The sequence below is a fragment of the Salvelinus alpinus genome, chromosome 14 (assembly GCF_045679555.1).
Source record: "Salvelinus alpinus chromosome 14, SLU_Salpinus.1, whole genome shotgun sequence".
In the NCBI taxonomy this organism is placed as follows: domain Eukaryota; kingdom Metazoa; phylum Chordata; class Actinopteri; order Salmoniformes; family Salmonidae; genus Salvelinus; species Salvelinus alpinus.
The window spans coordinates 23,611,258-23,738,123 of NC_092099.1; the positions used below are offsets into that span (position 1 = coordinate 23,611,258).

The 126,866-nt window shown below is 43.2% G+C and overlaps 4 protein-coding genes across 27 annotated transcripts in view; 2 read left to right on the forward strand and 2 right to left on the reverse strand.

Moving 5' to 3' along the window:
• The window catches only part of LOC139539172 (ATP-dependent RNA helicase DDX3X-like), a 28,276-nt gene extending 746 nt beyond the window's left edge, over positions 1–27,530 (reverse strand). The window contains exons 1-21 of one of the 10 annotated variants that reach the window (XM_071342025.1): positions 27,214–27,530; positions 21,707–21,773; positions 20,108–20,156; positions 19,939–19,986; positions 14,859–14,918; positions 12,111–12,290; positions 11,516–11,642; positions 11,310–11,417; positions 10,970–11,069; positions 10,207–10,342; positions 9,886–9,980; positions 9,623–9,721; positions 9,083–9,243; positions 8,773–8,917; positions 8,541–8,685; positions 7,707–7,754; positions 3,768–3,949; positions 3,465–3,582; positions 2,639–2,795; positions 2,392–2,528; positions 1–2,207 (exon numbers count right to left, since the gene is read on the reverse strand). The exon at positions 1–2,207 is cut by the window's left edge and continues 746 nt beyond it. In XM_071342025.1, coding sequence (XP_071198126.1) covers positions 2,110–2,207; positions 2,392–2,528; positions 2,639–2,795; positions 3,465–3,582; positions 3,768–3,949; positions 7,707–7,754; positions 8,541–8,685; positions 8,773–8,917; positions 9,083–9,243; positions 9,623–9,721; positions 9,886–9,980; positions 10,207–10,342; positions 10,970–11,069; positions 11,310–11,417; positions 11,516–11,642; positions 12,111–12,290; positions 14,859–14,918; positions 19,939–19,986; positions 20,108–20,156; positions 21,707–21,724 — 2,211 coding nt within the window. In that variant the 5' untranslated portion in view covers positions 21,725–21,773; positions 27,214–27,530 and the 3' untranslated portion in view covers positions 1–2,109. The remainder of the gene's footprint in view (positions 2,208–2,391; positions 2,529–2,638; positions 2,796–3,464; positions 3,583–3,767; positions 3,950–7,706; positions 7,755–8,540; positions 8,686–8,772; positions 8,918–9,082; positions 9,244–9,622; positions 9,722–9,885; positions 9,981–10,206; positions 10,343–10,969; positions 11,070–11,309; positions 11,418–11,515; positions 11,643–12,110; positions 12,291–14,858; positions 14,919–19,938; positions 19,987–20,107; positions 20,157–21,706; positions 21,774–27,213) is intronic. The other 9 variants (XM_071342029.1, XM_071342024.1, XM_071342031.1 and 6 more) reach the window with 9 other exon arrangements.
• A 3,817-nt stretch (positions 27,531–31,347) lies between these two features.
• Positions 31,348–34,008, forward strand: LOC139539175 (large ribosomal subunit protein uL2-like). 3 transcript variants are annotated; one of them, XM_071342048.1, is made up of 6 exons: positions 31,348–31,445; positions 32,257–32,399; positions 32,537–32,678; positions 32,844–33,062; positions 33,524–33,639; positions 33,816–34,008. In XM_071342048.1, exons 2-6 carry the CDS (start codon positions 32,262–32,264, stop codon positions 33,972–33,974), a joined length of 774 nt encoding a protein of 257 aa, XP_071198149.1. In that variant the 5' UTR covers positions 31,348–31,445; positions 32,257–32,261; the 3' UTR covers positions 33,975–34,008. The 3 variants fall into 3 exon arrangements, with proteins under 3 accessions (XP_071198149.1, XP_071198150.1, XP_071198151.1); XM_071342049.1 differs by having other exon boundaries at positions 31,428–31,947; XM_071342050.1 differs by having other exon boundaries at positions 31,445–31,555.
• A 451-nt stretch (positions 34,009–34,459) lies between these two features.
• On the reverse strand, positions 34,460–121,287 carry LOC139539173 (ubiquitin carboxyl-terminal hydrolase 9X). 12 transcript variants are annotated; one of them, XM_071342036.1, is made up of 50 exons: positions 120,797–121,286; positions 104,961–105,252; positions 103,190–103,335; positions 102,954–103,033; positions 98,678–98,790; positions 95,777–96,013; positions 94,076–94,191; positions 88,646–88,897; positions 88,308–88,446; positions 87,997–88,149; positions 86,278–86,382; positions 86,019–86,117; positions 83,294–83,401; positions 82,988–83,124; positions 82,288–82,326; positions 81,277–81,410; positions 78,958–79,048; positions 78,536–78,685; positions 78,163–78,391; positions 73,140–73,235; positions 71,237–71,448; positions 70,855–71,095; positions 70,574–70,723; positions 70,201–70,321; positions 69,818–69,948; positions 69,405–69,683; positions 69,145–69,270; positions 68,806–68,943; positions 68,245–68,411; positions 67,761–67,869; positions 65,946–66,092; positions 62,932–63,078; positions 62,462–62,669; positions 61,928–62,148; positions 55,771–55,961; positions 53,073–53,246; positions 52,234–52,375; positions 51,824–52,027; positions 50,963–51,533; positions 49,729–49,852; positions 49,231–49,465; positions 48,644–48,773; positions 48,315–48,500; positions 47,977–48,197; positions 45,568–45,656; positions 44,142–44,298; positions 39,572–39,784; positions 38,671–38,781; positions 36,324–36,428; positions 34,460–36,152 (listed from the first exon to the last, which is right to left on the reverse strand). In XM_071342036.1, the coding sequence occupies exons 2-50, from the start codon at positions 105,063–105,065 to the stop codon at positions 35,973–35,975; spliced, it is 7,959 nt and encodes a 2,652-aa protein (XP_071198137.1). In that variant the 5' UTR covers positions 105,066–105,252; positions 120,797–121,286; the 3' UTR covers positions 34,460–35,972. The 12 variants fall into 12 exon arrangements, with proteins under 12 accessions (XP_071198137.1, XP_071198147.1, XP_071198142.1 ...); XM_071342046.1 differs by having other exon boundaries at positions 78,572–78,685; positions 95,795–96,013; positions 120,797–121,285; XM_071342041.1 differs by having other exon boundaries at positions 34,460–36,155; positions 78,572–78,685; positions 95,795–96,013; positions 120,797–121,285.
• A 5,525-nt stretch (positions 121,288–126,812) lies between these two features.
• The window catches only part of LOC139539176 (mediator of RNA polymerase II transcription subunit 14-like), a 50,371-nt gene continuing 50,317 nt past the window's right edge, over positions 126,813–126,866 (forward strand). For both annotated transcript variants that reach the window (XM_071342051.1, XM_071342053.1), the window contains exon 1: positions 126,813–126,866. This exon is cut by the window's right edge and continues 384 nt beyond it. The gene's annotated coding sequence lies outside the window, so the exon portion shown is untranslated.

Genomic DNA, 126,866 nt, shown 5'->3' on the forward strand with positions numbered 1-126,866 from the left:
CACTTTGAGGCTTACAAAAATAAATCTCTCTCAGAAATGCTTAATAAATTACACAAAACTAGCAGCAAAAGTAGAATCTAGAAATCTGTGTGCAAATGGCTAAATTCCCAACTGCTAAATCCCCTGGTCCCAAATAAATCCTGTTTAAATGTTGAGAACCCTTCCCCTTTGTAAACAAGCTGCGTTTTTCCCACAATCTCCTCACACAATATTTGGAAGCTTAAGGACATGTATTCAAGACATTTATATAAAACTCTAGATGTGCAATAAAATAACTTTTGTAAAACTTGATGGGCACGACAACAAACAAGGGCCTACACACCAAAACTCAAGTAGCACCTTTCAATCAAAGTTCTCACTGTCAGTGCATCCGCTTTTAAAGTGAATACATTTAAAAAGTTTTCAAAAGGCACAATACACTTAAGAAACGTAGTGCACTTAGAGATACTCCAATGCCCCATCTCTCCTCCTCTCGTTGGCTGCTGCTCTTTGAGGAGAAAGCCTTGTCTGGCCGGTCAGAACCAGAGCTTCATACACATCTAAAGCTGACTACCTCCCAGAGTTGACAGTACGCATGTGCCATAAGGAAGGGGACAACAGTCCCCAGTCTTTGGCCACCTTCACAGCAAGGAGCAATGGAAACCAAAGCAATGGCGGTGCACTGATAACCCTTGACCTTCACCCCATAACCCCGGCGACAACTGTTCTGCTGTCCAGTCCCTTGCTTTCTGACTGGTTAACCCTTAGTGATGGACCTCCTACTGCTTGTCTCTGATAGATGAACCATGCCCCTCCAACACAGCTTGAAAAGAGAAAATGTTTGTAATTAAGTTAAGCCTGCGACTCGGTTCATTTGTCTTATATCTCCTTGACCAAAAAACAAAACACTAGCATGCGTAGAATACCGGCTCAGCGGTCAACGGTAAGACTGTTTAATGTTAACGCTGCACCACGCCGTGCCTCCGACGCTATCGTTCCCCCCTGCCCCCCCGACGCTGTGGTCCTTGTGCAGCCATTTTGAACTTCACTTCCAAGATGGCAGGCATTTTTTGTTTTGATACATGTTTGCAGAAGAAACATTTCACTCAAAAAACCGCCAGTTTTACAATACCACGCGCATGCGCCCGCTCTTCAAATGTAAACAAACCAAAAAACACTGCCCAGTTAATGTAGCTAGTGGTAGGTAACTTACTAGCTGCCATAACACTGTCAAGTCAATTCATTGAGTGTTTGTTTGAATTAAACCCTAGTGTGTGTTTGTTAGCACTGATTTTAACGACTTTCCGTGTTAAGAGATCACAACTGGAATGGCTATTGGAAAGACTACCGTATCCTTAGGAGCCTATCCAGGATAGAGTGAGCGAAAAAATTAAAAAGTAATCGAACTCTTCGTCCCTTAAAGATTAGAATACAGTTATTAGCCAAACTAGGAGTATGGCTCAGTGAGGTCGGACGCTACAGTGAAGTTAGCGGTTTGAACTCGATAAAAGGCTACATGATGACCCTGCGACAATTTTGAAAGGTTCAAATGGATTCATGACTCGAGCGAGCCACAATGCCCCCAGTGTTTGCCAAGGTTTGATTAAGTACAAGCTTGTTTTTTTTCTATGTTTCTTTTTTCACCCAAAAAATAAAATACAATTTAGAGCTCTTGGCCACATTCATATGGTGAAATGACAACAGAATTAGTCCTGTCTAAATTCAAAAGGCACAGTACATTAACATACAAATGATCCTCAGGTTATTCTTTTAGTTTCTTATTTTTGTTTATACAAAGAAAAAAGGATGTGCTGTTTTGAACAACGAAAGTCTAGAGTTGCTATATCAGACCATACATGTCAGCATCCTTACATGCGCACTCTTAATCTTAAGTGTGCAAATCTCTGCTCTTCTCCAGTGGATTGGCATCACGCTGGTTATATCTTCGCGTTGCGTCGTTCTCCATGTGAGAAAAGCGAAGGGGCAGAGAATCGCAATGTGTGTAATGTACTGTGTGTCAGTGAAAACTACACAGGGTTGAGTGAGCGGGGGTATTTTAGTCTGGCGTAGTCAACATGTGGTTTCTGTGAGGGGATCGGTTTGGTTGGCGTGGCAACCGGGTTTCTATGACTAGTTGCCCCACCAGTCTGTTCCACTACCGGAGTGGCTGTAGTTGCCACCGTAGCCTGCATCGTTGCCGCCATAGGAGTTCCCGCCTCCAAAGCCACCTGGGAAGGACAGAGGTCGAGGGTCAGTAGATTGTTATGATAGCTGTATGTGAGTTACTGAATTAATCTATATGGATGACCCCTCACACATGATTGAATCAGGAATTCCAAATCATCATGGATAAAAACTAAGGGACATTTAGAGTGGCTCTTCAAATGGTTCAGAAAAGGGCCTAGCGCTTACCTCCACCAAAGCCGCCACGGCTTCCGCCTCCTCCGTAACCCCCGGTGCGTGGGCCACCGCGCCCACCACCACCGCCAAAGCCGCCACCACCGGGTGTCTGACGGTAGTCCCTGGCACCAAATCCACTAGAGGAGAACCTAGCGGAGCGAGAACAAAAGTTGATCCACACAGAACATGTAGCTATTCTCCTTTCTGATCTAAAACCATTGGTGGGCCACTAACATCCCTGAAAAAGTTGTGTGTGCACCTCTTGGAGCGTCCGCGTCCTGTGTTGCCCTTGTGCTGGTTCTCATAACCCAGGCTCTCCAGCCAGGACGGTACCTCCTGCTTAGCCTCCACCAGGATGTCCAGCAGGTCTTTGGTGATGTTGCTGTTCTTGTCGTTGAAGAACGACGTGGCCAGACCTACAAAACGCAGACAGCTCTCAATACTCTACACACAGATCACGCAGAGCAACTCTCCGGGGCATGCGGTAGAATGAGCAACTTCAGTTCTTGAAAGACTTAAGGCTTCTTAAAAAGACAATGCATGTGTGAGATCTTAAGTAATATAATAGTGTAGTTTTACTGTTTATCCTGAGTTATTCTCCTGTTTCTACAACATGTAGCCGAGTCTGTTCGGGCTAGCTACCAGCCCAGTCGTATCAGATGAAATACACAAACTCCGTTATTCACCGGCACCAGTGTGGTAATGCACTCTCCAACACAACGGGACAATCTACTGTTGTGCAGAGCTAAGCACACTATTCTCATTATACAACCAACCGAATGTCAGACTGACAACAGAACCTGATACACAAGGTGAGTGACGCATGTGACCTAGCTATCAGTAACAATATGTGAATCCAAGAATCATTTGGTGATTTATCTGTTTAGTCCGAGTCATGTTAATTATGCAGCAAACAAAAAAAAGCTCATTCTTGTTTTCGTAGCAAAATGTCCTGAAACGTTTTCCTTCGCATGCCCTCGAACACAATCTTGGTGTGTTAGAGCTGGGTCAAGATTCTACATAAACACACACACAGATAATGGGTCATGATGGGAGAACCCCCCTCAAACACTAGTCCCACTCACCCAGGTTCCCCACGCGGCCTGTACGACCGATACGGTGGACATACTCCTCTATGTCGCTGGGCAGGTCAAAGTTGATGACGTGCTTGACGTTAGAGATGTCCAGACCCCGTGCAGCCACCTGCGGGAGAAGACAGAGGGAAACATAATGCAACCAGCAACGGCAAAAACCTTTCAGGTGGTGATCGTCGTTACGGTTGTAGTAGCTTCAATACAAATCCCGATAAGTTTTGATGCGTGTAGGATAAAAAGGGGGAAATTACATCCCTATGTCTGTTGACAGAAGGGGTGTGCGTGTTGCCGTACCGCGGTGGCCACCAGGATGGGGCAGCGGCCAGAGCGGAACTGGTTCAGCGCCTCTTCTCGGTCTCTCTGGGAGCGATCACCGTGGATACTGGTGCAGGCGTAGCCCTCACGATACAGGAAGTCCTCCAGGGCGTCCGCTCCCTTCTTGGTCTCCACAAACACCAACGTCAGAGACTCCTTACCTAGACAGAGTGAGGAAGAGACATAGCGAGAGTGCGCGAAAGAGATGAAAAGAAAAACAAGCAAACGTTGAGTACTTAGCTCACAGGCTATGAGCAGGATAAAGACTTCAGACAATGAGTGTCGATGGGAGCAGAAACAAAAAATGGTGCTGCGCTAACAGAGCAGGTGCTGATAGGGTGACCACATGTCCCAGATGGTGCAGGACAGCCCCGCATTATGGCCCTTGTCAGACATTCCAACAAGTCTCTTTTGCAGTCACATTGCACTTATTACAAGATATATATCATAAGGATGTGGTACTGGTGATGTTAAACACTTCAATTGTTGTTGAGATCTGATATTCTGCGCAGCACAAGACGGGATGTAGGCCTATATTACCTTCAACCAATCACATTTATCAAAACCTTTCGTGCTAAAATACATATAATCTTTGAGTGGACAGTTTACTTAACTTGTGCTTCTAACGAAGAGCTACAAAAGTAGGTGGGCCAAGGCCTAAATAGCCGTATTATACTGAAAGGTAATTTTGTCAAACTTGTGAGGGTCTCAATTCTCATAACTTGCTTATTCAGCATACAAAAGTATGTGGACACCTGCTCGTCGAACATGTCATTCCAAAATAACGGGCATAAATATGGAATTGGTCCCTACTTTGCTGCTATAACAGCCTCCACACTTCTGGGAAGGCTTTCCACTAGATGTTGGAACATGGCTGCCAGGAATTGCTTCCATTCAGCCACAAGACCATCAGTGAGGTCAGGCACTGATGTTGGGCGATTAGGCCTGGCTCGCAGTCGGTCGGTCGTTCCAATTCATCCCAAAGGTGTTCAAATGGGGTTTAGTTCAGGGCTCTGTGCAGGACAGTTAAGTGTGTCCACACCGATCTCGACAAACCATTTCTGTATGGCCCTCGCTTTATGCACGGGGGCATTGTCATGCTGAAACAGAAAAAGGCCTACCCCAAACCGCTGCCATCGAGTTGGAAGCACAGAATCATCTAGAATATCATTGTATGCTGTAGCGTCAAGATTTCCCTTCACTGGAACTAAGGGGCCTAGCCTGAACCATGACAAACAGCCCCAGACCAATATTCCTCCTCCACCACCTAGCCTTCTCCAGGTATCTGCTAAACCCAGATTTGTTTGTCACACGGTGAAGCGTAATTCATCACTCCAGAGAACGTGTTTCCACTGCTCCAAAGTCCAACGGTGGCAAGCTTTATGACACTCATAGTGCATAGTGATCTTAGGCTTGTGTGTGGCTGCTCGGTCATGGAAATCCATTTCATGAAGCTCCCAAAGAACAGTTCTTGTGCTAACGTTGATTCCAGAGGCAGTTTGGAACTCTGTAGTGAGTGTTACAACCGAGGAGACACGATTTTTAAGCGCTACCCACTCAGCGGTCCCGTTCTGTGGGCTTGTGTGGCCTACCACTTTGCAGCTGAGCAGCTGTTGCTCCTAAACATTTCCACTTCACAATAACAGCACTTACAGTTGACCAGGGCAGCTCTAGCAGGGCAGAGAGTTGACAAACTGACTTGTTGGAAAGTTGGCATCCTAGGATGGTGCCACGTTGAAAGTCAGAGCTCTTCAGCACAGACCATTCTACGGACAATGTTTGTCTATGAAGAGTGCATGGCTATGTGCTCGATTTTATACACCTGTCAGCAACAGGTGTGACTGAAATAGCTGAATCCACCAATTTGAAGGGGGTGTAGTGCATTTGCTGCTACGACACCCACGGTAAATCCCATAGAGCCTGGCAGTGAATGCCGCAGTAGATGGGACTTGCCGCCAAAGTTCAAATATTTAAACTTATTCCGTAGCGTTTTCTACCCGATGTTCATTAGCATTCTTTGTTTACTGCAACGCATACCATCGTGCTGGCTTTTGCTGTCACCATATTTTTTTTACTTTCTTGTCCCGCTATGCCAACTGGTATGATGGTTTTGCGTCCCTCGTCTATACGCAGCATAACTGTTTTACATTCCCTGAGACCAACCAGAAATCGTTTCCTTGGCCAAATAGTGCCCGATTTTCATTAACAGCCAGTCTCTTTCTGCATCAGGCAAAAGAGTAGGTGCTTCAATTAGCTAGTTCGTTGCAGCGGAAGGGGGATTTGTGTGTCGGGGTTATTTTTTGTTATTAATGTAGGCTACACTGTCCCGCAAATGTGCCACAAAATCATCTCGTTGTCCTGCATTTGGGTATTTTAAATGTGGTCACCCTATAAAATCGATGGTGGTGTGACTGAATTCATCACCAAGGAGCAACGAAACAAATGGCAACCAGGGGAGCAGGAGCATCATCCCTTTCACTGACAAATTATTAAGTGCAAATGATAAGGTTATGCAGAGTTATGCCAAATGTCCTCATAACAGAATTAGCCAGCTGTCCCATAACTCAAAATGTCCTCACAGCCATTTGGAATAGTACAAGTAAATGAGTAGTCTCAGTTTTGTCAGCAGTGGACCAACACTGCATTAATGGCTATCGGCACAAACGGTCAAGTGTGAAACTGGATGGGGGGGTGGATAGGGGGCATGTGGTGGTGGGGGCATTGTTGACATTCTCTGATGACCCTACGTCTAATTCAACAGCATTCAGTAACAGGTAGGCAGCGGGCTGCATTTGGGTATGGTTGGCATGGCAACATTGAGTGATGAGACCAGGACCAGGTTTGAGTGTCTTAAAAATGCATCCTGCCTTCCTTGGAATAATTGCTGATTTGACATGTTTGGATAGGTGAAGTCTTGAAGCATATCGCAAAAACATTCACCTATCCAGTCATAATATCTGTGCTAATGTCACAGAAGGCGGGATGTCTATTCTAAATATTCAAATCAGGGCTTGGATATCTACATGCAGGACTAGCGCCTAGGGCAGTGTTGACCAAACTCAGTCCTCGGGACCTCAAGGGGTGCACGTTTTGGTTTTTACCCTAGCACTACACAGCTGATTCAAATAACCAACTAATCATCAAACTTTGATTAGTTGGATCAGCTGTGTCTAAAATGTTTAACTTCATATTCATCATGTTTTGTCGTAAAAAAAGAAGAAGATAGAAGGCAAGTGTTTCCAATGACAACGCCTACTCATAATTGGTTAAACACCGATGAGGTCATTGGAAACTCATCGTCTATCTTTCCCCCCCACAAAACATAGAAATGCCATTTTCACATATGCTGATGGTCGAGATGAATATGAAGTTAAATGATATTTCCCCCCCCTTTAACATAGATGGACTAAAACTACTTTTATAGGAGACGTAGCTCCTTTAGACAGTTGACTAACAGAGTGTAGCTCAGTTTACAAAGGCAACAGCCCAACGTGTCCTTAATCTCCCATACTTGTGTGTGTGTGTGTGTGTACACCCAGACAGTAACACCAAGCCAAAAACACCAAAGCTGTGCTCCAATTAACATCCTCCTTTGAGGATGGTAAGCGTTACTGCTGGTTCTAATGACAGGGTTGGAAAACCCTGGTCCTGGAGGGCTGTAATTTAGTCTTAGTGTTGGGCTGGAACAAAAGCCTGCATACCACAGCTCTCCAGGCCTCGAGTTGCCCACCCCTGACCTAAGGGTAGGATTCCCCTGGTCCTGAGACTGCAACCATTTTGTCTGGCCCTAAAGCTCTTTTGAGAAATTATGAAAGGAAAAATAGAGGGTTGGGGACCAGGGAAGGGAAGAGGATAGAGTGGGATGTTTGCCAGTTGGGAGGGTCAGACTGGGGGTTATAGTACCATAATAATACTTACCGGGTGTCACTGCAGCCTCCTGAACATCAGGAGCATCACTGGGAATGACTAAATAAAACCAAACCGCCCAGTACAGTAAACCAAAGGCAGTGTGGAGTAACTTAACAGTTCTTAACAGATATGTAATAACTAGCACTTTCCCAATCATCCACCCTCCGTTTCACCCAGGGGAGAATGGTAAAGGTTCATCATGTGAACCAGTTTAGGAGACACATGTCCATGCGGCAGTTCATTTACTTTGGGCATACAGACTAACAGGTGGTTGGGGGTGGGGGCAAGGGAAAAGGCTAACAAATGTACCCTTTTAGATAAACACCTTAGCAAGTATCATCAATTAGTTTCAATACATCTGTGACTGAACCAATAATTTAGATATACACACACTAGTTGACTGATACGGGGCACAGTGTTGAAGCCACCGTGCCTCCATCTTGGCACTGCCCCACTATCGTAAAAAAACATTTTGGAAGCTATAGAAATGCATTTCTTAATGTCTACATTTTTGTTTTCCACATAAACATTTTTGCCGACCACCTTAATGCACACTTAAAATTATATTTCGAGACAAAATATATAAAAACATTGTCCTTAAAGTAAACATTTGACATTACTAATGTTACTGTGCCCACTACAACACAAAATACTTAAACATGTAATTTGTCCTAGAAACATTAATTGAAATACTGTAGAATTCCATTAATTCCTATGGAGGACTGCTCCTACTGGGGAGTGCCAATATGGCTGACCGGTGGCTTCAGAGCGAGCGTGTGTAACAGGGTTTGAGGTTATGGGGTAGAGTTGGTGTCTTTGTTCGTTCGTGTGTGCGTTCCTTACCTGTAGCGTTGAGCAGGTCCAGGAGGAAGGATCTCTTGTCACCATCCTCCACCCACACTACTTTCTGGGTGATGTTTTCTGAGGTGGACCCCACACGGCCCACGGCCAGGAAGATATAGTCCTCCAGGAAATCACGCGCCAGCATCTAACAGTCAGAAACAGTCAGAAACACGCACCCAGGATTTTACTCTATTTCTCAAGCTTGCGTCACTACTGGTGCATGCGTGTGTACCTGGATCTCCTTGGGGAAGGTAGCACTGAACATCATGGTCTGACGGATGCCTTTAGGGGGCATGGTGTCCTGCTCCACGATGCGTCTGATCTGGGGCTCAAAACCCATGTCCAACATCCTGTCAGCCTCGTCCAGCACCAGGTAGCTGACAGGGATGACAGAAACAGCTCACTTAGCACTCTAGTCACTCACTTATGTTAGTGTTGGACAAAACATTAGCCAACTCATTATCATTAGCACTAGCCAACTCGTCAGCACTAGTTAACCAGTGCTAATGAGGTGGCTAACAAGTTCTCTTTAGCAAACTCACTTGCAGTAGTCGAGGCCAATCTTGCCCCTTTCCATCATATCCACCAGGCGCCCGGGTGTGGCCACCAGAAGGTGGCAGCCTCGCTCCAGGTCTCTGATCTGCTGGCCGATGTCAGCCCCCCCGTACACCACACAGGGACGCACCCGGGAGCGGTACGCAAACTAAGAGATACACAGGACAGTTCAGAACACTAGTACAGCCATAATTCAGTTTTAACCATCACCCTTTCATTGTCTTTGGAGTATCGTTCTATAACATTTTGACATGATATAAGATTGTACCAGTGATTGAAGATGGAACCAGAAGACATGGCACTGGGCATTTTGCCCCTCCATAACACACACTAGTACAGGGGAAGTGTGCATGCCAAGAAAATACATTTTATTTATCTAGTTGCAATCAATCAGCCTGTTGGGAATCAGTAACCTTCAGTTCACCATCTTCCTTAGCCACAACAAGGCTACTCTACTAGTGTCACTACAACACCATTCATGGTCTGTCCATCGTGTATGGTTTTGTCTGTGGAGTTTTAGCCCACACCTTTCTGGACTCTTCGTAGATCTGCAGGGCCAGTTCTCTGGTGGGAGCCAGGACCAGGGAGAGAGGATACTGCTTACGGCGCCCATATTTACCGCTGTCCTGTGGAGGGAAGCAACAAGTGTTGGTCAACCTCAGCACACCACATAAATAAATAGCACACATGCAAGTCAGGAGGGGGCAATTTAATTGCTTTCATAGAAAAGCAGCGTTTCAGATTGATGGAAAAACTCAACGTTACAGGCTGCTCGTGTATGTGAATGTACCTGTCCGTTCTTGCCAGCCGCTGCAGCGTCTCCAGGCCCCTGTGTGTAGATCTGGCTCAGCACTGGCACCAGGAAGGCTGCAGTCTTACCCGAGCCTGAGGAGAGGAACATTCAGTAATTTACTCAATAATCATTCATTTTTGCTGGTCTGAAAGAAAATCCCAAAACATGTTTATATTCATAATATATTTAGCTCAATTTGTAATGCAAGAGAATCAAATTAAAGTCCCTAAACAGGCTCAAATTCCATTTTATCCTTTGGCGAATCCTTCCGCTACCATCTCCCACCTTAAAGTAAAGCTTCTTCATTCATTCTCTTACCAGTCTGAGCACAAGCCATGAGGTCTCTCTTGGACTTGATGACCGGGATAGCGTATTTCTGGACAGGGGTGGGCCGCGTGTAGTGGGTCAGGGCAATGTTGCTCATGATGATCTCACCCATGTCCACATCATGGAACTGAAATACCAAAACACAGGCGCTGTTAGTTTTGAATCACTTCTTTTTTTAAACATTTTTAATTTCACCCCCTTTTCATGGTATCCAATTGCTAGTAATTACTATCTTGTCTCATCGCTACAACTCCCGTACGGGCTCGGGAGAGACGAAGGTCGAAAGCCATGCGTCCTCCGAAACACAACCCAACCGCACTGCTTCTTAACACAGCGCGCCTCCAACCCGGAAGCCAGCCGCACCAATGTGTCGGAGGAAACACCGTGCACCTGGCTCCCTTGGTTAACGCGCACTGCGCCCGGCCCGCCACAGGAGTCGCTGGTGCGCGATGAGACAAGGATATCCCTACCGGCCAAACCCTCCCTAACCCGGACGACGCTAGGCCAATTGTGCGTCTCCCCACGGACCTCCCGGTCGCGGCCGGCTGCGACAGAGCCTGGGTGCGAACCCAGAGTCTCTGGTGGCGCAGCTAGCGCTGCAGTGCTCTAGACCACTGCGCCACCCGGGAGGCCCAGTTTTGAATCACTTCTACTCTTAAATTTTGTCAATAAGAGTTACTTGAAAGTGTTCCATAGAGTGTTTTCCTTGATCTACAAGACAATTGTTGAGTGTAAAGCCAGTGATGTGACTTACACTATCAATGTGTGGCGGGCAGTTGGATCCAGTGGCCTCCACAGGAATGTCGTCGTATTTCTCAAAGTTAATACCTGTGTTGCCGCTTGAGAACAGCTCCCTGGATGAGCGGAAAAAGATTAGGGTTAGAGGACATCACGTTAGACAACACCTAACATGACTATTTAAAAAGTTACCCAAAATTGCTGAACACTCCTATTGCACACTCCCAGCTGTAAGAGTGAGTCTAAGATCAATATGGTTGAGTATGCTTATATAAATGGCACACTTTAGTTGCAGAACTCCTAGACACACTGGTTTTGGCCAATGTAACAGTTGAGAGGAGAAGAGTGAGACTCACGCTTCCAAGCGTTCGTTGGCGGGGCTGGGTTTGGACCAGTCCTCATCGTCCCTGGAATCTTCCTGCCAGCGGTTGTTGCCTCCACCGCCATAACCTCCACGCTGATAACTACAACAGACACACTGCTCAACACACTTCACAATCATCAGCTGTCTGAACACACACCTACTTGTATAGCAAAATACATTCCGCTGACTGGTACTTACCCTCTGCCCCCTGATGATCCACGGTCGTTGTAGAAAGAAGACTTGCCCCTCCCGCCAAAGCTGTTATAGGCCGCGTCTTGTCTGGGAGTACCTCCCCAGCCTCCACCATCCTGTCCACCACTAAACCCTAGCGAGAGAGAGTGGATAGCTTAGTGAGTACCACCATTAAAATATTGCTTGGGAGGCAAACAGCCGTTTTGGTAAATGGATTTGATTGATTGGATCGAATGATTGGAGTATAGGATAGACAGAATCTGCAGGGGCGTTTTTTCTCTCTGCATCTTTCAAGTATTGTCTGCGTATTTTATCAATAAAACATATAGCTATACGTGTCTTAAGTAAAGGAGTCTGATTTGTATTAAGTATTTTATTACATTATTTCCATTGCTGGTGACTCAAGGAAATTCTGCCTCTGCAGATGGTCTATTAGTAGTCATTACTAGTATTACCGAGTAAAAATGTGTCTATATGCACAGTAGGACCTAGAGGACCAGATCTAGAGCATAATACAATACCTACTACTTGCATCAGTCTTATAGTATTGGTTATTACTGCGGAATAGATAAATACAATTTGGCACAGTAGGCTGCCCCACCTGCGATGTGCATTGGCTGATTAAACGAGGCGCCACCCATGCTGTTACCGCGGTAGCTGCCACGCCCACCTCTGTCATTTCGGGGAGGCCCGCCGCGTCCCCCGAAGCCCGTATTGCGGTTGTCATGGTAACCATTGACAAAGCCGTTGCTGCGTCCACCATCCCATCCTCCTGGAGAGTCTTCATGGACAGGGTGAGGAGGGGAATGAAAGGAAGAGGGGGATGATGAGACGGAGGTAGAGAAAGTGTACTATGGGGTTGTCATGTTATCAGAGACTAAGAAGGGGATAGATTGGACTCCCAAGCCCACAGACAAAGGAAAATACTCCCATCACTTCTAAAATATCAGTTCCCATCACCCTCCTTTCAATGGGAAATCAAACAGATTTGGCAAAGCTAGTGATCAAAGGACTTATAAAACTATATTTTAGAGATTCAAACTTGTAAAAAGGGAGGCCAACTGACTGAACTTGGCAGTATGAGTTCACAACAGAACATCTCTGCAGAATACCTATACTTCCAAAGAATCCTACAATACAAGATCAGGCCCCCGTCTGAGGTGGGGACATTTACTACAGCGATCTGCCCAGCTCTGCATGCTGGCCGTCTCATCTTTCCCATTGGTGGCAACACCATTATGAGTGCGGGCTAGGTAGCAGGCTGGTCAGGGGACTGTTAAGGGCTTCACCACTGCCAGAAGTGACAAACAGCCCCAACCCATAGGGTTTTTCTTTCACTTCAAGGTGGTAAAGCTTTAGATAAAAGGTAGCCTAGGGAGAGATGATGCTAAATATGTAGTAAGCAGCAGCTTCCACATCCACCTGTGGGTCCTCAGGGGCTCCTTCAACACCAGATTTCACACACACAGGTCAAACCTAATGTGGTGAATACACACACCAGCTGAGGCGTCAGACCAGGCCTAGTGCTGTGCACAAACACACACTGTTCATATCCCTGTGCACTATGCAAACAGTGCTAGCCAGTAGCCACATTCTGTAGGATCAAAGACTACCATTCAGAGGCATTGCTAAGAAACTGAGTCAGCTAGTTTCATGTTGGACAAGGGGTCCAGAAATACTTGTTCATTTAGCCTAGTCCTCTATTGATGCAAACTGTGCATTAACACAAGGGATGCAATAACGTGTAATTCAAATTGATGCAGGCTGAATGAGCTACATTAATAAAAGACAATTCTGTCTAAATTACTTGAGTTGAAGACTCCAACAGTAAGCAATATCCTATATGAATGTATAGAGTGGCTTAGCCAATGTTTAATCAGACAGTAAAATTAGCAGGTCTGCTTACTCTTTATAGAGGGCCTATTTCTGGACAGTAGAGTTAACACAGCAGACCAAATTAAGGTGGAAGGATACAGGAATCACATCATAACCAATCAGGATTCAGATCAGTCAGCCCCTACAGCAGCACACTGCAAGCTCTGACATCACTACGCATGGCACAATGCCAAAGACAAGCGAAGCCTAAGCTGCACAATTTCAGACCCCACCAAGTTACACAGGGTTTTCCTTGGTCAATTACAGTGCCTACTGGAATGATTCCAAGTAAAGGCTAATAGCTATTTAAGCTCATCAAATGTGCAACATTTCCTTCATACAGGAGTCCCTGCTTTGATTCCATTCAATATGTATACTCCTAGAATGGCCAGAAGGTAGTAAATACTACATACCAAAGGTTAGTTTTGATACAGCTATATTCCTACTGCAGATACACAACATAAGGATGTTAGCATTGAGCATACTGCAGCTCCCATTGGCATTAGTAATACAGCCATTCTAGCGACGCAGGACAGAATCTCACTAAAAATATCAATTTTAAACAACCATGCAACAGAAGCAAGCTACTGCATACTAGAACACACAGCTTTGATACCAGTCCATGGCTGCATATTCTCAAGTGATACCCTAATCCCAGTAGTAGGAATTGGGTGTCGTGTTCTCTTAGGGGAATAGCCTACGTGTCATGCAGGTACACAGGTATACCATTTATGTCTGACCAGACCCCATTGTTAAAGTGGTAAAAGTCTAGCCCCTGAGAGGCCAGTCTTGGGTAACCTAAGCAAAGGTACAGGGGAAGGAGGCTATAAAAACAGATTCTCCTTCCATAAGTTGGCTGATGCAATACGAGTAGGTTGACATGACACTAATAGTTACCGGCCATACAGTTATCCCATCCAGGTGTATAGTTATTTTTGTGTCTTTGGTGGCATTGAGGGTACTGCTTAAGAGAAACTTTCTGGGACACTACATATTGTAAAGGCTTTCAGTACGGAAAATACTGTGGGTTAGAATATGTGCAAGATCACACATAGTGCACCCCAAAACAAACACACAAAACAAGATTAAAAATCCAAGTTCCCAATACGGCCATCTCATCATTGAAAGCAGCTATAATACGATGTTAAAATTAGATGTGCTGCAATGTCAACAAAAAAATCAAAAAATCTAACGCATTGGCCTAGATGGAGCCATCATATCCTGTTCCCTCTCACATATTTGTAAGCAGCATCTGAGCAAAACCAGCAGAGAAAAGCAAATCAGTTGAAGCTGGGTGTCGCATTGTTTTTCAAAAGTCTAACACATTGGGTTCCATATACACAGATTCAGCTTAAGTTTGTGGAATCTGTGCACCTGGAACAACCCACATTGGTGTTTCTGGTGTGTAAAAGGCCATTTCATGCAACTACAAATGCAGGGTGCCCTCAGCACAAAGGAGACGGAAGGCACTTACAGGAGTTCACTGGAGGTGGCACTGAATAACCGTACTGTCTACCAGAGGAATAAGCATTTTCTGTTGTGGGATAAAAAAAAAAGACAATGTCACAAAAGTGTGAGATGAAGATAACCCAAGAAATGCTTTACCATGATTAATGAGATGATCCATTGGGATATACTCTGGCATTTAATATCTTGTACAACTTCTCAGAGGCAAGTCAGCGCTAGCCTAGTTAGCATGAGAATGTTTTCTTAGGACACCGGCTTGCCTTTCCCTTAAGAATATTGTTATCTGTTGGACCCAGTGGGCAGCAAGCAGTAAACACAACTGGTAACTTTCCAAATCCAACAATCATGGTGTGCAGATTATTCAGAAATGGCAGAGAGAATGTTGATGATTTCTCGTGCATTAACTGGAAGAATTTTTGTTGGGCCGGTCGAAAAAAAAAAAGTTGCCACGATTGAAACAAGTGTACACTATCCTCTGCAATTTTGCACCTCAAGGTTTCCCAGACTTTTGACACATGCCCCATGGTGTTAAAAAAGTGATGTAATGGCCTCCTGGGTGGCACAGTGGTCTAAGGCACTACATCGCAGTGATAGCTGTGCCACCAGAGACTCCGGGTTCGAGCCCAGGCTCTGTCGCAGCCGGCCGCGACCGGGAGGCCCATGGAACGGCGCACAATTGGCCTAGCGTCGTCCGGGTTAGGGAGGGTTTGGCCGGCAGGGATATCCTTGTCTCATCGCGCACTAGCGACTCCTGTGGCAGGCCAGGCGCAGTGCACGCTGACCAGGTCGCTAGGTGTACGGCGCTTCCTCCAACACATTGGTGCGGCTGGCTTCTGGGTTGGATGCGCGCTGTGTTAAAAAGCAGTGCGGCTTGGTTGGGTTGTGTTTCGGAGGACGCATGGCTCTCGACCTTCGTCTCTCCCGAGTCCGTATGGGAGTTGTAGCGATGAGACAAGACAGTAACTACTAACAATTAGATACCACGAAATTGGGGAGAAAAAGGGGGTAAAAAAAGCGATGTAGTAAACAACCAATGTTAACTTTTTTTCTTCTTCTTTGAGCTATGACAGTAAAATTGATTGACTGATTTGTAATGGAATTATGGTTTGAAATGCATCAGAAATGTATTGGGAAGTTGAGGAAAACATGCAATTGTGTATGATCTTCTGTGTAGAAAAGATCATAGATGTTTTTTCCACCAGTCTGGTTTACAGCCTGCTCCTGCCCACTCTGTTCTAAGACATTCTGAGGGAAACAGAAGACAGTGTTCCTGAGAGCCTCATCTTTCAGTCATGGGGTCACAATATTTTGTAGCTTAAACCGTTAGATCCACATTTCTAGGAAGAAAACAGACACCGCTCTTTTTTATTACAACCACTTTTAGCAGCTAAAAGCTATATAAACCAAGCGCAACCCCCCTAAGAGTTTCTCACAGCCCCATTTTCAAATCACAACAGCTTGACTAAAAGATTGGACAACAAAACATTGTCTTTTGATAGACACTTGAGCAAATTATAATATTTGCTGCAGGAAGCTTTAACTGTAGTTCAGCTCATCTGGGAGAGAGGAGTCAGTGTTGGCAATTCCACTAGCTTAGCCAAAAGTACTTTCTATGTGCACCAGTCAAATGCCCTGTCTTTTAGCAAACTCAATAACTTTCTCTAGGTCAGCAGATCCCAACCAGCGGTCCACAAAAATTTGTGGAGAATAATTGAGCTTTTGGTCTTCAGGAAGGAAAAGGTTGGGAATCGCTGTTCTAGGATACCGGAATATCTTGTACAAGTCCTTATATCCCCATTTGAATGCACAAGGCACCTTTGCAGTTGCAACTAACCGGATCAACAGTCCTAACTGTAGCATGTGTGCTGTTCAGTTTCTTTTTTATAAACAGCAGGTAGAAGGACTGACGTGTGATTTGATTGCTTAAGTGGGGTTGTGACTGACAATGAGCAATACGGTCCGCATTCCAATGTTGTGTCACCCCTGGATGGTCAGGTGACATGTAGAAAGTACATGTCAACAAGTGGCAGCTTTCCACAACGATCAATAGGACCTCAAGCGGCACGTTTCCTTATTTGTTAGGAACGCTATTACGTTTATCGAGAGCTGTAGAAGCATTGGATTGTGGTAAACGCCTTATGCAGGTGGAAGGGCGACATTTGAACATTACGTATTCCAGGTCATGTGAATATAATTTTATTATCTCCACGCCTGTGATCCAAGAGTTGTTAGTCAAGACACAAAAATCAGGTTGTACGTCATTGTAGGGCTGGGCAATATGGCGTAAGTCTACATTTTTTACAAATGTATTGGTGATTCACAATACATATCTAGATTTTTTGTTGTTCTCCAAATAGGCTTTGTTGTACAATTTAAAGTCAAATACACTATATTTGACAGGCCACAATAATCAAATTAATTTGAGGCTTGTGAAATTATACCAAGGCTAAATACATGGGTTTTGTGGTTGTGTAAGACTTATACAACCAAAAAACCCATTAAGACTTTATTTTATCAAAAAATGTTATTCTGCTTCTTTGATGGACAGCGTATTGAAAATGCAGATTTCGGAATTCTAACGCAACCACTGGGTTTATTTTCTTTCCAAAACTTCTACACTAGGGAAATTTAATGTAACTTAGATTGATGCAACAGTGCTTCAATTAACTTGGGGATTAACTGACAAATGCATGTATTTCTGGTCGAAGTTGTAATTTCAACCTGTCCCGACCCCATTAAAACACTGGTCAAAACTTATTGAGCAACTGCTGTGTCAGATTTCAAAAAAGCTTTACCGAAAAAGCACACCATGCAATAATCTGAGTACAGCGCTCAGAGCCCAAACAAGCCAAAGAGATATCCACCATGTTGTGGAGTCAACAAAGTCAGAAATAGAATAATAAATATTCACTTACCTTTGATCCTCATCAGAATGCACTCCCAGGAATCCCAGTTCCATAATAAATGTTTGATTTGTTCGATAAAGTCCATTTATGTCCAAACACCTCCTTTTGTTCGCGCGTTTAGTACACAATCCAAACTGAAGACGCGCTGGCAGGTCCAGGCGAAAGTTCAGACGAAAGTCATATTACAGTTCGTAGAAACATGTCAAACTAAGTATAGAATCAATCTTTAGGATGTTTTTATCATAAACCTTCAATAATGTTCCAACCGGAGAATTCCTTTGTCTTCAGAAATGCAGTGGAACACAAGCTACCTCATGTGAATGCTCGTGACCAGCTCATGGCACTCTGACAGACCTCTGACTCAATCCCCCCCAGTGTTTTCTATCCAAATCTACTAATTATATGCATATTCTAGCTTTTAGGACAGAGTAGCAGGCAGTTTACTCTGGGCACCTTTTTATCCAAGCTACTCAATACTGCCCCCCTGTCCCAAAGAAGTTAACTTCTCTAGGGTAGGGGGCAGCATTCGGAATTTTGGATGAAATGCATGCTCAAATTAAACTGCCTGCTTCTCGGGCCCAGAAGATATTAATATAACTGGTAGATTTGGATAGAAAACACTCTGACGTTTCCAAAACTGTTAAAATAGTGTCTGAGTATAACAGAACTGATTTGGCAGGCGAAAACCTGAGAAAAATACATTCAGGAAGTATTTTTTTGTTTTGTTTTGTAGTTTTCTATTCAATGCCAATACAGTATCCATTGACTTAGGACTCAAATTCCAGTTTCTATGCCTTCCACTAGATGTCAACAGTCTTTAGAAATTGTTTCAGGATTGGATTCTGAAAAATGAGGAAGTAAGAGCAGTCTGAATGAGTGGACCCTAAAGTGTCACAGAGCTTTTTCATACGCGAGACCGAGAGAGTGCGTTTCTTGTTTACCTTTTAAATTGACGACGTTATTGTCCGGTTGAAATATTATCGATTATTTAGGCTAAAACAACCTGAGGATTGAATATAAACATCGTTTGACACGTTTCTATGAACTTTACGGATTTTTTGGTCTGCCTGTTTTGACTGCGTTTGAGCCTGTGGATTATTGACGAAAACGCAAACAAAAACGGGGGTTTTTGGATATAAAGAGACTTTATCTTACAAAAGGAACATTTATGGAGTAAATGAATGTCTGCTGAGTGCAACCATATGAAGATCATCAAAGGTCATCAAAGATTAATTTTATCTCTATTTCTGACTTGTGTAAGTAACTCTTCTACTTGGCTGGTTACTGTTTGTAATGATTTGTCTAGTGGGTTATGTTCTCAAATAATCGTATGGTATGCTTTCGCCGTAAAGCATTTTTTTCTCCGCCGTAAATCTTACACCGTGGTTGGATTCACAAGAAGTTAATCTTTAAACCTATGTAAAATATGTTTTGTTTACTGAATTTTTATAATGAGTATTTCTGTATTTGAATTTGGCACCCAGCAGTTTCACTGGCTGTTGAAGAGGTGGGAGACTAACATCAAACGTACCCAAGAGAGGTTAAGGAGAAGTTTATCCAAAGTTCCATGAATGAGTATTTCTGTAAATTGATGTGGCTCTCTGCAAAATCACTGGATGTTTTGGAGCAAAACATTACTGAACATAACACGCCAATGTAAACTGAGATTTTTGGACATAAATATGAACGTTATCAAAAAAAACATACATGTATTGTGTAACATGAAGTCCTATGAGTGTCATCTGATGAAGATTATCAAAGGTTAGTGATTAATTTTATCTCTATTTATGCTTTTTGTGACTCCTCTCTTTGGCTGGAAAAATGGCTGTGTTTTTCTGTGGCTATGTACTGACCTAATATAATCGTTTTCGTTATAAAGCCTTTTTGAAATCTGGCACGTTGGCTGGATTCACAACAAGTGTAGCTTTAATTTGGTGTATTGCATGTGTAATTTCATGAAAGTTTAATTTTTATAGTAATTTATTTGAATTTGGCGCTCTGCAATTTCACTGGATGTTGGCCATGCGGGACGCTAGCGTCCCAGAAGCGCAGGCCTATAGAATTGGGAACTGGTAACTGAATCGGCAGAAGATCTCGCTCAGTGAGAATCTGTACTCTGGTAATACAAGTCAGGGCTGATGTCTTGTATGTGATTTAATGGGTGTCAAAGATACCGCTTACCGTTTTTGGAAACTTCTTTGTTCCTCAAGTGAGGTGGAATGTAACGCCCTAGGAACAGTGGGAAATGTTAGGACTATCAGTTTTCACATTGAGAAACAAATAGTATGGTAAAGCCATCAATGAAGATCGAGCTACACTAAATGCAAATGATTGTGCTGTTAATACTTACTGCCTGTGCCTCCTCCCTGTCCGTCAGAGTTCAAGTCTAGGCCAGCAAGCTGAAAACACAAAAATACTGTTGGAGTGCATCAAGTGATTTTACCACAAGCATGGTCAAATACAACCAAGGGGTGAATTAACGCTTCCAAATCTGATGGCGCAAAGTGCCAAAAGTCTGATCCTAGCACTGATTGGACAGGTTCAAGTTCAGTATGAAGGATAGCCTGTACAGTGCATTCGGAAAGAATTCAGAGCCCTTACCCGGTTCCACATTTTGTTAGGTTACAGCCTTATTCTAAAATTGATTAAATTCCCCCCCCCCCCAATCTACACACAATACCCCATAATAACAAAGGAAAAACTGAAAAAAAAAACAGAAATATCACAATTACATAAGTATGCAGACCCTTTACTCAGAACTTTGTTGAAGCACAAATGGCAGCCTTGAGTCTTCTTGGCACACCTGTATTTGGAGAGTTCCTCCCATTCTCCTCTGCAGATCCTCTCAACTCTGTCGGGTTGTATGGGGAATGTCGCTGCACAGTTATTTTCAGGTCTCTCCTGAGATGTTGGATCTGGTTCAAGTCCAGGATCTGGCCGGTCCATTCAAGGACATTCAGGAGACTTGTCACGAAGCCATTCTTGAATTGTCTGGGCTGTGTGCTAAGGGTTGTTGTCCTGTTGGAAGGGAAACCGTCGCCCCAGTCTGAGCACTCTGGAGGAGGTTGTCATCAAAGCTCTCTCTGTACTTTGCTCTGTTCATCTTTCCCTCGTTCCTGACTAGTCTCCCAGTCCCTGCCGTTGAAAAACATCCCAACAACATGATACTGCCACCCCGCTTCACCGTAGTAATGGTATTGGCTAGGTGATGAGTTGTGCCTGGTTTCCTCCAAACGTGATGCTTGGCACTCAGGCCAAAGAGTTCAATCATGGTTTCATCAGACCAGAGAATCTTGTTTCTCATGGTCTGAGAGTTCTTTTAGGTGCCTTTTGGCAAACTCCAAGCAGGCTGTCATGTGCCTTTTACTGAGGAGTTGGTTGTGTCTGGTCACTACCATAAAGGCCTAATTGGTGGAGTGCTGCAGAGATGGTTGTGTCCTTCTGGAAGGTTCCCCCCATCTCCACAGAAGTACTCTGGAGCTCTGTCAGTGACCATCAGGTTCTGGGTCATGGGCCCTTCTCCCTTAATTGTTCAGTTTGGCCGGGCAGCGAGCTCTAGGAAGAGTCTTGTTGGTTCCAACCCTCTTCTATTATAAGAAGGGAGGCTACTGTGTTCTTGGGGACCTTCAAAGCTGCAGACATTTTTTGGTACCCTTCCCCAGAACTGTGCCTCGACACAATCCTGTCTCAGAGCTCTAGAGACAATTCCTTCAACCGCATGGCTTGGTATTTGCTCTGACATCCACTGTCAACTGTGGGACCTTATATACAGGTGTGCGCCGGTCCAATCAATTGAATTTTCCACAGGTGGACTCCAAGTTCAAGAGACATCAAGGATGATAAATGGAAACAGGGTGCATCCATGCTCAATTTCAAGTCTCATAGCAAAGAGTCGAAATACTTATGTAAATCAGCAATTTTTTATGAATTTGCAAAAATGTCTACAAACCTTTCCTTGCTTTGTCATTATGGGGTATTGATGAGGGGGGAAAGTATTGAATCCATTTTAGATAAGTCTAAAATAAAATGTGGAAAAAGCGAAGGGGAAGTCAATGAATCGAATGTTTACATTACTGAAGTGATTCTGTGTGTGGGGCAAGTTCAAAGTTACAGCTCTTGGCTTACATGACCAAATTGTTTTCGCGTGTGCACCATTGTGCGCATGTTAATTTTGTCTATCCCCACCAGACACTTTTATGACACAAACCAACTATATTAATTTGGGGACAGGTCGAAACACACATGAAACATGCATTGGCTATTTACCTAGCTTGCTGTTGCTAGCAAATTTGTCCTTGGATATAAACATTTACGGATCAAGCTTAAATTGGCCTTTAGTCTAGGCCGCCGCAATGGATTAGTTCACTGAGATGGGCACATACATGCATACATACTGGTTACTGCTCGACTAAAACAACCTTGGTCGACCAACAACGACCAAACAATCGACCAGTCGACTAATTGGGGTCAGCCCTATTCCCCGTTCATCTTTCTTCAGTTGATTTTATCAGCAGTTGGCAACCAACTAAGACGCATTACCAAGTTCTATTTTAGCGCCTAGCTACACAGACGCACGGAATGCTACAGGTTTGGTCAGCATGTTAACTTCTTATGGCTGCAGGGGCAGTATTGAGTAGCTTGAATGAAAAGGTGCCCAGAGTAAACTGCCTGCTCCTCAGTCCCAGGTGCAAATATATGCATATTATTATTAGTATTGGCTAGAAAACACTCTGAAGTTTCTAAACTTGTTTGAATGATATCTGTGAGTATAACAGAACTCATATGGCAGGCAAAAACCTGAGAAAATCCAACCAGGAAGGGGGAAATCTGAGGTTTGTAGGTATTCAACTCATCGCCTATTGAGTATACAGTGGGATATGGGTCATTTTGCACTTCCTACGGCTTCCACTAGATGTCAACAGTCTTTAGAACCCCGTCTGATGCCTCTACTGTGAAGGGAGGCCGAATGAGAGGGGATTGAGTAAGGTCTACCATGACCTGAACATGCGCTGACCATGCGCGTTCATGTGAGAGCGAGCTCTGTTCCATCGCACTTCTGAAGACAAAGGAATTATCCGGTTGGAATATTATTGAAGATTTGTTAAAAACATCCTAAAGATTGATTCAATACATCGTTTGACATGTTTCTACTAACTGTTACGGAACTTTTGACATTTCGTCTGCTTTTGGTGAACGCGCTTCATGACTTTGGATTTGTTTACCAAACGAGCTAATAAAAGTAGCTATTTGGACATAAATGATGGACATTACCGAACAAATCAAACATTTGTGGAACAGATTCCTGGGAGTGCATTCTGATGAGGATCATCAAAGGTAAGTGAATATTTATAATGTTATTTCTGACTTCTGTTGACTGCACAATATGGCAGATATATTTTTGTCTTGATTGGGCTCGGAGCTCCGACCTCAGATTATTGCATGGTTTTCTTTTTTGAAATCTGAAACAGCGGTTGCATTCACTTCTTTGTGATAGGGGGCAGCATTTTCACTTTTGGATGAATTGCGTGCCCATAGTGAACTGCCTCCAACTCTGTCCCAGATGCTAATATATGCATATTATTATTACTATTGGATATAAAACACTCTGAAGTTTCTAAAACTGTTTGCATGATGTCTGTGAGTATAACAGAACTCATATGGCAGGCAAAAACCTGAGAAATATTCCAAACAGGAAGTCAGAATTCTGAGGCTGGTCGATGTTCAACTCATCGCCTATTCAATTCCCTGTAAGATATGGATCTGTTTGCACTTCCTACGCCTTCCACTAGATGTCAACAGTCTGTAGAATGTGGAATGAAGCCTCTACTGTGATGTTGAGCCGGATGGGAGGTGTTTCAGTCATTGGTCTGGCAGAATGCCAGTTCCTGGTCATGCGCGTTCCAAACGATATCGTCTTGCTTTCCATAACTTCTAGAGACACAAAGGAATTCTCCGGTTGGAACGTTATTGGATAGTTATGATAACAACATCCTGAAGATTGATTCTCTACTTAGTTTGACCAGTTTATTCCACCTGTTATATAACTTTTAAGTTTTCGTCCGAGTTCGCCTGCATCTGCGCGAGCGTTTGGACATGTGCACTAAACATGCTAGCAAAAGTAGGTAATTAGACATAAGTAATGGACATTATCGAACAAAACAACAATTTATTGTGGAACTAGGATTCCCGGGAGTGCATTCTGATGAAGATCATCAAAGTTAAGGGAATATTTATGATGTAATTTCGTATTTCTGTTGACTCCAACATGGCGGAGAAATTTTGTTTTATCTGAGCGCCGTCTCAGATTATTGCATGGTGTGCTTTTTCCGTAAAGTGTTTTTCAAACCTGACAGCAGTTGCATTAAGAACAAGTGTATCTTTAATTCTATGTAAAACATGTATCTTTCATCAAAGTTTATGATGAGTATTTCTGTTTCTCCGGATATTTTGGAGGCATTTCTGAACATGGCGCCAATGTAAACCGAGATTTGTGGATATAAATATGCACATTATCGAACAAAACATAAATGCATTGTGTAACATGATGTCCTATGAGTGTCATCTGATGAAGATCAAAGGTTAGTGATTAATTTTATCTCTATTTCTGCTTTTTGCGACTCCTCTCTTTAGCTGGAAAAATGGCTGTGTTTTTCTGTGGCTATGTACTGAGCTAACAATCTTTTGGTGTGCTTTCGCCGTAAATCCTTTTTGAAATCAGACATGTTGGCTGGATTCACAACCAGTGTAGCTTTAATTTGGTGTCTTTCATGTGTGATTTCATGAAAGCTTGATTTTTATAGTAATATATTTGAATTTGGCGGGCAACATTTTTTCTGGCTTTTGGCCAAGAAGGACGCTACCGCCCCACATATCCCAGAGAAGTTAAGGAGAAGTGGATCTAAAATTCCATGTATAACACTTGATCTTTGATCAACGTTTATTATGAGTATTTCTTGAAATTGATGTGGCTCTCTGCAAAATCACCGGATGTTTTGGAGCAAAACATTACTGAACATAACACGCCAATGTAAACTGAGATTTTTGGACATAAATATGAACGTTATCAAAAAAAACATACATGTATTGTGTAACATGAAGTCCTATGAGTGTCATCTGATGAAGATTATCAAAGGTTAGTGATTAATTTTATCTCTATTTATGCTTTTTGTGACTCCTCTCTTTGGCTGGAAAAATGGCTGTTTTTCTGTGATTTGGCGGACCTAACATAATCGTTTGTGGTGCTTTCGCTGTAAAACCTTTTTGAAATCGGACACTGTGGTGGGATTAACAACAAGAATACCTTTAAAATGGTATAAGATCGTTGTATGTTTGAGGAATTTTAATTATGATATTTCTGTTTGAATTTGGCGACCTGCACTTTCACTGGCTGTTGTCATATCGATCCCGTTGACAGGATTGCAGCCCTAAAAAGTTAAATGCTGACCAGACCACCCAAGTTTGTGCTGCAAAATAAATGTACACAAACACACGAGTCAATAATTTAACCCAAACTGCTTGCCAAGCGCTAAAACAGAAATTGGTTCTATTTTAGATGCTTTAGGAGTCCCACCTCTCCCATTTCCTCATTTGTTTTTAAGAACATAACGTGGGTGATTGGAAGATGAACTAGGTACACACTCCAGTCGGTGGCGGTAATGCACCTTAAAGTTTGCGTCCAACCGCCATATAAAGTCCACAGAAAAACAAACTAGGTGTCTCCTTTATATTTATGGATAAATTGTCAGAGTAGGGAACACATGGTTTTGTATGACCCAACATGGGTCAAGATTCTACAAAGATCCAGCTAAAAAAGGGCCGTATGCATTCCAGCTAAAATAACAACCCAATGTTTTCCCACAGCAAATTAGCTAGCAACAGCACTCTAGCTAAATTTCCATCATTGTTTCATGTGCAATTTGACCTGTGCCCCAAAGTAATATAGTTGGTTCAGTTGGTTTTGGTATTTTAACCTGCTTGCCATGAACGTGTCTGGTAGGGATAGACAAAAATCAACACTTGCACTGAACAGGTCATTGCATTTTGGTACACCAGAAGTACATTAAGTTGCAGAGGCAGTGCATATGTTGGATTTATCAAACGTTCACCTTCTTTACGTTTCTGTCAAGCCCTTTACACATACGGTTTGATGCATACGTTAGATAAATCCAACATACAAACAGAACGCACTGCAACATAATGCTGCAAGGCAAACGCAGCATTCCATTAGAAATGAATGTACTTCTGGTGTAACAATATGTAGTGACACTAAAGGTGTGATCAAGGCTTTACCGCCACAGTGAATTACGTGCAAAATGTCCAAGACTAACGCTTCCAACACACCGACAGTGTTGTTGCATTTTGGTACACCAGAATTACATTCATTTCCGATGAAACGCTGCGTTTGCCTTGCAGCATTGCGTTGCAGAGGCAGTGCACAAGTTGGATTTATCGACCGTATGCGTCAAACTGTACGAGTAGGTGGCTTGACAGAAGCGGTAGCAGAAGGTGAATGTTTAACTTCTGCTGCATACAAATCCAGATGATACTGTCGGTGTGATCGAAGCGTTATTCTGCTGACTAACGTTCTATCCAAACACGATTATACCGGTGAAGTAACTTTATATAGACCAGCATCCACATAACATGCATTAAAAGCAAGTTAACTAGCCATGTTTTACATAACTAAAACTAAACCCCAATATTAACTCACTAGCTAGCCAATGGTAGATTGGCTTTGTAAACGCAGTCTGGAGTAGGTTACTGTATTCACCTACAGTACTAGCGATTGTCATTTCCTGCGCCACGTTTCAAGACTCAGCAGTTACTTTTACCGGCCGGTAAAATTTCATCAATCCAACCAGCTAGCTAGTTAGCTAACGTAAACTAGCACGCTGAATTTATCTGAATATCAATTGTCAGCTAGGTAGTTAACTATGTTCTATGCTAACAAGTATTGGTTCTGTAGCTAGATAGCCAACATTAGCTAAGGCCTAACCAAGCCTGGATAAAATTGCCGTGAGATCAACTACGCAATCGATACCGACCTGTTACGTGTGGCCAACTGGCCTGGCTAATTACATATTAAACACTAAAATATGTATTTTCGACTGTCAGCTAGCTAACTACATTAATATACAGCTATTGATAGCAAGTGTTCACTATATGTAATCGTTGAGACAAATCATTTGCTAACTACCCAAGTCTTATCAAAACTGAATATTGCTAGGTAGCATTCGCCAACTCCGCCATCACCATACAGTTAATTTCACCGGCGACACACCAACCACCATTTTACCAGCCACATCCACGCAGTTAGCTAGCTAACATTAGCTTGGCTACGAACCACTTTAGCTTGGTAGCTTACGCTTCGCTAGCTGACGGGACGTTATTTTAGCTGTCTTAACTCCATATATTCTAAGTTATAATTATATTAAATAAATTAAGTAAAACACTCACCTGCTGATCTAGACCGTGTTGATTATCGACGACCACATGACTCATAACTAAAGAGAATAAAGAGGATTATTTGTCAAGGGAAAGTATTTTCTTTGTTAGCACACTAGCTAGTTTCTTTGAAGATCACAAAATTCTTCCTAGATTCCAGTCCGTAATATGTTGCTAACTTTATTTCCTTTCAGTCAATAAAACAAGTGTATTGTGTAAATAAATGTTCCTTTCTGTCAGTTTTTATGTGGTTGCAAATTAAAGTATTCACTCGAGCTGTAACAGTAACCTTCCACTGGCTTCTCCGTGGTGGAATGAAGCTAAATTACGCGCACAGGTACCGCGAGATAACACTATTTTAGAACAGACATCGCGATGTTCCAAATTTTGTAAATTTCCGCGCGGAAATATTAATCTGCCTTCTTTTTGCTCAGGTGAAGTGCGTATGATAGTAAAGTAAATAATATTGCCAATAGCAAACATATTAAATCGTAGTAAACATCTATTATGATAGGACATAAGAAAAGGTGAAGGAAAGTAAGCCGCGGCACTTTGGGTATTGCTTAATTGTCTGAAATGGCCTCTTCTCCTTGTATCAATCATCTGCAATTCAACACTGACCTGTAAGTGTTGGACAGGTTAAGCATACCATACCAAGTAGGTTCCACAAGGTAAAGCGTCAATACAGGACTAAGATCGAATCGTACTACACCGACTCCGACGCTCCTCAAATGTGGCAGGGCTTGCAAACTGTTACAGACAACAAAGGGAAGCACAGCCGAGAGCTGGAGCCTACCAGATGAGCCAAATTACTTTTATGCTTGCTTCGAGGCAAGTAACACTGAAACATGCATGAGAGCATCAGCTGTTCCGGACAACTGTGTGATCACTAAGACCTTTATTTTATTTCTTTATTTAACTAGGCAAGTCAGTTTAAGAACACATTCTTATTTACAATGAAGGCCTACTCCGGCCAAACCCGGACAACGCTGGCCTAATTGTGCGCAGCCCTATGGGACTCCCAATCACAGCTGGATGTGATACAGCCTGGATGTGAACCAGGTATTATAGTGATGCCTTTTGCACTGAGATGCAGTGCCTTAGACCGCTGCGCCACTTGGGAGCCCAGGTCAACATTCAGGACGTGTACTCCGAGCATGCACTGACCAACTGGCAAGTGTCTTCACTGACACTTTCAACCTTTCCCTGTCTCAGTCTGTAATACCAACATGTTTCAAGCAGACCACCATAGTCCCTGTGCCCGAGACCACTAAGGTAACCTGCCGAAATCACCACAAACATACCCTCGTAAAACTGACTATACTACCGATCCTTGACTTCGGCGATGTCATTTACAAAATAGCCTCCAACACTCTACTCAGCAAATTGGATGCAGTCTATCACAGTGCCATCCGTTTTGTCACCAAAGCCCCATATACTACTTACCACTGCGACCTGTATGCTCTCGTTTGCTGGCCCTCGCTTCATATTCGTCGCCAAACCCACTGGCTCCAGGTCATCTATAAGTCTTTGCTAGGTAAAGCCCCGCCTTATCTCAGCTCACTGGTCACCATAGCAGCACCCACCAGTAGCACGCGCTCCAGCAGGTATATTTCACTGGTCACCCCCAAAGCCAATTCCTCATTTGGCTGCCTTTCCTTCCAGTTCTCTGCTGCCAATGACTGGAACGAATTGCAAAAATCACTGAAGCTGGAGACTAATGTCTCCCTCACTAACTTTAAGCATCAGCTGTCAGAGCAGCTGACAGATCATTGCACCTGTACATAGCCCATCCAACTACCTCATCCCATATTGTTATATATTTTTTTTTTGCTCCTTTGCACCCCAGTATCTCTACTTGCACATTCATCTTCTGCACATCTATCACTCCAGTGTTTAATTGCTACATTGTCATTACTTCGCCACTATGGCCTATTTATTGCCTTACCTCCCTAATCTTACCTCATTTGCACACACTGTATATAGATTTTTTCTATTGTGTTATTGACTGTACGTTTGTTAATTCCATGTGTAACTCTGTGTTGTTGTTTGTGTCGCACTGCTTTGCTTTATCTTGGCCAGGTCGCAGTTGTAAATGAGAACTTGTTCTCAACTGGCCTACCTGGTTAAAAAATAAATACATTTAACAGACTTACAAATTGGAAAGATCATACATATTCATCCTGGTCCCCCCGTGTGGAATGAACCCACAACCCTGGCGTTGCAAACGCCATGCTCTACCAACTGAGCCACACGGGACCACACCAAATAAAATAAAAATAGACTGTTCTCTCTGCTACCGCACGGCAAGCGGTACCGGACCGCCATGTCTCGGTTCAAGAGGCTTCTAAACAGCTTCTACCTGCAACCCATAAGACTACTGAACATCTAATCAAATGGATACCCAGACTATTTGCACTGCCCCCCTTTTACACTGCTGCTCCTCTCTGTTATTATCTATACATAAATCACTTTAATAACTCTACTCACATGTATATATTACCTCAATTACCTCGACTAACCGGTGCCCCCGCACATTGACTCTGTACCGGTACCCCCTGTATATAGCCTCGCTATTGTTATTTTACTGCTGCTCTTAAATTATTTATTACTTTTATTTATTTTCTTTATTTGGTATTTTTCTTAAAACTGCATTGTTGGTTAAGGGCTTGTAAGTAAGCATTTCACTGTAAGGTCTACACCTGTTGTATTCGCCGCATGTGACAAATGCAATTTGATTTGATTTCCCCCTTACCCTGCCAGGTCAGTACAGATAAGGAGAGGACGAAACACAACAAGAGGCTATTTTCTTACATGGCCTAATGCCTTCTTCAGACCCCTCTCTTGCTCTGCTACTCCCTTTCTATCTCTCTTCACCTCTTCCTTCCTCCCTTCTATCTTCTAGCTCAGTGATATAAGGAAAGAAGATAAGAAAAGGATCAAGGAAGCCATTTCACAGTACTGAGACACATCTCTGCCAGTGAGCCAGCCCAAGTAGGCCACAATCCAAGTCAGTCAGTTGGCAGGGGGTTGAGGAGACCAGCTGGAGCATATGTTGAGGCAGGGCCGGATCACCAAACGGACGAGGTTAGCCCCAGATACCATATGATAGAAAAATGTGTTGATTGCAGGAAATTTAGCTTTAAAACATTTTCTCTGAGCCTCATGGCAAAATTTATAGAATAGCAGTACATTTGTTTTAAAATTGTGTAGAAAATGTCTAGAATAGTGTTATAAAACTGCACATTTTAGAAGTTAAAGTTGAAGTTGAAGTTAAAGTTGAAGTTAGCTGATTTCCAGACAACAAAAGAGGCCGGTGCCCCGGGCCCCAAATGCGTTAGTCAGGCCCTGTGTTGAGGGGATCAGGTTAATCAGAGGTAATAGGCTGTGTGGCAGAGCTTGGCTGTGGAAGATTTTCATAATAGCAAGCCACAGACAGGGAGGAAGCAGCAGGAGTTGGGAAGAAGAAATCATTGGCCGTGTTCCCTTAATCAGTCGTTGCATGCATCAACCAATGATTGCATCCCATGTCATTGACTGTGCAGTTGCGCACCAGATTGCTATACCATATGATGTGGTTAGCTGATGCGTAAAATACCTATCCAGGCATTGTAAGATTTGGCATGCATCAGCAACATCTGAGCAGGAGAAAGCAAACCTTGTCTGTCTCACAGGTCAATCCTCCAGACCAGGCATTTAGCCTACCTCTTTTTGGGAATGTCAACAACCTTATTTGACCTGGCAGTGAACTCAGTGTTTAAAAAAAAGTTCAAAAAGGGCAAAAAATTGGGAAATTGTGTACCGGTATGTGTGTAGATATTCATATTTTCTGAGGAGTGGAATATCACTCTTTGTTCTACTTTATGTTCTTTTTAGTACTACATTGATATTGATTACGATATTGTTGGGTTTAGTGCTTGCAAGTAAGGCATTTCACTGTACTTTTGTACATGACATTTAAACTTGAAAATGAGTATAATTACGGAGGTGAAAAGGAATTAAATCGTGAAGTTACGTGATGAGACATCCCTGGATGCGTCCTGCTCTGTGAATTAGATTGCCCAGCAATGGAAGCTTTATCAAACACAAATATATGTCTGCTAATGATCTGCTGCCATCTGCTGGGCAATCTAATTCACAGCAGCAAAAAAACAAAACACGTGCCTACTGTTCCCATCAGCCCCACCGTATACTTCACCGGAAGAAATCGTCGGACTCTTCCTCTTTCCGTCATCGGGGTTTAGGTAGGGGAATGGCGATTTTATTCTCTTCACATAATCCGAGTTAAATCTTGTTTAAAATCCTATCATCCTCTCGAAAATGTCACTAGAACATATATAATAAACACTGCTAAGTATAGTCGTTTTATTATTTAAGAGACAAAATGTGATTATTTCGTTTTAATTCTTGGATGAGTGGTGTGTGTCTATGGGTGTGCAGTGACATGGCCTATCGTTTTGGTGTACTTTACAGTAGTTGGTCTTTAGCCGCTGGTAGCTCGATTTTCTGGTTCGGTGATTTGTTCAGACGTTCTGTATTTATCCACGACCGTAGAGCCGCCGTGCAGTTGCTGTAGAATAGTTCACATAATCGCTTTTACCCAACGTTTATTTTCATGGTTTCTAGTTGGATGAACTTGTATAGCGTAGTGAGTGAGTTGGCGTCTGAAGTTTTATAGGTAGCTAACTAGTGTTAGCATACTAGGAAAATCCGCATGTTGGCTGGCTAGTAACCGTACAACTACATGCAAGTATATTGGCCATTTATTATATAAAATGTTCAGTTATCAATTCACCTTTCTTGCAGAACAGGATCACTACTTGATTTCAGAGTTAGTTGGTTAACTAGCTAGGTATATACTGTACATTTCTTCAGTAGCTAACTGCGGCAAGTGGCAGGTATTTGTAGAACAAATGTGTACCTACATAACGTTACACATTCATGAATGTGGCATAACTTGCTATCATGTAGGCTATTGCTAGTATATCTCTTGAACTGTAGAAATCTCTACTTTGATCCTGGCTCTAACAGAATACTCTACTTTTTTGTTTCCAGTCACGATGGGACGTGTTATCAGGGGACAGAGAAAAGGTGCCGGCTCCGTGTTCAAAGCCCACGTGAAGCACAGAAAAGGTGCCGCTAAACTCAGACACATTGACTTCGCAGAACGTCATGGTTACATCAAGGGAATCGTAAAGGTAAGCGCTCTCACAATAGCTTTTGCTGTTAAAATATACGTTTTCTACAAGGTCCAAAGTTGCGTTTGCCGTGCATTTTTAGGTAGTTTATTTTGTGTAACACCATCTGCTTTGGACCTGACCTTTGTCTCTCTCAGGACATTATCCACGACCCTGGCCGTGGTGCTCCCCTGGCCAAGGTGGCTTTCCGTGACCCCTACCGGTTCAAGAAGAGGACTGAGCTGTTCATTGCTGCTGAGGGCATCCACACCGGACAGTTCATCTACTGTGGCAAGAAAGGTAAGGAATGGAGATTGACACACACTTGGCAGCCTACGGGTTAACAACCCGGTGTCTAACACATTTTATGCTATGCTGGTTAGATGGCAGTTGTCATCTCTTTTAGGATCTAATCTCCAAATACAATGTGAATACCTGGTACCTTAATAAATGTTCCCTTCTCAGCTCAGCTGAACATTGGTAATGTTCTGCCCGTGGGCACCATGCCTGAGGGAACCATCATCTGCTGCCTGGAGGAGAAACCTGGCGACAGGGGCAAGCTGGCCAGGGCGTCTGGGAACTACGCCACAGTCATCTCCCACAACCCAGAGACCAAGAAGTCCAGAGTTAAGCTTCCTTCTGGCTCCAAGAAGGTCATTGCTTCTGCTAACAGAGCTGTCGTTGGTAAGAACACAGGATATGACATGTTTGCTATGTGAATGTTAGCTGATGCTTTCAGAAGATGTTTCCTGATTTAATGGGGAGAGGTGGATGTATGACCTACATTTTGATCTTTGCCAGTGATGCTTTGGAAGTCGTTTTGATGTACCTTCTGTAGATCGTTTCTCATAAACTGGGTCCAATGTCAAGTTGACTACCTTCTCTTGGATCCTTGAAATGTAAGGAATCTGCTCTGATTTCCAGCTGCACTGTATGCAGTATTTTGGATCGATTTTATGACTAGTCGTTTGTTTGCGATGTTTGTAGGCAGATGGTTAAGCTAGAGACCAGAAACTTAAGCGGCTACAATTCTGATTTGTTGTTCAGAATACAGGTCATCGCAGGTGACATGGTTGCTTTCTGAGCATATTGGCTGGGTAGGAATCCTGTCCAACTGCTTAATGGTTCTCTCTTCTGGGCATCAGGTGTGGTTGCCGGAGGTGGACGTATTGACAAGCCCATCCTGAAGGCCGGTCGTGCCTACCACAAGTACAAGGCCAAGAGGAACTCCTGGCCACGTGTCCGTGGTGTGGCCATGAACGTAAGTGGACATTTTATCTTCTGCATATTTATTTTTTGGGTAGGTTCAGGTATTTTCATCCATCACTATGTTTAAGAATCTTATGTTCTACCTCAATCTCTGGAAAAATAATTATCTTCTCTGCACCTGATGTTTGTAAATGGCCCTTTGCTGACATGTTTCTTCCCTCTTTCTAGCCTGTTGAACATCCCTTCGGTGGTGGTAACCACCAGCATATTGGAAAACCCTCAACTATCAGGAGGGATGCACCCGCTGGTCGCAAGGTCGGTCTCATTGCGGCCCGTCGTACAGGCAGACTGCGTGGAACAAAGACAGTCACGGAGAAGGAGAACTAACTCCCTTTACAATAAAATGTTCCAAGGAAGCTGACCAATGACTCCTTTTGTAGCGTCAGTGTTTGTAACCATGGAGTTGGAAACGAGGACATTTCGCAGCACTCATCTAGCAGTGAGGGTTACATTTTATAGAAGTGTAGTAGATTTGAGTGCGGTTGATGGGGTCGGATCACCATAATTCGTCTGCTTAATGGCATTTATCCAAAGCACACATTTTGCAAATTGTTTTTCCCAACAATGAATTAAGACTAGTGCAGTTAGACATGGTTAAAATAAGGGGAGCGTACTCATGTAGACCTCGATTGTGGTATCACAAGGTCCGATCTAGTACGCTGCATTTTATAAGCATGAAAGATCCTGCATGTCCTCAAGCTGCCTATAGGTATTGGCCATTTAGTTTTAGGCATGTACTGAGCACCCAGAAAGTAATTTTTCAATGTGCATCAAGTATTTGCATATATACAAAAGACAGTCAAGATTCCATGTTCTTTATCTGCTACGGGCAATGCTTTTTTATTTTATATTTCTGTGCACAAAACCTCTGAAAGTTCACATCGCGACTAGCTCCAGAATTCAACGTCACACCATGGCCAAAACAAAAGTCGGCAAACTGGGCGCAGAACTCTGTTCAGTCAATATCTCCATTAAAAATAACACGGACAAATGTTCCTCAAATCAAATATTTTTTTGTGTGAAATACAACAAAATAAATTCTATAAAATAAGAGCAAAATATTTAAATATAATACGGTGTGCAGAATATTTTCATTTGCAGGAGTATTTGGTATTTGACAAATCCCCAAAAATACACGTGTTAAACTTACCAATTAAATACAGTATTTACTGATGTTTACGTTTAGCTCAAGTTGCAACATGACTAACCAGCCGATATCTTCTAACCCTACTGTGTTCCCATTCTCCCTGGAGGGAGAGGTCTCCGATGCTGCCGCCCGGTGAGCTCCATGAAAGAATGGTAGCGGTCGTCTAAGACTAGGCTCTACCATAAAGAGACAGAAGCAAACCACACCGTCTAGTACACATCAGGTAGCCGGCAGAGCAAATCTGTTGCATATGTTTTTAATTTTCTCAATTCCTATAGATAAACTAAACTGATTGCCGAATGTGAAGTTGGAGGATTTTAGCAATTGAAAAGCCACTTATTCTTACATTGGTTCAACAAGGGGTAGATGAGCATTAATAAAGCCTAAAGGAAGTGTCCTCTAGGATTAAGGACGTCAGTTGGTATGATGACATTTTCCCTTGCGCTACGCTATTCTGGTGAGAAGCCATGCTAAATGTTACAGCATATTATCTATAGCTTCCGATTGGATTAAATTACCAGAACAAAAATAAAAGGCAATGAGAGTTCCAGAACAATTTTGCATCACTTTTTCACATCAACCAAAACACAGTAAAAGTTCACCCAACCATTCCATGTCTCACACTAAAACCCCAGCACGTGAGTTGATTTGGCATGGGTCAAGAGGTTATGTGTCCTCCTAAAGGTGAATGACCAGTAACTGATGTCAGACCAAATCGCACTGCTGTGCATGGGTGATAAAACAAAGAGTTCTCTTAAGCGTTTTATTTTTTTATCTCCCAACAGCAAACCTGACAAAGTTATGCTATTGCGGGGGATTAATTTTTTGAACAGTCAAAACATGAACATATTATGTACACCTTTCCGTCATGTAGACAAGCGCATCAGCATCGTCAGGCCTGGGTCATTATGTTTATTACAACACTACCCCACTGCTGTCGACAGCAGCCAGGCCCCAGTCTGCAGGGCATAAGAACCCAGGGGAGAGCACCCCCCCCCAGACAGGCAGCACAGGAGCAGGCTGGAGGGGGAGAGACTCACAGGAGCCTGGGGAGGAGCTGTGAAGCCTGCCCTGCCGTGCCCTTGAGGCCCCAGAGAGAGAGTGTCCCGATCAGGAGGTCGGTCGACGAGAGGAAAGAGAGCAGGACGATAGAGGCACAGCAGAGGGGAGGGCCGGTGTTACTCCTTAGGCGGAGCAGGGGCCACGGAGGGGACCTCCTCAGTGCTCTCCCAGTTGTCTTGTGCTTGTGGGCCTGTGCCGGGCGCAGGGCCTGGGGCAGAGGAAGGGCCGGGGCGCTGGGGGTTGTTCATGTGCTGGGCAGCTGGGCCTGTGTACGGCTGCCCGTGGGGGTGGTTGTTCTGCTGGGGAATGAGAAAACAATCCGTTTTTTTGTTAAACTACTGATGTGCGGTGGAACTTGATACAAAATGTCTGCCATAGGTTCTTCAATTGTTGAGAAGTCTCTGTTTACATGGATCCTTAAAAGTCTAAATATCATGCTGCTTCTACAATATAGTGTGGGTGTGTACCTGATGAAACTGTGTCGTAGTCCCTGGAGACGAATGAGGGTAGAGGGAGATGTCATCTGGAGGGGAGGTGTCCTGATCTTCAGGGGCTTCCTGGTCATCGGGCTCCTGGGAAATGAAGTCAAAGAATAGTTTTATTCCCAATGCATTTTTCTACCTAACACCAACATTCACACACAGCTCAAGTCTATGGACCCAATAGCAGACCAAAGAGTCTCTTAATATGCCTTTGCACTGGATGGGAACGTTGTCCTACTTTAGCCTATTTTAACTGAATGAGATGAAAGCGAGGCACACGCTGTGTAGGAGAGTGTGACAGCCTTGGATGTAATAATATCAACGGACAGAGGTATAAATAGAAAAGAGACTTTGTTATGTGAGTGGGTGTTATTCTCCGCTAGCGAGCTTCTCCAGTGTGGTGGGAGACATGCTTAATGAGCTCATGTTTCCATATAACACCAATGGGACTGGGGCCAGAGCTGTTCTTATAATGTTGATATGGGCTAATTTGCTGGGTCTAATACTAGATGCAAATGCACTGGATCTGAGAAAAACTGAAGGATTTAAACACACTGTTTAAAGTTTGTTCGATCAATGATAGTTCTGTGGCGGTTAGGCCAGTGTTATCTTTAGACTAGCATCTTTGTGCTTGGATCAACTGGCCCTGTGTCTATCTTGATTCGGTCTGCTTATAAAAGACAGACTGACACACTACAACATCCAGCTGAACACATTACAACATGTGACCAGACAAATCAGGGATAGAGAACAGCTTGTGTGTTAGTCTAAGTGGGGTAGATTAGGGTTGATGATATAACAAACTTATTGTACTGGAAATGTGCCTGAAAACATGCACTCAATACTACTACAGACCCCTATTGTAATCCTACAATAACCTGTGGGTAAAGTAGGTGCTGCCTATCGTCAATTAAACTTGTGGTCCAAAGACATGCTTTTTCTAAACTAGTGATTCCATCTGTCCAAATGTATTATGGGTTACAATTCTAACTGTATGCAAGGCAAAGTTTCCGATAAAAACAATCAACATGGGCCTCCCGAGTGGCACAGTGGTCTAAGGCTCTGCAATGCTAGCTGTGCCACTAGAGATTCTGGGTTAGAGTCCAGGCTCTGTCGTAGCCAGCCACGCCTGGGAGACCCATGGGGCAGCGCACAATTGGCCCAGTGTTGTTCCGGGTTAGGGGAGGGGTTGGCCGGCAGGGATGTCCTTGTCCCATCGCGCACTAGCGACTCCTGTGGCGGGCCGGGCACAGTGCACGCTGACATGGTTCATGGGTGTACGGTGTTTCCTCCGACACGTTGGTGCGGCTGTCTTCCGGGTTAAGAGGGCGTTGAGTTTCAGAGGACGCATGGCTCTCGACCTTCGCCTCTCCCAAGTCCGTACGGGAGTTGCATCGATGAGACAAGACTAACTACCAATTGGATACCACGAAATTGAGGAGAAAAAGGGGTTTAAAAAATGTATATATATAAAAAAAAAAATACAATCAACATTAAGACGTGAACTGTTCAATGAGTCCTGTTGATTAGCAATATATTAACACATGCTATTACATGGCTGACGCACAAACCACAGGTTGCCCCTATGTAGACCTAGTCTCAACACAAAAACAACATCACTTGAACACACAGTAAGTACACTACACATGTCATCAACACTAGGCTAGCACCTCATCCACTATAGCCAAGGCTAAGAGTTTTCGATCAGTTGTGTCATATGGCCGGTCACACCGCAGGTTGAGTTTGCTTTGGGGAGGAGGAACAAACGGTTTCGATTGGATAAACAGTGTTACGTTGAGATGGAGAACCAATAAAACTTAAGGAAAGCCAGGAAGTCAGTGCTGCTTTAGGTAACCAATGGGACACTGCTACCGGACTGGAAAGAAGAAACGTTTGCTCTCTGTTTGCTGCTCATAGTTGGTGATGGTTCAACATTAGAATTGACCTGTTGGAGTTTGGCTCTATTAATTCTCTACTAGGATACATTTATCTCCAGTCTCTGCCTACGAACCTGGAGTTGGCTGCATTGTCAGTTACTGGATACTCAGAAAGGATTTTTTTGGTTGAATCATTTTCACCATCACTAACTTTCAAAATCACTTTTGGGAGCAGCACGCAAACAGCCGAGCAGACATCTCGTCACTGCCATCTGTTATTGTCCTGCTCCTATACTCCAGACTGTGTATGTGTTGTTACTGCCCAGGCTACTCTCCTCATGTCACTGTGCTAGTGGACAGCAGTAACATCGCACTGTATGGAACATCTAGAGAGAAGTCAGAGTGGAGGAGGAGAAGGGTGCCTGTGGCTGGGGTGGTTATATATGAGGGCTTACAGTGTGCTGCTGTCCTGTCCCTTCCCCTGGCAAAAGCTGCTGTGGCGAGGACGATTTCCGCATGGCAGCGTCTTCTTCAGACACCGCCTCACCGTGCTTCGTTAAGTGACACTAGTTTGAAATGGCATAATTGATATCATTGCATAATATATACAAGTGTCAATAAACGATGCTTTCGGGTGGATTTCTTCGTTTTTAAAAAAAGTTTTAAAGTAGCATATCATTTCTATCATATCGCTATTTATGATAAGGATCAATTAGGCTGAACATAATGTACACCGAGCTTCAGCAAATACAACTTTGTAACACAAATAAGTGAAATGACAGAAAAAAGTATTGTAATAATGTTAGCTTACAATATACTATGGGCGTATAAACTGGAAATAAAAGATTACAAAAATACTTAAGAAATCATTTTTCAGCAGATAACAGTTTACTAATCCAAAATAACCTTTGCGCTAACTTGGAACTCTCAACTAGAGCTTTAAAAACATTCAGTTCCAGTAACACTTGAAAATACTTGAGACAGAGAAGAGTGAAAAAACAGATGGTTAGCGTCAACATGTTAACCATACAGCACATGACAAAGAAAATAGTATAGTTTATGTATTGCTGCATATTGAGGTCCCACATAATCAACACTGCTGTTTTACAAATTCATTAACACTATTATTACAACAGGCAAGCTCTGCGTCTCCACATTACATCATTTTAACTCTGTAGGTCAAAACCAACAAGGTCAGAATGATGCATCCTTCAAAAAGACACCACTTTTTTGGAGGGACTTTCCAATACTGACCTTTCTCTACTTCAACTACTACCATTTCGGCCATGCATCCATGTTAGATACTACTGTATTACCTTTGTGTTGTGTGTGTGCATTATTTGGTGTGAGTCTTACCTCCTCAGGGCAGAGTTCACAGGCCTTGGCCAGGGTCATGCGTGCGGAGTGCGAGCGCTCCAGGAAGTATCCGTTGGAGGTCTCGTTGCTCTGGACTGGGGGAGACCAGTTGTTGTAGGTGTACTGAGGGTTCCCTGTGTAGGGCCTCCTTTCCAGCTCGTCACCTAGCCACTCCACTGCCCACGTCCACTTACGCTTCAGATCCCCGTTACTCTGCAGGACAGAGAAACACATACTATTACTAAGAGGTATCAATTACCTTTTTCCTTCCATTGCAATTCTGAATCCTGAAAATATGATTTCATTTTTTTAAATAAAAAAAATTATCAATGAAGGGTTATTTACAGAATTTTCTCTCTGGCTTAATTCGGCTTCATAAATTGACTCCTAGAATCAGATTAGGGATGGGCATTTGACATTCAATAAATTAATTAAGCCCTAATCTATGGGCAGGGGCGCAGCCATGGGTGGGTCTTGGTGGGCACAGGCCCACCCCACTGGGGAGCCTGGCCCAGCCACTGGGGAGCCAGGTCCAGCCAAACAAAAGGAGATTTCCCCACAAAGGGCTTTATTACAGACAGAAATATTCCTCCGTTTCTGGGCTCCCGAGTGGCACTGAGGTCTAAGGCACTGCATCTCAGTGCAAGAGGCGTCACTGCAGTCCCTGGTTCGAATCCAGGCTGCATCACATCCTGCTGTGATTGGGAGTCCCATAGGGCGGCGCACAATTGGCCCAGCGTCGTCCGGGTTTGGCCAGATAGGCTGTCATTGTAAATAAGAATTTGTTCTTAAATGACTTGCCTAGTTAAATAAAGGATACATTTATTTATTTTTAAATTCATCAGCTGTCCGGGTGGCTGGTCTCAGACGATCCAGTAGGTGAAGAAGCCAGATGTGGAGGTCCAGGGCTGGCGTGGTTACACGTGGTCTGAGGTTCTGAGGCCGGTTGGAAGTACTGTCAAATTCTCTAAAATGACGTTGGAGGCGGCTTATGGTAGAGAAATATACATTAATTTCTCTGGCAACAGCTCTGGTGGACATTCCTGTAGCAAACATGCCAATTGCACCCTCCCTCAAAACTTGAGATATCTGTGGCATTGTGTTGTGTGACAAAACTGCACATTTTAGAGTGGCCTTTTATTGTCCCCCAGCACAAGGTGCACCTGTGTATTGATCATGCTGTTTAATCAGCTTCTTGACAATCCATCCACCTGACAGGGTTGGTATATCTTGGCAAAGGAGAAATGCTCACTAACAAGGATGTAAAGAAATTTGTGAGAAATAAGCTTTTTGTGTGTATGGAACATTTCTGGGATCTTTTACTTCAGCTCATGAAACATGCGACCAACACTTCACATGTTGCTTTCATATTTTTGTTTAGTATAGAACACAAGGCCTGTATTTTTAGAATACAAGTCCCGCAATAAAAAAATATAATTTTAATAATCACATTTATCTATAGGCCTATGCCAACAATGCCTAATTTGTCTAACCATTACAGATAAATCGTAATTGCTCAATTACCCCATATATACACAGTGTACAAAACATTAGAAACACCGGCTCTTTCCATGACATGGACTGTCCAGGGGAAAGCCATGAGCCCACCTCTTAAAACCACTTCAATAATGAATGTAGATGGGGGGAGGAGACAATTTTAAACCTTGAGACAATTGAGACGTGGATTGTGTATGTGTGCCATTCAGAGGGTGAATGGACAAGACAAAATATTTATGTGCTTTTGAACGGGATATGGTAGTAGTTGCCAGGCGCACCGGTTTCAGTGTGTCAAGAACTGCACCGCTGCTGGGTTTTTCACGCTCAACAGTTTCCTGTGTGTATTAATAATGTTCCACCCAAAGGACATCCAGCAAACTTGACAACTGTGGGAAACATTGGAGTCAACGTGGGCCAACATCCCTATGGAATGCTCGACACCTTGTAGTCCATGTCCTGACAAATTGAGGCTGTTCTGAGGGCGAAAGAGGGTGCAACTCAATATTAGGAAGGTGTTCCTAATGTTTTGTACACTCAGTGAATATTCAGTCAATAAATAAGCAAGTGCCATTTAAAGATACACTATGGAGAATTCGCTCCGCCATTTCCTGGTTGTTAAAATTAGAATAGTTAGCCTAATTTGAGTTTGTGAGACAAAACAAGCAAGTATAGTGTATCAAAATGTTTACTTATTAAGTATTCAACCCCTTTGCTATGGCAAATCTAAATATGTTCAAGAGTACAAATTTGCTTAACAAGTCACAATAAGTTGCATGGACTCACTGTGTGCAATAATAGGGTTTAACATTATTTTTTAATGACTACCTCATTTTTGTACCCCATTCATTCAGTGATCTGTAAGGTCCCTCAGTCGAGCAGTGAATTTCAAACACATACTCAACCACAAAGACAAGAGGTTTTCCAATGCCTTACAAAGAAGAGCACCTATTGGTAGATGGGTAAAAAATAAAAAGCAGCCACTGAATATGCCTTTGAGCATGGTAAAGTTATTAACTACACTTTGGATGGTGTATTAATACACCCAGTCACTACAAAGATACAGGCATCCTTCCCAACTCAGTGGTTGTAGAGGAAGGAAACTGCTCATGGATTTCACCATAAGGCCAATGGGGACTTTAAAACAGTTAGAGTTTAATTACTGTGAAATTAGAAAACTGAGGATGGATCAACACCATTGTAGTTACCCCACAACAGTAATCTCATTGACAGAGTGAAAAGAAGGAACCCTGTGCAGAACAAAAATATTCCAAAACATGCATCCTGTTTACAACAAGGCACTAAAGCAATACTGCAAAAAATGTAACTTTTTGTCCTTACAAAGTGTTATGTTTGGGACAAATCCAATAAGATATTACTGAGTACCACTCTCCATATTTTCAAGCATAGCAGTGGCTGCATCATGTTATGGGTATGCTTGTAATCGTTAAGGACTGGGGAGTTTTTCAGAATAAAAAAAGAAATGGAATGGAGCTAAGCACAGGCAAAATCCTAGAGGAAAACCTCCTTCAGTCTACTTTCCACCAGACACTGGGAGATGAATTCAACTTTCAGCAGGACAATAACCTAAAACACGAGAGCAAATCTACACTGGAGTTGCTTACCAAGAAGACAGTAAATGTTCCTGAGTGGCCAAGTTACAGCTTTGACTTAATCTATGGCATGGCCTGAAAATGGTCAACAACCAATTTGACAGAGCTTGAAGAATTTTATAATAATAATAATAATAATAATAATAAGACAAATGTTGCACAATCCAGGTGTGGAAAGGTTTTAGAGATTTACCCAGAATGACTCATGGCTATAATTGCTGCCACGGTATTGACTCAGGGGTGTGAATACTTATGTAAATTAGATATTTCTGTATTTCACTATCAATACATTTGAAAACATTTCTAAAAACATGTTTTCAGTGTCATTATGCAGTATTGTGTATAGATGGGTGAGAATGTCATTTTTTTATTTTTTTTTATTCAGGCTGTAACAAAATGTGGAATAAGTCATGGGGTATAAATTACTTCTGAATGCACTATATTAAAACAAAAAAACATGTAATATAACAGAATATTTTTCCAAATGAAAAAAGTTGCCAGTGCAAAGTGATACACATCTCGCATCTGTAACTGTTATTCTCAAACAGTGATCATTTGAAAAGGGGCTCAATTTGGCGAGTCTTTTTTTTTCTTCTTCAGGGTTACATATACAGACGTTCAACTTAGTACATTCTGCCCGTTCTTTGGAATTTTCGAAAATGGATGAACAATTCCACATTGAACACTGCATGGTGTTCAATTACGGCCGCGACATCGGTTTGGTGAGTAGGCCTATGCTTAATGATTCTGATGAAAATATGCTCTTTGTCTTAATAAACTAATGTTTTTGCATATTTTCAGTGTGGAACCTGTCTATGTTTAGGGGGGGTTATAGCCTAGGCTAACCAATTATATACTAGCAGTTCGCAAAGTAGCCTAAGCGGAAAATAGACGGGACGCAATTATTCCAAAACTGCTGCATGTTATTGGAACACATTTTCCAACTTCAATCAACCAGTCCATTTTGAATTTGTGATAAAGCTGTAGTCATTTGGCAAGGAATGTAGCTTGTGTATCCCATCAGTTAGATATGTTTTTAAAGGCATTTATTTCTGTAAGCCTAACAGGAGCTTGGGTGTGCACTCAGCATGTGTGTGTGTGTGTGTGTGTGTGTGTGTGTGTGTGTGTAGGGAGCAGTCGGAACGCAATTGAGTGAATGACACACTGAGGGGAAAGGGACTTTAGGGAGAAAAATTGTGCAATGCTTGGCTTGGTTTCTTTTTTGTTATGCCCGGCAAATGCACAAATGGAACACTAGAGTCAAAGCAAATTAATGTTGTCTTCAAGACAAAATTTAATTTGCCAATTCGGGCAGCCACAATGCACATTCCACAAAATAGTTTGTGTTTGAAAACAATTAGGTCTTTGGTTAAAGATGGAGCTTTGAAGTCGGTTCGAGTACTAGATTACTCATGCCCATCCCTAATTCAGATGGTAGCATAGTGTAGTTGTGTCTCTTATACCTGTAGTATCTGGTAGGCCACAGAGCAGTTGCTGAAGAGGGCTACCATGCACTTGATACACTGGTAGGCCCGTTTCTGGTAGTGGTTCTTGGAGCGCTGGATGGTATCAAATAGGCCATCCCTGTCATCTGGTATACCCTTCAGCACGTTGTGGATCCTACACAACCAAGCAGGGAGAGAAAAAACAGAACAGGGATGATGATGTTGGCACAACAGAAAATCAACCAGAGACGAAAATCCAACCAGGGAAACCAGCCATTCCTAGAGGGCCACAGGGCGTGACATTTTTTGTCCCAGCCCAGCACTAAGCAGTCTGATGAGTTGAATCAGATGTGTTGACATTAGAGCTGTCAAACAATTAAAATAATTTAAAATCGAGGTAATGGTATTAGTTAATCACGAATTTGGAATTTGCTCAAATTTGGCCCTAGATAAAGATCTATTCTATTTTAAAAGCAGTGCATTGAATTACAGGCAAACTATGCTTTGATTGTAATGGATGGAAACACAAAATTATGTGTTAATAGCATTTTTAACATAAACACCAAAAAAAGTCACTAACATACAATGCTCCCAATGTTTAAGTAGGCCGACTCCCTCTTATCAGACACACACACACACACCTTTAAGTACTGTTAAAGCTTCAGGCATTCTAAATGAGTGTAACTATAGGAAAAAATAACTGGCTCTATGGATACAAAAAACAAAGAGATTTTAAACTTGTCCAACAATGTTATGAAAGCCCTGTAACCATCTGTACTGTTCAGATAACTTTACACACATAGGCCTACACTCTCACTCCCACACCCTCACTCCGACTCTCACACACACCCCACTCTTGCATATGCAGCCTACCATTGAAGCATCTCTTTGAGTAGCCTATTCCTTTTCAGTTCTTCCTGTGACATCCAAATTTGTGCATAGCCTAGACAGTGGTCAAGTTATCAGGTTGGTAGCTAGCTACCTAGCTAGGTAACATGACTAGATAGCTAAACAATGTTATCAAACCAAAACATTTTTGTCCTGCGAGTAGGTTAAAAAAGCCTGCGATAGGCACACAAGTCCGCAGCAGAAAGAAAAAACATAGCTCCGGTAATATTGGGCATAACTTTTACATGATTTTGGCTAGAGCCACACGGTCTTCAGCTATGTAAAGGCGCAACCATTGATTGTAGATGTGTTCCGTGTGGAAACACATGCAACTTAAAAGGTTCCGTTTAGTGAAGAAATGGAGACGTGATTAACGGCGCACATTTTTTTTTACGCCAATTAACATGTCACATGTTAACGCGTTATTAACACATGATCAACTTTGACAGCCCTAGTTCACACTAGGTTGGGACAAAAATCCTGAGTCCACTGAGTGACCCTTTCCAGATCAAAGTGAGGAGCAAAGATATGATGCTGTCCCCCGGGTCTGACCTACCTGTGAGTCTGCCAGGAGTCCTCAATGAGCAGGATCTGCAGCAGCAGGTCCAGGTAAGGCCTCAGCTCGTAGGTGTACGAGTACGCCACCTGGGGGATAACAAAACACACACTATCAATAAGATCTAGCACACATCTTATTAACGGAAATATGTCCAATATGAAGACATAAAGACCAGTTGGAGAAATTGATTGTAAGGAGGAGGAGACTTGGGGCTTCTGAGATGCAATAGTATCCCACCTCCTTATTGTATGGGACACTTCTAAATGTGACTTTAGAGGCCATGCATTTCAATACTCACCTTTAAAACAAACTTAGGTGAAAAGAGTTCATCTTAAAAAGGAACAGGACAGATAGATCGTTTTTATTGCTAACAGAGGCACGGAATAAGTTAGAAAACAAAATTAAATTGAGGACTGGATGGAATATGGGGGAAAATGCACATTTTTTTTATATATTTTTTTTATCTTCAACATAGAAATGCTAACAAAAATAATTTTCAGAAACTTGTTACGCATGATTCAGCAAACAATATTTTGAAAGAAGAGGCACAGTACTTTAAACATATGTTTTCAGTCTCCTCCAACTCCACTAACTGAAGTTAATTGTAAGGATTTTTTCTATTAATAGTGTAAAATGAACAGCTATACAGAAAGACTCATGTGAAGGCCTAATTATAGATGAGGAACATCTAGATGCAATTAAAGCCTTCATGTCTGGAAAAACTCCAGGGCTGGATTGCATACCAGTTGAGGTGAATTAAATATTTTTCGATTTACTCAAAAGGTCCGTTATTAACATGTTTTAACCACTATTACTGAAACAGGACCCAGATGGTAAATATGAAGATCCAGTCCACCTAAAAAAAACTGGAGACCCCTTACACTTCAGTGTTGTGATGCCAAAATCTATGCAAAATGCATGGCGCATAGAATTAAAAAAGGTATTGAAAAATCTGGGAAACCAGGCCTGGTATTCATAGCCGACTTTGAAAAGGCCTTTGACAAAGTACGACTGGAATTTATATATAAATGCCTGGACTATTTTAATTTGGGAGAATCTCTTATACAATGAGTTAACGTTATGTATAGTAACCCCAGGTGTAAAATAGTAAATAATGGTTACTTCTCAGAAAGTATTAAATTGTCAACAGGAGTAAAAACTCTGTCCAGTATCTGTGTTCTTTTGCCCATCTTAATCTTTTATTTTTATTGGCCAGTCTGAGATATGGCTTTTTCTTTGCAACTCTGCCTAGAGGGCCAGCATCCCGGAGTCGCCTCTTCACTGTTGACGTTAAGACTGGTGTTTTGTGGGTACTATTTAATGAAGCTGCCAGTTGAGGACTTGAGGTGTCTGTTTCTCAAACTAGACATTCTAATATACTTGTCCTCTTGCCCGGGGCCTCCCACTCCTCTTTCTATTCTGGTTAGGGCCAGTTTGCGCTGTTCTGTGAAGGGAGTAGTACACAGCGTTGTACGAGATCTTCAGTTTCTTGGCAATTTCTCGCATGGAATAGCCTTCATTTCTCTGAACAAGAATAGACTGACGAGTTTCAGAAGAAAGTCCTTTGTTTCTAGCCATTTTGAGCCTGTAAACGAACCCACAAATACTGATGCTCCAGATACTCAAGGCCAGTTTTATTTCTTCTTTAATCAGAACAGTTTTCAGCTGTGCTAACATAATTGCAAAAGGGTTTTCCTTACGCTTAATTAGCCTTTTAAAATGATAAACTTGGATCAGTTAACACAATGTGCCATTGGAACACAGTAGTGATGGTTGCTGATAAATGGGCCTCTGTACGCCTATGTAGATTTTCCATCATTTTGAATTTTTTTCCCCAAATCTGACATTTCCAGCTACAATAGTAATTTACAACATTAACAATGTCTACACTGTATTTCTGATAAATTTGTTATTTTAAATGGACAAAAAATGTGATTTTCTTTCAAAAACAAGGACATTTCTAAGTGACCCCAAACTTTTGAACGGTAGAGTATATATTTACAAAAAAAAGATATGGGGGATTGGAAATGATGCAGACAATTACAGTGATAGAAGCCACAATCTATCTGCAATATTAAAGCTGACCTACCCCCTAAATAAATATATATTTATATCTGTATAACCTGTCTAGTTTGTGTGGGTGTGTGTGTGTGGTCTTGCTCTTCTATCCTCATGGGGACCTGAAATCCCCTAAAGTCCCCACAAGGATAGGAAAACAAGGAAAAGTATCCCTTGTGGGGACTTCACACATCCCCACGAGGACAAAGGCTATTGTAAGCTAAGAGGTTTAGGGTTAGGTGTTAAGTATAGGGAAAATAGGATTTAGAATGGAAATAAATTGTAGGTCCCCATGAGGACAGAAAAACAAGTGTGTCCATCTGTGTTTTCACCAGTTTGAACACTTACCTGCCAGAGCAGCTCTGATAGTACAGTGGAGGAGAACTGGGGGTTTTCCCAGCAGCTGAAGCGCAGCAGCTTGACCGTCTCCTCTGAGTTGCTGCAGTCCTCAATGATCTTTTTCACGTAGCTGGTCCTTACGAACAGGATCTCTCCCACCAGCTGCTGCACAGGCATCACCGGGGTGGTCTGGTTGGCATCACCGTACGGGTTAGGGAGAGGGGGGTTACCTGGATGTAGAGAGAAAGAGGGAGAGAGAGAAGGACAATGAATATGACCCAGGTGTTACTGGCTCGTCTTTGTCCGTTGACCATAGGTCACGACCCCTCACCCCTGAGTGAACTCACCATTGATGGAGGACTGCATGCGCGCGGCCACGTCACAGCAGCGCACCAGTTGGGAGACTACGGTGTACAGTTTGCCTAGTTCAGCATACTGGTACTTTATGGGAGGGCCAGGCCCCTCGTCTAGAGCCACCAGCATGAAGGTAGCTGGGACACTCAGCTTCAACAACTGGGTCTTCTCTGCCAGCCCTGGAGAAGGGTGGGAGGGAGGGTATAAGGAAGAGAAGGAGAGCGAGGCAAGAAGAGAAATGAATAGCCAGTGAGCCATACTCTTCCTCAAAGGGTTGAGAGAGCAGGTGTGTATGGCAGTACTGTGTGTGTGTCTTCCTTACCCAGGTTGGCATACATAACGAAGAGGTTGAAGTACTGCTGCAGGTGTCGGCCGTGCTCTGACACCTCTCTCCTGAGCAGGTTCAACACAGTCCTCAACAGGTGGTCACTGAGACTCAGGTTATCACATGCCTGAGAGAGAGAGAGAGAGAGAGAGAGAGAGAGAGAGAGAGAGAGAGAGAGAGAGAGAGAGAGAGAGAGAGAGAGAGAGAGAGAGAGAGAGAGAGAGAGAGAGAGAGAGAGAGAGAGAGAGAGAGAGAGAGAGAGAGAGAGAGAGAGAGAGAGAGAGAGAGAGAGAAAGAGAGAGAGAGAGAGAGAGAGAGAGAAAGAGAGAGAGAGAGAGAAAGAGAGTGAGAGGGGAAGTTAAAACATATTCCACAAGAACAGAGAAAAGTTGCTTTGTATGGGGTAATGCTCAGTATGCATGAAACGGGGGGTAACATTTGATAACAGAAGCCGAAAACAAGAGTTCTTATTGGACAATTCCAGGTAGAACCTGCTCTGTTTCAAAACGTTTCTCCCGTTTCATGCCTACTGAACACCATCCTGATAGTTTGTGTTTTAGGAATAGGAGAACCAGCCCATTCACCTGTGGTTGGGTGGAGGCTCCGACAGGAGAGGCGGTGGGGGAGGGGCAGGGTCCGTCTTGCAGGGAGAAGTGTGCAATGAAGACGATAAGTTTGGCGAACGCGCCCCGGACCTCGGCACTGGGGCACTCCAGCAGGTACTCAGAGAAGCGGTTGGCGTAGGCAAACAGGAAGTTGTGTGCAAACCAGTAGCGTACATTCTTACTGTGTCTCAGCAGGACGCAAAGCGCATCATACCTGGGGATGGAGAGAGAGATACACACATGTGATTAGAGAAAGGGGAGAGAAGAGAGGGATGTGTCAATGGATGGAGGAAGCAGTGATAGTTTCCGAAGGGGAGAGAATGATGCAAGGGAGAGTGGAGATAAATAGCGAGGAGGAGAAAGGGGAGACTGATGAGACAGGGATAGAAAGGAATAACAAAACATAGAATAATAAAACAAAGATCCTTCACTCCTGAACACAGGTCAAAGTTGAAAGGTGAGACAGACAGTACTCACCAGTCACTGGCAGGCCCCCTCACTACTTTCTTGGTGTGGAACCCAGTGCTGAAGAGGAACTTAGCAGCCAGCTGAACACTAATCATAGCCATCTCCTCCGCCTCAGGCAGTAGATGGTCTTGTCCTGATTCAACCAAACAACAAACATCGCTTCAGACTTCAGTCACAAATTAACATTAAAGTTCCTAATGGAACATTTCAATGAAAAAAGGAAAGAAAATTAATGTTTCTTCTCTAAATGCAAATTAGTGAAGGATTAAGTTGGTATTGAATAATATTCAGCAAGAGACTATTCCTGAGCTTCACAGAGCGAGATATTTCAATTTCAAAGTTAATGTGTGAGTCAGTCACTGGAGCCGAATCCGAGAATCTCATCACTGTTCAAATAGCATATGACCTAATTTGCTGCTTACTTTAAATGAGAGGCTGAAATTGGGGACATTGACGAGAACAGTTGTCCGTTTGCACACATGACACTAAAAAGAAACAAACACATCCTAACAAACCTCCCCCTCTTCTTTCACCCACATACATACATACATACATACATACATACATACATACATACATACATACATACATACATACATACATACATACTTGATCTGAAGCATTTCATCCCAACCAAGTGCTTTTACACGGATGGCTAACCCTGCAGTAGTCAGTTCATTTCCCTGTGCCTGTCGTGCAACAGACAGACAGACAGACAGCAGTACACTGTGGCCTGGCTGGCTGCATTAATAATGCAGAAGGCAGAGGAAACTGCTGCAGTTTACAGTCAGCCAATGTTACGTTCAGCTCTGCCATCCTACACTCTCCCTCTCCATACAACTCTCTAAGGGGGCGGTGAAGTTGAATACATCTCCAATACAGTGCTACCAGTGGTAATATTAAAACGAGGGGGTCTTTTTCATCTTTTTAAATATTGAAAGGAATGAAAGTATCTCCTATTAAAGCAAAAGTCATGTCGCTATTACAGTGATAAAAAGCCTTGTTATGGTACTAAGGTGAGAGGTTGGGCCATTCACAGTGCACAAATTAAAAAGGCAAATCACAGTAATATCAATCTCACTTCTTGGGTTGTACACATTAGCAGGGGAAATAACAGGGGAGAACAAAGAAGACAAACAAAACCTCAGACTAGCAGCAACACCCACCCCGAGAAGAACTCTAAAACTCAAAAGGAGGTATTCTGAAGCCTGTGTGTGTGTGTGTGTGTGTGTGTTCCACTTACCTGGCGGAGGGTTTAAATAGACACTGTTACAGGTCAGAAGTTTCTTAACAAACTGGAAATACTCCAGGCTGTACTGCATACGATTGTGCATGAACTGCACGTTCTGCTTGCGCACACTGCACTCGATTACACCGGGCATCTTGACCTGGTGCGACGGCTTGTTGTTGGACGAGGACGAGATGGTCAGCTCCTGAATGTATTTGACCAGCTCACTGTCCTTGTCCAGTGAGTCCATCCGCTCGTAGAAGAGGATGTATGCGTTCCACCAGCGCTTCTGACGCCGGTACGACATCCTCTTCATCATGTGGTCAAACACCTCGCCCATGTACTCCCCTCCGAAGCACTGGTTCTTCATCTCCTCCTCGTCGTCCATCTTGCACTCCGTCACGTCGCCGTCGTCAAACTTGTACCAGCGGTTCCGCTCGCCGTCTGCCCCACCCACGTTCCTCTGTGTGATGTAGGAGTAGTAGTGTCCGCCGCTGGCCTGGCCTGAGTGGACCAGCACCCCAACCAGGCGGTACTTGGAGCTGCCTGGGGGCTCTGGTTCAGAGGGCTCGTTCTGCTGGATCACCTGAGGGCAGGACACAATAATTGATGTTAAAGTGAACCACTTAATTGGTTCGTTTAAAGGGACAGTTCACTCCAAAGTGAGGTATGAAGATATCTGACACTGATTTTTGGAGTGAATTGTCCCTTTAAATGTGATCCCATCTGAATTCATTGACATAAAATATTTCTAATTTCAACTATCTGAAATGTTAGAACGACAACTACAACATTATGAAATCATTAAAATATACATTTACTCCGTATTTCTACACACAATGTAATAATCTGTGTCATCTTCATGCCATCCCTAACCTGGTTCTCTGGGTTGACGTCGTCCCCCTCCAGCTTGGCCACCCCGGCTACTGTGTAGGGCTCCATGTCCAGCTCCCTGGGGAACTCAAAGTAGTCGTTGAACTTGATGGCACACTCCCTCTCCCAGTCGTAGTCAAACCTCTTCAGCTGGATGGCTAGCACTGGGGGAAGCTTCTTGATCAGCAGCCGCTTCACTGTGTCCACCTGGAGGGTGGGGGGTAGACGACCAACACGTTACTGCTACTAGCCTTCTGGTCAGGGGGCCTAAGCTAACCCTCCTCCCGGAGAACTACTGGGCAAGCAGGCTATTGCTACAACCCTGGAAAGCCTATAGGAATGTAGCTAGTTAGGAAAAAGGGCTATTGGTACATTTCAATTGTAAGATCTGATAAGAAAAACGTTATTCTTACCTTCTTGTTGCACTTCTCACAGTGGTATGCGTTAGCACCCTCCAGCAGGTCTCCTTTGACGTACTGCTCCATTGAGTCCAACAGGTTCTGGTGGTTCCTGATGTCTACATTCAGAGTGGTGAATGACTCCTCACACTCATACCTGTAGCACACACAATATCCACATTCATTTCAACCAACACTGTATAGTCTCATAAACCCGACTCTAGGCAACAGCAGTGACTAGGGTCTGGTTTCACTAGCTAGGTTTCCATCCAATTGGTGACGGATTTTCATGCAAATATTCACTTGGTGAAGGCCATAGGACTGAAAATGAAAGACTTCAACAATGTCTCTGTCACTTAACAAATATAGTCATGGGGGGTAACTCCATAATGCAATTGAAAAAGGCAAGGCACACTGGGAAATTATTGGAGGCGTGGTTTGTGGGGGCGTTAAATGTATACCTTAATCATAACCTCTGATCTCCATCCTGCTCGATACCACTTTGTATTTTATTGAAGCCGATAAGGATGTGACGTAGGTAGTGACAAAGACATGTTATGCTGGAACATGTCAAGACAGAACATTTGAAAATGGTGAGAGGCAACCTGGATATCTAGGGAGACTAAACACTGAAGCAGCCTCATATAAAACCACTACAAACAAATCTCTCTCTCTGCAGAAATGCACATCTTCAAATCAATTACCCTGAGATGCGTGAACAATAAGCATTGGTCCATTTTGCCCCTAGACCAGATCTCAAGTCAGTTTCACATTGTCCCCCATAATGGTTGAGGTTATGAATTGCCAAGAAATCACTGATCTTAGATCTGTTCCTATGGCGGTGTGTGAGTTACCTATGTGGGCACCCCTGGCAGATCTTCTGGTCAGCAAAGGATCCACCCAGCACCTTACTGAGCATGGCTGGGTGACCCAAGGCTTTCAGAGCCTCGTCCAGACTGTCCACTAGAGAGTTGAAGAACTCCAGGGCATCGTGCTGCTCTCGCAGGTTCACCGGCTCACCCCATAACCTATAGGAGGGGATGAGGTTAGAAGGGATGAAAGGTGAAGTAGCACTTCTGGGACTATAGCACTGGTTCCATTGTACGAGGCAATCTAAATCGAGTGTAGGTCAAGTATTTAAAAATATTTGAAGGGAATAAAAAAAATGAATATTCTACTTCATATTCACAATCTACACAGCACCACCCCAACACCAACATGTGTAAATGGCGTGTTTCTATTTTCTGTAGTAAAAAAGAGATGAGGGTAAGTGTTGTTAATGACATGCCTACTCATAATTGGTTAAAAATCACACGATGCACACCGATGTCATTCAATTTTTTTTTTTTTTTTTTTTTTTTTTTTTTTTTACATTAACCCATCAACCACCCCCTCTTTGGAGGACACATAGTTTGACAACTTTTTTGCTACATATACATACATTCTACATCACAATTTACATATATATTTGACATACATTGTACTTTTATATACAGCAATCACATAACAATAACACATGACTGAACATGAGCTCTTCAATCGCATCCCTCAGCCCATCCCACCTATCACCGTAGACCACAACCATTTGGTTTCCATGTGTCATATATTTTTCAATTGTGTTGTGATGTTTTACATAAATGTTTAACCTTTATAATGGTATACCACAGATTTTCATTAAAGATGAAAACCTTTCCTACAAGTATTATATTATTGACTGACTATAGCTTTACAAATCGCCCAACTCTGCTATTTGTAAGGTACATTTTAAGTGAATTTTGTGATTTTTTAAAAAACACTCCTGAAACTGTAACCAAACTACATAGGGGCCATACCAGAACAAATGATCTTGTGATTCTCTCTTCGCAGCAAAATCTACAGAGCTTAGATTGCTGTATGCCCCACACAGTGCATTCGGAAAGTATTCAGACCCCTTGACTTTTTCCACATTTTGTTAGGTACAGCCTTATTTAAAATTGATTAAATTAAGTGTTTCCTCACCAATCTACACACAATACCCGATAATGGCAAAGCAAAAACAGGCCTTTAGACATTATTGCACATTTATTAGAAACAAAAACAGAAGTACCTTATTTACATAAGTATTCAGACCCTTTGCTGTGAGACTCAAAATTGAGCTCAGCTGCATCCTGTTTCCACTGATCATCCTTGAAATGTTTCTACAACTTGAATGGCGTTCAACCTGTGGTAAAGTCAATTGATCGAACATGATTTGGAAAGGCATACACCTGTCTATATAAGGTCCCACCGTTGACAGTACATGTCAGAGCAAAAACCAAGACATGAGGTCGAAGGAATTGTTCATAGAGCTCAGAGACAGGATTTTGTTGAGGCACAGATCTGGGGAAGGGTACCAAAAAATGTCTGCAGCATTGAAGGTCCGCAAGTACACAGTGGCCTCCATCATTCTTAAATGTAAGAAGTTTGGAACCACCAAGACTCTTCCTAGAGCTGGCCGCCAGGCCAAACTGAGCAATCGGGGGAGAAGGGCCTTGGTCACAAAGGTGACCAAGAACCCGATGGTCACTCTGACAGAGCTCCAGAGTTCCTCTGTGGTGATGGGAGAACCTTCCAGAAGGACAACCATCTCTGCAGCACTCCACCAATCAGGCCTTTTTTGGTAGAGTAGCCTGACAGAAGCCAAACCTCAGTAAAAGGCACGACAGCCCGCTTGGAGTTTGCCAAAAGGCAAAACAAGATTCTCTGGTCTGATGAAACGAAAATGTCTTGGGCCTGAATGCCAAGTGTAACGTCTGGACGAAACCTGGCACCATCCCTATGGTGAGGCAGCATCATGCTGTGGGTATGTTTTTCAGTGGCAGGGACTGGGAGACTAGTCAGGATCGAGGGAAAGACAAACGGAACAAAGTACAGAGAGATCCTTGATGAAAACCTGCTCCAGAGCGCTCAGGACCTCAAACTGGGGCGACGGTTCACCTTCCAACAGGACAACGACCCTAAACACACAGCCAAGACAACGCAGGAGTGGCTTCTGGACAAGTCTCTGAATATCCTTGAGTGGCCCAGCCAGAGCCCGGACATGAACCCGATCGAACATCTCTGGAGACCTGAAAATAGCTGTGCAGCGACACTCCCCATCCAACCTAACAGAGATTGAGAAGATCTGCAGAGAAGAATGGGAGAAATTCCCCAAATACAGGTGTGCCAAGCTATAGTAAAGGGTCTGAAAACTTATGTAAAAGTGAAATCCCTAAAACCTGTTTTGCTTAATCATTATGGGGTATTGTGTATAGATTTATGATGGAAAAAACGACTTAATCAATTTTAGAATAAGGCTGTAATGTAACAAAATGTTGAAAAAGTCAAGTGGTCTGAATACTTTCCCGAATGCACTGTATAGTGTACGTTTGTTTATTTTTTACCATTTTGATTGAAAAGAAATCACAGTAAGGTACTTAATTGTTACCCAGATTATTTGATATTGAGATAAACACAGCTGCATTGGGCCTTTAAAATACTGGTATGTATGACCCATCTGGTTTTCCAGTTAATCATTCTCTTCCCTCCACTGACCTGAACTGTTTCCAGAAGCCTCTCGGTATGTAGTACTGCAGTCTGGAGGAGGCCAGGTGGCCAAAGATGACCTGCAGGTGGCGCAGCACCCCGATGTTGTACTCCTTCCTGTCCTCCGACTTACTGAGCGATGGCTTGTCGTCAAACTGGTGGTGGTAGTTGAACACCTCATCTCGTGGGTCCACATTACTCTGTAGGGGCCGATGGACACACAGGGTTAAGCTGGGTCCTGGTCATTAGGACACACAATGGAACACGTTTTAAACCACATACTCTGTTACCGCAACACCCCGCATCTTCAGTGCCATAAAAGTGTCTCAGCTAAGGAGCTAATATCAACTGCAGCTATCAATGGAACTACAGCTCAGCCTTCAACACCATAGTACCCTCCAAGCTCATCATTAAGCTCTGGGCCCTGGGTCTGAACCCCGCCCTGTGCAACTGGGTCCTGGACTTCCTGATGGGCCGTCCCCAGGTGGTGAAGGTAGGAAACAACACCTCCACTTCATTGATCCTCAACACTGGGGCCCCACAAGGGTGCGTGCTCAGCCCCCTCCTCTACTCCCTGTTCACCCATGACTGCGTGGCCACGCACACCTCCAACTCAATCATCAAGTTTGCAGACAACACAACAGTAGTAGGCCTGATTACCAACAACAATGAGACAGCCTACAGGGAGGAGGTGAGGGCCCTGGCGGAGTGGTGCCAGGAAAATAATCTCTCCCTTAACGTCAACAAAACAAAAGGAGCTGATCGTGGACTTCAGGAAACAGCAGTGGGAGCACCCCCCTATCCACATCGATGGGACAGCAGTGGAGAAGGTGGAAAGTTTTAAGTTTTAAGTTCCTCGGCGTACACATCACTGACAATCTGAAATGGTCCACCCACACTGACAGTGTGGTGAAGAAGGCGCAACAGCGCTTCCTCTTGTCACTTTAATAATGTTTACATACTGTATTCTAGTCTATGCCACTACGACATTGCTCGTACTAATATATAATATATATACACAGTTGAAGTCAGAAGTTTACATACACCTTAGCCAAATACATTTAAACTCAGTTTTTTCACAATTCCTGACATTTCATCTTAGTAATAATTCCATGTCTTAGGTCAGTTAGGATCACCACTTTATTTTAAGAATGTGAAATGTCAGAATAATAGTAGAGAAAATTATTTATTTCAGCTTTTATTTCTTTCATCACATTCCCAGTGGGTCAGAAGTTTACATACACTCAATTAGTAGTTGGTAGGATTGCCTTTAAATTGTTTAACTTGAGTCAAATGTTTCGGGTAGCATTCCACAAGCTTCCCACAATAAGCTGGGTGAATTTTGGCCCATTTCTCTTGACAGAGCTGGTGTAACTGAGTCAGGTTTGTAGGCCTCCTTGCTCAGAACACACATTTTTTCAGTTCTGCCTACAAGTCTTCCATAGGATTGAGGTCAAGGCTTTGTGATAGCCACTCCAATACCTTGACTTTGTTGTCCTTAACTTCTTATGGCTGCAGGGGCAGTATTGAGTAGCTTGGATGAAAGGTGCCCAAAGTGAACGGCCTGCTCCTCAGTCCCAGTTACTAATATATGCATATTATTATTAGTATTGGATAGAAAACACTCTGAAGTTTCTAAAACTGTTTGAATGATGTCTGTGAGTATAACAGAACTCATATGGCAGGCAAAAACCTGAGAAAAAATCCAAAACAGGAAGTGGGACATCTGAAGTTGTAGTTTTTGAACTCAGCCCCTATCGAATTCACAGTTGGATATGGGTTATGTTGCATTTCCTAAGGCTTCCGCTAGATGTCAACCGTCTTTTGAACGTTGTTTCAGGCTTTTCATGTGAAGGGGGGCCGGATGGGAGCTGTTTGACTAAGGGGTCTGCCAGCAGCCTCGTTCTCAGTCATGCGCATTTCACATGAGGTATCTCTCGTTACATTGCTACAGACAATGGAATTCTCCGGTTGGAAAATTATTGAACATTTAAGATAAAAACATCCTAAAGATTGATTCTATACTTAGTTTGACAAGTTTCTTCGACCTGTAATATAACTTTTTGAACTCTTCGTCCGACTGGACCTGAACGCGCTTTTGGATTTGTTTACCAAACGCCCTAACAAAAGAAGCTATTTTGAAATAAATGGACATAAATGATGGACATTATCGAACAAAACAAACATTTATTGTGGAACTGCGATTCCTGGGAGTGCATTCTGATGAAGTTCATCAAAGGTAAGTGAATATTTATAATGCTATTTCAGACTAATGTTGACGGCGCAACATGGCGGATATTTCTTTTGGCTGGTTTGGGTTCTGAGCGCCGTTCTCAGATTATGCTTTTTCCGTAAAGTGTTTTTGAAATCTGACACAACGGTTGCATTAAGGAGAAGTGTATCTAAAGTTCCATGCATAACACTTGAATTTTCATCAACATTTATAATGAGTATTTCTGTGAATTCATGTGGCTCTCTGCAAAATCATAGCATGTTTTTGAACTACTGAACATAACACACCAATGTAAAATTTGATTTTTGGATATAAATATGTACTTTATCGAACAAAACATACATGTATTGTGTAACATGAAGTCCTATGAGTGTCATCTGATGAAGATCATCAAAGGTTAGTGACTAATTTTATCTCTATTTGTGGCTTTTTGTGACTCCTCTCTTTGGCGGGAAAAATGGCTGGGTTTTTCTGTGACTTGGTGGTGACCTAACATAATCGTTTGTGGAGCTTTCGCTGTAAAGCATTTTTGAAATCAGACACTGTGGCTGGATTAACGAGAATTTTATCTTTAAAATGGTGCCTAATACTTGTATGTTTGAGAAATTAGATTTATGAGATTTCTGTTGATTTGTATTTGGCGCCCTGCAATTTCATTGGTTGTTGGCGAGGGGTTCCGCTAGCGGAACGGGGTACCGCTAGCAAAACCCCAGTACTAGACAGGTTAAGAGTGGTGTCCAGAGATGGGGAAAAACTGGGACATGCTTCTGCCCAACTTAATGTTTGCCATGCGAAAATTACCCCAGGCGTCCACTGGGTTCTCCCCCTTCGAATTGCTCTACAGCAGGCCATGTCGAGGGATCCTCGACTTAGCCAAGGAGAACTGGGAGGTCCAACCATGCCTGTTCCAGTCGACGATAGAACATGTTACCCTGATGAGGGACCGCCTGTCGGCAGTCTGGCCTATAGTAAAGTAGCATTTGGAGAAGGCGCAACGGACTCAATCGTAGGCCGGGCCTACGATAAGTCAGCAACACCCAGGGAGTTCACCGTGGGAGAGAAAGTGATGGTACTCGTGCCCACGGCCAAACACAGCTTGCTGGCGCAGTGGAGAGGCCCTACGAGGTAACGGAAAGGGTATCACCGGTCAATTACTTCCTCAAGCAACCGGACAGGAGGAAGAAGGTCCAACTCTATCATATCAACCTGCTGAAGAAGTACCATGTGAGAGAGGAGGGTGTGGCTTTGATGGCCGTGGAGGACAAGGAAAAAGAGGAGGCCCTGCTACAGGTGCGCAGTGGCCGAACTCTCCTGCCAGAGCAGTCGAGACAGCTAGCCATGCTGATTATGCAATTTGGCAGGGTATTCCCGTCCTTAACAGGACAAACAGATGTCCTGTTTCATCATATCGGCACTGAACCCGGCAAGAAGGTGCATATCCGGCCTTACGGGATTCCTGAGGCCCGCAGAGTCATTGCAAAGAACGAGGTAAGGGAGATGCTAAGGATGAGGGTGATTGAGCCATCTACGAGTGAGTGGTCCAGTCCCATAGTCATGGTCCCCAAACCGGACGGTAGTATGAGGTTCTACAACAACTTTAGGGGGGTGAACGCCATTTCTACATTCGACGCGTATCCCATGCCCCGCGTGGATGAACTCTTGGAGCGCTTAGGAATGGCCAAGTTCATCACCACCCTGGATTTGACGAAGAGATATTGGCAAGTGCCGGTGGCTCCGGAGGACCGCCCAAAGACTGCCTTTGCCACACCGGAGGGGCTTTTTCAGTATGTGAGGATGCCCTTCGGACTGCGGCAACTTTTCAACGCCTCATGGATGCCATTCTACGACCCCATCAAAAGTACATGGCGGCGTATATAGACGATGTGGTCATCCACAGCAAGGACTGGGATAGCCACCTCCTGCGACTACGGTCAGTGCTCGTGAGGGCTGACGGCCAATTCCCAAAAATGCTGCCGGGGTCTGTCCGAAGCGGAATACACCGTGGGGAACGGAAAAATACGCCCACAGGCAGGAAAGACCAGGGCCATTCGGGACTGGCCGCGGCCACAGACGAAGCGGGACGTTCGAGCTTTCTTGGGGATAGCGGGATATTATCGCCATTTCATCCCTGGGTATGCAACCATTGCCAACCCCCTCACAAACCTCATCAAGTAAAACCTGCAAAACCGTGCAGCGTGGAAGGACGAGACGGAAGACGCCTTCCAGTTGCTAAAAGAGAGCCTGTGCTCTGATCCCGTCCTGCATGCTCCTGACTTCTCCCAAGAGTTCATTGTGTAGGTAGACGCCTCAGATAAGGGGCTCGGAGCCGTCCTAATTCAGGGTGAAGGCAAAGCAGAGAGGCCTATTCTCTTTATATGTAGGAAGCTCAGTGATCGGGAACAGAGATATGCTACCATAGAGAAAGAGGCCCTAGCCATTAAGTGGGCCCTCAATTATCTCCGGTACTACCTACTCGGGCGTAGGTTTGCCCTCGTTACTGACGATGCTCCCCTCACGTGGATTGTCGGTAAGAGAAACAACAACAGAATAGCCAGATGGTTTCTTGCTTTACAACGATTCTCTTTCCATGTCATCCACGGGGCTGGATCGAGGAAAGGGAATGCGGACGCGCTGTCCCGACGCGACCAAGGCGGCGGCACGTCTGGCGCCTGGCCCTCCAGTCCGGTCCTGAGGGGGGAGGTATGTGGAAGGACCACCAGAGGGCAGGCTGCTCCCACAGACAGTAGCCCAGTCCGGCATGGCAGTCAAGGTGATCAGAGGCAATTAAGCACAGCTGACGGTACTAATGAGATATTATTTTTCCCCTACAAGAGAGAGGAGGGAACCGGCAGAGAGGGGAGAAAGAAAATAATGTTTGCTTCTACAGAGGAGATGACGTACCTTTCGGAAAGGAGAAGAAGGGGACACACCATCTCTTGGGAATGGTCACCACGGATCCGGGCGACCACCCGACGGGAACTCTCCAAGGAAGGATCGTGAAGGCGGTGACGCACCCGTGATTGTTATAGTTTAAAGATACTCACCTTGTGTTCCTTGTTCTTGTGAAGAAAAAGATGTATGTTCTCCTTGGGGTATCATCCTTGATTGTGTTGGAGTGTTTGAGAAGGAAAAATTACCTCAATAGAGAACTTTGTTCAATTAAGAAAACCTGCTCCTGACTCGTTTATTCCACCTTTACGCTTTAGAGCAACCTCCAAGTGCTTGGTACGTTCACATATTTCTTAATTCCATTCTTTTACTTTGAGATGTGTATATTGTTGTGAATTGTTAGATACTACCGCATTGTTGGAGCTAGGAACATATTTCACTACACCCACAATAACATCTGATAAATATGTGTGTGTGACCAATAAAATCTGATTTTAACAAAACATGGATTAACCAACAAACGCAACATCACCGTATGACTAAACCCTAGTAATTGCTTTCAGAAAATTCTAAATTCCGGGGCCTCCAGAGTGGTGCAGCGGTCTTGAGGCATCACTACAGACCCGGTTCAATCCCGGGCTGTGTCGCAGCTGGCCACAACCGAGACACCCATGATGTGGTTCACAATTGTCCCAGCGCCGTTCGGGTTAGGGGAGGGTTTGGCCGGCTGGGATGTCCTTGTCCCATCGTGCTCTAGCGACTCCTTGTGGCGGGCCGGGCGCATGCACGCTGACTTCGGTCGCCAGCTGTACGTGTTTCCTCCAACACATTGGTGCGGCTGGCTTCCAGGTTAAGCGAGCAGTGTGTCATGAAGCAGTGCGGTTTGTCAAGGTTGTGTTTCAGAGGACACATGGCCATCGACCTTCGCCTCTCCCGAGTCCGTAACGGGTTCTGCAGCAATGGGACAAGACTAACTACCAACTGGATATCATGAAATAATATAATTCTAAAGTCGTTCCTCGATACTGCTCTCTCCTGCATTACCTCGTTCTCCTGCTTCTCATCACCGGACATGTCATCGTCCACATCGGTGCCGGTGCCCTCGATGGCCAGAATGCCGTTGCGTATGGGCGGGATCATGTAGAGCTGCTGGATGACTGAGTTCATGTAGCAGGTGGCTCCGGCGTTCTTCAGTCCCACAAAGCCTTTAGTGGGCCTCGGTCCCACCGGGGGGAGATACTCCCACTCTGTCAGAGCCTCACAACCTGGGAGATGGGGGGCGAATATAATTTGGCCATACACAATAACAGGTGGGTAGGTTCTGTGCCTCACAACCTAAAGGGAAGTAAACCAGGGAGTGAGTTCTTATCACTTTAGATTGTATCACTAAATTTAAGCATAGAGTTGCAGGGATGTGATTGCACCAATATAAATTGAGAAGAAAGACTAATGTAATGATGAGATACAGATCAAGAGTAAGTAATAGTATTTCTGGCTTTCTGAGGTGCAAACATTGATCAGCGAAAGTTAATGGAGAACACAAATAAATCTGTGTAGTTTTCCTCTTAGAGCTCCTACCTAGGTAGTACATATCAGTGAGCGTGTCGACCATCTGCTTTAGATTCCGGACACAGCCCACCGCCAGCGCCACCAGCAGCTCGAAGCCTGCGTTGATAGAGGCGGGGCTGCTACAGACAGGGATGGCTTGCTCCGTGGGGAACTCCCCACTCTTCATGTACTGCAGGTACACATTCGATGCTGGGAAAATGAAGTCATCTATCAACTCCTGGACAGAGGGGGAGGGAGAGCGACAGTTAATACAGGGTAAGAAAGTAACATTTACTGCTTGCGGCACATTTATTACAGCCACATACAGATACGAAGGTCACTCTAAAATTACAAATATTTATTACCACATAAGATCATTCTAGAAGTTTCTGGTGGGCCAAATCAAATGTTGTCGAGGGCCAAGTTTGGCCTGCGGGCCCCACTAATGTCGGTGAATAAGTAAAAAGATTAAATTCAATACAAAATGGACGCCATCCTACCTTGATGAGGTTGGCCCCTCCCTTCTCACAGCCGATGTAGTACTTCTTCTCTGATGTCTGGAAGGCCAGCAGCTCCTTGGTGATCCCGATGTGGCCTTCCAGGATGGTTTCCTCTACGCCCGTCTCCCCTGTCCTCTTTACCTCATCCTGGGACACACACACACACACACAGTAGTAACAACCAGGGTCCTATTCATTAAGCACACAACAGAAAAGGACTACATGGACTTGTCCAAAAACAAGTGCTTGCTTGATTCCCCTCCCCCTCCCCGTTGATTAACATCTTGCTACGGTGTGTCCTACTGAATACAACCTAGCTCTGACTAGGGCTGTGGCAGTCACGAAATTTCATCAGCTAACGGTCGGTCTCACGGTAATTGACCGTTAATTAACATACACATTTAGCATCTCCTGGCTTCCATACATAGCTTACAAGCTACTGATGCATTTGGAATTTGGAACATCTACATTTTAAAAAGTATATTAAATCCATGTAATAAAGCTTACACCTTCACAATAAATCCATTATTTATTTTATAGTCAGGTTTAAAGAAACATGATATGAAGAAGTTGTCCTTATGTTAGGGCCTGAGCTGGCTATGCCATATGGCTGTGGGCTACACTAGTTCATTTACCAGACAAGATTTGGTTAGAATTCCATGGCATTATTTTATAGTAAGAAGAATACAATTGAACAAAGCTGAATCAAATAGTAAGGATATTTTCTCCAAAAGATTTGAGGGAGTGCGCACATTTGGCTATTCTGTGTTGAGTAGTTAACAAAGAAATAGGTACTCCAATATGCTTAATTTAAAGTTAACTTCTTATGGCTGCAGGGGCAGTATTGAGTAGCTTGGATGAAAGGTGCACAGAGGTGCCCATAGTAAACTGCCTGCTCCTCAGTCCCAGTTGCTAATATATGCATATTATTATTTGTATTGGATAGAAAACACTCTAAAGTTTCTAAAACTGTTTGAATTATGTCTGTGAGTATAACAGCACTCATATGGCAGGAAAAAACCTGAGAAGTTCCACTTCCTGTTTGAATTTTTTTTGAGGTGGCAGATTTTCAACCAAGCTCTCAATGAAATTACAGCGGCTTCCACTAGATGTAATAATAATCCTACGGCTTCCACTAGATGTCAACAGTCAATAGAACTTTGTCTGATGAATCTAATGTGAAGGGGGGCCGAAGGAGACAGGAATTAGTCATCACTGCCACGAGCTGAGCATGCTTTCACCATGCGCTTTCACATGAGGAGGACCTCCGTTCCACCGCTCTTCTGAAGTCAATCTAATTCTCCGGTTGGAACGTTATTCAAGATGTATGTTAACAACATTCTAAAGATTGATTCAGTACATCGTTTGACATGTTTCTACTGACTGTTACGGAACTTTTGGACATTTCGTCACGTTATAGTGGATGCGCTTTGTGACTTTGGAATTGTTTACCGCTAACGCGCTAACCAAATTAGCTAATTGGACATAAATAACGGACATTATCGAACAAATCAAGCATTTATTGTGGACCTGGGATTCCTAGGACTGCATTCTGATGAAGTTCATCAAAGGTAAGGAAACATTTATCATGTATTTTCTGGTTTCTGTTGACCCCAACATGGCGGCTAATTTGGCTATTGTTCTGAGCTCCGTCTCAGATTACTGCATGATTTGCTTTTTCCGTAAAGTTTTTTTGAAATCTGACACAGCGGTTGCATTAAGGAGAGGTATATCTATAATTCCATGTGTATAACTTGTATTATCATCTACATTTATGATGAGTATTTCTGTTGAAACGATGTGGCTATGCAAAATCACTTGATGTTTTTGGAACTAGTGAATGTAACGCGCCAATGTAAACTCAGATTTTTTGTTATAAATATGAACTTTATCAAACAAAACATGCATGTATTGTGTAACATGAAGTCCTATGAGTGTCATCTGATGAAGATAATCAAAGGTTAGTGATTAATTTTATCTTTATTTCTGCTTTTTCTGACTGCTATCTTTCGCTGGAAAAATGGCTGTGCTTATTGTGGTTTTGTGGTGACCTAACATAATCGTTTGTAGTGCTTTCGCTGAAAAGCATATTTGAAATCAGACACTTTGGTGGGATTAACAACAAGATTACCTTTAAAATTATATTAAACACATGTATGTTTGAGGAATTTTAATTATGAGATTTCTGTTGTTTGAATTTGGCGCCCTGCACGTTCACTGGCTTTTGTCATATCGATCCCGGTAGCGGGATGCAGCCATAAGAAGTTAACTTCTTATGGCTGCAGTCCCGTTAACGGGATCGATATGACAACAGCCAGACGAAGTGCAGGGCGCCAAATTCAAAAAACAGAAATCTCAGGTGTGTACAGACTTGACCTGTATGTGTGAAATTTGTTTTGATTTAGAAGGGACCATTATCATGCAAACAGGGGCAGGGGGAACACGTAATCTATGCATTTAAATAGCGAATGGAGGATGCTTTACCCGTGATTCATTTTCATGCCAGCCATGTAGGCTATACTCCTGTTGTAAAGAGAAGCAATGTGCTTAATATTAGGAAAGTTTAGAAATAAATATAGTAGGCCTAGCCTATAGAAAGCTGATGGGATCCTCTTTTTAACAGAGGCCATCTCTGTTTTCTCACGCAATTGCATAGCCTATAGAAACGTTGCGCAACATGAGCTCATATGCTCTCATGAAGAGTTTGATTTGATTTTCGATGACATTTGCATTGATGTCAGAGTGATTAGAGGGACAATAGAGTGCTGAGTACCAGGCAGTCTACTAATGACCATCAGCAGCATCAGTGCTTGGAGAAGAAGCCTAATTACAGTGACTCAACGGTCACATGGAATTTGACTGCCTTCATGACTCATGACCGCCGGTGTGGCGATAATACGGTCATCGCAACAGCTGACCAAGGACTAGAACCTCAGCCATGAGCTGCAATTAACTCAACACAAAGCTCAGGGGCATTATTCATGACACAATATCTGGATGAAACATGGTCATACCCTGATCCTCTTGAGCCAGTCGATTTCATTGTTGAGCAGCACCTCTGCGTTGGGCAGGTTGATGTTGCTGTTGTAGGCGTAGTTCAGGAGGTGCCTGAGCAGGGTGAAGTAGTCCCCAGCATGCTTGGCCCGCTCCTTAGCGGTGCTCTGGAACACACACAGAGAGCATGTACATTCACATTAGTACTGTATTACCTGGAGCAGCAAGAGATCAATGTTGGAATACTTTATAGGGAATGTTTTTTTAAAAAGCTGTTAAAGCCATGAAAAGCTTACTTAACACTGCCTACTTTATACAGTACATGCGTACCTTCTCCTTCCTTCCTTGAAGTGATCACTGCTCTCTCCTGGCTGGATAGCTGAAAGCTATGATATAATACAACCTTAGCTTATTCTGATTTGGGAGATCAGTGAGAACTTCAACGAAGGCAGGCAGTGAGAGTGTAAGTTCAATGTATATGAACAGGGCCATGATTGCAGTGAAAGTAATGTAAAACCCCAAAGCACTCATGTATGTGAGAGGTGCTGATACGTACCCCCAGCACAGTGAGAGGTGCTGATACGTACCCCCAGCACAGTGAGAGGTGCTGATACCTACCCCCAGCACAGTGAGAGGTGCTGATACGTACCCCCAGCACAGTGAGAGGTGCTGATACCTACCCCCAAGCACAGTGAGAGGTGCTGATACCTACCCCCAGCACAGTGAAGAGAGAGGTGCTGATACGTACCCCCAGGACAGTGAAGAGTGAGGTGCTGATACGTACACCCAGGACAGTGAAGAGAGAGGTGCTGATACGTACCCCCAGGACAGTAAAGAGTGAGGTGCTGATACGTACCCCCAGGACAGTGAAGAGTGAGGTGCTGATACGTACCCCCAGGACAGTGAAGAGAGAGGTGCTGATACGTACCCCCAGCACAGTGAAGAGAGAGGTGCTGATACGTACCCCCAGGACAGTGAAGAGAGAGGTGCTGATACGTACCCCCAGGACAGTGAAGAGAGAGGTGCTGATACGTACCCCCAGGACAGTGAAGAGAGAGGTGCTGATACGTACCCCCAGGAAAATGAAGTGAAGTGAGAGGTGCTGATACGTACCCCCAGGACAGTGAAGAGAGAGGTGCTGATACCTACCCCCAGCACAGTGAATAGAGAGGTGCTGATACGTACCCCCAGGACAGTGAATAGAGAGGTGCTGATACGTACCCCCAGGACAGTGAAGAGAGAGGTGCTGATACCTACCCCCAGCACAGTGAATAGAGAGGTGCTAATACGTACCCCCAGGACAGTGAAGAGAGAGGTGCTGATACGTACCCCCAGCACAGTGAAGAGAGAGGTGCTGATACGTACCCCCAGCACAGTGAAGAGAGAGGTGCTGATACGTACCCCCAGGACAGTGAAGAGAGAGGTGCTGATACGTACCCCCAGGACAGTGAAGGGGAGAGGTGCTGATACGTACCCCCAGGACAGTGAAGAGAGAGGTGCTGATACCTACCCCCAGCACAGTGAATAGAGAGGTGCTAATACGTACCCCCAGGACAGTGAAGAGAGAGGTGCTGATACGTACCCCCAGCACAGTGAAGAGAGAGGTGCTGATACGTACCCCCAGCACAGTGAAGAGAGAGGTGCTGATACGTACCCCCAGGACAGTGAAGAGAGAGGTGCTGATACGTACCCCCAGGACAGTGAAGGGGAGAGGTGCTGATACGTACCCCCAGCACAGTGAAGAGAGAGGTGCTGATACATACCCCCAGGACAGTGAAGAGAGAGGTGCTGATACGTAACCCCAGCACAGTGAAGAGAAAGGTTCTGATACGTACCCCCAGCACAGTGAAGAGGAGGGTGATGAAGAAGAGAAGGGGTCGATGGCCCATGCAACACCTGGTGGCCATGAGGAAGAACTGCTCCTGGGCCATCTGACGAACTGACCTGGAAACAGATCAGAAGACAATTATACTACAGACAAACTAATCCATCAATCCACCAACTGACCTTGGGACAGATATTACCATTACCATAGACACAGACCGTCCCACATGCTCATCCACTACAAGAAGCAGTTACAACACAGAGCCCACTGTGGTACACCAGCAGCAACCAGCCTTGAGGTGTGGCAGGCCGCTCTTCCAGCCTAACACGAAAACATCTACATTTAGGGTATTTAACAGACGCCATTTAGAAGACTCTCTTATCCAGAGCTACTTACAGTCAAGTGCACATCTGATGCTGATAGACAGGCAAACTGGCGCTCTCACACACACACAGGTCGTCTCCTTACACAGACACACGGCGGGGGGTACATACTTGCTGTGGCAGTGCATTAGCAGGTCTATGATGAAGGTCTGCCAGGCCTTCTCCTTGCTGAGTGTGTCCAGAGCGGTGGGCAGCAGGGAGAAACACAGGGTCATGATCTCCAGGGCCTCACAACACACCTGCTCATCCTCCCCGTCCGGCTCCTTAGCCGCATTCGTCTGTAGTGGGGGAGAACACACACACCGCGGTGACTTTATAAACACACACTTCTCTGTATTTCAGGAAGCAGATGCACACAATTAACCAATTAGTCCCTTCGGCAAGCACCACAGAGAGACACAGAATGACAGACATTAAACAGCCGCTCAACACACTAAAGCAGATCTGTGACTGTATAAGCTAAACAATACACACTAGCCTAATCAAGGTAGAAAATATACTAACAACAAACAATTGTGAACTGTTAATAGAAGGAAAATCAATGAGTGCAGTGGCCGACACAACACCCCACTATAGAGCAATGGATCTGCACAGCCTCCGAAGACTGAGATCAAAATAAAGCAGATAATCAATCAATGGACTGATGATCAAAGGATAAGCAGCCATGCGTACCTTCTCGTAGATCTTGCTGATCTCTTCGTTGGAGCTAAAGACTAGCTGTACGGTGCCGCAGCCCGACGCCCACACTATCTTCTGCACCGCCCGGATCACACATATGTCTGGGATGTACTTGGACGCCTGGAAGAAGTTCTGGAGGAGACGAGAGGGAAAAGGAAGGAGGGGGAGGGTCAGTTCAATTAAAGCAGATGATGTCACAGGCATCAACATAGTTGCATACGTACAGTCTGTCCTTCTACCCCATCTCTCCCCACTTCTTTAATTCCCAAGTTCTCATTCCTCTCTCGCAAGCTCCTTCCTCCCTCCCCGTTTCTCTCTCTCCCCCCCTCTCACCTCGTCAGAGATCTGCTGAGCCAGGCGTATAGCTACGTTGCGGAGCATACACTCTGAGGCAGGGTTGGGGATGTTTTGCAGGGCACTCTGGAGGACAAGGGCTTGGTCATGAGTGGCCTGGTTGATCTGAAGAAAGGATGTTAGCATTAACATGGCCATCACAATCCTAGTTCGACTTCGCATGCACGCGTTTCTGTGTGTGTGTGTGTGTGTGTGTATGTCTCAGTGTGCACGCGCTTGTGTGCGTCTAACCAACTAACCGGTGAGACTGGTATGGTCCCCTCAGCATTGGGCTGGCAGGCTTCGGCCACAGCTTTAACGTGTCCGAACCCCACGGCGGTGAGCAGCAGCTTGGCGATCTTCAGAGCGTTGAGGTACGCCCCTCGCCGTGTCTCCATGTCGGCCGAAGGCAGGAAGTTGTTCCGTGTGAGCATGCTCAGTACAAGAGGCAGCCCGCCACTCTTCAGGAAGTTGTACTGGAAGTCGCTGGCATCCTCCCCCAATGTGGCGCTGGCTGGCATGAGTAGGGCATACACCACCTGAGGAAGGGAGGGGGAAAAGAGGTATACAAACACACACAGAGTAGAAGTGGTCAACAGAGAGCAAAGCGTACACCACCCAGTATGGTAATGATGAGACAGTCAGCAGTGATCACACACAAGATGAGACCCACCTCTATGAGGTAGAGGACTTGTGATGGCGAGGGGCCAAAGAAGCGCGAGTCCAGTGTGGGGCTGAGGCTGTTCTCTCCCAGCTTGGCATGGTCCAGACACACGGCACGCAGGATCTCCACGGTACTGTTATCTACACAAACCCAATCAACAGGCCATTTACACATCCCACATGTATGTTTCATTTTAACCATGTTTTGATGCTATAAACCATTTGATTTTACAATTACAACCTTATATTTTGTGTTCTGAACTATACCCATGAGGCATTTATAGTTATATTCAACAAATGAATGGTATACCACTAATTTTAAAGTCTAAACAATTGATGTAGCAATTCCAGATTGCCCCTATAAAGTGAGTGAGTGACAGAGAGAGTGAGTACCTGGAGGCATTAGCTTCATGAGTACCCTGGCTCCATCTCGTAACAGAGGCATGTTAATGCCACAGCCCAGGTCCGCTACCTGCCACAGGAAAGATATGTAGCGCAGGTGGAGAGACATGATCTGGAGACCGAGAGAGGAGCGAACAGACAAGCGGTTAACATTGTTCCATTTACTCATCTGCAGCCATGCATGAGATAGGAGTTTTTCCTACTAGCTTGATGCTTTCCTAGGCAAAGGCAACATTTTGAATTATTTTCTAGGCAAGGACCGAGAGAGCTAGGCACCCTTCCTGATGAGGTGAGAGGTGACGCGCCACTCTGGGGAAGTTTGTGTGTGTGTGTGTGTGTGTGTGTGTGTGTGTGTGTCGCTCACCACTCCAGGGAGACAGCTCTCCACCTCTGGGTTGGGCCCGTCGCTGAAGTGGTTGCCGTGGTTACCAGGTGAGCCGGTGGAAGAGTCAGAGGAGCTGTCTGGGCTGGATGGCATGTTGGCACTCACCTGGGTCAGCTTGGCTGTGATCAACTACAGACACAACACAACGGGAGAATAGAAGACATCATACAAACCATTTCCTATAAATGACCTATACAAACAAGCTGTAAAGAACCCACCGGTGACATGAGGCTCGTCAAAACACGGCTCATCATGCTTACCGTTTTGTCTTTGAGGTTGAGCTGGCCAATCAGCTTTCTGTCATCGGCCGGGTCGACGACATCCCCGCCAATGAAGAGCTCTATCTTGGTGTGCGTGGCGTTGGCCTTGATGCGTGTGAGGATGCCACGGCGCACCGAGCCGATGGTGTCGTTGGTGTGAGACCAGATGTCCAGGTCATCTACCTGACGGCCCTGGTTAGGGAAACGCACGGTCAACGTGATGTGCTTCCCCCGGAACGCCCTGAGAGGTAGAGAGAGGAGGGAGAGAAGAGAAAAGAGGAAGAGGGAGCGAGGGAGAGAGGACAGGTTAGGGTGAAGTGGTTTGGGGAAAGAAAAAGGTCAGGACAACAAGCTTAAGCTCAGTGCTTGTGGGCTCCCCTACCTGGACATGGGCAGTATGGTCCTCTCCTCGTGGTAGTCGCTGTCACACTCGTTGATGTACTCCTTGAGCACAGTGAGCACGCGGACCATGCGGATGGCTTCCTGCCGGGCCGAGTTGATGCTGTCCTTGTCCCCGTCCAGGACACGCAGCGTATCGTACGACGCCTTCAGACGGTCGAAGCACGACTGGATGAAATCCTCGTGGATCTCTACCTGCATGGGGGACAGGAGGGGGAGTGAGTTCAGGAGAAGGGCATTCATGTCTAATGGTTGACATCCTGTTTGTCTGGAACTGCAGTGTTCCAATCCATCCCTCAGATAATAGAACCGACATGTACAACAGTGATCCCAGAGGAACGGATTGGAAAACATTGTGACTGTACCGAGGTATCACATACAGTGGGGCAAAAAAGTATTTAGTCAGCCACCAATTGTGCAAGTTCTCCCACTTAAAAAGATGAGAGAGGCCTGTAATTTTCATCATAGGTACACTTCAACTATGACAGACAAAATTAGAAAGAAAAAAAATCCAGAAAATCACATTGTAGGATTTTTAATGAATTTATTTGCAAATTATGGTGGAAAATAAGTATTTGGTCACCTACAAACAAGCAAGATTTCTGGCTCTCACAGACCTGTAACTTCTTCTTTAAGAGGCTCCTCTGTCCTCCACTCGTTACCTGTATTAATGGCACCTGTTTGAACTTGTTATCAGTATAAAAGACACCTGTCCACAGCCTCAAACAGTCACACTCCAAACTCCACTATGGCCAAGACCAAAGAGCTGTCAAAGGACACCAGAAACAAAATTGTAGACCTGCACCAGGCTGGGAAGACTGAATCTGCAATAGGTAAGCAGCTTGGTTTGAAGAAATCAACTGTGGGAGCAATTATTAGGAAATGGAAGACATACAAGACCACTGATAATCTCCCTCGATCTGGGGCTCCACGCAGGATCTCACCCCGTGTGCTCAAAATGATCACAAGAACGGTGAGCAAAAATCCCAGAACCACACGGGGGGACCTAGTGAATGACCTGCAGAGAGCTGGGACCAAAGTAACAAAGCCTACCATCAGTAACACACTACGCCGCCAGGGACTCAACTCGTCGTGTTTGGAGGACAAAGAATGCTGAGTTGCATCCAAAGAACACCATACCTACTGTGAAGCATGGGGGTGGAAACATCATGCTTTGAGGCTGTTTTTCTGCAAAGGGACCAGGACGACTGATCCGTGTAAAGGAAAGAATGAATGGGGCCATGTATCGTGAGATGTTGAGTGAAAACCTCCTTCCATCAGCAATGGCATTGAAGATGAAATGTGGCTGGGTCTTTCAGCATGACAATGATCCCAAACACACCGCCCGGGCAACGAAGGAGTGGCTTCGTAAGAAGCATTTCAAGGTCCTGGAGTGGCCTAGCCAGTCTCCAGATCTCAACCCCATAGAAAATCTTTGGAGGGAGTTGAAAGTCCGTGTCGCCCAGCAACAGCCCCAAAACATCACTGCTCTAGAGGAGATCTGCATGGAGGAATGGGCCAAAATACCAGCAACAGTGTGTGAAAACCTTGTGAAGAATTACAGAAAACGTTTGACCTCTGTCATTGCCAACAAAGGGTATATAACAAAGTATTGAGATAAACTTTTGTTATTGACCAAATACTTATTTTCCACCATAATTTGCAAATAAATTCATTAAAAATCCTACAATGTGATTTTCTGGATTTTTTTACAGGCCTATCTCATCTTTTTAAGTGGGAGAACTTGCACAATTGGTGGCTGACTAAATACTTTTTTGCCCCACTGTATATTTAGGTGGCCGTCTCAAAATGGCTAGATGATTTAGGTTGATCTAATAGCAGATTGAGCTGTTATTGTTACCGGGACAAAGGGCACCGATGGTTACCTGATTGACTTGTAGTTTTGGTCCGAGGTTGGTGTAGATCTCTTTCAGCAGGTCTATGGCTCGACTGGCGATGTCATCGCTCCCTTGAATTACGACCTGGCAGGAGGAAATAACAGACTGATTCAATGGACGCCTACGGCCCTCTCCATCAAACAGACCTGGAGACAACACTGAAGAGACTGTGAGTGGTATGACTCATCATCCAGACTAGAGGGTCATTGATAAGCACTCAGCGGCAGCACACAGAAACATCACCAGTCATGACCACTGGCCCTGAGCTGCCCTCACACACTAACATCAGTACATTAACCCAGACTCAAATACGGTCTGTGTGTGTGTGTATACCACGCAATGCTTACCAGCCAAATCAATAACATCAGTGAATGAGCTTTACTTAGGATGCAATCAAATGAATTATTCACAACCAAACATTGCATACAAGGAAATCATATGACCACAAACGTAGCCTCGGCCCCTGTGTAAACAGATCTAATACCCAAATATTCAATAACAACTCCTGAATCAGCTATTCATAGCAAGTGAAAACAAGGTTTACAAATCCCACATCTAAAACAAATTAAGCAAATCATCTAATATGCCCAGAGTGTAAATAACAATGTCAGAATAACACTTGAAGCCAACGCAGGAAACGCAACAGATTCTCCCATTGAGGGATTATAGGACATGTAGGTAACTAAAACAAACAGATAGGCCGCTGATGCTAACTAACTGGGCCATCCACCGCCCCCCCACCCATCCATAGTCTAAATATATCAGTTCAAGCAGCCCCTGAAACAATCCCACAGAACCCAGAGGTTAATATACACATGGAAATAACTAATGAGTGTCACCTCAAATAGCAGCATTCAAGAATATGGTCTTTGAAGTTGTGCATTTTTAAACGGTGAGACAATATTTTTTCAACACTTATTTCCATGACTGATGAAAACGAGTTTTCATGGCTCTCTCTTGTCCTTCTGCAGCAGACATATGGTTGAGCTATATGTTTGGAACATCAAATCGCAGTATCGAATCGCTATACATATAGCGCATTCGGAAAGTTTTCAGACCCCTTCACTTCTTCCACATTTTGTTACATTACAGCTTTATTCTAAAATGGATTAAATCGTTTTTTCCCTCATCAATCTACACTCAATACCCCATAATGACAAAGCAAAAACAGATTAAAAGTTTTTGCAAAAAACTAAAATACTAAACTGAAATATCACATTTACATAAGTATTCAGACCTTGTATTCAGTACTTTGTTGAAGCACCTTGGCAGCGATTACAACCTCGAGTCTTCTTGGGTATGACGCTACAAGCTTTGCACACCTGTATTTGGAGAGTTTCTCCCATTTATATCTGCAGATTCTCTCAAGCTCTGTCAGGTTGGATATGGAGCGTCACTGCACAGCTATTTTTCAGGTCTCTCCAGAGATGTTCGACCGGGTACAAGTCCGGGCTCTGGTTGGGCCACTCAAGGACATTCAGAGACTTGTCCCGAAGCAACTCCTGCGTTGTCTTGGCTGTGTGCTTAGGGTCGTTGTCCTGTTGGAAGGTGAAACTTCACTCCAGTCAGATCAGCACTCTGGAACAGGTTTTCATCAAGGATCTCTGTACTTTGCTCTGGTTGCATTTCCCTCGATCCCGACTAACCTCCCAGTCCCTGCCACTGAAAAACATCCCCACAACATGATGCTGCCACCACCATGCTTCACCGTAGGGATGGTACCAATTTTCCTCCAGACCCGACACCTGGAATTCAGGCCCAAGAGTTCAATCTTTGTTTAATTAGACAAGAGAATCTTGTTTCTCATGGTCAGAGTCCTTTAGGTGCCTTTTGGCAAACTCCAAGCGGGCTATAGTGTGCCTTTTACTGACGAGTGGCTTCCGTCTGGCCACTCTAAAATAAAGGCCCGATTGGTGGAGTGCTGCAGAGATGGTTGTCCTTCTGGAAGGTACTCCCTTCTGTCAGAGTGACCATCGGGTTCTTGGTCAACTCCCTGACCAAGGCCGTTCTCCCGCGATTGCGCAGTTTGGCCGAGCGGCCAGCTCTAGGAGGAGTCTTGGTGGTTCCAAACTTCTTCCATTTAAGAATGATGGAGGCCACTGTGCTCTTAGGGACCTTCAATGCCGCAAATATTTTTTAGTACCCTTCCCCAGATCTGTGCCTCAACACAATCCTGTCTCGGAGCTCGATGGACAATTCCTTCGATCACGTCTTGGTTTTTGCTCTGACGTGCACTGTCAACTGTGGGACCTTATATAGACAGGTGTGTGCCGTTACAAATCATGTCCAATCAATTTATTTTAAAACAGGTGGACTTCAATCAAGCTGTAGAAACATCAAGGATGATCAATGGAAACAGGATGCACCGGAGCTCAATTTCGAGTCTCATAGCAAAGGGTCTGAATACTTGTAATGTATTGTTCTTCTCTATAAACCTGTTTTCGCTTTGTCATTATGGGGTATTGTGTGTAGAATGATGAGAAAAATACAAATGTAATACATTTTAGAATAAGGCTGTAACGTAACACAATGTTGAAAAAGGGAAAGAGTGAATACTATCCAAATGCACTATATATACAGTACCAGTCAAAAATGTGGACACACCTACTCATTCAAGGGTTTTTATTTATTTTTACTACATTGTAGAATAATAGTGAAGACATCAAAACTATTAACACATATGGAATCATGTAATAACCAAAAAAGTGTTAAACAAATCAAAATATATGTTATAGTTGAGATTCTTCAAAGTAGCCAACGTTTGCCTTGATGACAGGTAGTCACCTGGAATGAATTTCAATTAACAGGTGTGCCTTCTTAAAAGTTCATTTATGGAATTTCTTTCCTTCTTAATGCGTTTCAGCCAATCAGTTGTGTTCTGACAAGGTAGGGGTGGTATACAGAAGATAGCCCGATTTGGTAAAAGACCAAGTCCATTTTATGGTAAGAACAGCTCAAATAACTAAAGAGAAACGACAGTCCATCATTACTTTAAGACATGAAGGTCAGTCAATACAAAAACATTTCAAGAACTTTGAAAGTATCTTCAAGTGCATCAAAAAGAAAGGAGGACCAAGGCACTCTTCATATAATTAATTAAAATGCCTTTATTAGTATGGCATGTTCAATAGAAACAAAGTTTTAAAAATCCGACACGTTTCGACTGCATGGCCTTCGTCAGGGAGTACAAAAAAATAATACAATGTCCTCTTTTGAACAGCTTTTCCAAATAGCCCTAATTAGAAGAGGGAGTGGTTACAAAATTGATTGGACAAACCTAGTAAGCAATACTATACACATTAAAAAGTGAAATACTGTAGCTATGTTATTTTTAAACTTTGTTTCTATTGAACATGCCATACTAATAAAGGAAGTACAAAAAAATAATACAATGTCCTCTTTTGAAATACAACTCCAAGAGTTGGAGTTGTATTTCAAAAGAGGACATTGTATTATTTTTTTGTACTTCCTTTATTAGTATGGCATGTTCAATAGAAACAAAGTTTAAAAAATCAGTGAAGGCCATGCAGCTGAAACTCGTCGGATTTTTAAAAGTTTGTTTCTATTGAACATGCCATACTAATAAAGGCATTTTAATGAATTATATGAAGAGTGCCTTGGTCCTCCTTACTTTTTGATGACCAATTTACCCCTTTTACCAAAGAGCACCTTCTGTCTACCAACATTTACTATTGTGTACCTTAGTAGCGCTTCCCTTCCTCCTCTTTTTACTATATTCAAGTGCAGTCGCAAAAACCATCAAGCACTATGATATAACTGGCTCTCATGTGGACCACCACAGAAAAGGAAAACCCAGAGTTACTTCTGCTGCAGAGGATAAGTTCATTAGAGTTAACTGCACCTCAGACTGCAGCCCAAATAAATGCTTTACAGAGTTCAAGTAACAGGCACATCAACTGTTCAGAGGAGACTGTGTGAATCAGGCCTTGATAGTCAAATTGCTGCAAAGAAACCTCTACTAAAGGAAACTAATAATAAGAAGACTTGCTTGGGCCAAGAAACATGAGGAATGGTCATTAGACCGGTGGAAATCTGTCCCTTGGTTAGATGAGTCCAAATTTGAGATTTTTGGTTCCAACCGCCGTGTCTTTGTGAGACGCAGAGTAGGTGAACGGATGATCTCCGCATGTGAGGTTCCCACTGTGAAGCATGGAGGAGGTGGTGGATGGTGTAGGGGTGCTTTGCTGGTGACACTGTCAGTGATTTATTTAGAATTCAAGGCACACTTAACCAGCGTGCCTACCACATCATTCTGCAGCGATACGCCATCCCATCTGGTTTGCGCTTAGTGGGACTGTCATTTGTTTTTCAACAGGAAAATGACCCAACAGACCTCCAGGCTGTGTAAGAGCTATTTAACCAAGAAGGAGAGTGATGGAGTGCTGCATCAGATGACCTGGCCTCCACAACCACCTGACCTCTACCCAAATGAGATGGTTTGCAATGAGTTGGACCGCAGAGTGAAGGAAAAGCAGCCAACAAGTGCTCAGCATATGTGGGAACTCCTTCAAGACTGTTGGAAAAGCATTCCAGGTGAAGCTGGTTGAGAGAATGCCAAGAGTGTGCAAAGCTGTCATCAAGGCAAAGGGTGGCTACTTTGAAGAATCTAAAATCTTAAATATATTTTGATTTGTTTAACACTTTTTTGGTTACTACATGATTCCATATGTGTTATTTCATAGTTTTGATGTCTTCACTATTATTCTACAATGTAGAAAATAATAAAAAATATATAAAAACCCTTGAATGAGAAGGTGTCAAAACTTTTGACTTGTAGTGTGTGTGTGTGTGTGTGTGTGAGAGATATATATACACACACACACACACACACACACACACACACACACACACACAATTGTGTGAATCGCAATACATATCGTATCAACACCTAAGTATCGTGATAATATCGACATTGAGGTCCCTGCCAATTCCCAGCCCTACTTACGAGTAACAACAGCTGTCTGTTATAGTGAAAAGGCTAATAACTCACCCTCCAGAGGTAGTCCAGTCCTATGAGCTCCAGGTCGTCCATCATGTAGGCCCTGCGTTTGGCCACCAGCTTTCCCTCCCGGCAGTTGACAGCCTTGAAGAACCTCTCGAAGCACTTCATGCCGTTCTCTGTGAGCAGAGACGGGTCCAGCTGGAGTACGTTGTTCTCAAAGAAGTCCTTGTTAATGTCTGGGTCCAGGTCTGGCTCATCTCCCATCAGCTTGGAGTACCTGGGGATGAACAACAGAGTTGAGTGGGTGTTTTGTTGTTGTTGTTGAGAACATTCAAGTTGAGAAAATGTTGAATATTTGACTTGTTCTCCATGACAGAAAGGAAATAACATAAATTGAATTGAATGTTGGAGCCATATTCACCCTTTCGAGGTGATAATATTGATGATGGCAGCGTACCATTTGAAGCAGGCCTCTCTATCACATAGGAAGACAGCGTTTTCGGCCAGGCACTTCCAGATCTGTTTGGCCTGAGGAGCACAGAGCCACAACTGGCCATCCTTCAGCAGGAACCTGGGGACAACACAGACACATACATTAACCATGAAGATCAGACTACAGTGGCTTAGTTCATGGTTCAATTCCATTCATTGTATTCATGAAGATGGAGCTGGGTCGTATTCATTAGGTCACGTAAAGGAAAACGTTTTAAAAGCGTTTTGCAAAGTAAAACAACAATTAGTGCTTCTTATTGGACAAGTACAGACAGTGACTCATGCCTGTTTTAGTGTGTTTTCTTCAGTTTGGTGCCTAATTAATACAACCCCGCAGATGTGATGTCATACCTCAGGAAGTTGAGTCTCTCCTGGACTTCCTGTACGTGGCTGTAGCGGCTCCCTGCCCTCACCGTCTGGGGGTCAAACTCTGCCTGCTCGGCTACATAACACACAGGATCATCTACATCAGGGCTCAACGTACATCTTTGAATATCACGCAAATACTGATGTTTTTCAAATGGAAAACTAAAACTAACTGCTCAGGGTTAGATACAGAGGGTAGAGAACGTAGAGAAACACACTGAGTGTACAAAACATTAGGAACACCTGCTCTTTACTTTCCATAACAGACTGACCAGGTGAAAGCCATGGCCACTTGCTAAATCCACTTCATATCAGTGGTCACCAACTGGTCAATCGCAATCAACTGGTCGATCTTCAAGCATTCCTAGTGGATCACCAAACATTTCTGTAGAAAAGCCAATGATAAATGCTTGCACATATTTTTTTTATTATTTGCGTTGCACTGTTGGTGGTAGGTGTACTTGATTTAGAAGCCCTGCCCACCGGGTAGGCAAAGTGTTGCCATTTTGAACAATTTAAATGTCTGAAACAACTAACTCCTCCTACCCGGCAGACCGGGAGATCTATGGTTAAATCGAGCGAGTCTACTGCGCTGGCCAATCAGATAGCTCAAATCACAGTGCCTACAAGTTGGATACTAGCCTATGTGAAATGTCATAACTTTTAAAACCATGACCAGAGAGAGACTCAAAGAATATAGCAAAGAGCTGTTGTTATGAGTTCATGTAAAAAAAAATATATATATATATTAAAACATAAAAGGCCTTCTCCCTATTCCCACTCTCGCTGCAATGAATGAGTAGCCCTGCACTTGTATTATTATTAGAAGCTCATCGTGTTCATTTTAATATCGAGGAATATTTCACTTTCACTGGTCATAGGAACAAAATTTATTTTAGCTTGAGTCAGATGTGACTCGAGTTTCGCCATCAGGTGGAAGACTGTCCCCTCTCTCTGCTCAGTCTCACCGGAGGAAAGGCAGGAGACCGTGAGAGGATGACCCTCTGCTGCTCTCTCCTTCCCTTCGCTGAGACAAATGCAATGTTCAAAACATCTGGGAACTCTGACAACTCCGACTTAAGTACGTTCACTCTTCCTGGGGTCCACACAAAACACGACATAATACAGAACATTAATAGACAAGAACAGCTCAAGGACATTTTTTTTATATGTATGTAGTTATGTCCTTGAGCTGTTCTTGTCTATTAATGTTCTGTATTATGTAATGTTTCATGTTTTGTGTGGACCCCAGGAAGAGTAGCTGCTGCTTTTGCAAAAGCTAATGGGGATCCTAATAAAATACCAAATACCAAGACAACAGGGAATTTGAAAAAAAAATACAAAAAAAAATAGATCCGACTGGGAAAAATCGTTTTCAACGGTCATCCAACTCGGAATTCGACCGGAGCATCACGGACGTCATCATTTGACCTAGTTTTTTCACCCTGTTTTCCACCCTAACCCAGATGTCTTGAAAGCACCATGACCATCAGATGCAGGTACCATCAGTCCAGTAAATTAAAGCTAATTTGCTAATTATTTCAGTTTATACTTCAGCTGTGCCTCATAAGTTGTACACCAACTACGGATCAATTTTGTTATCAAAGCTAGAGTTTTGAAATATAATATGGTCTGAGAAGAACAATATTGGCAGGCCAGGCATATAGCCAATATGCTGTGATAATATATTAGGCCTGCCTACTGGACAAACTTCATTTCCTACAGAACTGTTTTTATTGGGTTAATGTTACATTTGAGTCATGTTGAAAAAAAACTGAGCGATAGATCTCGGCTTGCTTTTTGACTGCGAAACTGATCTTTACTCAGAAAAGGAAGGTGACCACTGGTGTAGATGAAGGGGAGGAGAGAAGGATTTTTAAGCCTCAAGACAATTGAGACATGGATTGTGTATGTGTGCCATTCAGAGGATGAATGGACAAGACAAAATATTTAAGAGCCTTTGAACAGGGTATTGGTATTAAGTGCCAGGCGCACCAGTTTGACTGTGTCAAGACCTGCAGCGTTGCTGGGTTTTTCACGCTGAACATCAAAAATTATTAACTGTGGGAAGCATTGGAGTCAACATAGGCCAGCATCCCTGTGGAACACTTGACACCTTGTAGAGTCCATGCCCCGACGAATTGAGGCAGTTCTGAGGGCAAAAGGGGGTGCAACTCAATATTAGGAAGGTGCTCCTAATGTTTTGTACACTCAGTGTAGTATTTCTAAAGAAGTCTGAAAGTCAAGAATGAGGCAATCGTGATTAATGAGAAAATCGAATCTAATGTGTCAGGTGAGCCGTACCTTTAGAGAACTGCCTCATGGTCTCCATGTAGGCAGAAAGGTTCTCAGCCACCAGCGTGACCAGAGCATGGTTGTGTTGGAGCTGGTTGATCAGGTCATGACGATAGAACACATGAGGACTCCTCTGGGTCTGACTGTATAGCAGAGAGTGAGGTGGAGAGAGATATGAAGAGAGAAAGATAGTTGGAGGGAGAGCGAGGGTGGAAAAGAGATACAAAAGTTCAGAGACTTAGCCACCATGTCTATGACAAGTAGACAACTTCAACTTATACTCCTACTAATGAAATTATTACAATGATTTGTGTGTACAATTAGTGGAATTTTGTTGGTTATCTGCATCTGTAGCTTATAGAAAGCAATATTGGTATATCCACTGTTCTAACCAGTAAGCCATTATCTGTGTGTGTGTGTGTGTGTGTGTGTGTGTGTGTGTGTGTGTGTGTGTGTGTGTGTGTGTGTGTGTGTGTGTGTGTGTGTGTGTGTGTGTGTGTGTGTGTGTGTGTGTGTGTGTGTGTGTGTGTAGCACGGGAAATGTTGAGGAATTTCAGTCTTAAAATTACTAGGATGTTGTGTTGTTTCGGAAATGTGAGTATGCAGCACCCTCAGAAATGCCCCCCAAAATGTCACCCTGCAAACAGTCAGTGATTGGAGCTAAGAAGAGCTAGTGCAGAAAGAGACGCATTTCAGTGTGACACCCTTTTCCCTATGTATTGAAATACTTTTGCACCCAATTCCCCAAATAATGCACTACTTGACAAGAGCCCTGTGTGGCTCTGGTCAAAAGTAGTGTACTATTTGTGGTAATTTGTGGCTCTGGTCAAAGGTAGTACAGTAGTGTATAAGGAATAGGGTGTAATTTGAGATTTACCCTGAGAGGTTTGCTAAAGCAGATTAATGAATGAAAATAAACATTACAGATCTGTTGTACCATCTGAGAGAGAGTAAATTAGAAATTATTTACAATTTATAAAAATATTGCCATAATATCCCCCAAATTAGCTGTCAACTTACCCCGCTAAGTTCGTTTGTATGTTAATAGGAATTTTCTTTCTGAAAAACAACAGGCATGTGGTGTGCTACATATTTGCTGCATTTACTTGTACTATTTCAGTCAGTACAACTGCACGTTGTTATTAAAAGCAGCACCTTATTCAACAACCTCCATGCTACTTTGAGAGCTCAGCGTTTAAGAAGCAAGATACATTCGCTCAGTTTTAGTCTTTAAGAATGCTCCCTGTCTAAGCGCTACTGAAAACCTGGTCAAGCTGGATGGCAAGGTCAAGTCACAGACTGTTGACATAAAATCCCTGTTTACAAAAGAGTTGGCATGCCTCAGCCTCTCTGGAAATGTGATTAAAATGCCAGAGACATCTGTGTCAGCTATGTGAAAAATCAAAGCCATGCTTTAAAGGCGTAGAGTAAATGTATAACCAAGCATAGCATTCTGAGCACAACAAAAATGGTCCTTTTTTAAGTGGGGTGAAATATTTAACTATTTAAAATGTTGCAGATAGAAACGTAAAGTATTAAGCTGACAAATCCCTTTTGTACATGACAAAAAACGTCTGCTCTACACTGTGCATTTCTATCTGTTCCCTCCTGAATAATACTCCATTTGTACTCATTCTGTTTCCATATCTTTGTCAATCACTAGCATGTTCAACTATGTCCCTCCTCCAAGCCCGTAGTTGAACTCTGACCATCTCCTTACCTGAGATTCTGAGGAGCCTCTCCGAACAGGCTACAGATCTCTCGGATCTGCTTTAGTGCAGGAATCACCCATTTGTCATTGGTGCGCAACTCTTCTATGAAGCGATCGATCCACTGGATCTTCTGCGTGTCTCGATCCTAAAATGAACACGAACATCCGTATTCAAGGAACACACACACAGCCATAAGCCGCTTCTTCTGAACACTCCAACAGACCCCTTCAAATAAATCTTAATTGATTGGTTTTCAGTACCTCGAGCCGTGTGGGAAAGCATTTGCCTGGCTCTTGACCGGTACCTAGTATTACCTGAGAGCAACTGTAGTCCAGTATCTTGATGTGAGCACTGAGGGCCTGGTCCATGATGTCTACAGGCACGTCATCGCTGTGAGCCAGGTTCCACAACAGGTTCAGCACCTTGTGGTGAGAGGAGGAGAGGAGCCTTCAGTACTTCTATCCAAACAGAGCACAAGGAGCTGGAATAAGACATCTCTTTAACCAATGCTCGACATTCAGGGCTGCCCGCTGGCCAGGGGAGGTTTAGGAAACCCCTCGGGCCAGTCTACCATCCCAGTCAGTGGTCCGCTTGGGCCAGTGAAAAAAAGGTTAATAAGGATATATAACTGTTTAAAAAACATGAATTCCCGAAGCTGCTAGTTCGTTATGTACACTGAACAAAAATAAGTGCAACATGTAAAGTGTTGGTCCCATGTTTCATGAGCTGAAAAAAAAATCCCAGAAATGTTACATATGCACAAAATGGTTATTTCTCTCAAATGTAGTGCACAAATTTGTTAACATCCCTGTTAGTGAGCATTTCTTCTTTGCCAAGATAATCCAGCCACCTGACAGGTGTGGCATATCAAGACGCTGATTAAACAGCACGATCATTGCACAGGTGCAAGTTGTGCTGGGGACGATAAAAGGCCACTCTAAAATGTGCATTTTTGTCACAATACAATGCCACAGATGTCTCAAGTTTTGAGGGAGCGTGCAATTAGCTTGCTGACTGCAGGAATGTCCACCAGAGCTGTTGCCAGATAATTGAATGTTAATTTCTCTACCATAAGCTGCCTCCAACCGTTTTAGAGAATTTGGCAGTACGCATAACCAGCCTCACAACCGCAGACTACGTGTAACCACGCCAGCCCAGAACCTCCACATCCAGCTTCTTCACCTGCAGAATTATTTGGTGGGGGGTGGCAGGGGGGGCTGAGGAGTATTTCTGCCTGTAATAAAACCATTTTGTGGGGGGAAAAAACACATTCTGATTTGCTGGGCCTGGCTCCCTTCCAAGGCCCACCCATGGCTACACCCCTGCCCAATCATGTGAAATCCATAGATTAGGCCCTAATGAATTGATTTCAATTGACTTATTTCCTTATTAGAACTGTAACTCACAAAAATCTTTGAAATTGTTGCATTAATATTTTTGTTCAGTATAAATTGCTTAATCGCTCGCGCGCCTCACACAGCCTAGTTTGAGATAATCTGTTGGGCAGAGAGAGCACACAGCTCTCCAACAGCTGATTGTTTCGTGGAGCAGCTCACCGAAGACCGACAGCGATAGGAAAGAGGTAGGAAAGATGTTGCAAGTTATGATATCTACCTGTAAAGGCTAAGGCCAGAAAGGGTATGTAAACCAGGTATGTAAAAAGTCTTGGAACAAGCCTCCCGGGTGGCGCAGTGGTTTAGGGCACTGCATCGCAGCGCTAGCTGCGCCACCAGAGACTCTGGATTCGCGCCCAGGCTCTGTCGCAGCCAGCCGCAACCGTGAGGTTCGTGGGGCGACGCACAATTGGCCTAGCGTCGTCCGGGTTAGGGAGGGTTTGGCCGGTAGGGATATCCTTGTCTCATCGCGCACCAGCGACTCCTGTGGCGGGCCGGACGCAGTAGGAGCCAGGTGCAACCAAGGGAGCCAGGTGCACGGTGTTTCCTCCGACACATTGGTGCGGCTGGCTTCCGGGTTGGAGGTGCGCTGTGTTAAGAAGCAGTGCGGCTTGGTTGGGTTGTGTTTCGGAGGACGCATGGCTTTCGACCTTCGTCTCTCCCGAGCCCGTACGGGAGTTGTAGCGATGAGACAAGATAGTAATTACTAGCAATTGGATACCACGAAAATTGGGGAGAAAAGGGGGTAAAATTTCAAATTAAAATAAATATATAAAATAAATAAATAAAAGTCTTGGAACATTTGCGATGTGCAATTCAGTCATCATGGAATAGCCTACCTTGAATTCAGACATTTAGGCTATTTGGTACTTGAAAAGTCCTTGACATGCTGGTAGCCGATTTAGAAGTTCAACGGCTCCGATTCATGATTTCCTTTATGATCCGTTTTTATGAGAGATGTAGCCGCTTTCATTTGTTTCAAGCCATTTCAATTGATAGGTGCTGCGCTATTCGGTTGCTTTTGTTGGGGTAACACCATGTACGGATATATTATTACGAAGGGAACCCGTTTTTTGCTCACTTTCTCGTTTCCAGCATACAATAACTCTTCAACATCTCAAATGGCGAGACTGACTAGCTACTACATGGACAGACTTCATGAGTGTTTTTGTGTCAGGAACATCTATCGCTGCATGCAGTCTATATAGTCAGGCAATGCCCACATTCTGACCTATTTTAGAATATAAAAATACATGTCAATGTCAACGCATAATGCTGTTGGGAAGGCCTATAAAATAATTTAAATTATGTTAATGTAAACTTTTTCTAACATTTTTTTTTGGGGGGGGGGGGGGGGGGGGTTATTTCTTTCGTCTATTACAATGAAATATAACATGTAGGTCCTTGAAAATTACAATGAAGTGCTTGAAAGTCCTTGCATTTGTCTGTATGAACCCTGTATAGGATACTTGCTACAACCTAATGAAAGATAAAACCACCTGCTATTGAAATTATGCTCGCATCATTCGCTTTCCTGTCAGATCTTGACCTGGTCAGTATTTTGTTCCATTCGGGCCAGTAGCTTTCATTTGGCACTGACCCCGTCTGGACTGGCAAATTGACCTGAATGTCGAGCCCTGATTACCTTGTGGGCCATCACTCCATCCTTGTCATCCTCCGCCAGACGACGGATCAGCTCCAGCAGCTTCTCACGCTGCTTCTTACTAGCGTTCGTCCAACTCGCCTGCAGGCCACAAACACCACCACGGGGGTTAGGAGAGCAGTGTGTGTGTGTGTGTGTGTGTGTGTGTGTGTGTGTGTGTGTGTGTGTGTGTGTGTGTGTGTGTGTGTGTGTGTGTGTGTGTGTGTGTGTGTGTGTGCGCGCACGGAGAGAAGTCTCTCACCTTGAAGCAGTCAAAGAGGTGGTCGAGCTGCTCAGGAGAGAAGTCCCAGGCCAGCTTGGCCAGGAGGTCGTGGACGTTCTTCACGATGGCCTCATGTTTACCAGCCTGCGGGTGGAACAAAGTGTCAACAAACATGTAAACAATCACACTGCTGGATTACCATCTGTTTCCAGCCTCCGATAGGGACGATGCAGGAGCACATAAACATTACATTTACATTTTACATTTTAGTCATTTAGCAGACGCTCTTATCCAGAGCGACTTACAGTAGAGTGCATACATTTTATAACATTTTTACATACTGAGACAAGGATATCCCTACCGGCCAAGAGCAGACGCTCTTATCCAGAGCGACTTACAGTAGAGGTGTGCATCATTTAATGGATGCTTAAGAAAGTGCGTTTTCAGCCGATCAAACCCAATGACCTGGAAATGCCCCAGCTAAGACACAAGGGATTTCCCATTCTGCTTTTAGAGCCGTTACGGGTAGGACCATGCTTTTGGTGCACTTTTTGAGGCACTGTGCTTATACCGGTATTTCCAGCATTAACCACTAGTGTTGCTGCAGGTAAGAAATCCTAGGAAATATTTTGTAATTGACACAAGCCATCTCCAAATCAACCAATCAATGTCTGGTTGTGTGTTTGTGTTTGGCGGAGGGACCAGAGAATGTGTAGCTCTGCCACTTAAGGTGTTGGCTTGACAGTTGCTGGACCCAGGTTCGAGTTCCAGTCTGGGCTACCCCCCAAATTCACTAGAATATAATTCCATGGTTGGTTTCATTGACTTTCCCCTTTAACTGCATTGAATTTACCCGTTTTTTTGCTACAACTTCTGAGTCTGTTGGAGAGATATAGAATCACTGATCTACAAATCGTATTCCCTGACAAATAATAGGTTTTGTGAGATTAAGATTCACAGAGCTACGCCTCCCCTGACTCAGCCAATCACGCAACCAAACACACGCACAACCAGACATTGATTGGAGACAGCTTGTGTCAATTACAGCACATTTCCTAGGATTTTTTACCTGCAGCAATTCTAGTGGATAATGCTGGAAATACTTGCTAACAACTACACAAAAAAGCGTCGCCCTAGTTATAGGTCATATCCCTTTCAACTGAACCATGCACGATGTGTGTGATAATCAATGGCTGGGCCTCCCGGGTGGCGCAGTGGTCTAGGGCACTGCATCGCAGTGCTAGCTGCGCCACCAGAGTCTCTGGGTTCGCGCCCAGGCTCTGTCGCAGCCGGTCGCGACCGGGAGGTCCGTGGGGCGACGCATAATTGGCATAGCGTCGTCCGGGTTAGGGAGGGTTTGGCCGGTAGGGATATCCTTGTCTCATCGCGCTCCAGCGACTCCTGTGGCGGGCCGGGCGCAGTGCTCGCTAACCAAGGGGGCCAGGTACACGGTGTTTCCTCCGACACATTGGTGCGGCTGGCTTCCGGGTTGGAGGCGCGCTGTGTTAAGAAGCAGTGCGGCTTGGTTGGGTTGTGCTTCGGAGGACGCATGGCTTTCGACCTTCGTCTCTCCCGAGCCCGTACGGGAGTTGTAGCGATGAGACAAGATAGTAATTACTAGCGATTGGATACCACGAAAATTGGGGAGAAAATGGGAGATTTTATTTTTTATTTTTTTTATAATAATAAAAATAAAAAAAAGATAATCAATGGCTCTCTCTTCAAACACGTACACACACGTACACAAACACACAGTACCTGTGCAGCCCAGATGTTGTCCAGGTCCTGCATGGTAAGAGCTTTCTCTTTGATGACGAAGCGAAGTATCTTCTCTAGTTTTTCTACGTACTGAGGCTGGTGCAGACTGTCCCTCAGCACGATGGACAGGATGTGGTTCTGCTGGATCCACTCCTGAGAGACAGAGGCATCTTTCAATCTCCACTCAAACACCAACAGTTCTGCCGACTATGCCACCAGAAACAACACCAAGGTATACTCTCTATATTACGCACTTTGTGACAAAATCGCTCGTTATAAAAATACATTTGATATGTTGGTGGTTAACTCACCGCCATGCGTTCTGCAGTAAGCCACTCCTCCTCCTCAGGGTTGCCATGTCGATGTGTGTAGTAGGACACACTTGAGATTACCTTGTTTACTTCATTTAGTGCATTCATTTTGCCATTAAAAGAGGAAATTTGCAATAACCTGCAGATGAAAACAACCACCACAGATTACTATCAACAAATAGTTCACATTGGGGCAATCCCTAACTAAAGACTACAAAACCCTTATTGACATTAATACATGATTTGTGCACATCTCAGGTTAGCATTCAGCCAACAGTTTGAAAGGCAGGTGTTTTAAAACAAAAGCTTTAAGACAGTTTGGTCTGACGCGAACTCACCTAAGAATCATTTTTAACCTAAAAATCTCTAAGCTCTTCACGGTCTCCTCCTGCCCAGGCACCCTGGAGGCCAGGTTCTTCAGGGACTTGATGATCATGGACAGGGCGTCATTTTTGGCTTCGTTCTTGGCCTCCTTCTTCAGCTCCTCATCTGTCAGGTTCTCCAGAAACTGAGGAACCATCTCGATGATGGGCAGGAAGTACTTCTTCACCGTGTGCAATGTGAGGAACTCGTAACACTGCCCAAAAGGCCTGGAGGACAACACAAAACAGTCGCAACACGTCCAGTAGACCATGTCGTTCCCATAGCTCTATATAGGGTTCATACACATTTTAACAGATGGAATTCCATGACTTTTCCATTACTCTCCATGACTTTTAACCAAATTTCCATGACCAACAATTGGCGGCATCTCCACGTATGTTTAAAAAAGTATGCCTAATGTGGTATCGATACTGGGAGGATGCTCTCTGATCCCATGTACCATCTTCTGTCGTTGTGCAAGGCACTTAACCCCCCACATAGAATACCTGTTAGGCAACTGTATAAAACACATGGTCAACCCTAAGTCTGGAGGGCTACTGTTGATCAAGCCCTGCTCAAACAGTTAATCAAGATCTGATTGAGCAGTTAATTTCTAAAATGTGGTTAGTTATAAGGGGATTGCAATAAAAGTCTGCACACCCATTAGCTCTCAGGGAGGATGGTTGACCACCCTTGATGTATAACATTGCAACATTACAACCAAATACGTTTGCCTTTTGAAAAAAATTTGCTTATTCAATATATCAAAGAGCAAATGGCTATGTTAGGCTACAAATCTTGATATTCAGTTGAAGCAAGCTCACATACAGTGGGGAGAACAAGTATTTGATACACTGCCGATTTTGCAGGTTTTCCTATTTACAAAGCATGTAGAGGTCTGTAATTTTTATCATAGGTACACTTCAACTGTGAGAGACGGAATCTAAAACAAAAATCCAGAAAATCACATTATATGATTTTTAAGTAATTAATTTGCATTTTATTGCATGACATAAGTATTTGATCACCTACCAACCAGTAAGAATTCCGGCTCTCACAGACCTGTTAGTTGTTCTTTAAGAAGCCCTCCTGTTTTCCACTCATTACCTGTATTAACTGCACCTGTTTGAACTCGTTACCTGTATAAAAGACACCTGTCCACACACTCAATCAAACAGACTCCAACCTCTCCACAATGGCCAAGACCAGTGTAAGGACATCAGGGATAAAATTGTAGACCTGCACAAGGCTGGGATGGGCTACAGGACAATAGGCAAGCAGCTTGGTGAGAAGGCAACAACTGTTGGCGCAATTATTAGAAAATGGAAGAAGTTCAAGATGACGATCAATCACCCTCGGTCTGGGGCTCCATGCAAGATCTCACCTCGTGGGGCATCAATGATCATGAGGAAGGTGAGGGATCAGCCCAGAACTACACGGCAGGACCTGGTCAATGACCTGAAGAGAGCTGGGACCACAGTCTCAAAGAAAACCATTAGTAACACACTACGCCGTCATGGATTAAAATCCTGCAGCGCACGCAAGGTCCCCCTGCTCAAGCCAGCGCATGTCCAGGCCCGTCTGAAGTTTGCCAATGACCATCTGGATGATCCAGAGGAGGAATGGGAGAAGGTCATGTGGTCTGATGAGACAAAAATAGAGCTTTTTGGTCTAAACTCCACTCGCCGTGTTTGGAGGAAGAAGAAGGATGAGTACAACCCCAAGAACACCATCCCAACCGTGAAGCATGGAGGTGGAAACATCATTCTTTGGGGATGCTTTTCTGCAAAGGGGACAGGACGACTGCACCGTATTGAGGGGAGGATGGATGGGGCCATGTATCGTGAGATCTTGGCCAACAACCTCCTTCCCTCAGTAAGAGCATTGAAGATGGGTCGTGGCTGGGTCTTCCAGCATGACAACGACCTGAAACACACAGCCAGGGCAACTAAGGAGTGGCTCCGTAAGAAGCATCTCAAGGTCCTGGAGTGGCCTAGCCAGTCTCCAGACCTGAACCCAATAGAAAATCTTTGGAGGGAGCTGAAAGTCCGTATTGCCCAGCGACAGCCCCAAAACCTGAAGGATCTGGAGAAGGTCTGTATGGAGGAGTGGGCCAAAATCCCTGCTGCAGTGTGTGCAAACCTGGTCAAGAACTACAGGAAACGTATGATCTCTGTAATTGCAAACAAAGGTTTCTGTACCAAATATTAAGTTCTGCTTTTCTGATGTATCAAATACTTATGTCATGCAATAAAATAAATAAATTACTTAAAAATCCTACAATGTGATTTTCTGGATTTTTGTTTTAGACTCCGTCTCTCACAGTTGAAGTGTACCTATGATAAAAAATTACAGACCTCTACATGCTTTGTAAATAGGAAAACCTGCAAAATCGGCAGTGTATCAAATACTTGTTCTCCTCACTGTACTTTCTTTATGACATTTTTCGAGTTTAATCATATTTAGCCCATCTTAGAAGTGTTTACTTTGCAACTCAATAGATGCTAGTTAGCCTGCAATGTCCCTTAAAATTACAGTTCCCGATTCAAAAATGTATTTTGATTCACATGACTAAATTCACCGCAATTGAACCGAATCCCAACTAATATAATGGCGGAGTGAATTGTTAGTTAAATCAAAAAGAATCATTTAAATTAATCATATGAATCATTCAAAAAAGTAAATCAACTTTGAATGGCCTTATTCGCGAGTGTTGGTGGAAAGTTTTTGGGGACATGAATACATGCTAATAATAGATAAACAGTAAACTAGAGGGTACAATTATTTTTTTGAATTGGCTACCTAGTCTGTTCTCTATCATATTTTATTGGCCTACTTGCTGCTGCAATGTCCTACTGTCTCTCCTTTAGTTACGGCCCACTCGTCTTGCACACATGCAGGTGATGCGCGCAAACAAAGACACGCTAAAGTGTCATTCCGATCCTGGCTGATATGTGGATTTTATTTGATTGACAAAATATTTAAAAAGCGTGGCTAAATAACTTAAAATAGCATAAATTATTAAATACATTTCAATTACTTTTCCAAACCTTTTTGGATTTGATAATTTTCCAAATATTTTCCAGGCCTGTAAAACACCATTATAAAATTCCAGGAGTTTTCCAGGATTTTCATGACCATATGAACCCAGTCTATATGTTGAAGCATGTTTATTTAAAAAACAGTTGTGGGTTTGATTGTTGTATGGGCCACATTAAAGCATCTTCTAAATTACAACATCAATCTAGTCATGAAGACAGCCATCAGAACAAGAACCTGAGCCTTCTTTACTGATGACACAGTGGGATGATATACACTGGTGGTGCATGGAGTTGAGTTAGCCTTCGGGAACTATTCAGACCTTGACTTTTTCCACATTTTGTTAGGTTTCAGCCTTATTCTAAAATTGATTAAATCGTTTCCCCCCCCTCAATCTACCCACAATACCCCATAATGACAAAGCAAAAACAGATTTTTGCAAATGTATTAAATATAAAAAACATAAATATAACATTTACATAAGTATCAAGACCCTTCACTCAGGACTTTGTTGAAGCACCTTTGGCAGCAATTACATCCTCGAGTCTTCTTGGGTATGACACTACAAGCTTGGCACACCTGTATTTGGGGAGTTCCTCCCATTGTTCTCTGCAGATCCTCTCAAGCTCTGTCAGGTTGGATGGGGAGCATCGCTGCATAGCTATTTTCAGGTCTCTCCAGAGATGTTAGATCGGGTTCAAGTCCAGGCTCTGGCTGGGCCACTCAAGGACATTCAGAGACTTGTCCCGAAGCCTCTCCTGCGTTGTCTTGGCTGTGTGCTTAGGGTCGTTGTCCTGTCGAAAGGTGAACCTTCACTTTAGGCCAAAGTGTTGAATCTTGGTTTCATCAGACCAGAGAATCTTGTTTCTCATGAGAGTCTAAGTGCCTTTTGGCAAATTCCAAACAGACTACAGAAATGGTTGTCCTTCTGGAAGGTTCTCCCATCTCAACAAGAGGAACTCCGGAGCTTAGTCAGAGTGACCATCGGGTTCTTGGTCACCTGACCAAGGCCCTTCTCCCCCGATTTCTCAGTTTGGCCGGGCTGCAGGCTCTAGGAAGAGTCTTGGTGGTTCCAAACTTATTCAATTTAAGAATGATGGAGGCCACAGTGTTATTGAGGACCTTCAATGCTGCTGACATTTTTTGGTACCCTTCCCCAGATCTGTGCCTCGACACAATGTTAGCTAGCAAGTCTGACTACACAAATAGTGAGTTAATGTTACCGAGCTAGCTAAATATCCCTTCCCTGGTGGGCTAAAGCTAGCATGTCACCATGTGAAAAAGTATGACTACACAAACCGTGAGCTAACGTTAACTAACTGGTTAGCTCACTAAAGACACAGATCTGGTATCCTTCCCCAGATCTGTGCCTCTATACAATCCTGTCTCGGAGCTCTATGGACAATTCCTTTGACCTCTTGGCTTGGTTTTTGCTCTGACATGCACTGTCAACTGTGGGACCTTATATAGACAGGTGTGTGCCTTTCCAAATCATGTCCAATCAATTTAATTCAACACAGGTGGACTCCAATCAACCTGTAGAAACATCTCAAGGATGATCAATGGAAACAGGATGCACCTGAGCTCAATTTCAAGTCTCATAGCAAAGTCTCTTATTTATTTTGAATACATTTCCCCAAAAAATCTAAAAACCTGTTTTCACTTTCTCATTATGGAGTACTGTGTGTAGATTGCTGAGGATTTTTTTTAAATGTAATCCATTTTTAAATAAGGCTGTAACATAACAAAATGTGGAAAAAGTCAAGGGGTCTGAATGTTTCATATAAAGTGAATTTGTGAGGGGACTAGATACATAAAGTGCTTTCATTTCTAAACTGTAAAACATATGTATGGAAATACCATTGAATAAAAGGTGACATTATGTACTGTCGCCTCGTATATGTTCTCAAATCAAAAAATACTGGAGTATAAAGCCAAATTTAACAAATGTAGCTTCACTGTCCAAATAAATACAGCGGGGAGTGTGATGTAGAAAGCACTTGGAAATGTAGTGAAACATGCTATTAAATGTAATCTATTAAAGCAGGGGTTTTCAACCTTTTCTTGACCAGGGACCCCCACCCAGGCAAACCGGCAACCCAGGGACACCCATATATGTCAGCAACAACAACAAAAAAATAACGTCTTATTATCAGGTGAATGGTAATGGCAAGTAATCAACATTTTAAAATGAATAGATTTGGTAGACTCATAATTTTGACCTCACCACAGCTCTAACAACTAGAAAGGTATAAGAACATTGTGCAGTTTTGAAGCCAGTTTCGCAGACCCCCTGCCCCAGGGGGCCAGTGACCAGTTTGAAAACCCCTGCATTAAAGTGTGTGTGTGTTCACAGGCCAACTCACTTGATAAGTGCGGCGATGATCTGGACGTTCAGTGCTTGGCCACCTATGAAGCGATCGTGCAGTGTTTGAAACCCATTTAACGAGCCAAATTTGTTTATTAAATCCACCAACCAGCCCTGTAAACAAAGAGCAAAAAAGAACACACTTGGTAAAGACACTCACCATCCGACCACTATTCACTCAAGTTGTTGAGCTATACAAATACATCCCTCTCATCTCACAGCTATTACACAGAAAGGCTTAGGTTGATTGAAGAGACAATCAGAGGAGAACTGGTTGGCTTCTGATTCAACCCACATGCCCATAAAGGCTGCAGCAGTGTTCATATTGGGCTGCCTGCCATCTACAGCAGACAGGCAGCTGCCGCCTTGGCTTCCCTCCGCAACAATGTTCACATTGACCCCCCCCCGTCCCACGCTCCATTCATCGCACTTTTCATAGAAGAAATCACACTCTTCCTGGCATGGCCCACTCTCATTTAAACTCCACAACACTCGAGTGCATCCTTTTATTGTATTTTCATGCCTCTTCCATTTTCTATGCAGTACACGGAGGGATCCTCCTTTGTTTCTGTGTGCTGGCCCTAAGGCGGCAAGCCCAGAGCAAACAATACTGCTCTGTAGATTTGTTCCAAGAAAATAAATTGCAGGCCAACAGACGACAAAAAAGACTGTTCCCTGTTCCTATGGCAATCGCAGACATCCAGAGGATATTATATTTAGTCTCAATTCAAAAAATGTATTCAGACATTTCTCATTGTGCAGATATGAAGAGATTTAGATGGGAGAAAAAAAGACATTCACACAGTATCCCCAATATCAGTCCCAGCACATAAGTTTATTAAAAAATCCTCAGTATGTATTTTAGTTGATCCACCTGGCTACAAGTCATTTATTCTTTATTTAACCAGGTAGGCCAGTTGAGAAAAAGTTCTCAATTACAACTGCGACCTGGCCAAGATAAAGCAAAGCAGTGTGACACAAACAACACAGAGTTACACATGGAATAAACAAACGTACAGTCCATAACACAATAGAAAAATCTATATACAGTGTGTGCAAATGTAGTAAAGTGGGGTTTATTGGTGAATTTGGAAAAAGATCTTGGCAAACAGGAGTAAGTTGTAGTGGTAACACTCCCTGGAACCAGGGATGGGCATTTGAAATATTTTGACTGTTCCAGTACCCATGTGATATTTAGAGTAATTGAATGGAGAAAAATATACATATTTTTAGAACAAGGGTCGCACTGAATTTGTACTTATATACATGCAAACAGATCGCAAAAATAGCAAATTTATCATAACCATTATAGATAAATCCTAATTGATACATTTCCCCACATATAAATTCAGTCAATAAAAAAAGCAAGTGCCATTTAAGATTAATTTATTGAAACCGTAATATCAACTGGTTATATTATATTGTGGAACTCAAGCTTAAAAAAGGCATTAACCTCAGAAGCGGCGCTTGCTTCTAGAAGCCTATGGCTGTGTAATGGCATTGCTCTGTTAATTTAGCAGACAAGACGCTCTTAACACTAGAACCGCCTGGCCTTTCATCCTGTAAGTACCCGGTAGAGAACATTGCCGGGCTTCTGTTTAGCATATGCATCAGATGCATATCAAGAAGTACAATGGGAGAACAACAGGTGGTTCACCTTGGGTGAGAAATAAGAAATCTTTGGGGGGGGGGGGGCTACCTTGAATTCGGACCCTACCTTGGGGGAGCGAGGGTCAGGGGGGCGGGCGAAGAGCTCGTCATCGGCCAGCTGCACCCCGGCAGGCACCGTCTCAGAGGGCCGTGTGCCGTTGTAGATGTGGAACTTGCAGTGGGGGTTGGTGGCCATGGCCAGCAGCTCCAACAAGGGGAACCAGTCCTGAGAGAGCTTGGCCACACACAGCTCCACCAGCCGGTGTGTGTTGTTGATGATACACCTCTGGACAGGGAGAGAGAGCGAGAGAGAGAGCGTGAGAGAGAGCGAGAGAGAGCGTGAGAGAGAGCGAGAGAGAGCGAGAGAGAGCGAGAAAACAATCAGTGAGGTGATTTGCACTGAAACAGCACAATAGGTCTATTTCAATCTTAACATACAAATGTAAGCAGTAATAGTTCTCTGATACACAGAGAACATTTTGATAAAGCCTTGAAGTATAGTCTGGTGCCCAGAGCAAACCCAACCCCTACTATAGCCCCTAACCCTTCAGTCTTTGTAGACCTGGAGGAATCAGAGTGGCACAGCGGTCTAAGGCACTGCATCTCTGTGCTAGAGGCGTCACTACAGACACCCTGGTTCGAATCCAGGCTGCATCACAGCCGGCCGTGATTACGAGTCCTATAGGGTGGCGCACAATTGGCCCAGCGTCGTCCAGGTTTGGCCGGTCTTCTTAACCGACTTGCCTATTAAATAAAGGTTCAATAAAAAAATAAGCAAAATGTATTTAAAGATAGCTGTCAGCAACATGGTGACGGCTCCACATAGCCTGGTTGACACTAGTTACCACAGCCACAAAGTCAAAATTGGTTACACCGCAAATATTCATGAAAACATTTTAAGGTTAGGGTTCGGCATAAGGTTAGCAGCAGGGGTTGTAACCGGTTTAAGGAACAGAAAACCAGGATACATTTTTTGGGAGGGAAGGAAATGAACAAAAGTGATCTCTAGCGTTCCGGAAGATAACCATTATTTTAAAAGCACCCCCCCTGAAAAAAAACATAAAAGTGCCTATAAAGCCAGCATGATTTCTAGGTTAAGGATACTATAGTTATCATGTTTCATATTGGATTTATTAACAAACAAAAAAGTATGACGTGTTTTGAATTCTGGTGTCGCTGCACACACACGAGCTTGTTAGCTAGTTCTGGTCCAAAGCATTGAGCTAGCCTCGGTGATGAGCCAACTATCAGACGTTCAGATGTCCTCCATATTAGCCGCTTCTCCTCAGGTATCTAGCTAGTATTATGTAATTGATAGGCTTACTACTAATATCCTAAAAACAGTTGAGTGCACGTTATATCATGATGCCCAGTGCTTCAAGCCAAGGCTCCATGTCATGTCAACCCCGCAAAACCTCTGTCAGATCTCGCGCCCTACACTGTCCAAGCATGTAAACTAGCTTGCCCGGTCCATAGCAAGCAGCTCTATCCGCAGTGATTGGTGGAGTTAATTAATGAGCTAAATGTAAAAACGCTGTTGATTTCACAGGTTTAAAAAAGGAACGATATAAACAGGTACATTTTTTCGTTCAAACCAGTTCAGAACTTTATAATGCTGGTCGGAACAGTGGAACAGAACAAAAAAAATTGTTATTTTTTTATTTCACTAGGCAAGCCAGTTAAGAACAAATTCCTATTTACAATGACAGCCTACCCTGGCCAAACCCTTACCCGGACGACGCTGGGCCAAATTGTGCGCCACCCTATGGGACTCCCAATCACGGCCGGATGTGATACAGCCTAAAATCGAACCAGGGTCTGTAGTGACGCCCCTAGCACTGAGATGCAGTACCTTAGACCGCTGCGGTTCTGTTCAGAACAAAAACGATTTGGAAATAATTTTGGTTCCAATCCCTGGTTAGCAGGGTGGTTAGGTTTAAAATCAGATTTTAAGAAGAGAGATTATAGAAAAGGGCAGGGTTTAGCCATAATTATAACTTTGTGGCTGTAGTAACTAGTGACGACCACATAGCCTAGCTGAGAGCTTAGGGGGAGCTTCCTCCATATTTCTTAAAACTATCCAGTTCCATCATATCTGGTTCCTTCAGAACACATTCCTAAGTCTGCGGTAGCAATGTATCAACTCAAAAGAGCCATCATATTTGCATGGATGCGAGTGGCCAGAAACAATGTATATTGTGTAGTTTGATATCTTATCCACCCTACCCCTGACATTTCTCAAATCTGAAATTAGCTCCACCTTTCCCTTTGATATTGTACTCAGTCAATCCTTTCATGTCTAAGTCAAGTCCCAAGAAGTAAGTGTCAGGCATGGGAACTGATTTGAGACTATTGGGGGGGGGGCAAAGCTGGAGATAGAGCTGGGCTGTCAGAGTGGGTGGCTCACACTCTACTGAGAGCGGCTATTCAGGATCAATGTTACAGAGTTAAACAGAACAGCCAAACCAAAGCCCCCTCCTCCAATAAAAAGAGCATTGATCACCCCTGTGATTCTCTGTTAATTTTTCCTTCTTTGCTCCAGCTCAAGGGTCCAGATAGCAAACTGTGTTGACCGACAAGACTGAGGCAGAGGAACATAAGCCACCTGCTTTGCTTTCAACAGAGGACAGAAAATAAATTCATCGGATCTCAACAGGAGGGTGCTTCTGGTGATGTCACTCCCCTTAGCAAGGCCCTGTTTGAATACTTCTTCAGAAATGCATCCTTCCCTCCTTGAGTTAATCACAATTAACACAATTGGATTGGTAAAAAAAACAGGATTTCCACTGGATAGGTTTCCCCAATTCAATCTTGTCAAATTAGTGATTACCCTAAGGAAGGGACTGGGAGGAGGAAGGGTTTTCAAAGTATTGGAAGAGGGTCCGTGACTTCTTAAAAAACAGTGACCACTATCCTGATTAAATGATATACAATAAAGAAGAAGACTCACATGGATCTCAAACTTCCATCCGCTGACGGCCTCGTCTGTAAGGATCTTGGTGAAGGAGATGGTCAGGCCATCTCGGAAAAACCTCTGGCACGCCTCACACTTCACATCAAGTCCTAAACAGAGAGAAAATAATTAGGTGCATGGAGATATTGTACTCCCACATCAGTGAAGGCTCCTCAGGAGGAAGGGAAGGACCATCCTCCTCAGTGAATTTCATAAAAATTTAAATAGTTTAACTATACTTAATATATTCACATCACCAAATAATTTATTAAAACACACTGTTTTGCAATGAAGGTCTACAGCACTCTGTAGGGTAGAACTCTGTAGGGTAGCCGGAGGACTACTAGCTTCCGTCCTCCTCTGGGTACAATGACTTCAATACAAAATCTAGGAGGCTCATGGTTCTCACCCTCTTCCATAGACTTACACAGTAATTACGACAACTTCCGGGGGGCGTCCGCCAGCCTTTCAGAGCTCTTGCAGCATGAACTGACATGTTGTCAACCCAAGGATCAGAGAATGAATCTATTGCTGAAAGCATAAGCTACAGCTAGCTAGCACTGCAGTGCATAAAATGTGGTGAGTAGTTGACTGCAGCTAGCTAGTTTAGCCTACTCAAACACCCAGCTCAAAACAGAGAGGGATTCTATGTTAGCTAGCAAGTCAAGGTAAGCTTTTGGTTTTATTAATTTATTGCCACAGGGGCCCGCCGGTGTAACTGCTAAACTGCTTGCTGACTGTATACTGTACTGCATGATTCTAGCGGGTTTACTAACGCGTTAGTTCTAGTAGTTATGTGGTCTATGAAGTGTGCTAATATGGTGTCATGACTTTACCTCCTTGGTGAGGATCAAAGGTGCCAGATCAACTGGCAATAGCAGACAGATAGCCACAGGAGAGCAGAGGGGGGAGTTGGGCCTGTTTTATGACTTAACAGCGGTAGTAAATTTGGAGAGAACTTTCTCTCTCTTGCCCTGCAGTATTGGGAAGGTAAAAATCACTTTGTTACCGAGAGACTCTTGCCGCCCAGAACTTCAACATCAAACAATGGACACTGGGACCACATATTTCAACATCCAAATGTTGGGAATGATGAGAGATGGAATATGGAAAATGTATGTCTATTTTGTTGTCATTAAAATAGTTATGAAGACACTATCACGAAAACATTGCAACTTGAAGAGCTTTTACACTGTGTATATCAGGTTTACATTATTTATGTTGTGTAGAAAATATCAAGGATAAAGGGAATGTTTTGTGATGATAGGATTGTTTTTAGTTCCCTAACAAGATCATAGTAATTATGATGCCTTGCTTCGTAACTAGCCATGCCCCAGGGAGCGTGTCAGCATGATGTAAACGCCCCCTTCTACCCGAGGGTATAAAAGGATTAAGTTCAGAATTAATATAATCAGACTAGATGGACCAAAAGCTGCAGCTTGGTCCACATTAGTCACGACCCCGAAAACTCCAACACGAGGTTGAAGAAGACAAAGGAACATCTTAACAGCTGGTTGAGTAGCTGTATCTAAGAAGGTGAATTTAAGTAGGACCATCCAGTTATTCTCTTCAAATCATCGTTGCCTACACTGCTGATTAGCCCGTCCTCAGAAGACCACTTCCAGAACGAATTAAAGTAAACAGACAACTAAGAAGGACATTGTGACCTCTTGTGGACAATCAGAGACTTACACGCGCAAATGAAGGAGGCCATTCGAAGAACAGGCCCCCCTTCTCACCAAGCGGAACCCTGCCCACGAAGGCCTAGGCCCAATAGAGATACCCAGCGAAGACCTTCAACACGGAAATACATACATTACCTCTTAGCCAAAAGAGCGGCAGTTCGGGCAAGGTATTAGGGCTACTGTAAGGATAGTTTCCAAATGTATCCAAGTGTTGCTTCTCTTTCTCGCTTTCTCTCTCTCTTTAACACTCCATCTTGTGTAACAAGTGTCATAGTGTTAGTCCGCTAAGGACTTGTTGTCATCGTATTAAGTTTCTAATCAATAATCTATACCGTATGTGTGTGTGTGTCTTATGTTATCATTTAGCTTATTAGTAAGTAAATAATAAAACCAATTTGTGTGGTACGGAATGATCAGAGAGACCCGGGTTTGTGCAGATTTACGAAGTCTGCGACATTCAGAATGAGATTGATTAGGTAATAATTAATAATTGACTGTTATTGATGTAAGAGATATTTATATATCTTTAGAGTTTAAATCGGGAGATAGTAACTCAAACACATTTTCCTGTGGTGCCCCAAATTACAAATGAGTTAATTGCTACATGATTATAATATGGTTTGTAAGTTTTTTTTTGCCTTATCACAGACAGCTGATGTGTTGTGCACTGAAGTCCACAAGCAATGGAAAAACTTGAGAGGAGGAGAATGTGTAGATGCGAGAAGTAATTATACAATGAGCAAAGTGAAGATGCTGTTTGTATGTGGCTGCTATGAAAGTGAACTGTTTTGAGTGTGATCAGGAGTGTATTCATTCCGCTAATTCTGTTGGAAAACTTTTCTTAAATGGAAGCAAACAGAACAAAAACGGGGATAAACATACCTGAATTTGTCCAATAGAATCTCTCGTTTGCAACTGTTCGACTAATGATTACACCCTAGATCTGCTAGATGCAGAAAAGAGTGTGCAAGACGGTACTGAATGTGTCACTGTCACCTTGATTACTCTCATTTTTCTCTCGGCCTGTGCGCCTACGTTGGAAACTTTCATTCATAGGCTAGGTTGTAGCAACCTCATGATGGGTTTGGGCTTGGCGGTATAGGTATTGGACTATATACAACGGCTATATATGCACGGACCAGTTTAAGTTTTAACTTTACCTTTTATAACAGTAATTCAATGTTTGGTTTGTTAAATGTGATACTCAACTCCGGCTTGTATAATGTTAGTTTTAATAGTTTACTCCATTTACTACTTGAGTCATCTCTCTCCCTCTCCTCCTGCTGCTAACCACACAAAGCCCTGCCCAATCACTCAAGGAGAGAGCATTTGTTCGACCACGGAGTCACGAGCCCTTTCTTGCCATTCACTCTGCATGGTCAGATGGATGCAACAATATTGCTGACATGCTGATTACACAAGTATTCTATAATTACACTATTAGTTTGTGCACATTACTGTCTGCCAACGACTGTTTGCTAGTTTTTATTTTCTTAGCTTTAGTTGTTAACGCTAAATCGCTAGTTAGTACATTTAGCAAGCTAGCTAGCCAGCTAACAGTCAAAGCAAACATGGCTAGTTGGCTAATACTGCCTGGTACCAGTGCTGGTGTAGGCCTAGATAAGCATGTTTGTGCAATGGTATCTTATCAGAGAGGAATAGGTGAAGCATGAATATGTTGGCTAGCTAGCTACATGAAGTAAGAAAACATGTAATGTAACGTCTAATTAGGATGACCTGGAAACATTGACCAACCCTTTGGTTCCTACCCTGTCAATAATTCCTCACTGGCTTATTAATTTGTTCGTTACCATGTCAAACAACAATGTATTCAAGGTGCTGCCCACTATATTCCAACTATAGAATTAGAAAAAACATATTTCCATGATTCCAACAGTTAACTAGGCCTAGATTTTCTTGCCCATATCAAAAACTGTGTGGCACAGTTTAGAAATTATAATAAAAGATGCAAAATCTGATGAAAATCATTTGTTTGGAGTTGGATTCAACAATATAAAATGGAGAAAGTCCCATTGAAATCACAATTTATTGTGATAAGATATTTTGTCCACATCGCCCAGCCCTATAATGGGTATAGGGAAAATTTGAGTATCACGTAGTAGCCTAAATCTATCAATTTTACATTGAACTGAATGAATGGAATATAAATGACAGTCATCCAACATGCTGTAATAGAAGTAAGCCCATGCTCATAAAAAAAGAAAATCGCCCTCCCTCATCTTAAAAGTCAACAGCCGCCAATGTACCACAGATTTTTTGGGAAGGGCTGCAAGTCAAATATCAATCTAAAGAGAAACTAAGTGGATGATATTTCATGAGTCATTGACAAAGCGAAAGTAGAGAGAGTCAACTACCAAGCAAGTCTAAACTCCATACACCGTGGGTGAAATACAGTGCAGTCATAATATTTCAAATGTGTACATAGCCAAGCTTTCTATACCATCTTGCTTGCCATAGTTCAAAGTATTGAGGAGTGATTTGAGGAATAGAATGTAAGTCGCTCTGGATAAGAGCGTCTGCTAAATGACTTAAATGTAATGTAAATGTAAATGAATCAACATTCTTACCTTTTTTACTAAGCTCTATAGCAGCTTCTAGAAGAACCTCTAACTCTCCCTTTGGAAGAACTGGAACAACCCAGCGGGGTCTGGAAACAAAACATCCACATGAATACAGATACACACACATTCCTTCTCACAACCACACACACCTCCTTATATCAACACACCCACCCATAGAACTCAATGCCAAACATACATACCTGTCGTTCAGCTTGGTCATGGGTGTAGGAGTGTGTTTGTACCTGTTGATCATGTCATCCAGCTTGGCCAGGTCTGTGTGAGGGAAGGCCGGCTCCTCCTCCTCCAGCTGGGGGGGGGCGTCCCCCTGACCCTGCTCATCCGGGGGGCTCACTGGAGAGTTCTCATTGGTGGAGTTAGGGGACGACGTCTGAAACACACCATCAAAAACAGAATATAGGGCAGAAATTCCCCAAATCCCAATTTCGCAATAACCCGCCTCAAAACTAGGGGAAACACTGACTCATAATATATAACAGGAGAGCTAGAGAGCCTAGTGACAGTCATCTGGACAGAACCAGTCTATTCCCAGTTCCCACCAACATTCACTCTTCAACACAAGCTCACATCATTCGGTCCTAACTTGGGATCTGCACCAGTCACTCAGACTTTCACTCAAAATCATGCATTGATGACATTGGGAGATTTGCGTAAAAAAAAGAATAACTTGCAATCTGCACGCGTCACTGAAGTTAAGGTCCAGCCCATAAAGAGCTAAGAGACGATTTCATAAGGAGGCACTGCTGTGATAGAAAGATCTTATCTGAGGCCCCTGTTGCAGCCAGGTCTCAAAACCCGTGACTGTACTCCAACAATCTACAACAAATATGGGATTTTTACAAACAGTAGCACTGTAGTATAGGAATGATCAGCTATAGAACTCCTTCTCCCCGAAACATACCCATATGTTTTGTTTTCCTAATGTAGCCTAAGCTAAAGCCAATTAGCCAAACCATGAGGTACAATCAACATTATACACAAGCGTGCACAAAATGCACATTGCACACACACTAGGGGAGGCATGGAAAATACTTGACACCATGTCAGTGTGTGTGTGTGTAATATATTAATGTGGCATATGCAGGTGTTAAGGAGAAATGCAGTATGTCTCTTTAATTGTAAGGCTGTGAAAGTCCACAGATAAATTATTCTTTATTCCCATCATGTCTTCAAGAACTGTGTGTGTGTGTGTGTGTCTGACATATGTTAATGACTGTTCGTATGTATGAGCAGCAGTGGTAGCAGCAAGTGTGTGTGTCTGATGCGGGTAGCGGAGCTGAGAACTTGGGAAATGTGGGGGTGTGTGGAGAAGGCTCTTTCTGCTTGGTTGACCTACATAGCCAGCTTGCCTCTCACGTCTGGGCGCTACTCATCCCTAGCCCACACACACACATTCTCTCTGTCTTTATCTATTACTCTGGGGCTTGTGTTCATTGATTCCTACCTCCTCCTTCCAAGTCTCCCTGCCTTCTTTCTATGTCCCTCTGTGTGCCTAGGTGTGAGCACTGACTGTCACCCCCCTGCAGTTTAATTCAATTAGATGCGTCTCGGTGCTGCTGCTGTAACAATGTGGGCCACTGGTGCAGTATTTGTAACAGAACAACACTCAAGTCTAAACAATACACCAATATAGCATCCATCAAACACACAACTTGTGTTATGGTTTCAGAGGCCAAAACAGGTTTGATTTATAGTTACCGTTAAATGAATCAGGACAGCTTTATGCCCCACAGGGCACGAGGAGGACGTTCATGTCATACTATGTGCTTTAGCACAAAGAGGAGCAGGAGGAGAGGATGGGGGCAACGAACGGCAGAGAGGAGAGGTGAAGAGGGGAGAGTAAAGGGCGAGAGATAGAAGAGGATGTTGAGACATGAAGAAGTGAGAGGATAGAGAAGTGAGAGGATGGGGCAGAGTAGAGGTAGAAGAGAGGACAAGGCAAAAACAGGATGTTGAGGTGAAGGACAGAAATCAAAGAACAGAGAGGCTTCTGACCTGGTTCTGTGGCAGCGGGGGCTGGCTCTGACTCTGAGCGTCGGGTGCCTGGCCTGCCTGGTTGTCGTTGCCCCCAACAGGAGAGCCACGAGTGGTGGCCGTCATGCTCGCTACGGGGCAGATCTTGGCAATCTTGGCCTCTTTTAGGGAGCACTGGCCGGGAGGGAAATCACAGGAGGCGCCTCAGCAACCTCAGAGGCAGAGCAGAGGGAGGAGAGCAGCGGCCGTGGCACGAGAGAGAGGGACAGAACCACCTGGAGATCTGGACGGGCCGCTGAGACCATTGCATAACCTGGAGAGAAGAGGGTTATAAGGTGTATGGGTTTTGTTGTCTGTAGACAAAATACTGCATGGTGGGATCACTCACAAAAACGTACAAACACGATAGGAGAGATTTCATGCGGGTCAATTCAATCAATGGGATCACTTCTCCGTTTATGGTCCGTTTGTGTGTTATATACATGGTTTCCTTTTTTCTTTTTTTAAGGCCATTATGCGTTGTCAAATCGAACCACAACTAGCTTGTTTGGGGGTCTCAGTGACCAACTTTGTCAGGTGAGCCTGATCAAGTTTTTGGTAAGCAAAACAATAAACATACACCGAATTAGAAATGTGAAGACGAGCAGGTTTCAATTCTTAACGATTCTCTGGGACCTATCAGATTGGAAGGGAACAATCTTTTGTATTTTCCCCCGACATTTGCTTGATTGTGTTCCATTTTTGCAGTTTGGAAGCTTTGTTGTAGAGACAATGTGCGGAAGTAAGAGATAAGCGTTAGAGCGTTGACGTGATAAGGAGGAACGGTACAGAGAAACATGTTAAGCATGCACCCTCTATGGCTGCTTCTGAGTCTGGGTGTATCATTTCCAATCAGATAAGCTGAGATCTTGGCATGGATTGGCCAGGTTGTCAGTATCACCATTAGCGAAGCATAATATGACCTAGCTGCCAATCCAGTACTTGTTAGCACCACTAGACATCTTTGCAAATCCTACTTTTCTAGCATTCTGGCCTGGTCTTGTCTAGTGTAACACCCAGACATAGCTAGCCGGGCAGTGGAATCAAATGTTTGTCAGAGGTTAAAATAAAATGTAGATAATATCCTACAATGATATTGCTAGCAACGGAGAGTGATAAGACAGTGGGAAAGATAACAATCCTCAACAGATGGAAATAATCTCTCTGTTCATCAGTGAGGCTGCCAACTAGCATGTTTCAAGGGCTGTAGTGAAGTCGGAGAGCAGGCAGCAGCATCTCCGGTTAAAACAGCATGACATTGACACCATTGGCCTGACTCTGGAGAGGAAGAAGCCTGAAGACCTCTGACTGCTCGTACCGCATGGATCCAATTAAGGCTAGTAGTGGAAATGCCACTACTATTGTATAAGGAAATCTAAAAGTGCACATTTTAGTCCCCCATTTTGTTCGCAAGCAAAGTTGTAGGCTATTTTACACAAACAAGCAAGAGAACAAGACAAACAGTTGTGGTTCAAGTCTAGCTATATGACTGCAGTGGAGTGGAGTGTTACCTAGGGATGGCACAATTATCGTATAAATCTTGTAACCGACGACTATGGATAACAACCGTGAACAAACAAAACAAAAAAACATAATCGTCATACTGTCATTCATTTCAGGAGAAAGGGGATTCAACTTCATATTTAAGTAACAGCATTTAAAAAAAAAAAATAATAATAATTAACACATGAAGTGGGTAAAGTTGGTAATCATTTTACATGCAGAATAACACTTTGGTCAAAAGTTCCAGGTCAAAACCATTCATTTTTCAACAGGGTCGTCCGTCACCAAAGCTGGTTGTATTCATTAGGTACTGTATGTCACATCCAATTTTCAAAGATGCATTTCAAGTAAAACATGTATTTATTTTTATAACATTTGCATGACAATGAATCATTACTCAAAATTCCAGAACAGCCCTAGTGTTATATAAATGGGCTCATTCAGACAGTATAACGACCATCATGCACACAGCATAACCGACATGCCAGCAAGAAAAACTATTAATAGTCAAGTGGATCATTAGCAAGATGGAATTGCCTGTGTTCCATAGTGCTGTTTTGTCACCTATGACCCTGTCCACTTTGTTCAAATGTTGAAATCAAGTGGCCTACCTTTGAGTGCACAAAACATTAAGAACATTAAGTTCCTAATGTTTGGTATACTCAGTGTATATTTCCTAGAATGAGAACGAGTTGCCAAATCCTTATATAAATGTTTCATGCTTATTGCACATTTATAAAACAGACTAGACAGCTAGTATAACAGTCTATGGCTAAAATAATCCAAGCAGAACGTGATGCAACAAACTGAACATTCATTTTCCAGAATCATTGTTCATTGATATTCACATTTTAGCAGTGTCTGCTCTGCGCATAATTTGTGCAGTTGAAACATAAAAAGGGTATCATTAGAAAAGATAGCTTCTCCCCTACTACAGTAAAATAATGTCTCTGTGTGTTTCTGTGTCCACAGTGCATTCGGAAAGTATCCAGGCCCCTTCCATTTTACCACATTTTGTTATGTTGCAGCCTTATTCTAAAATTTATAAAATTATATTTTTTCCTCAATCTACACACAATATCCCATAATCAGAAAGCAAAAACAGTTTTTTTGAATTTTTGCACATTTAAATACCTTATTTATAGAACTATTCAGACCCTTTGCAATGAGATTCGAAATTGAGCTCAGGTGAATCCTGTTTCTGTTGATCAACCTTGAGATTTTTCAGAGCAAAAATCAAGACATGAGGTCGAAAAGAATGTGTCCGTAGAGCTCCGAGACAGGATTGTGTCGAGGCACAGATCTGGGGTAGGGTACCAAAATAATTCAGCAGCATTATAGCTCTCCAAGAACACAGTGGCCTCCATCATTCTTAAATGGAAGAAGTTTGGACCACCAAGACTCTTCCTAGAGCTGGCCCCCGGCCAAACTGAGCAATCGGTTTGAAAGGCCTTGGTCAGGGAGGATGGTTACTGACAGAGCTCCTCTGTGGAGATGGGAGAAGCTTCCAGAAGGACAACCATCTCTGCACCACTCCACCAATCAGGCCTTTATGGTAGAGTGGCCAGACGGAAGCCACTCCTCAGTAAGTTACGACAGCATGCTTGGAGTTTGCCAAAAGGCACCTGAAAGGTCTCTCAGACCATGAGAAACTGATTCTCTGGTTTGATGAAACCAAGATTGAACTCTTTGGCCTGCATACCAAACGCCACGTCTGGAGGAAACCTGGCACCATCCATACAGTGAAGCATGGTGGTAGCAGCATCATGCTGTGGGGATGTTTTTCAGCGGCAGGGACTGGGTCAGGATCGAGGGAAAGATGAACGGACAAAGTACAGAGATCCTTGATTAAAACCTGCTCCAGAGTGCTCAGGACCACAGACTGGGGTGAAGGTTCACCTTCCAACAGGACAATGACCCAAAGCACAGAGCCAAGACATTGCAGGAGTGGCTTCGGTACAAGTCTCAATGTCCTTGAGTGGCCCAGCCAGAACCCGGACTTGAACCCAATCTAACATCTCTGGAGACCTGAAAATGGCTGTGTAGCGACACTCCCCATCCAACCTGACAGAGCTTGAGAGGATCTGCAGAGAACAATGGGAGAAATTCCACAAATACAGGTATGCCAAGCTTGAGCGTCATACCCAATTAGACTCAAGGCTGTAATTGCTGCCAAAGGTGCTTCAACAAAGTACTGAGTGAAGGGTCTGAATATTTATGTAAATGTTCAGTTTATTTTTAATTAACTTGCAAACATTTCTAAAAACCTGTTTTTGCTTTGTCATTATTGGGTATTGTGTGTAGATTGATGAGTGGAACAAATTATTTTATCCTGTCTAGAATTAGGCTGTAACGTAACAAGACGTGGGAAAGTTAAAGGGGTCTGAATACTTTCTAAATGCACAGTATGACCGATTATTTTGGACCAAACCTCAAATGCAAATAGCGAGTTGAACACTTTTCAGAGAAGAAGTGATCTCTCATCTTTGTTGAGTGAGTGGCAGGGGCATGGTGTGTGTGTGTGCAAACAGAGAGGAAGAGGCGAAGCGAGAGGTTTCACGCTCGCCAAAAAAAGCCCAATACGTTTCTATTTGCTTATTTTGGACCTAAACTTCTAGCCTGCCTTTTCCCACCTTTGGAACAATGACTCCCATTGTTACGGTGGAGACATGAGCATCTTGCTCTTATATACAGATCTCTGGTGTAAATGGGAAGGTGCAGACAGCACACTAGGAGCATAGGAGACGAGACCAAAAAGACAACATGAGAGCAAGCGGACATAAATGCTCATAAAAACGATTCTTGCGATACAGGCATCTGGAATATCGCACAAAAACATTCATTCAATATAGTCGCCCTACACTCCACTTGGAATAATCATTGAACAAGGAATAAACCACTTAGTGACCAAAAGCCACACGATGGAAACTCTTACAATGTGTGCTTAGCGTGCAAGACTTATTTAAACAGGTAGCCCAATTCTGATCTGATATTTTTTTCACTAAATTGGTATTTTGACCAATCAGATCAGCTCTGAAAAATATCAGAGCTGATATAATATGTGAAAAGATCTGATTGATCAATACGAATTAGGTGGAAAGAATATCAGAATTGGTCTGCCTGTCTAAACGCAGCCAAAGGGTTAAGGATGGAAATCTGGGATGGATGCGATTCCTACAAGACTACCACAATCAGTATTCTCCTCCACAATCCCACAGCATTGGCCATCCAGACAGTCCTCTCCTAATGTTTTAGATTGAGCAACAACAAAATTCAAACAAAAGCCATTGTTCAGAAAAGAAAATCCAATCCTCAGTTTAATATTCATTCGATTGAGATCAGAAGTAAAACAAAGGAATAGCCTAGGCCTAAGCACTCAAAAATACTGAACAAAAATAAAACCAACAATTTTTTTTTTTTTTTACTGAGTTACAGTTCATATATAAGAAATCAGTCAATTGAAATTCATAGGGGCCTTAATCTATGGAAAATACAGATATGCATCTGTTGGTCACAGATAACTTTTTAAAAAGTAGGGGCGTGGATCAGAAAACCAGTCAGTATCTGGTGTGACCATTTGCCTCACAGTGTGACATCTTCGCATAGAGTTGATCAGGCTGTTGATTGTGGCCAGTGGAATGTTGTCCCACTCCTCTTCAACAGCTGTGCGAAGTTACTGGATATTGGCGGGAACTGGAATACGACAATCCAGAGCATCCTCAAATGCTCAATGGGTGACATGTCTGGTGAGTATGCAGGCCATGGAACTGGGAGATTTTCAGCTTCCAAGAATTGTGTACAGAACCTTGAGACATGGGGCCGTGCATTATAATGCTATAATATAAACACGACACCATACACGTGTTCTGCAGTTGTGAGGCTGGTTGCACGTACTTCGAAATTCTATAAAACAAGGGGGCTTATGGTAGAGAAATGAACATTACATTCTCTGGCAACAGCTCTGATGGACATTCCTGCAGTCAGCATGCCAATTTCACGTTCCCTCAACTTGAGACACCTGTGGCATTGTGTGTGTTGTATGACAAAACTGCACATTTTACAATGGGCATTTATTGTCCCCAGCACAAGGTGCACCTGTGTAATGATCGTGCTGTTTAATCAGCTTCTTGATATGCCACACCTGTCAGATGGATGGATTATCTTGGCAAAGGAGAACTGCTCACTAACAGTTATACAAACAAATGTGCACAACATTCAAGAGAAATAGGGTTTTTGCGCATATTGAACATTTCTGGGATCTTTTACATCAGCTCATGAAACATATTTTTGTTCAGTGGAAATAAAATAAAAGCCTGATGCTGATATCATATGAAAACATTTAGGCCTAGATTAGATTGGGAGAAGACTGAAGTTCATACAGTGCATTTGGAAAGTATTCAGAACCCTTTACCTTTTCCACATTGTGTATAGAATAAGGCAGTAATGTAACAATTAACACACAATACCCCATAATAACAAAGCAAAAACGAAACTGCAAAACTTAAATAACACATTATTTCAGACCTTTTACTCAGTACTTTGATGAAGCATCTTTGGCAGCGATTACAGCCTCCAGTCATCTTGGGTATGACCCTACAAGCTTGGCACATCTGTATTTGGGGAGCTTCTCCCATTCTTCTCTGCAGATCAACTCAAGCTCTGTCAGGTAGGATGGGGAGCGTCGCTGCCCAGCTATTTTTTGGTCTCTCCAGAGATGTTTGATTGGGTTCAAGTCCGGGCCCTGGCTGGGACACTCAAGGACATCCAGAGAAGCCACTGCTCCCGAAAACCACTCCTGCATTGTCTTGGCTGTTTGCTTAGGGTCGTTGTCCTGTTGGATGGTGAACCTTAGCTCACGTCTGAGGCCCTGAGCACTGTGGAGAAGGTTTTCATCAAGGATCTCTGTACTTTGCTCCGTTCATCTTTCCCTCGATCCTGACTAGTCTCCCAGTCCCTACCGCTGAAAAACATCCCCACAGCATGATGCTACCACCACCATGCTCCACCGTAGGGATGGTGCCAGGTTTCCTCCAGATGTGGCATTTGGCATGCAGGCCAAAGAGTTCAATCTTGGTTTCAGACCAGAGAATCTCGTTTCTCATTGTCTGAGAATCCTATCGGTGCCTTTTGCCAAACTCCAAGCGGGCTGTCATGTGCAATCTACTGAGGAGTGGCTTCCGTCTGGCCACTCTACCATAAAGGCCTGATTGGTAGAGTGCTGCAGAGATGGTTGTCCTTCTGGAAGGTTCCCCCATCTCCACAGATGAACTCTGGCGCTCGGTCAGAGTGACCATCAGGTTCTTGGTCACCTCCCTGAAACCTCTCGCTTCGCCTCTTCCTCTCTGTTTGCACACACACACCATGCCCCTCCCCCTGCATTTGGCCAGGCAGCCAGATCTAGGAAGAGTCTTGGTGGTTCCAAACTTCCTCCATTTAAGAACGATGGAGGCCACTGTGTTCCTGGCAATGCTGCAGAAATGTTTTGGTACCCTTCCCCAGATCTGTGCCTCAACACGATCCTGTCTCGGAGCTCTACGTACAATTCCTTTGACCTCATGGCTTGGTTTTTACTCTGGCATGCACTGTCAACTGTGGGACCTTATATAGACAAGTGTGTGCCTTTCCAAATCATGTCCAATCAATTGAATTTACCACAGGTGGACTCCAATCAAGTTGTAGAAACATCTCAAGGATGATCAACAGAAACAGGATACACCTGAGCTCAATTTCGAGTCTCATAACAAAGGGTCTGAATACTTATATAAACAAGGTATCTGTTTATTTGTAATATATTTGCAACATTTTCTAAAAACCTGTTTTCACTTTGTCATTATGGGGTATTGTGTGTAGATTGATGAGGACTTTTTTTATTTAGTCAATTTTAGAATAAGCCTGCAACGTAACAAGGAGGGAAAGGTCAAGGGGTATGAATACTTTCTGAATGCACTGTATGTAATGGAAATGTGTGACATACTGAACTCGCTGCCTGCTTTTCCTACTGCCATAAACCCTGACCAGAGGAAAACTTGTCAATTATTCTACAAACCACATATGCTGGAAATGAGTCATACATCATTTCTAGTTGGGTCTTATTCTAGACATGTAGGCCTAAAGTGCTGGTGGTACACATGGTGTTGTAGTATTTGAACTCTGGGCACCATACAGCAAAGACAACATGTCTTTCTGAGTTTCAGACAAGAGAGGAAAGGATTTCCTTAAGTAACCATGGGATTGGTTGGCCAGGAAGCCAGAGGTCTTTCATCCCTTTTGCGCTCACTATTCAAGTCATTCCACCTCAAAAAGCACAAGTAAGAGGATTTACACCCACCATCTCAGATAGTTCCTGTAGTTAGAAATATAAGAATAGCATTCCTGAAACATTATTTTGTTTAAATAGAATTGGTCATTTAAAATGTATAGGATTGACTGACTGCATTGGTTCTTTTTATAAGAAACATTGTGTTGAAAATCCAAAAATGTTTGCATAGTCAATTTACACACAGTTCTGACACACACACTCTTACCCCACCAGACATGCCACCAGGGGTCTTTTCCACAGTCTCCAAATCCAGAACAAATTCAAGAAAGTATACAGCATTATATAGAGCCATTATTGCATGGAACTCTGTTCCATCTCATATTGCTCAAATGAACAGCAAACCTGGTTTAAAAAAACTGAAAGCCAACATCTAACTGCACAACACCTCTCCCCTATTTGACCTAGATAGTTTTTGTGTGTGTATTGATATGTAGGCTACAGTGAGTTAGGCTAGGGCGATATATACCATATACCGGGGTATTTCTCTCCAGCTCAGGGATCCAGCTATGCATTTGGTTTGCTAACTTCATAGATCTAAGTGGCTAGATGTCAAGATCAAGAAGTATTTTTATTTTATTTTACCTTTATTTAACTAGGCAAGTCAGTTAAGAACACATTCTTATTTTCAATGATGATTTTTGTCCCTTGTTCAAAGAAATTAGCCATTGAAGTCACTTGCAATTTTTACCATAAATTGGTCTGAAAATACCAAGTTTTGCCCACAGATGCCGCTGTCCCTGCTACTGCCACCACACCCTTTTATACATTTTGCTGGTCTTATGTTTTATTCAATGGATCACATAATTTTCTTTGCAACTTTGTGTAGAAAACCAACAGCTTTTGCTCATGATGAAAATATATTGTGTGGTCAAGCCAGTCCTCCATGGAAGCAATTCAGTTTGTATTTCTCTTAGCAACCTAATGCGTCAACCCAAATCTCATTGAATAGTCCCAAAGAAATGGCAGCTCTGAGGGCTATCCATATGGTGAAAGTATTTTCCTACAAGCCCAAAACTTTGATGGAGAAATGGACTAGTGACAAAAAAATGTGACAACCCTTATAAAATACAATGTGTTTTTCAATAAAATGATTAGAAAACGTCTCTATACGTACTGTGGTTAGTGACATTTTCCATTCAACCAAACACCATTGCTAAACACTATACAGTGTGTGTTTGGGCCTTTTTTGGGATTGATGTAATAAAACACAAGACACCATTAAAATGAATAAAAGGGTATGGTGGCAGTAGCAGGAAAAGTGGCATCTAGTGGGCAAAACTTGGTACTTTGACTACATTATGGTAAAGATTACAAGCGACTTCAATGGAAAATTTCTCTGAACAGAGGACAAAAACCATCACCAGATTCAAAGGGAATGTGTTAAAGGTTGAAGAAGCAATACTCCAAGCAGCAGCTCTATACTACTTGTCAGACATAGAGAGTTGATACTGTATACTGGTTATTGGGGTGGGATTGGTGTGGGGTGATGGTTTTTACCATTTTATTGGGTTCTTCACAATTATGTTCGAAATCAGATGTTAGGTGCTATATATTTACTGAAGGTTATATGAACCCTGTGAATATAAAAATGGCCAATTTAGGTGTAATCAATTCACTTAATTTCTCAGAGATCAAATTATATTCCATATTTCAGGAATGCTAATCTTATGTTTCTAACTACAGAAACGATTTCTGCTGAAATGACCCCTTTACGATCCTGTTCCAGACCAGCACAGAACGTCTGGACGAGATACGCCTTTTTTCTCTGCCTTTGGGAGACCTGCTCAACCACTTCACAAATCAAAATAAACTTCCTTGAAAATTAAGCCAAACTGCAGACAAATATAATTTCAATAACCAGCCTACAGAAAGACATAACTTTGTCATAGCTTCAACTTCATAGAATGTCTATCTCCATAACTTTTATTCTCTCTCCAGCAGGACCGTAAAATCTGGTTTATAACCACACACCACACACACACTGACCCTGTATAAGCCAACAAAGGCCAGCCGCAGCTCCAGAGGACACATAAGGCCATAATGATGAGTATTGTTTACTCTCTCGGTCCTCTACGCCCAGCTGGAAGCCTGGGCACTGGCTAGTGCTCAGTCTGGCACAACTCAAATATAAATATATTGATTAGAATAGACAGACATGCCTTTCTTTGACATGTCAAATACTGAATCATGTCTGATTATCTATTCATGGCATTTCTATCTGCAAAGTCCAGTATGTTGCATCTTCCTGAACACAGGGACGACACCAGTCCTGCCTGGCAAAGATAGACAATATGACTGGAAATCCAATCCACACAAGTATTAGAACATGAGGGTTTGATCATGTATTCTAACATGATATTTCCTTCATAAAAGGCCACCCCTGCTAAGTCATTGTCAACATCCCCCCCAAAAAATATTTAACTTTTTTGTACACCAGGGGTCTGCCAAGACACCCTTTAAAAGGGACCGTGTGAGATTTTGGCATTTAGGTCCCTTTTTTCGATTTACCCAGAGTCAGATTAACTCATGGATACAATGTGTTTTTACAGTTCGAAGTTGCCAACTAGTGTTAAAGCAATTGCTAACGAGGGTTAGCGCAATGACTGGAAGTCTATGGGAATAGTTCATGTTGACTTCCAGTCATGGGAACAACTAGCATGCTAGCTGTTCCTGTAGACCAGGGGTCGGCAACCTAAGGCACGCGAGCCAGCCTTGGCACGCGAGGGTATTTGCCGTGGCACGCCAATGCTTGGCAAGTCATCCAACCCCCCCAAAATAATACAAATATTTAAATTATATAGGCGACACTGAAGATGAGACTAGTTTTCACATAGCTAACAGATAGCAAACCTTAAGTTATTTAAAAAAAAGTTAAGGGCACAAAATGTCATCAGCAAAGAAAAATAAGGCAAACGTCCACTCATTTATTGCCTCTGATTCCTTTTACTTTAGGGCCAGGCTGTTTGCGCTCTGTTGTAAAACTGCTATTTGTCAGACATCAAGTGCACATTGCATTTTGAAACGAGACATGCGGACCAGGCAGAAGGAATCAAGAGGGCCGTGTCCAGGTATGAAAAGCAAGGCACTGTGGGGTTTTTTCATAAAAAAATTGCACAGTGCATTGCTAAACATGGAAAACCATTTATTGATGGGGAATATATCAAGGCTTTCCTCGGTAGTTCATAGGCTTTATTTGATGGATTGCCTAACAGACACAATCTTCTCAAAGATAAGACATGCATGTGTCTGCCAGAACTGTTGAAAGGCATGTTCCCAAAATAGCTGAAAGGGTAAAGGAGTTGCAAACTGTAGAGTTAAAAGATGCACCTGTGTTCAGCGTGGCTCTTAATGAGAGTGTGGATGTGAATGACATTACACATCTGGCAGTAGTTGCAAGATACTGTGACAGAGCAGGTACGCAAGTAGCTGCTTTGTCTAAAACCGATACATGGTAACACTAAAGGGGAAGGTGTAGCAAAAAAGCCTTCACGGATCATTTTGAGGAGAGGTTTCGAAATTAAGAACATATTCACTATTACAACTAACCGTGCCCCCACTATGGTGGGGAAACAGGATTCGTAAAGCTGATTGAAGATATGATTGGCCACCCCGTGGTTAAATTTCACTATCATTCACCAAGAGAAACTGTGTTCCAAGAATTCAAATTCCGATTTAGGTACTGTAATGGCTACTGTAATTAAAATTGTGAATTCCCTTGTTGCTCGCTCATATGTCACAGTGTCAGTCACTGCTGGAAGCGCTTGAACAAATCCACAAAGACTTGCCTCTCCACTGCAGTGTCAGGTGGTTAAGTGGAGGGAAGGTTCTGGAACGGTTCGTGGAGTGTTTGGATACTTTTGAAGCCTTTCTGGCTACAAAAAGTGCCAAAACTACCCAGAGCTTGAGGATTGGCTTGTAAAACGGGATGTTTCTCACTGACATAACAGGTCACCTCAATGAGCTCAACCTGTGCCTGCAGGGTGCAGTGCTGGATCTGTTCCATGCACATAAGGCATTCCCTGCCAAGCTAGAAGTCTACTTGCGGGATATTCAAAGTGGAAAGTTCCGCTACTTCAAGCAACTCAAAGGGCTGTCAACGCGACACACTGTCAGTACATGGGGATGCTGTACAAGGGGGTGCTGAAGTCCCGAGTTCTCTGTCCGATTTTCAAGCAACATCTTTTTTGATGAAGCCAGAGAACTTTGAGGAGAGCAACTTGGGTCTGTCTGTGTGTCACTAGATAGGGACCGAGGACTCTGAAATGCAGCTGTTCTAGCTCAAGGCAACCTCCCTTTGGTCATCAAAATTCACAGCGCTGCGCAATGAACATGAAGACAGAGAAATCAGGGGGCCTCCATTATCCACTGTTGGGAGAGCCTGCCAGTGAAAGATGACAGTCTGCAGAAGGTTGCATGTGTAATGCTTTCAGTATTTGGATCCATATATCTATGTGAACATATCTTTCACACATTAAGTCGATCCCCTCACGCAGCCGGCTGGCAACATACCACTCGGAAGCCTGTGTGCAGCTAAAAGTCTCCAAATATGGCGCAGATATGTGTCTCTGCAATGGGAAGCAGAGACAAGAATCACAAAAAATAAAAAAATAAAAATTCGGTAAGATGAGATTTTCAATACAAAATGATATAACCTTGTGATGTTCATGGCAGTAAATTTCAGTAAGTAGTAATGTGAACGTGTGTGTGTTGCAGAGGATTTGGAATAAGAGACTGGGGAGACAGGAGACTAAGTAGACTACGATTCTCAGCAGCAGATATGGACTTGATCATACAGAAATAAGTCATTTTTTATTACATTCAGTTATGTTTAGGGCTGTTGGTAGGCCTAACAGTCATCTCAGTCTTTTTACGAACTGAACCTTGTATTCTGCAATAACATTTTATATTTAAATCACATTTATTATTCAGCCCTTTTAATTCTGTGGCCTGTTTTAATGGAACGGTTCGACAAAAATGCAAGTAATGAGGTGCAATTTATACACATTATTAACAAAGAGTTATAACTAACATTTCCAAGTGTTGTAACAAAATTTCCATAGAAAAACAATTGAAACGTCTGATAAATGCAATTGAAAACGGCAAGGAAGTGTCACATCACAACGAAATTATGATTCTATCTTGATGAAAACGCAAAGGAATATTGTCCATAAATCAAAACACTAAACATATTAAAGCCACTAAATTCAGGCCATCAAGTCACAATAAGGACGACTTCAAAATGCAGATATCAAAATGACCATTGCATTAACACAGCTAACCACAACAGCATATTTCAGGCAAATATACATAATGCATTAAGAGGCATAACATCAAAGGAATTACTTACAATCACCAAGGATGCATGCCAAACAAATTCAACCAAACAATGGCAAAAATCCCTAAGTACAATACAAAGATCTATAAATGCGTTTTAAAAGGAGTGAAGACCACGCTGGATTCAACACCTTGGACAGAGCCTTGGTGCGGCTTTGCTCATCTGGGCTCCCGAGCAGTCTAAGACACTGCATCTCAGTGCAAGAGGCGTCACTACAGTCCCTGGTTCAAATCAAGGCTGTATCACATCCGGCCGTGATTGGGAGTCCCATAGGGCTGCGCACAATTGGCCCAGAATCGTCCGGGTTTGGCCGTCATTGTAAATAAAAATCTGTTCTGAACTGACTTGCCTAGTTAAATAAATACAAATCTGATGTAGGTAGGCCTATAGTGGAGCTCTGCGATGCTAATAGAAAGCTCCTCTGTTTAACAAGCTATGGAATTCTCCCGTTTCTGGGCAATTAGACATTCAATAGACAATTAGTTGTACTGCACATATGAAAATCATAACTGGCATGCAGATCAGTAGAAATGGTAGGATAAATTCTAAAATTGGCACTAGACACAAGAGGTTGCTGTAGACTTAGTCATCACACCAACACTAGATAGCAACGGGTTGCAAAACTACCTACAACTTCCTTCAATCTGCACGCAGAGACATAAAAATAGTATCCATGATGAGTTCATCTGACTAAGTAGAAAAAGGGCTAAGTTGCCAAAATCTTGCACTATCCCTTCAAGATAGGAGTGACAAGTTGCAACTTATGTATAGCAAACAGCAAGCAGTGGCACAAATGAGAGCCAGCAGCACACAGCTGTCAGCCCAGCCAGTAAGGACATTTTGAGGATACTGAAACTGAGACATTTCCTGTTCTTTCTGCAGGTGGCCACTGACGTCAGAAACATGCCATTAAACTGCTTCTATTAAAATATATTTCCTAGCCTAGAAAGCCCAGCTCAAAACATTATGTAGGCTACAGTTGGATTACCATTCATTTCAATCAGTAACTATGTATTGAAAATGAATCCATACTGAATGGCATTGTTAGACACGATGGTCATCCTCTGTTCAACATCTTTCAGTCTCTCACTGGAAGGCTAATAACACAGAAATGCTGTTGCGGCCTGTCGGGCTAGCTAGCACTCTAAACATCACTGGCTGGCTATGCCATGTTATGTTATGAAATGGGCCTTTAACTACAGCTATATCACGGATGACATGGGCCACAAAACAGTAATAGCCAAACTGACAGTCTACTCCTAAATCAGACTCCGATATCAGCTATGTCCATGATGACATTGGAGGTAACAAATAAATAAATAAATGCTACTGATCTAGTTAGCTAGCTGATTAGCTATGTATGTCTTCCATCATTATGGTAAGATCACTAGCTACAAAAACAATCACTGAATAGGTAGTATAACTATAACTTTTCAAAGACGTTGACCAGTAATTGATAAGCTTGTTGACGCACTCGTTTACAAGTTATACAAATAAATATCACAATTGACCCTACACGTCCATGATTATGCTGCTTCATCTTGCTATCTAGCTATCTAGATACATAAAATACTTCGAACAAGATCAACATGTCAACGTATCTAGCTAACGTTAGGTTGGCTCTGATCTGAGTTGATTCATAAAGGAAATAAATATCTTATTCTGAAGTCAGAATGGCATATCTTTAAACATCGCAAATCGAAAACTTTGGTAAAAACAGCTAGCTAGCTAAATTAGGAAGCTAACAGCACTCCTATACGGCTAATATGACTTATAGAACGCTTGATATCGCAGTGCGAACTGCCCCTTGAAGGCCTAGTTTCCAATCGCAGTTTTCCGGGCCTTTGGCCTGACCAACTAGCGTTAACTAACCGTTGATGCAAGTTCATTTGGGTACGGATAGGTAGCTAGATATCTGGCTAGATTTACAGACACATTACGAATTGCTTGTTAAGAAACATTTGCATTCAGCAGAGAAGGGGCTAGTTAGCTAACTCGATAACGTGAGCTAGCTAGCTGAGCTAACTGTAGTTATGTAGCTAACGTTAGCTACTGTAGTTGTTTTGGAGTAGGCCGCGCAACCACGTCCATAGAGAAATAATTGTATGTGGTACTAGTTAACGTTAGCTCACCTAGCCAACGTTGACTAGTTAGTTTATGTCACTGTGCGACATTTCACGATTGAAACCATATTAAAACTCAGACATTACTTAGGGTTCAGGGTGGGGAACCGCCTGCCATTACCTAGATAACTTAAACGTCAACTAACTAGCAAGCAAGCAAGTAAACGAACATTATCTGTCTGATATCGACCCGGCTTTCAACAACGTTAGCTAGTTGTTTAGCGATCAAAATAGTTAACTCCACATTGAAGACCCGTTTTCCCTGCTCTGACAGTGAGTGAGTCAGTAAACTTGGCTAACTAGCTAGCCAACGTTAGCTACCTTCTGCCAGAACCAACTAACTTAGCACGTTTACAATCCAAGTTGAATTCTTCAATGATTAAAGACGTGTATCAATGTATTTCAGGCCAATAAAATGTCAAACAAAAGAAATAGCTAGCTAATGTTACCAAGTCAGCTGCCATACCCACACTACACCAGTTGACAATGTTAAGAGCGCAAGCTAAGTTAGCTAGCAAACTAGCTGCTAACAACTTACCAGGAATTTGATAGGACTTCTCTATTCACGAACTACTCCAGCCTTGACGATTGTGTCGTTGTTTATGACATAAATGTGTCCTATATACTGCTATTTCATATTAAGCTCAACTGTCTGTTAGAATAACCTGGTTCCTTGGTTTTTTTTGGTCATATCTTGGGTGTTTTTCCTGCGTCACCAGCGCGGTAGCAGCCCCCCCGACTCTATCTAGTCAGTTCGGTCCTAGCCAGTCAGTCACAGCTTGCTGCTAGCAGAGAACCGCTTCAACATGGCGGAAGCACAGCCCTGAACAACGTCGCTGGTGAAAACAGATGCCAAACGCCTTTCGAACTCCAACCGTCAACATTAGTTAGCGAGCCAACTACTAGCTTTTCTGTGTAGCATCACTTTGCAAATGGAACCCGTGCTGAATGGTCAAAAATCCATACAATGTAGATGGTTGACTCTAACCCCGATATTGGATTCGCTTATCCAGGATTTTATTTAAACCCCGATTTCAACGCTTGTTGAACCAAAAAGGGTGTTTGTAGGCCTATATATCGCCTCCTACTGTCATGGATCTGTTGTTGAGTCTGTTGGTCAGATATTCAACAACAAAAATCAGCGGACATTGAAAACATATAAATTGGTCAGAGATACATATTTATAGATGAATATGACCTATCATAAATTGTTTATTATTGGGCTAATAAGACACATTTCAATTGGCCCAAGGAGTAAAAACTAAGGCTCTGTTCAAATACCAATAGGACACATTGAAATACATCCCTTCCTTTATTCTTTCATGTGGGTGATTACTGATCTGACATGATTAGTGAAATCAATGCATTCTTCAATGAAGCAATCATTTTTAATTTGAACAAGGCCCCCAAAAGGTGTCCCCTTCCAGGTGCAGCGGGTCCCCTTGGCCCTTCCCAAGAGTGGGTGCCAGAAGATACCAAACCTACCTTTACGATTTTTTATACTGTGCACTGAGGTCGGAACGCAATCATGGTTACATTAAGACACCGTTAGTAATGGCAGTGTCAGCCAATCAGCTCCTTTGTTGATCAACGCGACGTGCCATTCCATAATTGCTGCTGTGGCTACTGCTCGTTAGCGTGAGGACGAAAAGGGCAGCTTTCTGGGAAAACTAGCAGTATTTCAATCTTCTCGGTAGAGCAAGGTGGATAAAGGTAAAATTTGTAGTCCAGTGGCATATCCCACCCCTGCATTGAGGTACATTTTCTTACCCATATCTCGTTCCAGCTCCACAGTGTCTTAATGTAACCATGATTGCATTCCAACCTCAGTGCAGTTCAGTATAAACAGTCATAAAGGTAGGTTGTTATCTTATGGCAACCACTCTTGGGAAGGGCCAAGTGGTCCCGCTGCCCCTGGAATCATCTGGCAACAAGACGGCTAGCCCTTCCAACACGTATCTGTAGAATGTGAGTAGGATGCTGGTACATCAGCTCATAGACAGATGAGGAGGGGTCAGGTTACTAAACTTTGTCTCTCACTCTGTGTGTGTGTCTGTGTGAAAAAGGCAAATGTTTAGATAGTGTTCACCTCATTTGCTTGATGTATTGAGCCCCTCTAAATTGCTGAAGATCCCTAGGTTACAGTTCATATAATGAAATCAGTCAATTGAAATGAATAAATTAGGCCCTAATCTATGAATTTCACATTAATGGGAAAACAGATATGCATCTGTTGGTCATAGATACAGTACCTAGGGCGTAGATCTTAAAACCAGTCAGTGTCTGGTGTGACTACCATTTGCCTCATGCAGCGTGACACATCTCCTTCACATAGAATTGATCAGGCTGTTGATTGTGTCCTGTGGAATGTTGTCCCACTCCTCTTCAAGAAGGTTGCTGGATATTGGAGGGAACTTGAACACTCTGTCGTACACGTCAATCCAGAGCATCCCAAACAAGCTCAATGGGTGACATGTCTGGTAAGTATGCAGGCATGAAAGAACTGGAAAACAATTTGCTTCCAGAAATCGTGTACAGATCCTTGTGACATGGGGCCTTCCATGAAACATGAGGTGATGGCGGCAGATGAATGACACGACAATGGGCCTCAGGATCTAGTCACGGTATCTCTGTGCAGTCAAATTGTCATTGATAAAATGCAATTGTGTTTGTTTTCCGTGGCTTATGCCAGCCCATACCATAACCCCACCACCGCTATGGGGCACTCTGTTCACAACGTTGACATCAGCAAACCGCTCGCCCACACAACGCCATACACATACTCTGCGGTTGTGAGGCCGGTTGGACGTCCTGCAAAATTCTCTAAAACGACGTTGGAGGCGGGTTATGATAGATAAATTAACATTAAGTTATCTGGCAACAGCTATGGTGTACATTTTACAGTGGCCTTTTATTGTCCCCAGCACCAACTTCTTGATATGCAACACTTGTCAGGTGGATGGATTATCTATGCAAAGGAGAAATGCTCACTAACAGGGATGTAAACAAATTTGTGCACAATATTTGAGAGAAATAAGCTTTTTGTGCGTATGGAACATTTCTGTGATCTTTTATTTCAGCTCATGAAACATGGGACCAACACTTTACATGTTGCGTTTATGTTTTTGTTCATTGTAGAAGAAGATAAAAGGAAATACTCAAAGACTTGAAGTCCAGTGTACAATTACCTTTGGTTAGGATCAGAGACCTGCACAGTATGAATGAATGAACTATGAACTACTGTTGGGAGACAACAGCTAGAGAAAGCGCTCAACTGCTGACTCACTAGACAGCCATAGTCCAGCGGCTAGAGCGGGATTAACCCCTGCACACACATTTTCCCTCTACAGCTGTGTGTGTGTGTGTGTGTGTGTGTGTGTGTGTGTGTGTGTGTGTGTGTGTGTGTGTGTGTGTGTGTGTGTGTGTGTGTGTGTGTGTGTGTGTGTGTGTGTGTGTGTGTGTGTGTGTGTGTGTGTGTGTGCCTGTTTGTGGGTGCATGTGTGTGGATAATTGTTTGTGTGTGTTCCAGCACTTTCCCTTTATCTCCTCTTTTGTGCATCAACCCTCATGCCTGTCCTCTGTCCTGTCAGTGGTTTGAAATTTCAGCCAGGGCACAGTTGTTCTTGAAATCTACAAGTAGGTGAAGCAATCTGGTAAATCCATAATCTGACCATTATCTGCTTTCTCTGTTCTCCCCAGAGCTTTGTCACTTTTCCAGACAAGGCAGCCATGTAATGCAATAAGAGACTTTGACAGTTATTTGAAGAGTTTATTTCCAAAACACTATGTCCATTTTTACAATTTTTACCTTAAGAAGGTACCAAATAGTTGATTTGGCCACATCCAATTTTTTTGCTAGCTCTCTGATGGGTTTGTTTATATTTTTCAGCCTAATGATGGCTTGTTTCACTGGCAGTGACAGCTCTTCGGACTTCATGTTGAGTGTTTACAGCAACAGATTCCAAATGCAAAAGCCACACTTGAAATCAACTCTAGACCTTGTATCTGCTTACTTGTAAATTAACTAATGAGGGAATAATTCACACTTGGTCATGGAACAACTGAGCAGCCAATTGTCCCATTACTTTTGGTCCCTTAAAAGGGGGGGACCACATATAAAACGTGCTGTAATTCCTACACTGTTCACCCGATTTGGATGTACAGTTGAAGTCGGAAGTTTACATACACTTAGGTTGGAGTCATTAAAACTTGTTTTTCAACCACTCCACAAATTTCTTGTTAACAAACTATAGTTTTGGCAATTCGGTTAGGACATCTACTTTGTGCATGACACAAGTAATTTTTCCAACAATTGTTAACAGACAGATTATTTCACTTATAATTCATTGTATCACAATTCCAGTGGGTCAGAAATGTACATACACTAAGTTGACTGTGCCTTTAAATAGCTTGGAAAATTCCAGAAAATAATGTCATGGCTTTAGAAACGTCTGATAGGCGAATTGACATCATTTGAGTCAATTGGAGGTGTACCTGTGGATGTATTTCAACGCCTACCTTCAAACTCAGTGCCTCTTTGCTTGACATCATGGAAAAATCAAAAGAAATCAGCCAAGACCTCAGAAAAAACTATTGTAGACCTCCACAAGTCTGGTTCATCCTTGGGAAATTTCCAAAAGGTACCATGTTCATCTGTACAAACAATAGTACGCAAGTATAAACACCATAAACACCACTCCAACACTGCCATAAGAGAAATGTTCTCTGGTCTGATGAAACAAAAATAGAACTCTTTGGCCATAATGACCATTGTTATGTTTGGAGGAAAAAGGGGGATGCTTGCAAGCCGAAGAACACCATCCCAACCGTGAAGCACGTGGGTGGCAGCATCATGTTGTGGCGGTGCTTTGCTGCAGGAGGGACTGGTGCACTTCACAAAATAGATGGCATCATTAGGGAGGAAAATTATGTGGATATATTGAAGCAACATCTCAAGACATCAGTCAGGAAGTTAAAGCTTGGTCGCAAATGGGTCTTCCAAATGGACGATGACCCCAAACATACTTCCAAAGTTGTGTCAAAATGGCTTAAGGACAACAAAGTCAAGGTATTGGAGTGGCCATCACAAAGCCTTGACCTCAATCCTATAGAAGACTTGTGGGCAGAACTGAAAAAGTGTGTGTTCTGAGCAAGGAGGCCTACAAACCTGACTCAGTTACACCAGCTCTGTCAGGAGGAATAGGCCAAAATTCACCCAACTTATTGTGGGAAGCTTGTGGAAGGCTACCTGAAACGATTGACCCAAGTTAAACAATTTAAAGGCAATGCTACCAAATACTAATTGAGTGTTTGTAAACTTCTGACCCACTGGGAACGTGATGAAAGAAATAAAAGCTGAAATAAATCATTCTCTCTACTATTATTCTGACATTTCACATTCTTCAAATAAAGTGGTGATCCTAACTGACCAAAGACAGGGCATTTTTACTAGGATTAAATGTCAGGAATTGTGAAACTGAGTTTAAATGTATTTGGCTAAGGTGTATGTAAACTTCTGACTTCAACTGTAAATATCTTCAAATTAAACCTGGAAGTCTGCACTTTCAGCTCATTTTCATTATTTAATTTTAACTCCAATATGCTGTGGTAGACAGCTAAAATGATAACTTGGTCAATGTCCAAATATTTATATAGCGTTTTGCAAAAAAAACACATTTTAATTCACAACTAAAATCAATTAATAAAGAATCTGAGAACAGTAATATATTACACACACATGAAGGTACCCATAAGAAAAAGTTTCTGATGACAAAAAACACAGAAAGTTGAAAAATATGTGGATGTAGCGTTTTGGAAATATATATTTTTAATGATTATCTTGTTTGTTTCACAGTTAGATTATGTGTTAATGTTTTGATTGCCATGTTATTTTGCAGCCATGTCGTATTGACTTAAAGCTATGTATCATCCTGTGAAAATGAAATGGAAGGGAATGGAAAAGTAATTCCTATTTCCTGCCTCTGGGAATTGAGGATTCAGCAGTTATTCAAATCAGAATTCCATCCTAATACCTTTACCACTGACCCTGCCACTGCCAACATAATCCATGTCTTGTCATGCTTTTCTTTATCACCAGCCAGTTTCAGGTCCATGAGGAATTGAAATGAATTGCATCTCATAACTTTAATTTAATTTATTTTTCATTACATTTATTTTATAGGGACAATACACATCAATCTTCAAATATATAACATTTATACTGGTGTGTGTCTCTTTGTTTTTTCCTGTATTTTGTTTTGTCTGTGTGTTCTCCTCAGGGACAAATAAGGTGTATCTGTTATATGATCTATCTTACTAAAATGTCATGCACAGTATCCCATACGAAATGACAGGGCATATTATAAAAGTCGTATAAACAGTCAAAATACCTTAATTATCGCTCACGAAAACACTGGCGCTGATCAGGGGCCAGTGATTGTTTATGGTCTGAACTAATTGACAAATCTAGGGAATGAATACTGATCTTGGAACAGCAGAGTAAACTCTCACGGGCGACTCCTTCCATTGTTTCTCTAAAATCCGTATCCGGGTCTTCCTTTCCACCAAACCGTGATCACTTCCCGTCAGGCTGCAAAGATGGCGGTTGA

Coding starts and splice junctions, on each gene's coding strand:
- LOC139539175 (XM_071342048.1), top strand. CDS start 32,262: ATGGGACGTGTTATCAGGGGACAGAGAAAAGGTGCCGGCTCCGTGTTC. Junction 32,400..32,536: donor ACATCAAGGGAATCGTAAAG/GTAAGCGCTCTC, acceptor TGTCTCTCTCAG/GACATTATCCACGACCCTGG. Junction 33,640..33,815: donor TCCGTGGTGTGGCCATGAAC/GTAAGTGGACAT, acceptor CCCTCTTTCTAG/CCTGTTGAACATCCCTTCGG.
- LOC139539173 (XM_071342035.1), bottom strand. CDS start 105,065: ATGACGGCCACCACTCGTGGCTCTCCTGTTGGGGGCAACGACAACCAG. Junction 51,534..51,823: donor ACGTCAACCCAGAGAACCAG/GTTAGGGATGGC, acceptor TCCTGCCCTCAG/GTGATCCAGCAGAACGAGCC. Junction 39,785..44,141: donor TGGCCTACCAGATACTACAG/GTATAAGAGACA, acceptor TCTGTCCTGCAG/AGTAACGGGGATCTGAAGCG.